This window comes from Cibotium barometz, chromosome 19 (assembly GCF_041138505.1).
Source record: "Cibotium barometz isolate CiBa-2024 chromosome 19, ASM4113850v1, whole genome shotgun sequence".
Lineage (NCBI taxonomy): Eukaryota > Viridiplantae > Streptophyta > Polypodiopsida > Cyatheales > Cibotiaceae > Cibotium > Cibotium barometz.
In genome coordinates, this window is record NC_141064.1 from 28,077,170 (window position 1) to 28,221,348 (window position 144,179).

At 44.3% G+C, this 144,179-nt stretch overlaps 3 protein-coding genes across 3 annotated transcripts; 2 read left to right on the plus strand and 1 right to left on the minus strand.

Moving 5' to 3' along the window:
* Positions 1 to 4,575: 4,575 nt before the first annotated feature.
* On the plus strand, positions 4,576 to 7,532 carry LOC147628410 (uncharacterized). Its single transcript, XM_086813532.1, has 2 exons — positions 4,576 to 4,977; positions 6,854 to 7,532. The coding sequence occupies exons 1-2, from the start codon at positions 4,747 to 4,749 to the stop codon at positions 7,202 to 7,204; spliced, it is 582 nt and encodes a 193-aa protein (XP_086669658.1). The 5' UTR covers positions 4,576 to 4,746; the 3' UTR covers positions 7,205 to 7,532.
* An 8,455-nt stretch (positions 7,533 to 15,987) lies between these two features.
* On the plus strand, positions 15,988 to 17,451 carry LOC147628411 (uncharacterized). Its single transcript, XM_086814168.1, has one exon. It carries the CDS (start codon positions 16,059 to 16,061, stop codon positions 17,061 to 17,063), a length of 1,005 nt encoding a protein of 334 aa, XP_086670294.1. The 5' UTR covers positions 15,988 to 16,058; the 3' UTR covers positions 17,064 to 17,451.
* A 21,324-nt stretch (positions 17,452 to 38,775) lies between these two features.
* Positions 38,776 to 107,223, minus strand: LOC147628412 (uncharacterized). Its single transcript, XM_086813534.1, has 10 exons — positions 106,514 to 107,223; positions 105,056 to 105,193; positions 104,760 to 104,948; positions 104,499 to 104,636; positions 104,282 to 104,400; positions 103,767 to 103,905; positions 103,524 to 103,653; positions 90,704 to 90,783; positions 39,460 to 39,594; positions 38,776 to 39,368 (listed from the first exon to the last, which is right to left on the minus strand). The coding sequence occupies exons 1-10, from the start codon at positions 107,036 to 107,038 to the stop codon at positions 39,168 to 39,170; spliced, it is 1,794 nt and encodes a 597-aa protein (XP_086669660.1). The 5' UTR covers positions 107,039 to 107,223; the 3' UTR covers positions 38,776 to 39,167.
* Positions 107,224 to 144,179: the final 36,956 nt, after the last annotated feature.

Below are 144,179 nucleotides of genomic sequence, written 5' to 3' on the forward strand. Positions count from 1 at the left end.
ACATAAACATTACCTCATACATCGGTTAAACCATTTTACATCATCTCTTGTAAGTGCAAGTGTTTCATGAGCCAACAGGCTTACAATATGTGTAATGTTGACTTACCCAATTTTTGTATATACATAACCTAGACCTCTAGTAGCTTTTTAGGCTCCATGGACAGTCTGTGGGCAATTATCCATTATGAATATGGGCCTTGTATATAAGAGGTTTGGACTAATGAGAAGAGGATGTAATCCCATTTTCATAATTGAGTCTTCTTGTTCTCATATGTAGATAACTTGCTTGCTGCCCTTCTCTTGTTTATACATTTAAGTGGATTGTATGATGTTTACTTGGTATGGTTCTTGTGTATGCTTTCTCACTGCCTCTCTTTCTCACTGTCTCTCTTTCTCACCCCCATTACATAGCTTCTCCTTCTTTTTCCACACCAACTTGCTAAGCACCCTTAATATTGCGATAAAGGTGAGCTTTTCCATAGCTCCTTTCCTCTTTACTCCTCACTCATTTGGAAAGGCACCAGTGGAGTGACACCTTTGGTGTGCAAGGTAAAAACCCTAATTTCCGCCGCAAGAGGGGGTTGTCTTCATAGATAACTAGAGGCAAGCCCTATCATTGACCCTTGCATTTTCCCTCGTTCCCCTCATGATGCAAGGCATAAGATTATTCCCGCGAGTTAGATGGAGTGTATGCATAAGTTACACCCACTTACAATCCATTTGGGTCATGAAAGTATGACATTGTGTAGACAACCAAGGAAAGATTTTATGTTATTGCAGACCCACAAATTTCTTTACTAAACTTGGCATAACGAATGGCAGGTGGGTTGGATGTGGGAAGTAGTGTTAGTTCTACCTTCATCATCATAAGAGTATGACCAAATCTTCTGATTTGTGTGTATAGACCAGATGGTTTATAGACGGCTTGGATTAGATTTGACACATTGTCAAATAGGCTTTATGCTACACTTGATGAGATAACGGTCCACACATACTTAGATACATGGCTATGTGGATTAGATAGACATGTCTAAACCTAATTTTGGAGGTAGTTGATGTAGGTAGCTGGTTTCTCCTTCATTTATTTCCAAGAGTGGAAATGTTCTAAGTGGGGAGGAATGTTATGTACCTTGTACTAACCCTCGGGGTTAGGTACTAATCCAACAAGATGAGGAGAGCCCTCAGATTAGCGAAAGCATGCTTAGATGGGTGGCTAAGGTTAAATATTAATAAATCCAAGGTTATGGACTGGATTATTTTTTATATAACAGTAATTGTACTATATAAGTGACTCTTGGGTTATTATTGATTCATTGCAGTTTGTACCTGGACCAAAAGGCATACTCCTACCATAGATGTGGATCATATGTGATCTTGCCAAGGGTCCCTTGGGGTAGGCTTTAGTGGTATGGGACGCTAGGGCTAACTAGCTTGGCCTATGGGAGTGGAACCTTAGCCCCTGGCTCGAGAGTGGTTTATGGATACGAACCTACGGTTGTGGGTGGTGAGCTTGCCGGCACCCCTTTTTGTGGTTTCTCTAACCTTGTTTATGCATGTGTGAGCTGCCTGCACCCCCTTTTTTGTGGTTTCTCTAACCTTGTTTTTTGCGGTTTCTCTAACCTTGTTTATGCACATGTGTTAGGTTGAATCCTGGAGGAATCTCACATCTACAGACTCGGAGCTCACTTCTACAAACTCATGGATCATGTCTCTAGGGTCATGGCTCACGTCTCCAAGCTTACATTTGTTAGACTCGCATCTTTTTTTCACAGGACTATGGGCTCACATCTCCTAACACAAGAGAGGTTTGGTTTGATTTTTTGAGTTTTTAAAAGATTTTTTGATCGTAGTGTTTTTGATTGATTTTAGTTGATTTTTATATACTCTATACCAATTCTAATGATGCATGAACAAAAATTATGAAATGCATGAACAAAAATCACAACTTTATCACTCTAATTCACACCAAATGGACCTTGTAGCTTATGTTTTTGGAGTGGATTTTCAGAGTAGATTACACTCCCAATCACAAGTGCTAAGCTATATCATGATTCAGTGTAATGAAATCAAAACATTTGGACTTCAAAATCATTGTTTCACCCTTGCAAAATGTGCAAATTGAGTGCCCTAATGCAAATTGAGTGCCCTAATGCAAACAAAGTTAAAATTTTAAATAAAAAAACTAACACATCCAAGGCTCCAAAATAGGATTTCTTTTGGATTGTGACTTCCTGATCAACACAGGGCATAATTGGTGATCCTAATAGCTTGGAATGGATGGAAGAACAAAGTGAAGCTCTAGGCTAGCTGGTAGTGCCAAATATGTTTAAGATAAGAGCTTACCTTAGCCTATGACAAAACAAGTGTCATTTGGCCTTGCTTTGAGTCGTAAATGCAATTTTGTAACTCTATTATCACATCAGAATGCTGCAAAGCTATAGGGGTGAAGGAAGAGCTCACTTTGCCTAGATGTAGGCAAGAAGAGAATTTCCTTCACGGTGGTTCTCTCTCACAAGAGATGGATGACGAAGAAGCAAAGAATTTTCTTCACGGTGGTTCTCTCTCACAAGAGATGGATGGCGCGAAGAAGATTACAATTAGACCTATTCAAGCAAACAATTCAAGAATCCAATAAAGAAGGAAAGAGTGGAGAAGAGGGAGATATCACAAGTATTCTATTGAAAAAGGGAATAAATATATGTATTGCTCAATGCCAAATTTGACTTATATACAAATAACTAACTTTCACACTAGGGCGCACAAAGCTTAGAAATAGTCCATTAGCACTAGTTCTAGTCTTAAGCAACTATGTACATGAAGTTTGTCACTTCCCCATTTCGCATTAAGCTAAGTGCAAGACCTCTTTATAAAGTCTAGCACCGTCTTACATTTTTCCCACATGCAAAAAGTGCCTTACAGTACGTCGGGTAAGTGAGACAATATACATGGGTTAACACAAGCATTCCCAATTGTGCTAAGGTCCTGACAAATTCTTGCAAATTCCTGATATGGCTCATCCTTATGATACTGAGATGTTCATTGTGTATGTCCATCAACTTCATCTAAAGCTGAAGATCTTACTATAGTTACACAACACTAAAAAGACGTTCAATGGATCCAATTTATGTAGTAGCCCATTAACATCCAACAAGATGTACTTCATCCAAAATGCAAGGTTTAAATCATCAAAACCGAGCACTTTGAGACCTCGCTTGGGTGGACGCACGTGGAACTTCTTGTGTAGAAAATCTCCCACAAGATCCCCCACATGAGGTATCATATGCCCTAGTCGACCAAAATGTGAGTGTCAATGTAAGTGTCTAGGATTAGACATTGAAGTAAATGAAACATAAGCTTGTGTAGGCATGCATGGTATTGAGTAATTCACAAGGGCATGTAGCTTGCAAAGTGAAGTGTATAACCTTGACCTTATGAGTATTTAGATTCTATTGTCCAGGTAGGGCTTTGACACAAATCATGTAGTTAAGGCCTAAATCTTCACTAGGTTTTTTTCATTTTTAAAAGACATGTGCTTTGAACTAGAAAAGAAGCCTAGGCTATAGGGGTCCAAAAAAGCCTTTAGATAGAGCATATATCTACCTTTGCTCAGAACCTTAAAAACCCTAACCACAATCACTACCCTAGATATAATTGACCTTGGACTAAATAGGCTACCATATTTCAGAGCTATTTAAGATGACCTAATTGGCATCTCCTAGGAGCTCTAATCCTTATACGTGGCAAATATGTGGTAAAATATATCTACTAGCTTTATCCCCAACCCTAGTATGCTGAAAACATCAATCATAACCCAAGTTTGTGGAGAACAAAACCCCTAGCCCTAATCTGTAGAGAACGGAGGCTCTAGCACTAATGTGCTGAAATACAAACTATAGCCCTAAGTATTGGAGTAGAAACCATATTCTGAATTTGTTAAGAACCAAAACCCTAACCCTAACTCCAATTTGCTAAAGTAAAGAATGGGCGACATACTTGGGCTTTCAAACATGAAAGTGGTAGTGTCACCGCCATTGTTGACTTTGATAGTTGATGATGTCATCGTTATCGAATGCTATTGATGTTCATGCTCATGGTTGAAGTCGTAACATTGTGCTCAAAACCCTTGGATCTAACTAGGAGGAGGGTCACTAGGGCTACTCACTATGGCTACATGGCTAGAGTCCATGGCATGCAGGGAGAAGCCTGTCTCTCGCAAAGAGCAATCAATGTTAACATCAGTCTCACTAGGTCCTTCATGGCGTCCAAAAACCTTCTTTAATAGCATCTCAATTCCAACATGGTGGATGGGATGAGAAGAAAGAGATGGAGGACTCGTGAACACTTTTAGCAAGAGGAAGAGAGACCTGAAAAGTCAGAACATGCGAGAAATAGTGTAGCAAAAACACATAGAAACAAAAAAGTAAATTTGTAACAAGAAATGTATAGAAATAAAAAAGAAAAATTTTACAATGACAGGTGCTCACCATTGAATTTGTTCCTTATGCCCATAGTGTTTTGCCTTCCTCATCTACAACTAGGTTCAGTTTATAAAAATATAGTATTAATTGGCGCATAAAAAAGGATAGGAGAAGCTCTATATTTGGACCTGCCACGTGGAGCAATAACAGCTGCCTGCAGCCATTGCCATCTGCTGCTTGTTGTGACGCGAATCAAGCGGAGGGCGATCAGGCAGAAGGAAGCCCTAATTTCCTGTGCAGGAGTGCTCATATCTACATCGGAGAAACGATGGCTCGCGGTGTTGGAGGCGAGGCTTCGGGTTCGTCTAAGAGAAAGAAAGAGGGCGATGAGGAGGCGCAAGGGGGCACTGTGGGGTGGGCCGACAGCGTGGATCGCCTGCTGGATTCCTCCCCCGGCTTTGCCACCGCCCTGCGAGCGGCTTTCATCAGGTTCCAGGACCCGAAAACGGCCACCATCCCCGCAAGCTCTCTCCTCCCCGCTTTGCAGCTCCTCTTCCAGGTATGGCATACTTTCGCTAGGGTCATACTTTTTCTGTTGATGCTTTTTCTAGGGTGTTTCCTTTCTCCTGTTTGTTAGGGTTTTCTGTTTCCTGAACGCTAGGGTACCCTGTGTTCTTCTTGGTAGGGTTTTCCGTCTCTTTCTTTTTCCATGGTATGCTCGTCTTGTCTGCTAGGGTTTGTGTGTGTTCTGTTTCCATGGCATGCTGTGTGCATTTGCAAGGTGTTTTTGTATATGTTGGTCTATGGCATGATGTGTGCATCTTCAGCAATCTACCATTGTTCTCCCGTTGATGATCCAAGTTAAGCTTGTTGTTGTTTGTACTTTGCTAGGGTTTTTGTGCTTTCACGGCATGCTTTTTGCATGTTCTTTGTTTCCTTGGCATGTGGCGTGCTGTGTGCTAGTTTTGTTTGTTCTCCTCTTGTCTTTACTCCATATTGTAGCAGCAGTTTTCTATTTGCAGTGTCTGAGTGGGGTTTCCTGTCTTTGGTCCTTTCCCTCGCATGATATGAATCTCTGCCTTCCAGGTTTTCACGGTCTTGACAGGGTTTCATCTTTCTTATGGCATGTCTGTCATCGAGATTTTCTGCATCTGGTCAAATTTTATATGGCATGCTATGTGCATCGTTGCCTTCCTTGTCTGCACCTTTTTCCTGCTTTTCTTTTCTTCCATAGCATGCTGTGCAACTTCACCATCTAGGTTTATATGGTCTCACTTGGAATTCCTTGTTTAGGTTTCCTCTACATTGCTTGCTGATCGGGCTTGCCTTTCCTAGTTTTGGTCCTCCCCACCCACCCCCCCCCCCCCCCCCCCCGGTTTGCACCCTTTCTATCTGTGTGTCCTGCGTTCCATGGCTGCTGTTTTTTCAGGCCTTTTGTTTCTTTGGGCTTTTCAAAGAAAAAAAGACTTACTCTTAATGATGGTACAAAGAGTATCTTACTTCTATGCATGCTGTTCGTCTAGCATGGTAATGCCAGGATTTTTGCTGCTTCTCATTTATGGTGTACGGTTTTCGTACTGTTTGCAATCTAGGTGTGGACTTTGGCACTGTGGGTTTTCATTGCTTTACAAGGCTTGAGAGATTGCTTTTGGTGAAGCCTTATTCTCGAGTCTTGTTTTTTTTTTGTGCTTTGTAACATGCTTTAGATACAAAGCTCATCAATTTTTTCATGCATAGAAGTAAGATACTCTTTGTACCATCATTAAGAGTAAGTCTTTTTTTCTTTGAAAAGCCCAAAGAAACAAAAGGCCTGAAAAAACAGCAGCCATGGAACGCAGGACACACAGATTGCAGCCTTGAAGAAAGGGTGCAAACCGGGGGGGGGGGTGGGGAGGACCAAAACTAGGAAAGGCAAGCCCGATCAGCAAGCAATGTAGAGGAAACCTAAACAAGGAATTCCAAGTGAGACCATATAAACCTAGATGGTGAAGTTGCACAGCATGCTATGGAAGAAAAGAAAAGCAGGAAAAAGGTGCAGACAAGGAAGGCAACGATGCACATAGCATGCCATATAAAATTTGACCAGATGCAGAAAATCTCGATGACAGACATGCCATAAGAAAGATGAAACCCTGTCAAGACCGTGAAAACCTGGAAGGCAGAGATTCATATCATGCGAGGGAAAGGACCAAAGACAGGAAACCCCACTCGAGTCTTGTTTTTTTTTTGTGCTTTGTAACATGCTTTAGATACAAAGCTCATCAATTTTTTCACTTGTTTTTTTTTGGATGCAGAGTTCCAACACTTGATTAGTTGTGCATCTTGCTCTGTAGTAGAGCAAGCCATTTTATCGATTAGTGGTGCATCTTGCTCTTTATTAGAGCATGCCATCTTATTGATTATTCAGTGAATTCCAAACGTTTTGCTTGATGCAGAGAGCAACAGAGGAGCTGGATCCAAGAGCAGGCAAACTCTTTTTCAGGTCAGTTACGAGAGAGGATCTGGATACACTGGCACAGCAGGATCCTGGGCTTGGCATAGACCAACCTGCTGATATTGAAACTTTTGGCATAATTGCAAAAAAGGTTCTGAAACGTGTCTTGGTGGACCGGGGGAAGCGGTTAGGCTTGTTTATGCTTGGAGGCATTTTGGTGGTTCATGTGGTCAAGGGTGTAGTAAAGAGACTTCCATTTTTGGGGCCTGCTGTTGGTGTTTTTTTGAATAGTCTAGTGCCAACTGTGCTAGTTGGGCCTGCTGTTGGCGTTGCTGGAGCCTTGTACACTTAAGTACAATGTTGGAGCCATCTGTACACTGTCTTGTACAGCTATTTTGGGTCATGTGAGGGTTGAATCAAGATGCCTAGGCTGGGTTGTTATTGAGTTCCATGCACTTTGCAGATTTGCCTTTAAAACAACAATGGACCAATGTCAGTGAAGATCTTATGTTCCGAATGCTATTAAAAGCAGAGTTGTAAGCCCATAGAGCCATCTTCCCTTCTATTTTGGCATAATGTTTTTTACAAACTGTTTGTCTAGTTTTCAAGAAGAATGACTTACATTTATAAAAGTAATTAAAGCCAGAAATTGAAGAAAACAATGAATTTGCCCCACAAAATGGCAGACATTCGATTTTCACTTTCAGTGTGTGCAAATATATGAATAGTGGATCTCTGCCAGCAGTGAGAACCGAGTCATACTCAAAGGGAGAGAATGGAGAATTTATGGCATTATCACTTTGAGATTGATATTGTATTAATGATTTACCACACATGGGAGAGAAGGTGGCCTAAAGACAGGCTTGAGATGACTTTCCTTGCAGTGGGATGGGCTGATTCTCACTCTTCCACTCTCAAGTTGGTGTAAAGTGGACCAGCAGGGTGTTGATTCCACATGATTGCATTATTCCTCGAGCTGAGGTAGTCATTAGCTTAGCTACGTGAAGAAAACCTTGGGGCTGTGAATGTCTGGAGTGTTTTAGTTTGTGATGTTCCGTGTCTCTTCACTAGATATGTTGTTAACATCTCCAAGGGACTGGGAGGGAGAACAGCCCCATAGCATACCAAGAGCCACAGCTTGTCTTCATGAGTAATAGGTGAGGGTTAAAAATTCATGGTGGTTCAAGCACAGTCCGATTACCTATCGAGTTACCCCTTTCCTATCATTTGAAGTATTGGAAAATGCAATGCTATGTCGTACATTTTTGTTTTGCTAACGCACAGCCAAATAGGTCCCCCTTTGTGATTATTGAACTTTAGTCAGTTATAAATTTTTTGGTTTGCTGTCCTCAAAACTACTAAACTGCAAATTTAGCATGTTTAAGTTACAACCTTAAGTTAGAATTTAGTGGCAAAATTGTAAGAGCCTGCTACAGCTAATCAGCTTCAGGGCACTTTTTCAACCAACGAGTGATTGTGTGAGTTAGAAGCCTACAACTAATCAGCTTCAAAGGCATGATTTGTGAGGCACATGTATAGCGACACCTAGTGTATCTGTCTAGGGTCTAGTGATACTGATACATCTCAAAAGAAAAGGAATTGCTTGGAGGTTTAGACTAGGTTTCTACAACTGTGTATATGCCACTAATCAAATATAAAGAAATAAATGCAACAGCCCATAATTCATCTATAATGAAGAGTAGACTGAGAAAGACCAGGAAGTCTCGATCTTACAAAACATGAAGGGTGGAGCCTTCTCTACTCTTCACCATTTTTTCTATACCAAGGCCTAGGTGCTTGATTTAAGTCCATAAAGTGGTTTTTTGAGATGGCATATCATAATCTTTAAAATCCTATATCGTCAATTTTATCAAGTGGTATTAACCAATCATAACTTTATCGGTTCTTAACGTTGCTTCATTCGGATCCCTTTCAATAGTGGGGTTTATGCGAGAGTCAGCTTGAGCTGGGTTTACGAACTTTGGGTTAAAAGGTGTGACATTTTTATATATATTGCATATCTTAACCAATCATAACTTTATCAGGTCTTAACATTGCTTCACTCGGGCCCCTTTCGATAGTGAGGGTAACCATTGTTGTATTGGGTAGCCCCGCGGTGCAACATTCATTGTTGGATTAAAAATTTGTATGTTAACTCTCGTTTTACACCTCCTACCTCCTCCACCCTCACAAGCCTTAATACTCTTGAAAGAAAGTTTTTCGCATACTACATTCCCAAGCACAACATAACATCTGCAAGCAACCAAAGAAAAGATGACGATAGAGAGAATGTCAAACAAATTTTTAGGCAGTAAGGAAACATCCATGTAGGTAGGTGACATGAGAGTGGCAAGGAGAAGAAAAGATCAATGGAAGTGCGTGACATGAGAATGGCAAGGAGAAGAGAAGAGAATCGTAGAAAGTGGATCTCAACATAATGTTTAAGATTCCCATCTACAGGAAGAAAAAGAGAAAATGTTTAACATGACACTCTCATAAGAAAAATGCCACTAACATTACAATCTTGTGGAGGTAAAAAAAGTAAAAAGAAGAAGAAGCTCCCACATGGTGTTACAGATAAAAGATGAAACTTCCTCTAGCTGAAGTTTGAAACATATTTGCTATGGTGAAGAGGTGGTGTTGAAGAAAATCTCTCTCTAGTTAGGTATAACCATTAACCATATTGGAAAAAGCGAAAAAAATAAAGATAGATGTGGGCCATTTTGATTTGCCACACTAACTCCTCTAAAGGTGGAAGGAAATGTCTCTTCATCCTTTTTCTTTACTCTTTTGACCATACATATGCTTGTTTATTCATAAAAACAAGTGAAAAAGCACAAGAAGCAAGGAAAAAATTAGTCCAAAAGGTGATTTAAAGAGTTGTTTAAAATGGTTGGGCTAATTTTCTCTGTCCTTTTTATTAGCCCAAAAATATTCACATCTTCCACACATAAAGGTCTAATTGTAGCCTAATCAAGTGCTTAAAATATTAAATACATACATATAGGCTTTTAAGGAGATTTAGAGTGTATCTACCATCATGCACAATGCTTCATAACTCATATATGGACTAACGTTATGCACTCTCTCTATGCATTAAATGGGTTACATCCACTGTTGGAGGCTATCTCAATATCCACATTGTCATGATATCGATTACAAGCAAGATCTTGCGATCTAGGGTTAGAGATAGTGCTCAACAAAGATCTCCCCTCGCCTTGGGAAGATAACGCTCAAGAGATGTCTCATCTCACCTTGGGAAAGGGAGGTAGATAAGCAAGCCATGAGTAGCCTAGTCCATGGTGACCATACACGTTGTGAAGTGCTCACACAGCCTTCAGACTTGGCGGTCAAAGAAGTTGAGGGCACCGGTGGTGGTGGCAAAGGCGAGGCACGGAGAGCACCCACCAGTGATGGTAGCGGTCGAAGAGCTCAGAGAGCATCGGCAATGACGACCAATGAGGTCGGAGATCTCGAAGAGCACCAGCGATGAGACGAGGACAGAGAACATCGGCAATGACAGCGATGATCAGTGAGGTCTAGGAAGCTTCGCTGAAGATGGCAGAGATGACGATGACGTGGGTAGGGTGAAACTTTAAATTAAAATAAGGAGGGAAAGAAAAAATAATGGAGGGACCCCTTCTTTTTTTGTATAAATAAAATTAAAAATAGTAGATGGTCATTAAAACAGGGTTAAATAAGGAGGGAAAGAAAAAATAATGGAGGGACCCCTTCTTTTTTTGTATAAATAAAATTAAAAATAGTAGATGGTCATTAAAAAAGGGTTAAAGAGGAAACCAAGGAGGGGTTCTTTTTAAAAAAAAGTTTTAAACTTATATTAAAAATAAGAAAAAAGAAGTAAAAATAAAATGAAAAATAAAAGTAAAATTGAGAAAAAGTAAAGAAAAAAGTCTGAGGGGTGGATTCTCTCTCTTTTTTTTTAAATGATGGAAAAAATTAAAAATTTAGAAAAAAGAAAAAGAGACCACGGGGTACATATCTACAAGAAGCGAAGAATCGAGGGAAGAGCTGAGAGAGAGGATGCGGTGGGATGGCCATGGGAAAAGGGGGGGGGGTTGTTTAGGAAAGAAGAAATAAAATTGAACAAGACTGCAAGTATGAAAAATAAAAAATAAAAAAATGCTATTCATCACCATCACTTGTTGTTTGCTCGGCCGATACCTCTTCACGCGTGACCCGTTGTGACCAATGGTGACCAATGGCAACCATAACCCTTGGACAGTTGCTAGCTGCACTTCACCAATGGGGAGGATTACCATCAATGGCAACCATAACCCTTGGAGAGTCACTAGCTACACTTCGCCCATGGAGAGGATTACCACCACCTTAAAGGGTCCCTACCAAGCATACATCAATTTTTTAGCCCTTTTAAGACACTTAAAATTGTAAGCCAAGGCAAAGTCACCTTCTTTAATTGTGGTCGATGAAGGTGGTGGTGGCAGTCGTGCCAAGCTTTGGCGACACTGCTCTACTTCTGTAGTCGTGTAGGCAAGCTATCGGGCAAGCTTTGCAACATTGCTCTACTTCGGTAGCCATGCGGGCAAGCTATCAAGTCTCTTCCAATACTTCTAGTTGCATATGTGGGTACTTCGACGTTTGGGTCTTTTTATTTGCCCACCCTAGTTGACCCTACATTAAATTCAAAGGGTAACTCCGCCTCTAGGCTGAAAGGGGTGGGTTGCATCATGGCTTTGTAAGCACTGTGGTAAGCCCAAACTACCCCCATAAAGCTTAGTCCCACCTAGTGACAGTGCTCCTTGGCCACTTGAAGCAACAAATTGCATAATGCTTTATTAGTGCTTTCCACTTGTTGCCGATCATTGGGCTCACGGGCAGTATGCATGGGATAACCAATGGAAGGTTTGATAATGAGCCAATAGGGTGTCAATGACCTCATTAACAAAGTACGTGTCCCTATCACTGACCAACTCGATGGGGCATCAAAATTGAATGAACATGTGCTCATACATGAATTTGGCTAATGTGAGTGGTAGGAATTTGGGTACTGTGAGAGCAGTATTTTCCCTCTTGTAGCCCTTGCTTTTGCCCACTTAATGGCTTAATCCGTTTCCATCAAGATGTACTCATAGCCTCCTAGATGTGATTTAGGTGTGATAGGGCCTAAGAACTCTATGCCCTATTGCCCCTAGCAAATAAAGAGGGAGGGAATGTGGCACTATTGAGCATCATGACAATATCTGCATACTAGGTGGGTGTACTATCGAGACTATAAATAGCACGCTATCAGGGAGGTCTTCACATATGACATCTTCTCAGAATGGCTCTCCACTTGGAATCTGTTATGTCGCTACGTACACCGCCATAGCCAAGGATGGCTCTGAGCTCGTGGTCACCACCCAACCATAGAGGAATGTGGATAAGTGTCCACACTGCCGGGCTTATATAGTAACCTGCCTGCCCACTAGCCCAACTATCCACGGTCCTCTGATTCGGGCGCCTCACTCCTCAACCTCGGACACACTCGCCATGCGCTCCGATGTGTGGACTCCATGTCCGATCGAGATCTGCTACCGCTACAAGTGACTCACACATGTCATTTACCCCCCTTCTAAAGAGTTTTTATCCACCACGAAAACAAGCTAGGGAAAGTTGCTGGTACGCATATATAGTTGTTCTCACTTGAGACCTTTTCTAGTCCATTCACTCAACAAGTGTCTATCGATACATAGTAAACCTCGTGTTTCTATCTCTCAACTAGAACTTCAAGGAAAACTACGTGCCCTAGTTTTTGCAGGCCACTAGCACAAAAGTTAGATGTACTTTAGATCTCTCCGGGAACTCAAGTTTGTAGACTAAGCTACTAAATATTTGTAGACTACGCTACCACGCTACGCTACTAACTTGTTGAATCTTCCCCTTGCATAGCTCTACGGCCATAGGAGATCTAGACTAGATTCCATAAACAATGTAAATTGAGCAAATCTAGTCATGAACAACAAAAAACAGATTCCAAAGGTGAGAGGTTTTCCCTAAGTACTAAGTACTACGACAAGGAAAGAAAGACACACAACACATATTTTCCTTTAGTACTACGATTCAGAAAGTTGTAAACAAGTGTTTGTGTGTAGACCATATGGTCGTCTATGCCTATAACTTCCCTAAGTACTACGACAAGGAAAGAAAGACACACAACACATATTTTCCTTTAGTACTACGACCAAGGAAACTTGCAACATTTGTGTAGAGATGTTTGATATTAAAGAGCCTAGCAAGCTCAGATGTTTTCACATATTTTTAGTTGGAAGAAACTTTGTCAACCTATTTACTCTTCCCTTAAAGAAGAGTTTTTGTTCACAAAAACGGTTCAGAAAGTTGTAAACAAGTGTCTATGTGTAGACCATATGGTCATCTATGCCTGTAACTTCCCTAAGTACTACGACAAGGAAAGCAAGACACACAACACATATTTTCCTTAAGTACTATGACCAAGGAAACTTGCAACGTTCGTGTAGAGATGTTTGATATTAAAGAGCCTAGCAAGCTCAGATGTTTTCACATCTTTTTAGTTTGAAGAAACTTTGTCAACCTATTTACTCTTCCCTTAGAGAAGAGTTTTTGTTCACAAAAACAGTTCAGAAAGTTGTAAATAAGTGTTTGTGTGTAGACCATATGGTCATCTACGCCTATAACTTCCATAAGTACTACGACAAGGAAAGCAAGACACAAAACACATATTTTCCTTAAGTACTACGACCAAGGAAACTTGCAACATTTGTGTTTCATTTAGAACACCCAAACCATAGCTGCCACTTACAACTATTGAAAGATGTCAGTAGAACACAAATTGCTACTAAGGTATCAAATAACATCATGCCTTTAGTATGTGCTAGAAGTGCTCAAATCCTCAAGAACATAATAATGAATGTGCTCCGACATTCAAGGAATTCCTTTGCATGTTCTACGACATCAAAGATGTTTATCTCTTGTGGTGAGAAACCACATGGACTTTAATTCAATAAATTTGCACAACTATTACAAGTCTTTAGCAAATTGTTCTATAATGTGGTAAAGTTTAGTTGACCTTACACATAGTCTAAAGGAAAGTTACACCTTTCTCTCTCTAAAAGTTCTTGCATTCTTCCAAAAACACTTTACACATCTTGCAAAACGAAGATGATTTCCATATATACAACGTCAATGTGATGTATAGTGTCTATGCACCACTAGAAAATCAAGAGTAACGTGCACCAATGAGATTACCACTCCTAGCCCATGAGTAGATACATGCCTATCCACATGTCTACTCCTGCAACCACTTTGGTTACTTGGAAATGCATATCTATGTCTCTACTGCCAAACATGTCCCTATGGATATGTTTATGGGCTATCTATGGTCACATGCAAAAGCTAATAGCACCATCTTTCAACACACAATGCTTTCTGGTTATTACATATCCATACTAATCTTGATTCTTCCATGCTACTATATGCATCAACAATGTTTGCAAGAGTCGACCACGCGCAAAAGGTAGGCATTTTTATCTATATGTATAATATTGCTGTTAAGTTACAGTGTTTGTCTCCTCATTTGAACCTTGTCTATTCCTACCATGTACTGGAATTCCAACATGCCAACCATCCTCTCCCGAGAAAATAGAAGAACATATAATAGAGACATATATGAATGATGCAACTTAGATATTTTTTTATAGCACCTGTGCGAGACACATGAAAATCATCTCCTTGACCCAGCATGATAGCTGCTACCTCACTTCCTGAAGGAACCAAGTACTGCCTTGAGGTTGATCATACTTCAGTGAGATGACCATTCTCAAATCTACATGTGGACTTGAGTGCATCATTTCTCTCATTGTACAAAGTGCACATGCATACAGATTATGCTCATACATATTGTTTGCAACCTTTCAAGCACGTTATGATTTAAAGAAGGCATCCCATGAAGTCTATTCTCCAATTCATGCTCTGTATCATACATATATAATTGGGAAAATTGAGGAGCCGTATCTCATGTTTCATTAGATATTACAGAGCCAATACGATGATAGGTAGTACCATGGATTTAGATAGTGTTTTTCAAAGGCAGTAAAGAGATATTCCCACTTGCACAATAGTGTTTGCCCACATGTTGTCCAAGTTTTCTTGACGCCTCACATTTCCAAATTAGAGGACCACAAAAATGACTCTTATAAGTAAGGGCTCCTAATAATGAGTTAAGAGTAAAATCTCCGAAATATACCACCATAGTTGTTGGGTGCTTAGCATTCCGAGGAAATGAAAACACACGCCTTATAGGCTTAAATGGCTTCAAGAGACCCACACTTGTAAGCAAGGTAAGTACCCCCCACAACCATTGTTGTGTATGTTGCTTGTTTGTGCATTTCTTAATAAGTGGTTGAGTTCTAGAAAGTGCAAAAACGGGCCATAACAACGACACAAAAATCGTCACAAGATTTTCAACCTCCCATCTACGAATGCAACAAACATCTCATCTCCTAGCCAATTAGCTACAATTCATCTAACATTGTCTAGCCACAACTCTCCACTATTGTCTGTCGCTCCGTCTATTGTTGTGAACTAGCCAATTAGCTACAATTCATCTAACATTGTCTAGCCACAACTCTCCACTATTGTTTGTCGCTCCGTCTATTGTTGTGAATACAAGTCTATCCACTTGCGGTAGAGGATGCCATGTAGTGCCCATAAACAAAGGAAATCTTATACACCAAAGAAGTGGGCCTGGAACAAGAAGCTAACAAAAAAGAACCTACCAACACGTTTGACAGAATCCTAGTATTTCACTTTTTCGTCGTATTTTGCCACATGTAAAAGGATGCGAATTGTTCAAGTTATCGTCGCTGACAACGCATGCCTTAATATAATTTAGTGCTTGAAAAAAACATTTTTCTCAACCAATCAAAATAAAGACAACTCTTAAATCTATCAGATTTTTGTTTCCGAAATTTCTACTATATGCTGGTTTTATAACTAAAATATAGGAAAAACTATTCCTTAAAATAAGAGCAACTTAATATCTCATTTGGTTTTTCTTAATCATGGACGGTACAAATACACTAGAATGCCCTTTTATTTCCGGCAAGTTGGCTTGGTGTGAAGAGAGTTTGGTTTCCTTGACAAGGGCCAAAAAGACATTTTCATTATTAGTAGCATGCAAGGCAGAGTTTGGTGTGAAACAGAGAGAGGTTATGGCGGCTTGTTTCTCATTCCTCTTCTATGGAAACATTAGACTTTCCTTGTCTAAAGCTACAGGGAAAGCTGCGTTTTCTTCATCATCATCGTCATGCGTTGCCGTGGAGTGTCCCACAGGCAGCCATGACAGCAGCAAGGGCAAGGGCAGAGTGTCTATCTTCTGGGATTTGGACAACAAACCTCCAAAATTCGCCCCTTATCATGCAGCTCTCCATCTCAGAAGAGCCGCTGCACAGTTCGGGGAAGTGGTGGACATGGTGGCCTATGCAAATTGCCACGCCTTTCGGCACGTGCCAAGGTGGCTACAAGAAGAAAGAGGGCCCAGTAGCCTTAATCAGAGCCCTAACCCTAATGATGCAAGCCTTAATGACCCTGTATACTTCTGTACCTTGTGCGGATTTACATGTGCATCCAATCTCCAGCTGAAAAAGCACCGCAGGCTCTCTCACAGGCGAGAGAGAAGAAACAAGGGTTTTAAAGTTCACCCATTGGGCGGCTATGGCCTTGACTTGGAGCTCAGAAGAGCTGGATTTTGTGTGAGGACTGTAGACCACAGGCCTCAAGCAGCAGACAGGGCTCTTAAGCGGCAGATCAAGCACTCCATGGACAATGGTGTGCAATGCATCTGCCTTGTCTCTGATGACTCTGATTTTTCCGAGATCCTGAAGACTGCCCGCTCCAAGCAGCTTCTCACCATTGTCATAGGAGACACTACCTCCCTTCAGCAATTTGCAGATGTTTGGTGCCCTTGGGATGATGTTGCCCAGGGCAAGGACATCGCCCGCGTATGCGTATGTGGCAGTGTCCTCACAGAGAACATATCTTGTGAGAATGCCATAGCTATGGCGAATTCACGTCATAAATACCGTATGTTTTATGATTTCTCATCATACTTCTCAGTTGAGGAGGAAGAAGATGTGGATGTCCTCTCACAAGAGGAGCCGCTTTTGAGTGAATGTGATGAGTGCAACCATGGAGTTTGGGTGTTTGAAGGGGATTAATGCCCTGGTAAGCTACATACTCCATACTATTCATTCAATTTTTTTCCTAGATTTGCCTTCTATGGTGTTTGCTTGGATTACAAGAAAAAGGACTATCTTATCCGATTGTTATTCATCTCCTTGTTTGGATTACAAGAAAAAGAACTATGTTATCCTATTGGTTGAGTGGTTCTATGGTATTTGCTTAGGTGTATTGCAACTAGGTCAATTGCTTGACGCCACCTCTTCTTCTTTTAAAGGGAGTTCTGTTATGAAGTTTGCCTTTTAGATGCTGGGCCGCATGTATGGTATATGAGGTAGATCATTGTGTGGGTGCTTGTGAGCACGTAGGAGATATAAATGTGGATGTACTTCAAACTCTGATTTAATGAATGTGGGTGTTTTAGTATCCCATTGTCTTAGCTATTTTAATCCAAGTTAATTATATGAATCTTCCAATCATGAAGTTCTTTGCTTACTATGATCCATCCTAGTTTGTCCCAAAGTTTAACCAAATGATTATTACTCATAATCATGTCTTCAACATTAACTGCCTTCTTTTTTCTTCTTTGTCTATATCCATTAATCATAAAATAAGTGCCACACTTAAAAACATTGTCATATTATTGCACATAAGCACCATTCTCACCTTTAAACTTACGTTGGAAGAATCAAAGTGTGCACAACGAAGAAAGAATTGCTTATATGCCTTGCCTTTGGTATTATGTTTAAATTTTTTATAATATGAAGAGGCTAAGGGTATCGAGTTTAAAATACCCGACCATCATCATACCTAGCAATCCTTAGTTATCTAACTTTTTCATGTTTCTAGTCTCCATAAGGCCACCACTCCATTAAAGAAGCTATCCAAATTCTACATTGTCATTGTATAATTCAATTTAAGGATGATTCAATTGCTCCCATCAAATGTGATCAATGAGATATGTACATCCATGCTCTACTTATGCAAGCACATCATATTACTATGCATGTGAACAAATACAAGTGTCCCTAAGATGCCATCACTATATGGGGCACCCAAATATAGAGATGCTTGAGTGCAAGTAGTGGTGAACGGGTTACTAGTTCATGTCACAATTGATGGTCAACAAAGAGCCACTTGCATCAGAATCTATGGAAGATAACACCTTAGCAAGGTTAGAATATATGTTCTCGTGTCCAAGCGAGATGTCGATTGTTGTTGATATTTTGTGTCGATGTCCTTAAAGTGATGTTAACCTCCAGTGAATAAAAATGCAAGGTTACGCTTCCTCTCCTTAACCATGATGTTGAGGAATAGTCAGTCTGTTGCTTGTTTTTATTAAACCTACAAACAATCATTTCCTTTCTCATCCTTAACGTAGGGCTTTTCTTGTTCAAAAAACTAACAATAGTTTGAATGTAAAAGTGGCTTTCCTTGTCCACTTTGATCTATGTAGACCTATCCAAACTACATTATTCGATAAGAACGAATAGGGTCCCACAGTGGGTTAAGGGGCTTCAAATAAAATTTTGTGGCATAACCTTAAAAGACATATGTATGAAGTCCGAGCGTATCTACCATTGCATGACACATGGCATATCCACACATTTTGTCCCCTCTTTGCCTTGATCTTGTGCCTCACAATAAGTTTCCTCAATAGCTAGTGGAGATCGTCATAGACACCTAGGACATGTTGTTCTGTTTGAGTAGGCAAAGCTCACATAAATATTTTGAGTCTTTTTTCGAGTCGACAAAGATCCTACCATGATATCAAACACAATACATTGGACGCTTCTCTCTCTCTCTCTCTCTCTCTCTCTCTCTCTCTCTCTCTCTCTCTCTCTCTCTAGTAGGTAGATCCCTGAGAGATGGGCCAGCCACTCATCTACCTAGGTACCCGAGATGTCAGTTTACACGAGACACTTGGGGTTTACCGAGATGCAGTATCTAATAGCTTGTTTTCTTTAGACCCGCACAGCCCTCTGGACGAGATTATGAGAGGATTTGTAGGTGTACTACATGCATCCATCTCATATGTGTTTCCTACACTATGATCCCTCCCAACCTCCCCCCCCGGTCATGTGCACAGTGTGTATCTACCGTGTGCTACATGCACGCAAGACTAGCTTCGAGGTTTAGGGAAGCTTGGAGCTAGGCAGGTTGATTGACGAGCTGAGTTAGGGATAGACTAATGGGCGGGCGCCCAAGTGTGGACGTCCGATGACCGGCCAAGAGCCTATAAAAGGGTGGCCAAGGTTAGTTATTGAGATATAGAGAGTCTCGCGAGTTTGTGACAGCTCTATGGTCTTGGAGCCTGGATCTAGTGCAGACGTGCACTTGCTTTACGCAGCCGAAGCCGGCAGCAATCTCGAGGCCCGCGAGGGTAGCTTCGTGGCGGTATGGGACGTCGCGAGGAGGAGATTGGTCGGTACGTCAACCTAGTTAGCTCAGCTCGTGGCTGGGTGGGGACAGCCAAGACTGTGGGCTTGCCCATGGCTGTCATGGTTGGGAGGTGAGTCAGGCCTGCACCCCCTTGTTGTTTGTTTGTTTGTTTGTCTCATACCAGGAATGATCACGAGGAGATCCGGTGGGGATTTGACAGTGGTATCAGAGCATGCCTCGTGAAGAACGAGCAAGTCGGTAGGTAGAGAAGAGGAGGTCGAAGAAAGGTATGTGTTCAAAAAAGCTTGCTGTTTTTCTGTGCATACTATTGTTTTCAGATTCAGTATGTGTTTTTTTTCATCAAAGAAACCCATGTTGATGGAGATGGTAGTCTAAGTAGGGTCGGTTTGCTTTGCAAAGAAGAGGAATGATGTTTGTGCAGTCGCACGAACTGCAGAGAGAAAACAGGAAAAAAAGCACGTTGCTTTTGGCTCGAGTGAGAGAGAAAGTACGAGAGGCGGTTGTGGCATGCTGGTCGAATCGGGCAAGGCTGGCAGTCGGCCAGGTGTACGAAGGCGGCCCTGCTGGCGGGCGGGCTGTGTAGGCAGGCGTCTAGGCTTGCGTAGCCAGGCAGCCAGGCCTGTGCAGTCGGGCCAGGTGTACGAAGGCGGCCCTGCCTACACAGCGAGAGGCGGTTGTGGCAGAGGCGGTTGTGGCATGCTGGTCGAATCGAGCAAGGCTGGCAGTCGGCCAGGTGTACGAAGGCGGCCCTGCTGTGGCGGGCGGGCTGTGTAGGCAGGCGTCTAGGCTTGCGTAGCCAGGCGGCCATACGCCTGGGCCTATGCAGCCAGGCAGCCAGGCCTGTGCAGTCGGGCAAGCCTGGGCGCAAGCCAGCGCAGGCCACCCTGGTCGCCTGAGCATAGGCGGCACCGGTAGGACTGCATGGTTGCAGCGAGGTGGCCGACGACAGGCGAGGTGGCCGACGAGACAGGAAAAGCACACATCTCTAGCCCGGTGGGTGACGCCAACAGCACTAATCCAGGAGGGAAGGAGAAAAAAAAAAGCATTCGGCGCTTTTGTTTTTTTTAGATTATTAAAAAAAAAAAGTTTAAAAGCCCCTTCAACGATTAAAGATGTTGTTTTATTTTTTTAAGAAAACAGAATATATATATATATATATATATATATATATATATATATATATAACACAAAAGCAAAAGCTCAAGAAGCTTTTGGGGCTAGCTATATAAACCCCTTAAGTGGGCTTCTTGCCACACATCTCTCAAGTTTTCAAGCTCTCAAGCTCTCAAGTTCCCTCGCACTTTTATTATGCAAAGATTTAATTTTCTCTCCCCTTACCCTCTTCACGATGTCGACCCAAGAATCGGAGTTGGAGCCCCTTGTCGAACGCGAAGGCTTACCGGCTATACGGAAGATACCGATGCTGATCTTTTTGACGATTATGTGTCAAAATAAGATTTCCAAGAGTTCAAAGTAGCTCTCGAAGCTTCTTCGTCGCGGAACGTCAGGCACAAATCGCAGCCCAGATGCAAGCTTTGCAAAACTCCATTGCTCTTTTGACCACTACCCTCTCTACTCTATCGGCGGGTATGGATACCTTGGCTTCTGCTTTGGGCCCCAACATTACTCCGGAACCGTTCGGGAGGGTGAGCAAAAGCAGTGCACCAAGGAGATCGTGGACACTTGGCTACATAAGTGGTAAGTTCACTTTCAGTTTCATCCATATGATGATGGAAAAAAGATCCAGTTAGCAGCAGGTTTCTTGTCCGACAAAGCTTTGCTTTGGTGGAAGGAACTCAACCCTAAGCCAACAATTTGGGCACAATTCGAAGACGTCTTCAAGAAGGAATTCCTCAAGAAAGAGGATGATTATGATGTTGCCCGGTTTTCAGCTTTGACCATGACCTCGTAGCACCTCACTTATGAGGTCTACCTCCAGAAGTTTAGGGACTTGCAGAGATGAAAGCTACAAAGATGGATCCCACTACTCTTTTGGGGTTCTTTGTAGCTGGTTTACCAGACTCATATCGTTTACAAGTTAAAAATAACAAATACAAAACATTGGACGAGGCCATTCATTCAGCTCGTATCTATGATGATACAATGGTCTCTTCCAAGTCGGAACCCGTTTTACCAAGCAGGGGAACAAGCATAAATGAAAGTTCTCCACACCTATGGCTAACACGACAGAAGGAAAGTCTTCGGACCAACCTTCGAAGAATTCAAGTTCGACACCAGTGAAGAAGAAACGACTCCTTAGGGCTTTAAAGCTCAAGAAGGAAGGACGTTGTTTTATCTACAAAGAAAAAGGACACATGCGTAACGAGTGCCCGAAGCAAAAGGGTACAAAGACTAACACAGAACCCAAGCCAAAGGCATTTAACCAAGTGTCTTTGATAGGTACGTCAATTACTGTACTTTCTCGCCCTAGTACTTGTTCTGATTGTCTGTTAAATTCTAAAGTATTTGGCTTGCATGATCTTCTCCGAGTTTATGGAGAAGTGAATGGCCATAAGATTCACATTCTTCTGGCAGCTCACACAACTTTGTTAACTACAAACTTGTGCAGAAATTAAGTCTTGATATACGACACCCAGCGATCATACCTATGAGGTACGCCTACCTACTGTGCAGGAAGACAAGTATGGGATCGAAAGGTGGAGATGCTTCCAATCTAGATTCAGGACTACAAAGATACTCTGGAATGCACCTAGACAATGTAGACTTATTATTAGAGGGATTGAGTGGTTTAAGACTCTTCAAGTCCAGATAGATTGGTCTAGTCATATTTTTTTTTTCAGCATAGGGACACCAAGTATAGTATTTTAGGTGATTGTATTCATCCCTCTCAGGGACCTCTTGTAAATACAATTGATTTTGGAAATATAATGGATTCTTCTTTGTATACCGCTTTCCATTGTGTATTGATTCCACTTTCTTCATTTCTCATGGATGTCAATGAATTAAGTGTGTTTGAGAGCAAAGAATTACAGAAGATATTTGATTCTTTCAAGACGTATTTCCTAAGGAACTTCCATCGGGTTTACCACCTGAATGGGCAGAAGATCATCGTATTGACTTGATCCCTGGTGCTCATCCTGTCAGTATTCCACCTTACAGGATGAGCCAAGCTGAGGAAGATGAGTTGGCTAAACAACTCGAAGATTATTTGAGGATGGGCCAGATCCGTCCAAGTAAATCACCTTGGGGTGCATCTGTGTTGCTTAGGAGAAAGAAGGACAATACCTGGAGAATGTGTATAGATTATAAGAGATTGAACAAGCTGACAGTTCAGAACCGTTATCCTCTCCCTAGATCAGATGTCCTGATTGACCGGTTAGCAGGAGCGAAATATTTCACGAAGATAGATTTGCGTACTGGCTATCACCAGATACGTATTCATGAAAGGCATGTCGAAAGAACCGCTTTTCGGACTAGGTATGGCCATTACGAGTTTCTCGTATTACCTTTTGGGTTAACCAATGCTCCATCCACTTTCCAGCAAATGATGAACGATCTTTTTCGTGAACATTTGGGAAAATTTGTTGTGTGGTGTTCCTGGATGATATTTTGATATATAGTCGTACTCTTGAAGATCATGTTAGACACCTCATGATTGTCTTATCTATTTTAAGACAGAATCGACTATATGCTAAATTAAGTAAATGTGAGTTCTTTATGACAGAAATCATTTACTTGGGACACAAGATCACTAGAGATGGATTGAGCATTGACTATGACTGAGTTCAGAAGGTTCTGGACTGGCCTATACCGCGAACAGTGAAACAACTTCGTTCTTTTCTCGGTTTTGTTGTTTTTCTTCGAAAATCTATGCGGGAGTACTCTCAGCTCACAACACTACCGATGACCGACTTATTGAAAGGTCGTGGACGTAAGTCAAATCAGCCTACTATCACTTGGAATAACGATTTGGATATGGCCTTCAGACTTTTGAAAGATAAAGTCAAGGAAGCACCTATCTTAGCATTACCTGATCCTAGTCAGCCTTATGTTCTTGAAACTGATGTTAGTGACTATGCTATCGGGGTTGCTCTATTTCAAGATGGTAGACCGATTGCTTTTGAAAGTAAAAAGCTAGACGACACTCAATCTCGTTGGCCAACCCTTGAGAAGGAGCTTTATGCTATGATTCATGCTCTCAAGGTTTGGAGACATTATTTATATGGCTCCAAGTTTGTGGTATTGACTGATCATCAGTCAATCAAGTATGTGTGTGATGCGGATGATTTGAGAGGAAGGAAAGCTTGTTGGGCGGAGTTAATGCAAGATTTTGATTTTGAGATCCGTTATCGGAAACGGTCCATGAATAGTGTTGCAGATGCGCTTAGTCGAATTAGAGAAGTGAATTCTTTGTCGTTCACCGAGATTTCTACTGACTTATTTCAGTCATTGTTGAGAGGGCTTTGCAGGACTGATAGTTATTTTGGTCCATTTTGGCAGAAGATCCAGGACGGGAGCTCATTGATTGACCAAGACTCGATGACTGAGCAGTCTACCATTCAGGCTGCAGGAGGCCAGTGGATGATTCGAAATGGTTTACTATTCTGTAATGACAAAATTTGTGTACCACAGATCCCGGACATTAGGTCCAAGATTCTTAAGGAGTGTCACGACGCCCCTTCTGCTGGATACCCTGGGGTACACAGGACACTATCGTTAGTGAAACACACTTTTTATTGGCCAAAGATGAAAGGGTATGTAGAATATTATGTTCTCAAGTGTCAAATTTGTCAGGCAAATAAAGCTGAACGCTTTAGACAGGCTGGGTTGTTGCATCCTTTGCAAATCCCAGGTAATAAATGGGAAAGTATTTCCATGGATTTTATTACCGGTTTGCCAAGAACACATCAAGGCCACGATTCTATTTGGGTTGTGGTAGATCACTTAACAAAAATGGCTAGATTTTTACCGACCCGGAAGACTATTACAGCTACGCAATTAGCACGGTAGTTTATCGAGCAATTGTTTAGACTGTACGGGTTACCGCATGACATAGTCAGTGATAGGGACTCTAAGTTTACGAGTGATTTTTGGAAACTTGTTTTTGAGAAGTTGGAAATAACTTTGAATTTGAGTTCCTCTGATCATCTGATGGCCAGACTGAAAGAGTGAATCAGATTTTGGAGGATATGCTTCGAGCATATGTATCCAAAAGATAGAGTTCATGGGAGGATTATCTTCCTATGTTAGAATTTGCATATAATAATACTAAGCATACGAGTACAGGTTTTTGTTCTTTCATGCTTATGTATGGTTTTCAACCTAGATCACATGTTACAGTAGGATTCTCAGGACTTCAGCATGATGCAGTACGTAATTTTCTGCAAGATATGCAAGAAATGTTACAAGTTGTGAAGGAATCTATTAGAAGTGCTCAAGACCAAGACAGATTTTATTCCAATAGACATTGTTCACCCAGAGAGTTCTCTGAAGGAATGATAGTGTATTTGCGAGTTTCAAAAGATTCCGAGACTTTACGGACAGGTCGATCTCCGAAATTATCCCCTAGATACTGTGGACCATTTCGTATTACACGAAGGATTGATTCAGTTGCATATGAATTGGAATTGCCTTCTCATGTGAAAGTTCATCTTGTATTTCATGTCAGTAGACTTAAGGAAGTACTGGGTGGAACAAATCAGTTAGTTACTCCTCAAGAAATTATAGATGTCGAGGACATGACATTTGTTCTGCACGAACCTGAAAAGATTCTTGGATTTCGTGAAAGAAGATTGCATAATACGCTTATCATGGAATACAAGATCAAGTGGAAGGATCGTGTTGAGGAGGACGCTACATGGGAGATTGACTACTCTCAGAGAGATTACCCTAGCTTTTTAGTGAGCTCAGGAGTGAGCTCTTAGAGGAAGGGGAGTATGTCATGTGCACAGTGTGTATCTACCATGTGCTACACGCACACAAGACTAGCTTCGAGGTTTGGGGAAGCTTGGAGCTAGGCAGGCTGATTGACGAGCTGAGTTAGGGATAGACTAACGGACGGGCACCCAAGTATGGACGGGTGGGCGCCCAAGTGTGGACGCCCCCGTTGACCAGCCAAGAGCCTATAAAAGGGTGGCCAAGGTTAGTTATTGAGATATAGAGAGTCTCGCGAGTTTGTGAGAGCTCTATGGTCTTGGAGCTTGGATCTAGTGTGCAGACGTGCACCTGCTTTACGCAGCCGAAGCCGGCAGCAATCTTGAGGCCTGCGAGGGTAGCTTCGTGGTGGTATGGGACATCGCGGGCGAGGAGGAGATTGGTCGGTACGTCAACCTAGTAGCTCAGCTCTTGGCTCGGTGGGGACAGCCACCAAGACTGTGGGCTTTGCCCACGGCTGTCATGGTTGGGAGGTGAGTCAGGCCTGCACCCCCTTGTTGTTTGTTTGTTTGTTTGCAGGTTTCGAGTCTCGTACCAGGAACGATCACGAGGAGATCTGGTGGGGATTTGACACCCCCCCGACGCAACACTGCCCCACACAGAACAGTTGGTATGATAATGAGTCGTGAGACACGGGCACAGCTATAACGTGAGATTTTTAGACATGCCAGGATGATCTTTCGACGCCTTGTGCAGAGGAAGAAACAAGCCTACCTGGCTAAGTTAGAGAAGAGATCTACCAACTCTTCCTGGGGAAGGACATCAAGAGGTGGAAGATGTTTCAAGAGAGACAACCTGGTACTCCGAGTACTGCACCTGAGGCATGGCATGCTTATGCTAGAGAGCTATATGATGCACCAGGACAACCCCCCACCCCCTCCACTGGGAGCTAGACTAGCTAGCATCGCCTTTTTTACTATGCAGATGGTGCTAGATGCGATAGACAGGTTATAATGGAAAGGCACATGATTATGATGGGCTAGTTGGAGAGCATTTCTCATATGCGCGCGATACTTTGGCTCCGTTGATTGTACATGTGTTTAATCGTCCCATTTGTGAGGGTTTCCCGGCAAGTTAGACAGAGCATAGCATACCATTGTACCACTCTTTAAGAGTGGGGACTCCATGGTACGAGGCAACTACGTGACGATCATGATTGGTCATTACTTGGCCAAACTATATGGCTCTATATTGGAGTCGGAGCTGAGCCGTTGGGCAAAGGCATGGTCATCGAGCACAGGGACAGGCCGGCTTCAGGAGAGGATTTACTACCTTGGATCACATACTGACACTTCGGGCACTTATTGAAGAGGGCAGGACACAGAAGAGAAGAATATATTGCTGCTTTGTGCACTTCTACAAAGCCTTCGATACCGTACCACGTGCCAAGCTTATGCACAGATTGCATGACATTGAGGTACTTGAGGATATGCAATGGGGGATATATACTTTGTTTGAGTCCGTGAGTGACGGGCAAAGTCCCGAGCTCAGGCGGACTATCCGATATGGTGACCAACACAATAGGGGTGAAGCAAGGATGCCCCCTATCATCTACCCTCTTTGGAATGTACATTGATGTGGTCTCCGATCATGTAGACGGATTGGGAGGCCCATGGGGCATGCCTGGCAGGGGTGTTGATACCCGTCTTGTTATATGTTGATGATCCCAGACTCTCTGAAGGGATTACAGAGACATCTGGATGCATTACAGTCATTCTGTGCGGATAGAGATCTGACAATGAACCTTGGGAAAACCAAGATTATGGTGTTTAACACCACACATGCATGGGTGATAAGATCAAAGCCTCAGTTCACTTTTCGAGGAGGGGAGCCAGTTGAGTACCTTAGGTCATATGTCTATTTGGGAGTTACTTTCATAGGACCATGTTTCTCCCTGAAGGAGGTAGTAGCAGCTAGATTAGCTCGAGGGCATGCAGCCTTGGGGACACTTGAGAGGCAGTGTGCACACATACAGTTTCAAGAGTCGCGCACCAAATTGTGGCTATTTGATACACTTGTCACACTGACCCTCCTGTATGGAGGGTCGGTGTGGGGGCCCAGCATACATCACAGATCTCAAAGAGGGACAGATGAGGGATGGAGGCATATGGAGAGACCATTGATTATGATGATTGCCTGCATGATTCGAAGCAAATCATCGGTACCACATGAGATTGTTTGGGTTGAGCTGGGTGCCGCACGAGTAGTGACCGAGGCCCTATTACCTTTTTACAACTGCTATGGGAGCTCCCTCAGTAGAGGTACTCTCGATTGGCATTGACATCATCCATATAGTTGGATGAGGATGGAGATACTCATTGCTGGTATGCTCAGAAGAGATCATGGGTTGACCTACATGGTTTGTGGATAGAGGCACTCCCACCCTTTCAGTATAGCTTGGATTGTCCATTTTTGGATCTCACCCGCTCTCAGCAGAACCACGTGATTAGGATGGATATCGTTAGCGTGGACACAGAGGACATGGACTAGTCCCCTGAGCCCTTAGGCACGAAAATGGCTCATTAAAAGAGCCATTTTTTGCACCTCACCAGATGGTTTTATCACCCGCCCAGCGTACATGGATGTACACCTATCACATGGGATACGTTGTGCCATTGGACAGATCCGGACCTCATCACACCAACTATGGATTGAGACAAGGTGATAAGATCTCAGATGACCGCATTTGTTAGCTATGCTACCACGAGACAGAGTCAGAGGAGCACTACATCTATCGATGTACAATCTATTATGAGATCTGAGGGAGATATCACTGCTTCTTCCAAGAGGGTTTTGGGCCGTTATGTAGGGTCATGGATTAGAGATGCTTGGGATTGTTCCTACCTGAGCTCATCAGGAGACACAGAGAGACCCTCTTTTGGCAGACATGAGACCGAGCCATAATGTGTACCTAAACAGAGGAACTTGACAGATTTCTTCAGCACCAGCAACCCAGTCCACACGCCTCTTGATACCTCGTCCATCGGGCCATCTGGACACCAGCCACGCTCCGAGGGAGTCGCCATTAATAGAGTAGTCATCTTATGTCATGCTCGTCGAGACCACTCCCAACAGGACCTCGACCACGCCATCCTCACCATCGCCAGATCCCATCGCCAGATCCCATCGCCAGATCAGAGCCATTATTGCTCGGCATCAGAGGTGCCTACCTCACTTCGACCTCTCTAATCTAGACAACCCCATGGCAGAGATAACTGATATAAGGAGAGGGCAGCACCTCAATTGATCAACCTACATGGATCTACTTGATATACATTTTTCAGTATTTTCTACTCAGTATCATCTAGGAGTCTTACTTACAGTTCTTATAACTGTAAGATAATCACTTTATTGCACTTCCCAATTTCATTTGGTTGTTCTCTTTGATGAGACACCAACTTCAGATGTATGCTCAGTATTGGTCTCATAAGCTATCATGGCCTTTTAGAGACGTTAGTATATCATTTCATTTCTCTCATTATAATAGAAGATATATTACCAAAAATTACTTTACAAATGGCCACATGGCCGCTAGGTGATGTACTAGCTTTACCTCACTAATTACTATGAACCATAGGTGTAGCTCAAAGTATCCTCATCCAATATATAGGCATGCCATTCTTCACCAAATGAGTTGACCGCAAGAAAGAGACTTTGCCACAATAGTAACCTTTTTATACGGCCTATGTGAACTGTAATACCAACTTTTGCATCAAATATGAAAGCATTCCTAGTTAACTAGATATGCCACAAACCTGTCCACCTGAAAAAATGAAAGAAAATTGAATGTTCTTGGTTATCCGACCCATTCAAAATCTCTCTTTCTCTCTTCATGACGGCGCGAGACCTATGGGACTACACTCAAAGTTGCTACTTGGAATTGTAATGGATCTCTACGCCTTGATGTAGGGGCTTTTGAGGATAGTTTCACTGCGAGGGACATCATCTTCTACTGTGAGACGCATCAGGTTCCTGGACAGTCCATGCCACATGTTAGTGGATACCGATGGAAGACAGCTTGTAGACAAGAGACTCGTTCAAAGCATAGAGGACGGGGCTCAGGAGGAGTGGCAGTATTGTTTAGAGAGGAGCTGTAGCCACTGATACATATAGTCCGCAGAGATGAGCAGGCTAGGTACATGTGGGTTAGACTGAGGGCAGAGACGGGCAGATATCTCTACATTGCTATATGCTATTTTGCTCCTAGTACATCAGTGTATGCATCACCTAGCCGGCAGTCTCCCTTTTCTATTTTGGATGATGACATTTGGGAGTTCTCCAGGGATGGTGACATCATTCTCCTGGGGGACTTCAATGCCAGGACCACCCATAACCAGACAGTATTTTATGATACCTCAGAGGAGATGTTGAGGGAGCTTGATGTTAGGGATATGGGCCTATCTAGACTCTCACAGGATGAGGAACACACTGAGTATGGGCGGTATTTGATAGACATGGGGACTCAAAAGGATTGGCCATCCTGAATGGCCTACAGAGATTCCCGACAGCAGGCGGTTTTACTAGCTTTCCACATCGGCATGGTGCTAGTACAGTGGACTATGTTATGGCTTAGCCCAGTCTCATTCCCTCTTTTCAGGATTTTATGGTAGGCACTAGGCCGGTTGGAGTAGCAATGGATCATGCTATCTTGTCCTTCACTCTCACATTTCAGTTCAGCACAGCTCCATTGGGACAGGAGCGTCACTCATTATACCTTTACGAGGGAGACTGACACCATGTACACGGATGAGATATACAAATGCTTATGTGCCGAGGAGCGCCATTAGATGAGCTCACTTAGATATTGATAGAGACGCTTCATGCTGCAGCATCAGAGGCATATCCCCATAGTTAGCCTACACGGAGACGATCTGGGAACATGCCCCAGAACAGCTGGTATGATGAGGAGTGCAGAGAGATGAGGATCATATTACAGAGAGAGGTGCTCATGGGTGTTACCACTCACAGACAGTCACGGATTACCTTCCGGCGCCTAGTGCTACGGAAGAAGAGGGCTTATCTTGCTCAGTTAGAGAGGGATTTGTATCAGTTATTTATGAGTCAGGACTCAGGCGAGGCATGGAGACTATTCCATAAGCATTCACCATCACCAGCCATTACCTCCACAGAGATTTGGGGTGAGTATGCAGCATCCCTGTACACAGCACCAGGACAGCCGCCCCTGCCAGACCCATCAGAGCCATGCCCAAAGACATGTGCTTTCTTTACTACTGAGATGGTAAGGAAAGCTATAATTTGACAGGATGAGGACTCGGAGCGCATATGATCATGATGGTTTGGTAGCAGAGCACTTTATTCATGCCAGAGATATGCTTGCAGAGCTTATTGCTATGATGTTTAACCGAGCCATGTGTGAGGGTTTTCCTGAGACTTGGAATATGTCCACGATTGTGCCTATCTTGAAGTCAGGGGATCCCATGCTTCCTGGGAATTATCGTACCATCATGATTGGTCACACATTGGCAAGATTATATGCATCTATTCTTGAGCAGGAGTTGAGTAGATGGGCAGAGAGAGAGGGCATACGTGCATCAGGGCAGGCAGGGTTCAGGAGAGGTTTCTCCACTCTTGACCATATCTTGACACTTAGAGCTATTATTGAGGAGGGCAGATCATATGGCAGGGGGATTTATTGTTGCTTTGTGGATTTCCGCAAAGCTTTTGACACAGTACCGAGAGCCAGACTGATGCACAGACTACACGAGATGGGAGTGCCCACAGAGCTGATTTGGGGAATCATGGCTTTATACAGGACAGTTGTGGGGCAGGTACGTACTACTCAGGGTATATCTGAGATGGTTCACTCCACTATTGGGGTGAAACAGGGCTGCCCCTTTCTCCCACCTTATTTGGGATGTATATGGATGAGGTTTCGGACTATGTAGAGCGAGAGGGTGACATGGATTCCGCTGTTATTGTATGCTGATGATATTGTGTTGATCTCAGATTCTCTAGAGGGGATGCAGCATCATTTGGATGCATTGCACACGTTTGCACAGGACAGTGGATTGTCTGTTAACCTTGGTAAAACCAAGGTGATGGTGTTTAACACCACAGCACAGTGGGTTAGGAGGTCAACACCCACCTTTACATATGGTCAGGAGACAGTGGAGTATACAGATGCATATACTTACCTTGGTGTGGTTTTTAGTGGCCCACTATTTTCCTTGAGGAGAGCAGCGGAGACCAGATTGACCAGAGCTTATGCAGCATTGGGGAGACCAGAGAGGATGTGTTCGCAGGTTTAGTTTCAAGAACCTCGGACAAAGCTTTGGCTCTTTGACACTTTGGTCACTTCAGCCATGCTGTATGGAGTGGAGATATGGACCCTCAGTGGATCACCACAGCCGAGCTGGTAGCACTGATGGATGGAGATGTATGGAGACGCCCTTGGTTTCTATGATTTCTCGGGATGATTAGGGCCAAGGCCTCCGTACCACATGATATTATCCGTGAAGAGATGGCTGCCCCCCCATTGGTAGTAGAGGCACTCACTCGATCAGTCTCCTTTATACATAGCACTTGGGCTCTCCCTAGAGACAGATATGCTCGCTTAGCCCTGGAGTCTTCACGACAGTTGGCATCACAGGGAGACGGATCATGTTGGTATGCACATATGACAGCTTGGTTCCAACTGCATGGCTTTAGTATGGACAGGCTACCTCCATTTCAGTACTCCCTCGATGCACCCTCCCTCTCTCTCACACGAGCAGAGATTACCAGACTTATCAGGCAGGACTTGACTCAGCTGGACACTAGGAGGACATGGATACAGCCGACACACGAGCTTGGTACGAAGATGGCTTTCTATAGAGATCATCTTCTCCAGCTCACGGAGGATGGGTTTGTGATTATGGATACTCATCTTTCTCATGGGGTACGATGTGCTGTTGGTCAGATGTGCACATCCTCACACCAGCTAGAGATTGAGACTGGCAGATTCAGAGGAGTACCAGCTGAGGCTAGGATTTGTCAGTTGTGCCAGATGAGCCAGAGACAGAGTTACATTACATATGTCACTGTCAAGTATATTATGAGATACGAGGTCAGTTGTGCCAGATGAGCCAGAGACAGAGTTACATTACATATGTCACTGTCAAGTATATTATGAGATACGAGGTCATTTTCACTGCCTGTTCAGAGAGGGTTTCGGACCACTTTCCAGAGTCATGAGATACCAAGATCAGAGATGCCTCGGATTATACTTGCTAGAGCTACGTAGACATAGAGAGGGTCTCTTGAGAGGGAGAGACACCTACAGAGGCAGATTACAGACTTCTTTCGACTAAAGATTGAGCAGTCAAGCCAGCAGGCATTACAGCTAGCCCCAGAGTATAACCGCACCAGAGGTGCACTGATTGATCGAGCTATAGAGCTGGGGCGGTCCAGGCGCCCCAAGATGAGAGGCCCATCTCGACACCAACGGAGACTACAACAGAGGATCAGGACCATACTAGCACAGCATGGGAGACATCCAGTCAGAGTACTCACCATGGAGGACATTGAGGATATCCGCCATCGACCGATGAGAGACATCTTTGGATAGTGATGTATATGATGCTTACCTTTGTTTTTGGAGTTTTCCTTCCCAGATGCTATCCATTAGGAGCTCCTAGTACCTTCCTTTTCCTCATAGTTGTTGTTTCAGTTTCACTTAGTTGTTTAGTTGTTTTAGCTTTTCTTACACAGACATTGTATCATATCCACCAATTGTTGTAACCTTTTTGGTCTCATAGGTCATTTTGGCCTTTTGAGGACGTTAATATATCATTTCATTTCATTTTCATTTCTCTCTCTCTCTCTCTCTCTCTCTCTCTCTCGGGATTGGTGCAAAGTGATCATAGTAAATTCTCCATTTTTTCAGGGATGGCTATATATTACTCTAGCTAAAAATGCTTCCAATTTTTTGAAGTTCCTATACATTAGGATTACCATAAATATAGCCTGAAAGCCTTCACATTCAAAGGTTATGTCGCCTCCAAGCTAGCCACCCCTCCCAACTAACAACCCATTTCCTTGCTTAGCTCTTCCCTTTTGTTAAGGCCCTCATTTAGTGTTTGTTAATAGGCTTCTCGAAATTTCATGGAAAGCAGCATCCTTACCATCTGCCTTGTAACAAACATGGGCACAATCATTTGTTGAGGAAAAAATGGTGGGAACGTTACTTGAATTTTTCAAAGGGGATAAGTGGCAGGTTTACATGAGCATGTGCCTCTAAACATGCAGTAGAACATTACAATTTGCTATGGCAAATGGATAAATTTGCATTACCATAATCATTTCATGTGGGAAGTAAATCCTTTGACCCCAGATATGGAGGGCTTGATTTAGATGAGGAGAACAAGCACTTAAAATAAAAAGTCTGTATATGGCATTCCTCTGCATATAAATGGGGGGAGAAAGAAATCCACCTGAGGTGTAGGTCCTTGTTACTAACTTTGATCATAGCACAGTGCAAGCTTCCTAGGCATCTTAACCACATCGCATGACACTCGAATCGAATCAACCCGTTGAATAACTCCATTCATGAGTTAACTTTGGAGCCCCCCAAGAATCATGGGCAGGTGGCTCTTCGATGCATGAAGCTTCTACTCCAATTTTTTTTTTCCCGAAAGAGACTTCTATTAAGTATGAGAAAAACATATAACAATCACGGCTATAAGCCGGAAGAGAATAGAATCACCCCAATATGTAAGGTGATTTCAACCACTGAGGAGCATCACGATGCCATGTAAGACCTGTGGTACTAGAGGAAAAGAAGATGCCATGGTCCCATCCCCGCATAAATATCACACGCTTTGCCTGCGCAGAACGAGAGGGCTCTTGAATGCGAGCCCAAGTAGCCATAAGAGTGTGGATGATATCACCCCATATAGTACTAATGCACTGAGACCCAAAAATCTGGACACCTTCAATAGCCTCCGTGCATCTAGCTCTCCAGATCTGCCATGCTCTAATACTGGCCATAATCTCCCAACTGGTGTCAATCCTCTGTCTGAGGGTGTATAATCAGAGTGAGGAACATCCTGCAATAAACCATGCTGGGCAATACCTCTACGAATGAAAAAAACAGAATCTGTACCACTGCCCTCATAAAAAAGTTACAGACCAGACTGGGAGAGCCAAGCAACTGTCCCCCAAGTCACATGCATGGCTCGGCCACTCAATTTGCCCATAAGTTGGGCTACATGACCCCAAATCTGCTATGCAATGCTGCATCCCCATAGACAATGTTGTACGGACTCAGAATCTGCCGCACATCTAGGACAGGAAGGTGCTACACCGAAAACTAATCTCCACTGATTGGTGGGGAGATCACCATGTAAGAATAACCAAAAGAAATGAAGATCTAGCTCCTTCTGTATGAGTGCCAAAGTCTATGCCAATATCTGCGCTGTATCACTAGAGAAATATCATAGCTCTCCCAATGAGGCCTGAGAGTAGGGATCCTATGCATCTGTCGAGTGAGGAGAAGTCTGGCATTTCGAACAGTGAAACTGAAAAAAGGAAGGCTTTTCAAAGGATCGAAGGCATCAATCCACTCCCACTCTCCTGGATCCCACTAAAGATATTTGATAGGACTGCCACCATATAGCCACAAACACCAAGAGCCATGAGTCACTGTCTGAGGAGAAGGGTCAATGAACCAGTGCTTCCCCGACGAGCGACCAACAATCCTCACTGGACTAAGCCTAGTATTTGGTATAATCTCCTCCATACTACATCTCAATCTCCCACCAAGGATGATAGAATAAATGAGGAAATCTGTATCCTCCTGGCCTGGCAGAGCAATGACCTGCAGAGGTATGCCTATCCTCGAAAGAACTCCCAACCAACTCGGATGATAGTCTCCATGAAAGGTCCCAGAAAGCCACTCATGCGGAATAGCTGCATCAATCTGATCAATACAAATGCAAGAGCCCCTAAGATGCTGAGTGGATGTAACTCTCCGATCCTTCGGAAGACTCTTAAAGGTCTTCCAAGCAAGAGTTGTGTATGTGCATCTCTCCCATCCTGACCATTGCATAAACGAGATGCACCAAGTGGCCGACCAGCCTCATCCTTAATGAACTCGTTCCACATAATAGGTTGTCGGTCAGCCTCGTCCAAAGACCTAGGAAGCCTTTGTCGCAAAAAATATCTCATGCTTCTCCATGCTTTGACAACGGCTGCAATAAGAGGGAAAGATGGTGCCCTAATATCAACCTCTGTGAACAAAAAACGTGTGTTGGGCATCCAGTCTCTCCCAACCCTGGGTGTACATCTGGAAATCGACAAGAAAAATCCTTCCAAGGCTCAGTGCCTGGTAGGAAACCTCTGACTACAAGTTTGCAAAGCAACGCCCTGCACTGAACATCCAGATCGATAATATTCAAGCCCCCCTCTCTTTTGGGCTGAATAACTGTGAGCCAAGCTACCCTGGCACGAGTGTCTGAGGTGCCATCCAAGCCCGACCAGAGAAAATTGCGGATCAATCTTTGCAATTGGCCAATGCACGCACGAGAGAAGCACCAACAAGAGGCAATAAACCAAGCTGAGGCAAGCAAAACCTGATTAGCCACCAAAGCTCTAGAGGCTAAATCTTATCTTGTGGATCTCCAATGGAGGAGCTTCTTCCGGATACTCATAAGTACTGGAGCAAACTGCTATGCAGGAGAAATATCAATCCCAACTTGGCATCCCAAATATCTAGCAGTTTATCCTCTGACCAAGCTCTGCACCCCAATCAACTCTCGGTGAATCACTAACCCAAAAACCAACAGATTTGTGCCAATTAATGAGTGCCCCTACTGCCAAACAGAACTCCTCTAGTGCTACCCGAAAGGAAAATAAGCATATATGTGAAGCCTCCAAAAACAGGGCTGTCATCAGCTAGCTCAGAGTCAACGACTCCTCATGACTACGAAGAGGCAACCTCAATCCTGAAATACCAGCAGTGGAGCGGAGAAAGATGCTCATGGCCTCTGCAACTATGATATATAATAAAGGGGCTAGGGCAGCCCTGTCGTACTGAGCGAGAAATCTAAAACCGCTCTCCTCTATCACCGCAAGCAAGAACTCTACTGTGGGCATCACGATACATGCATGAAACTCCCTTGATCCATCTCTGAGAGAAGCCCATATGACTAAGAGTACCCTCAAGGAAGTCCCAATCCACTCTATCATAGGCCTTCTCAAAATCCAAGAGCAGAATGGCTAAGGACTGATTGCTCGCTTTAGCCCATTCGACGGCCTCCCAAAACGAGAAAATGTTATCAAAGATACTCCTGCCATGTAAGAATCCATTTTGGGTATCATGAATAACATCCTACAAAATTCGGATCTCTAATACATAAAAAAACTGGGCAATGATCCGATTTGGAGGTGCCTGTAGCAATCAAAGTATGTCCACCTCTGTCAAGCACCCAATCATCCACATAAAATCTGTCTAACCGTGCATAGATACATCCTACATCTCTTCTCCTGTTAGACCATGAATAAAGAAGAGTGGATGGACTCCTCAAAATGTCATCCTCATTCCAATAATCTCTACCATGAATGGAGAGTATAAACCTCTCCCAAGACGCTTATTCAAGAGAATGCACCAAGCCCTCATGTCCACCTCTTTTATCCGTTGGCATCTCAACCATGTTAAAATCCCCACCAATAATCCAATGGTCGGCAAGAGGCATCAATGTATTGAGAGATTTCCAAAAGGCAATCCTCTCACCTCTATGGTTAGGAGCATAGAGGTTGAGAATACCAATGCGTGTAGTACCCTACATAAGAAGGATCCACTGTGCTCTCGTAGGCAAAATGACACCATGTCCAATGATGCAAGGCAAGATCAAAGCTGAAACAGAGATACAAACACCACCCTTGGTACCAAGGGCCGGTGACCAAAAGGTGTGTCCCGAGAGAAGCTTGCCTGATCTCCCACACTGACTAGCATCCAGTTTAGGCTCTTGCAAGAGCAATATATCCATAGGTCCACCTGTGTGACTGCACAATGAAGCTGGGTTTTTACAATTTGTTTCCGTCGACGCGGAAAAAAACCCACAAGACCTTGAATGTTCCAAGAGACAATCCTCATAAAGACTCAGAGTAGGAACGACCAGATCTAGTGGTTGACAAAGGACCCCCTTTAGAGGCGGAAGTACGTCTCGCATAGGTAAGGGAGGAAAAATCTGACGATGTAAACCTTACCTCTCTCCCACTCCGAGGAAAAGCCAGGGCTAGTCCTCAGAACTGGAGAGGTACCATGACAATGCGAATGTGCAACATCATCCTCAAGGGTGCAATCATCCTGTAACTGTAATGCAGCATCCTCCGGTGAGGGATCCAGATCATGTGCCTGCAAGGCCTCATCCTCCAAAAAAGGATCAACATCCTATGAGGCAAGAGCTGCATAGGGGTTAGGGTGCTCCACAGGGGGTGTGGGTGAAGGGGCAAGTACAGGGGTCCGAGGGTGCCTGCCATCCCTAACCACAACCCAACGCTGTGTGGTTTGCTGTGGCAAAGGAGCAGCTGGAGTCTCGACATCTGCAGAAGGCCTCTGATGGGCAAGACCACGCCGCCTCCTAGCATGGCCCCTCGATCTGGGACAATCTCTAGCAATGTGACCCTGTCGACGACAAATCCGACGCTAGTCAGGTCTGCCTGCAATCTCCATCCTCTGGCGGAAATGAGATCCGTCAAGTCTCTGAGGCGGAAGCGGAGGCGGAGGCGGGAGAGCTCGGGAGGATTGGTACCTCTAGAACCTGGCCAAAGGATGCCCCTATGGAAGCTAAAAGCTTCCAATAGGGACCGAGGAAGAGCAAGGAACCGTAGTGAGATCGGGGTAAGGCGCTGATCCTCCACCACTGGATCAAAGCCCACCTGGTACTGAAAGAAGAAAATCTTCCTAGGTCCAAGAGGAAAGGGGCTGCTAGCCAAAGCCTGAGAAGTCGCTTCTGAAGAATGAAAGTCCACCTAGAAGAAGCCTCGACCAAGTAAACGAGTATCCTGAAAGTGCACAATCAGCTCCGAAGGGAGAGCTGCTAGAAGCCATTCACGGGCCTGTGAACGAGAGGGGTGGGAACCATAAACTCTCACAACAAGGGTAGTCTCGACCTCAAGGTCAATGTCTGCTGAAGAGAGGTGAGCTCGTCTTGTGAAAAATTGATGATTCTCCCGACCAGTGGGGGTGATGAGAGATTGGCTGCGGCAGAAAAAGCCATAAGACCAATCAAGAAAAGTCTTCTACTCCATATTTTGTATTGATCTGAATTTGATTTCTTAAACTGTACACACACACACACATACACACACACATATATATATATATGTATGTAAGAGAGAGAGAGAGAGAGAGAGAGAGGGGGGGGGGTGGGTGGGAAGGGATTAAAACAACTGTTCGAATACAGATTATCCCTGTTGAAGGAAAAAAGGAAACAGCAGCAATGCAAAATATTTTGGACATTCTTTAAAAGCAGGCTCTATATAGACTTGCCATATACAAAGGTAGGCCAAAAAGAGATTCAGTGATTTAAGATATTCTGTTTCTTTACCTCAGATTACAACGCACGTGATATTTATCATCAAAGTAATCACACTTCTTCAAGACCAGTAGGAAGCTTCTTATGGCACAGCTCATCAAAGACTGGCTAAAGCACTCGTACTGGCTCAAATCTTCAAGCATGCCCAAGTCTTCATGATCCATCTGTAGTTCCGATACAACGGGGATTACCAGCTTCCAAGCACCCACTTCTAAACTAATGGGATCCTGTATGAGCGTGTGTGTGTGTGTGTGTGTGTGTGTGTGTGTGAGCCTCTCTGATCAATTCAAACTTTACGGGCTCTTTTTACCTTGCCAGATATATATCAAGGTTCAACAAATAGAAGCCATATGCAATGCCTACTCCAGCTATTAACGTGGCCATTGCTTTGAAGCAAGGCCCAGCCCTTGCCAGCTTCTCCTTGAGCACCTTGCAATGCTTTTCTGCAGCTTTCAACATCACATCTGACTTTGCATCTCCCTTCACATTTTGCAATACCTCGCGATTCTGCCAACAAGAAAACATGAAATACCTTATTGGAGACTGCATAGCATACTGTGCACTCCATAAAAACCAGGCCAAGGACAAAAGTGCTCACCTTCACTCTCAGAATGTTGATCGTGTTTTTCAAATTATCAAGTGGGTTTAGTTGGTCAGCAATTGCTCTCCACTCTCCGCACATAAAACTCAGCACTTTCACACTCCCTTTTAGCTTATCCAAATGGAGTTTTTCCTGCATTTCAGGCCAAAAAAATTTAAACCCATGTAGCTGAAGGCTTTCATCCGCTATACTAAGTGATGCATCCTAAGCTGTTTTTGCAAGCATAATGGATGAGCTTGATCAGCTATATTTTGATGCATACTAAGCTGTTTATGCATGTATAATGGATGAGCCCTCTCACTCACTCACTCCACGCATGCGCGCGCGCACACACAATCTCATGATATATAATTTTGAAAAGGCCTTTGGGGAAATTGTCCAGTTTCAAGGGTCAGCCTCCTGGCACATGGAGGCGGGAGCATGATGACACAGCAGCCCAAACAACTTTGTGAGTTCCCTTTTACTGAAAAACAAAAAAAAAAGGGTTGGTAGGGATTCATGGCAGCAAAATGGGTTTCTTGCTTCCTTGGCTCTTAAGCTTGTAGGGAATCTTGCTAAGGTATTTGTTATATGCAGCTGTTACATCCCGACAAGCCTAGGTTAGGGCTAGGGACGTGTACTAACCCAAGCTTAGGGTTCGGGTTAACCCAAGATTAGGGTTAAGAGCTTAGCTAAGGCGTGGGGACTTGGAGGGTTCACAAATCACAAGGCTGATCAAAAGATGTCCACACTGCCCCTTAATGGCTCAGCCCTATCCAATACCTATAAACACCTGTGCCTCTTGATTATTTGGCTGCTCTGATACGAGGTATTCAACCCAATACTAATAACAATGCTCAAACACTGACTTGACTATGTCCAGCACCCGGCTCTTGGCACATCGACTAAGGGCACTAGCAAGATGAGGCCTACATTGGCTGAGAGCTTATAGTTAATAGCCTAGGGCTAACAATGGCTAAAAGCTTATAAATAAAGCTGGTAGATTGGAGGGCTACCAAGGGCGTGCAAGTTCTCATGGCCATGGAGCTACAAGGTGGGTGATTCGACCTAGACGCTAGGTTGGGGCCATCAATGCCAAGCAAGCTCGTGGCAATCAAACCTCAGGCTCGGGGGTGGTTCGAAGCACTAAACCTACAGTTGGGTAGTGAGTCGCTAGCAACAATCTATCGTGGTCATGTGATGTGTATGATGTCGGGTTTATGAAACCTCGTTAGGGTTTTAGTTCTAGGTCAAATATGTTGGGAAAATTGGAGTTCATGTGTGTGAACACCTCTTAGTGGTGAAAAGAGTGTGTGTGTGTGTGTGAACAGGGGCTTATACCTACTAGTGTGTTTGTGTGTGTGAGCAGTAATGTCATTGATTTAGCCAAGTGTCATTGCCCTGTGAGTGGAGTGTTGAGAAAGATAAGGCATTCAGCCTATAAAGAGGTATTGTACTTTGAAGGTTAACAGCTCAATACAATCTTTCATTGTACCGTACAATCATTTGCTCTCTTGCTCAGTTTGTTGTATCTCTCACTTTCATTGTACCGTACAATCATTTGTTCTCTTGCTCAGTTTGTTGTATCTCTCACTGTCTCTCTTCTGCACATACACCATGGATGTGTCTGACCCTCCTTAGCTTAGGCCTGTGTAACCCTACAACCTAGAGTTGGTATCACAGCCACGCCAGGATTCTCAGCTCACTGCCAGCAGATTTTACTTTCCTGAAGCTCTTTGATTTGTTGATTTTGAGCTTTGTTGCAGGCAATGGAGAATCCCCCCTTCTTCAAATTGGTGCTCTTCTTGGGTGAGTGTTAAATATGACATTTTTGCTGATGGCGGCAAAGCTCAGCAGAGTGGAGATGGCTGCGAGCTTATGGGAGGCAGCTGCACATGGATGGCCTGGGCAATAAGCTACTGCAGAGAGCTGCTCACAGAACTGTTGGTCATGAGATGGACAAACAACAGGTGACCGACTGTCGACAACGACCAGTGCAGCAAAGGTGGCTTTGATACCAACTATTAGAAATTGGGCCTAGGATTAGCTACCTACGGTGGCTTGTACTGGAACATGTCTATGGCACTGGAGCAAAGAGAGAAAGGTACAAATAAAGAGATATTTGCAAGACTCAAATGACATGACTTGTGTTATATTTCTTCACTCGAGTACAATGCTTTTGTAGGCTTAGAGCCTCTCCTGTATGACATCACTGCTTAGGTCAGTACATCTATAATATCTAGATATTTAGGTGCACCCCTCTAAGGGTGGGCTAACACACACATACATATAAAGCCTTTTTAGAGGATGTTCACACACTTATCATTTGTTACTTGGATCAGGTTGTTCTCCAACACTGTGAAGATACACCAACTCGCCTATCCAAATTTGATGTCATGTCCTCTGGTGCCTCTATGACATTAGACACTGAAGATACTCCTCCCAATGCAAACGACACGTGAGACGAGTCCTCCTAAATGACTCTTCTAAAGTTTAAACCCATCGCCTCTGAAGCCAAAGATTCTAAATTTAGTGCAAACGGCAACTCTGAAGACTCTCCCTTAGAGACCACACTGAAAACTTCCTTTGGCCTTGTGCAATGAAGCACACTAGGTATGTGTCCGAGAAATGAAAAAAACTGAGACATGCACACATGCATCTCCTTCACTCATCCTCCAATTCTGAAGAAGCCTCCTTCTCGGACTGCGTCACCATTTGGCCACCCAAATGGTCCACCCTTGCTTTCTCACTATGTGTATGCATTGGACTAGCGTACATGGATGTTGATATATGCTTATGCATGGGATTGATGCATGTCATGTGATACTGTGGACATAATCTTCTGCTAGGACTTGATGTGTTCATGCCCGGAATGTCATGTTTGGGATTAGATGTTTCGCTGAGACTCGTGCATGTGTGTACATGCCTGGAATATCTGGTGGACTTGGCTTTCCGTTAGGACTTATATGCCCGAGTGTACATGCCCAGAAACACTTGAAGGATTGGATTTCCATTGGGACTTGTGCATGAGTATACATGCCCGGAAACGCTTGGAGGATTGGCTTTCCGCTGGTACTTGTGCCTACGTATACATGCCCAAAAATGCCTGGAGGAAACATGCACGTTCCTAAAAGGTGAATTTGGGCGATCTGCTCCTGCGAGCTCCTCCTCATCCCCCTCCCGTATACCTTCCCCCTGCTGCTTCTCGCCGTCGCACGCCCCCCTCTCCCCCCCCACCTGTCCCCCGCCATCTCCTCCGCCTCTCTCCCCCGCCTCCTTCCTCGCTTCCTCCCCCGCCATCTCTCCCCCCCCCGCCTTCTCCTCCGCTTCGCGGCTCTTCCCCCCGCCTTCTCCCTACCTCCCCCTCCGTCTCGCCCCTCCTCCCACCGCTAGCTCCTCCGCCTCAGCTCCCCCCTCCCCCCCCCCCCCCCGCTCCGCCCCCGCTATCCTCTCTCCTTCCGCCTCGCCGTTTCCTCGTAGGGCTGTGTCCCTCCCGTTGGTGACCCCTGTCTCTGGCCTTTTCCCTCAGGAGGACTCCATGGAAGCCGCTCCGACTACCCCTGCCGATTCCGGTCTCCGTCTGGAGTTCACAGATGCAGATCATCAGTTGTTTGTTTCCACAGTATCCGCTCTTGAGGCCTCCTCCTTGGTCTGCAAGATAGTGGGTAGCCATCCGATGCGGAGAGAGCTTCGCGACCTTCTGCAAGGCAGCCTCGTTGGCGTGCCTGCCAAGATCGTCAGCGTCGATTTTTTGGGACGTGGCTACTACCAGGTGGATTGCTGGCTCGGAGCCCCATTGCCCTCCGCTCATCCCGGGCGTTCCTGGCGCGATGGACTCACGGTTTCGACCCCGCTTCTGACCCGCTAGCAGGCGCGACAGGTTTCCCCATCACTATCTGCTTTCTTGGACTCCGCAGGGAGTACTTGCCCCTCTTGTCATCCATTGGCAAGGCATTCGGGCAGGTGGTGGAGACGCCTCAGACAGCGGCTTCAGTGATAGCTCGGGCAGCAGGACTCCCAGCCATTCGTGTTGTGGTTCCGTCACCGGAGTCCCTCTCGAAGACGATCCTCCTCCCTTGTCTTTCTGGAGGACATCTGATACAGCGCGTGGAGTATTCGGGCCTCCCCGGCCAGTGCTACATCTGTCGGGAGATGGGCCACCTCGCATGGCCTGTCCCCGCAAGGGGGTTCATCCTTCACGCTCTGCCGCCTCTGGACCCCCTTCAGGAGGCCCGAGGGGTGGCCATCCACCTTAGAGACCGGACATCCCTGGCTCGTCTCAGCAGGCGCCATCATCTGACGAGCAGGCCTCGGCGGAGGATGCCGCGCAGACCCAGGAGGCTGGTGGATGGCAGGAGGTTCGCCGGCGGAAACGCCCGGCCCGCAGGGACCGTCGCAGACGCCAGCAGGCAGCACAGGCTGGCGGACAGGCGACTCCGGCTGGCGTCCAGGCACCTACCCGCACTTATGCTCCAGTCAGGGATAGGCGGCCAGCAGGTCCCACCCCGATGGACGAGGATTCAGTCTCAGTGCCCGTTGAGGCCGCCGGTGGAGCCCCCCACGTGGAGACCCTGCTCCCGCCTCCCCCCGCGGGGGGCCCGCCCCCTCCATGGAGCAGATTCCTGAGGATCCCGGGCCGCACTCTGCGACCCCCGGCCCCTCTTCCCCTCACTCGGAGAGCACTCCTTCCACCCCCCCCTTTCCCCCCTCAGTCCCCCCCCCCTCCCGCCTCCCCCGGCGGCCCCCCCTGACACACCTCCTCTGGCAGATGCCTCTCCATCCTCTCCTCGCTCTCCCCCCTCCTCTCCGTGAGCCACCATCCCTCCCTCGGCCTCTCCAGGATACTCCTCCAGACCACCCACGGGCAGCGCAGCTGGGTAGGCCAGAGTTCAGTTCAGCGGCTGTTCCACCGCCACTCCGGGCGGTGGAGATGGCGATCCTAGCTTCACCCGCCACAGAGTGCTCTCCAGCCTCCCCTGGGGGGCCCCCGCGAGTGATGGGGCTCCCAGTGGATTACGGTTTTTTCAGGTGTCTCCAACTGGATGCTGGCCCGTTCGAGACACTTGTCGCGCCCTTGCGAGTTTGCGTGGTGTGCCATCCCTCTCGTTCTCCTTCAGTGGTGAGGAGCACGGTAGCCTTCTCCTTTCCTCTCAGTGTTGCCCCAGACACAGCATGGGATTGCAACTCTGTAGAGGAAGTTTTGCGTGATCAGATACTGGAGTTTTCTCACCACTTCAGTGACTTGGGGCTCACGGACCTATTGCAGACCCGATTACACTCAGCCCGCATGAGCTTGTTTGGTATAGGAGATTGGTGGGCGGATCCGGTCCACACCTCAGTTGAGGCGGTGCTACTGATTCTCCTCCACGCCGCCCCGAGGATGCAGCCTACCTTTAGATACATATATGTAGAGGATTGGTCTCACGCCTATGCCCTGGATAGGGCGAAGGTGGAGTGGGGCTGGACACAGAGACAGGTCACCCTCTTTTTGGAGAGACTCCGCACCCGGACAGACAGTGACTATTCTCCCTCCAAGCCGGCGCCCAAGACTCACAAAGTGGAGGGCAGCTCATCCGGGCCGGCTGAGAGGGGTGAGCCAGTGGCGGCTGCTTCACTTGCCATAGCTCATCCATGAGGATCCTCTCATGGAACATCCAGGGTCTTGGTGGACCTCGCTGCTACATTGGTCGGGGCAGACTTCGCCAGGAGATCCAGAGGGCTCTCGTTGGAGGATCCATAGATATCCTTTTCATCCACGAGCACCACCTTTCTGCCGGGCGTACCCGCACCTGCGGGAAGATCTTGCCAGGTAGGAGTCACACTTTTTGGTCACCGGCATATGGCTCCCAGGGGAACCAGGGTGGAGTATGCATCTCAGTCAGCGAGCAGCTTCTATCCGAGGTTGTGGATTCTGGCACTCTGGTCCAGGGTCGAGCGCAGTGGATCATCCTTCGGGTTGGGGAAGACCGCATTGGCTTCCTCAACTTCTACGCCCCTAATGGGGCGACCGGGAGAGCTGAGTTCTGGAGCACCATTAGGCAGTCCCTCCCCATGGCAGACCATTGGTGCCTAGGGGGGGATTGCAACATGCTGGAGGATGCAGAGGACAGGATGGGGGGCAGCCAGGAGACCATTCATGGGCCGGAGCTCGCTGCCTGGGAGGAACTAGTGCTGCAGGTGAGAGGCCAGGATCCGTGGACTCTCTCGGAGTTTGGCAGGTTGCAGGGGAGTTTATCTTTCTCGCGCTCGGATAGACGGGCCACAGGAGTTAACCTTTCCCGCATCGACAGGTTTTACATTGATGAGTGGGCTTGCGATAGAGGTGGCACTGTGGGTATACTTGCAGGCTCCTCGTTTTCAGACCACTTTCCAGTGCTTCTCCAGATCGAGGACCCTACGAGAGGAGAGCGAGGCCAGAGCATCCGGATTCCAGATTGTCTCATAGAGGAGCCCGAGATTGCGACCAGAGTTGAGCAGGTCTGGCAGGAGCTTCAGTTTAGGAGAGGATCGGCAGCCAGCGATCTTGACAGGGGTTTGCAGGAGATCAGTAGGATGCTCAGACAGGCTGCCCTGGACCGTCTGGAGGCTTTTAGAGAGCAGGAGAGGAGCCTGCGGAGGAGTCTAGCTTCCCTTCAGAGACTTCAGGAGAGGGATCCTACGAGCCCTTGGATTTCAGAGCAGATGGAGTCAGCTCGCACAGAGATCAGATCCATGGAGGAGAGGAGGGTGGAGTTCCGATTCCATGCTCGGGCTTCTTTTTGGACACAGGCTGGAGACAGAGTGACTCGAGATTTCTTTGAGGCGACAGGGCCTCGCTTCAGACGAGAGGGTCTCAGGCGTCTTCGACAGGCTGATGGCCAGGTAGTGGTGGATCCCCCCAGGGTTCGGGCGATCGCCACAGATTTTTACAGGGATCTGCTCTCTGCTGAGCCAGCAGATGACAGGGTGAGAGAGGCTCGGAAGGCAGTCTGGAGCTTCACGAGACCGGTTGTGCCGGCCCATTTGCAGCACTCCCTTCTCTCCCCCTTCTCGGATACGGAACTGGAGGCGGCTCTTCAGGCACTTCCTCAGGGCAAATGCCCAGGAGAGGACGGTCTCTCAGTGGCTTTCTTCCAGGGGTCTCTTGCATAGGGGTTTCAGATTGGCATTCCAGGAGATCATGGAGTCGGGAGACATGCTGGACAGCATGGCAGAGGGGTTCATTCACTTGATCCCCAAAGAGGGAGGAGACAGACTGGAGATCAGACAGTGGAGACCGATCACCTTGCTAGGCACGGCCTACAAGGTCCTAGCTCATCCACTCCATGCAGACAGGCTTCATCCAGGATAGGAGCATCCTGGATAACATCTTCTCTTTCTAGGAGGCTACGGCTTTGGCTAGATTTCGGCAGGAGGATCTGGCAGTGCTCCTTCTCGACTTCGAGAAGGCATATGATCGGGTGGACTGGGTCTTCTTGGAAGGCACTATGGAGAGGATGGGCTTCCCCCCTCAGTGGATCCGTGGGGTCTCTGCACTCTACACATCGGCTCATAGCCAGGTGCTGATACAGGGCGTGCGCGGAGAGAGGTTCCAGCTCTCGCGCTCGGTGCGGCAGGGGTGCCCCTTGGCGCCCTTTCTTTTTCTTTTTGTGGCGGAGGCCATGAGCACTTTCTTGACGGCACAGGATACAGGTTTGCGGGGCCTCCAGCTCCCCATCCGTACCTCGGAGGAGCTCCTAGACTCGGAGTTTGCGGATGACACTGCTGTCTATCTTCAGGGAGGGGAGGAGAACCTCCGCCGCTTCGCCTCAGCCATGGACAGGTTTTGCAGAGCTTCGGGCGCTTTGATCAACTGGCACAAGTCGTGTGGGTCGTGGGTCAGTTCTGTGCCCCCCCGACTTGGAGGCCAGTTGATGGGTTTCAGTGGCTGGCCCCCGGCACTACAGTGCGCTATTTGGGATGCTATGTGGGCATTGACATATCTCCGGAGCAGCAGATAGCCCCCCTTCTTCTGAGCATTCGGAAGAAGCTTCTGTATTGGAGTACCGCTCGTTTATCTCTGGCTGGCCGAGTGGTTGTGGCCAACCAGGTTCTGCTTGCTACCATGTGGTACATCACTTCTTGCTGGGCCTTCTCTCGGGCGTGCATTGGCCAGGTGCAGAGGCTCATCTCAGGAACTTTCTTTGGTCCGGTGGCGACCGGCGGCCCGCCAGGGCCAAGGTGGCATGGGCTGTGATCACTCAGCCGAGGGAGAGAGGCGGCCTAGGCATAGTTGATCCTATTTGTCAGAGCCGAGCTTTGCTTGGCAAGTTGGTGGTTCGTGGCCTCCTACCAGGCGCTGAGCTGTGGAAGGAGTTTCTTGTTTCCAGGATTCTCAGCCGCACTCCTTCTCTTAGCGGCCCCTGGACCCCCAGCATCAGGTGGATCTTTACAGAGTAGCGATCCTGAGGAGTGGGCCTTGGCTTCGAGGAGCATTTTACAGCTAGCCTTCTGAGGGCCTGGGAGCATCTGAGGCCGTCACTCTTCCAGACTCCCCCGGGCACCGATGAGGAGCGCCTGAGGCAGCCATTGATCTGGAACCCCTTGATCCGACTTCCCAATGGTCATATGGTTCGCGATCTCACGTGTCGTGGGGCCCATTGAGCTCCGGCCCAGCCCAGTCCCTAGACGACTGGATATGTTTTCAGCAGCTGCCTCTAGAGGTTCAGGAGAGGAGACTCAGCGGGATGAGGGGCAGAGAGTTGATGAGGCAGGACATTGAGGCAGCCATCCCCTGGGAGTGGCGGACTCCAGTACAGGACCCTCCACCTCCACAGTGGATGGGCGTCTTTACTCGGCATGAGATCCTTCTAGCGGTCTGCGGCTCAACAGAGAGAGTCTCCCCACTCACCTTCGAGGTGGGAGAGGGAGGCCAGCTTCAGAGGACCCGACTAGATTTGGATGAGTTCCAGGGTTGTATATTTCAGAGGGTGCGGGTGGTCGGCTTTTATCAGAGACAGTGGCATGTAGACCCCTCACCGGCCTCGATAGGGGAGGACTATTCTTGGAGATTATGGGCTTGGGACAGCAGGCCTCTTATTCGCCTTCAGTGGGATCCACGCGAGTGGCTTTGGCGAGATCCCTATTCGGCCCCTACCAGCCCAGGCACCCCCTTTTTTCAGTACACAACGAGGCTGGGGCGGCGGATCCAGAGGCACTGGATAGCGGGCACCCCGGCGGCGGCCGAGCATTGGCGGCGACAGGGGCTCTCCCCTGCCTTCCTTAGGGACTTCTGGCAGCGCCTTTGGGCCAGCTTCCGGCCCCGAAAGGTGACGCTTTTTCTCTGGCTTACAGCGCATAGAGGACTGGTTGTGGGGGCTTGGCTAGCTTTTGGCAGACACCCAGCATCCTGCCCTCGGTGCGGCCATGCACAGGAGTCGCAGTGGCACTGCTTATGGGATTGCCCACAGGCACATCAGGTCTGGCAGCGCGCTCTCAGGATGGTTTTTGCAGGCTCGCCAGGTGAGATGATGGTGACGTGGGGTGCGGTGGCTTGGGCCACGGACAGCGGCCCGGCCCTTGGATACGAGGACGTCCCTGGCATTGTGACCATCCAGGTCTCTGACATGGCGATGGCGGTGGTTCCGACGCCAGACTTCTCTTCGGCAGTCTCCCAGGAGGGGGACAGGCACAGATGGGAGATGATCAGCAGCATGACGGCTTGGCACATATGGAGAGCCCGATGCAGGGAGGCCATAGACCGCCAGGCGACTCCACCGGCGGAGGTCATACAGGCCCTCTGGGTGGACATCATTCACACCTTGAGAGGACACTGGGGGAAACTGCAGGGCGACTCGGATCGCATGAGAGATCGCCGCAAGGCGTTCCTCCGCACTTGGCAGCCTGGCCCTTTCCTCATCGCGAGGGGCGAGGATGTCACTTGGCACCAGTTTGGCTCTTCTCACCTCCCGCATGTACTACTGGGTAGGGCCCCCCCCCCCCCCCCCCCCCCCAGAGAGCGGCCAGCCACACGGGAGTGGAGCTCCGGTGTTCACTGTGTTTATTATCCCTCCTTGTGAGGTGAGCTTTGTAGCCTTATGGCGTTTTCTCATTAACTAATAGAAGGATCGTTTTTCCCAAAAAAAAAATGCCTGGAGGATTGGTTTTCCGTTGGGATCCGGTACCACGTGTACTTGCTCGGAAACGTCCCTTGGGTATAGTCTCATGAACCGGGATTGTCCATACCAATGTTGCATTGCGTAGCATCTTTATGTGCTTGCCTGCAAATTGAATTTGCATCAAGGCGGTTGTCAGGATAAAATCTGAAAGGTATCTTGGGTCAATGTACATATGGTGCGTGTGGTGTGTGAATAAATTTTGCCCTGAATGCTCTGGCAAGTGTACAGGCCGAGTGGTTTGGCAATGAGCTGGTATATGCACGTGTTTTTTTGGGAGCAGACGCTGGAGATCTGAAGTTTTTATGGCAACTGTGTGATGTGTACGGATGGTTGCTAAAAGTAGGGCACCGACTCGGCAATGGATGTGTTTGGAAATAATGATGCTGATGAAGACGGCGGGCAGCTCTTGTTTAGGAAAGGTTAGGGGCGCCGTATATCAAAGGAAAGGAAGGTTTAAAGATTGTAATGGTGGCCATTATTTTGAAGCTTAAAATAAATGAAAAATATATAATACAAGTGGCCAAGATTATTGGGGCCACTTGGAAGCTTTTTAAGCCGCCACCTCGACATCTAGAAGGTGGCGGAAACGTAAAAAAAAAAGGGGCCGCTTTGTTCTGGGTGTTGTGCAGGTGCAAAGAAGAAAAAAAAGAGCCAGCGTGGAGTCGTCGCCTTTGCTCAGGGCTGTAGCTGCGGAAGGCAAGAGAGGGCCGCCTAGGAGACTGGGCGCAGCCGACTGGTGTCAGAAGTGGGCCGTGTGGGCCCGGGGGGCCCTTGGGCGCAACTGTGGGTGTTGCAGAGTGAAGCGCAGCTGAGGTGTGGCCACCGGATAGAAGAAGGGGTTTGCTGGAACGCTGCAGAGAAGCAAAAAAAAGCCGACGAGAAGAGGTGAAGAGTGCAGAGGCTGGCGAAGATAAGGTAGTAGTCGCCTTGTTTCAAAAAGGACAGTGGGTTGGTGATTCCAGGTGGACCGCCTTGTGCGAGTGAAGAGTGAGGGGGTCACCGAATAGAAGGATGTGGACCAGTTGTGAGGTGGCCCTTGCAGTGGGGAATTTGCAGAGACAAGCAGGGAGAGACTTCTTCAGAAGACGGCGCAGAGGCTACAATCAGGCACGGGTGAGGTGCTTTTATTAGGTGGCTGTCGTGTTAGAGAAGGCGCCGCCTGGTGGATGAAAGGTCGCTTTCCAGAGCTGCTGCAAGAAGTGGGCCGTGTGGGAGCTAGCGTGGCAGGGCTGAAGTGAGGGTCGTCCTGGTGATTGTGCAGCTGCAGTGAGTGGGTGATATAGCCGCCTCTGGACAAAAGAATCAAGAGCCGTGGGTGCAGGCGAAGAGCTGCAGAACCTAGTGATATGCGAAGGTGGCCGACTGGAAGGTCAGATAGCAACCAAGACAGTGGCCAGTTTTTTGTGAAGGAACAGGGCTAGTGATTGGAGCAAACAAAGGGAAAGCTATACGGGCTAAGGTGACCATCGGGTATATACATATATATTGTTGGAGTGTTCTTTACCGTCATGTATTTAATCTTAGAATTAGGTCCCGATATCGATGAGATTTATTTTGAGGATCCTACACCCTTTGAAATTGTGTTCTCCAACAGTTGCTCTAGTTATTGGTCTGTAGTAATCTATATAGATGAGGGGGAATGGTCAGATTGTGAATGGGTTTTGGATGAGGACGGTTCTGAGGACATTTTAGATGTCCAACTCTGTAAAGATGAAGATTTTTACTAAAATATAGGTTTTGGATTGTGTTGTCTGTCTGGTGTGGGAGGGTGGTGTAGAGTGAGAGAGTGATTTTCTTTCCAGCTAGAGAAGCTGGTGGTGCCCCTGTTGGTGTGTGTGTATTCCAAGTTTGCGAGGTGGAAGAGAGAGGCAGGGTTTTCTTTCTTTTTTTCACCTCACATCCTTCTGGTGCCCCCACTGAGGAGTTGCTCTTTTCTGGCATTGTTTCACTGAGGATTGCTCAAGTGTCTCTTACGAGGGGGTATGCCCCAGAGTAGGAGATTGAAGGAAGGTGTTTTCTGCTTTTTAATCCACTGAGGAGCTTTGAAGAGCTCGTCGCCATCAATTGGCGGTTGCTGAATTTAGGTGGATGTGCAAAGTGGTGGTGGTGGATTCGACATCGATTTGACGATCGGCTGTGGCTTAAAGAGGAAGCAGTGCTGCAGGTGGCCAGGTATCTCAAGTGGTCTATTTAAGGTTGTGTATGGCATAAGATGGCCATGAATGTTTATTGGGCGAACCTTGGCATCCAAGCCAAGTGGTTAAACTATGTGAATGCTGCTGTTCCATTTAATGGATATGGCGATGTGGCCGAGTTTATAGCATATGCAGAAGACAGATGCCGAGTTCTTGGCGTATGGGGTGATGAGGTCAAGGCCAGCTTCTTGTCCCAAGCATTCGAAGGTGAGGTCAAAGAGTGGTTTATTGAATTACCATGGAGAGTGCAATCCAGTTGGAAGGCCATCCGATACCAGTTGTTGGCACATTTCGACCAAGGATTGTGTTTAAACGCCCTGCATGCTTTGAAGGAGCAATGGCAGCTGATAGGAGACTATGAAGCCGCTTTCAATGTGGTCTGGGGAGCTTATGTAAAGGTCTCATTCTTTGATGAGATAACATTGGTACAGTTGAAGGATATGAACCTAAGGGCCTATAGGGCAGCCAGAGATGAGCTTGCAGCTATGACGAGTTTCCAGCAGGAGGCATTAGTGATGATGAAATCCACTCAAGTGGTGCAGAAGAGTAAAGAAGCCTTGGAGACAAGAGCAGAGTCAAGCGATGACAAAGACCAGCCGGCTTTGAGATGCCTTGTGGATTTGAGCTACTTGGAATTGCCTCCAACAATATGACTAGAGACCGATACATCGGATGAAAGAGATGAGGATGAAGATACTGCGAGTGCTGATGACAATGAAGAGAGTGCTTCACTTGAAGATGAGAAAGAGGGCAGAGGCCAAGAGGATTCGTCGACGACGGTGACACCTTTGGGTGAAGAGAATGGTTTTGTAAGGGTCGACAGTGTTGGTGATGCCTTCTCTTGTGTCGAAGAGACATTGCTATGTGAAGACCTTGTCCAAGATGAGATGACCGACGACTTGGCAAGTGTTGAGGAGAATGAAAGCAATGAAGTGTTTGAAAACAATTTGAATGCTCAGTGCCAGGAGCGGCTTGTAGCGGAGGTAATCCCCACTGATGTGGTAAATGTGTATGCAGGTGTGCCTAGTGATGTGGACGACTTTTTAAGCCTTGAAGAAGAATTACCAGCAGAAGGTGTGTATGCTATGGCTAATGCAAATGGCCATTCACTTGAAGTTATGGAGTTGCAGAGGTTGCCTGTGAGGCTGGATGATGATGTACAGGTTGTAGACCAAGGTTGGAAGCAGGAAGTGGAGACCACACAAGTGCAAGGTTTTGTGAGTATAAATGTTATGGCTAGTATGGTTCAAAATGCTTGCTTGTTGGTGGCCATTGATGAACTGGCCATGTCTTTATTGTGTTGGGGTGGAAACTTGTTAAGCATATGCTATGCCCAAGTGGTGGATGAAGATCAGAGCGGTGATGAGGTGGATATGGTCAGGGAATAAGTCCAAGAAATTGAAGTGAAGCTGCCGCTGGTCAACCCTGTGTTGCTAGATGAAATGTCATGCTATATGTAGGTTGTTGCAGTGTTTGTTGTAACAGGGGGGTTGGCTTTATTAATGTTGCAAATAGGTTGCACCATGAGAAGGATAATAGGTGAAAAAAAGAAAGAAAACCTTGCCTCTACAGCTCTTCCACCTCGCAAACTTGGAATACACACACACCAACAGGAGCACCACCAGCTTCTCTAGCTGGAAAGAAAATCACTCTCTCACTCTACACCACCCTCCCACACCAGACAGACAACACAATCCAAAACCTATATTTTAGTAAAAATCTTCATCTTTACAGAGTTGGACATCTAAAATGTCCTCAGAACCGTCCTCATCCAAAACCCATTCACAATCTGACCATTCCCCCTCATCTATATAGATTACTACAGACCAATAACTAGAGCAACTATTGGAGAACACAATTTCAAAGGGTGTAGGATCCTCAAAATAAATCTCATCGATATCGGGACCTAATTCTAAGATTAAATACATGACGGTAAAGAACACTCCAACAATATATATGTATATACCCGATGGTCACCTTAGCCCGTATAGCTTTCCCTTTGTTTGCTCCAATCACTAGCCCTGTTCCTTCACAAAAAACTGGCCACTGTCTTGGTTGCTATCTGACCTTCCAGTCGGCCACCTTCGCATATCACCAGGTTCTGCAGCTCTTCGCCTGCACCCACGGCTCTTGATTCTTTTGTCCAGAGGCGGCTATATCACCCACTCACTGCAGCTGCACAATCACCAGGACGACCCTCACTTCAGCCCTGCCACGCTAGCTCCCACACGGCCCACTTCTTGCAGCAGCTCTGGAAAGCGACCTTTCATCCACCAGGCGGCGCCTTCTCTAACACGACAGCCACCTAATAAAGGCACCTCACCCGTGCCTGATTGTAGCCTCTGCGCCGTCTTCTGAAGAAGTCTCTCCCTGCTTGTCTCTGCAAATTCCCCACTGCAAGGGCCACCTCACAACTGGTCCACAGCCTTCTATTCGGTGACCCCCTCACTCTTCACTCGCACAAGGCGGTCCACCTGGAATCACCAACCCACTGTCCTTTTTGAAACAAGGCGACTACTACCTTATCTTCGCCAGCCTTTGCACTCTTCACCTCTTCTCGTCGGCTTTTTTTTTGCTTCTCTGCAGCGTTCCAGCAAACCCCTTCCTCTATCCGGTGGCCACACCTCAGCTGCGCTTCACTCTGCAACACCCACAGTTGCGCCCAAGAGCCCCCCGGGCCCACACGGCCCACTTCTGACACCAGTCGGCTGCGCCCAGTCTCCTAGGCGGCCCTCTCTTGCCTTCCGCAGCTACAGCCCTGAGCAAAGGCGACGACTCCACGCTGGCTCTTTTTTTTCTTCTTTGCACTCGCACAACACCCAGAACAAAGCGGCCCCTTTTTTTTTTACGTTTTCGCCACCTTCTAGATGTCGAGGTGTCGGCTTAAAAAGCTTCCAAGTGGCCCCAATAATCTTGGCCACTTGTATTATATATTTTTCATTTATTTTAAGCTTCAAAATAATGGCCACCATTACAATCTTTAAACCTTCCTTTCCTTTGATATACGGCGCCCCTAACCTTTCCTAAACAAGAGCTGCCCGCCGTCTTCATCAGCATCATTATTTCCAAACACATCCATTGCCCAGTCGGTGCCCTACTTTTACCGTACACATCACACAGTTGCCATAAAAACTTCAGATCTCCAGCGTTTGCTCCCAAAAAAAACACGTGCATATACCAGCTCATTGCCAAACCACTCAGCCTGTACACTTGCCAGAGCATTCAGGGTAAAATTTATTCACACACCACACGCACCATATGTACATTGACCCAAGATACCTTTCAGATTTGATCCTGACAGCGGTCACAACTCAATGTCCAGGTGCCCAAGTGTCACGACCCCGTGTTTTTCTCTGGACAGTATGCAGGTGTGCACGGGGACATGGTGGACAGTGTGAATGGCATCAGGTCGGAGTCAAAAAGTAAGCCCATGTGTGGACAACCCCAAGTGTGAAGGGGGCAAAGATACTTTAATTTAAAAAGGTTTTATAACCTTTGGTGGGCAAAAAAAATAAAGTTATAAAGGTTTTAAAAACTTTGGGAGGGCCCTAAGCAATTTATAGAGGCTACTCCACTTTTGGAGGCCCACGACTCTCTTCTTTCTCTCTCTCTCTCTCTCTTGCTTTTGGGGAGGAGGCGTGCAAACTGGCTGTGTGGATGAGAAGGGAACCACACCTGCGTAGAGAGTACCCATATATAGAACTGCTGGTCGTACAGAACAGGCTGTTGAGAACTGTACGGAACAGGCGGCTGCATGTTTACTGGCGGCTGGATGTACAGGCGGAGCTGACGACCAGGGTACGGGTGCTGCAGGTTCTGACGCCTACTGTGGAGGTTTTGGCTGGCGGCTGGTACAGGCAGTAACTGCAGGCCTGTACGAACAGCAAGTACAGTCAAGTACGGAGGCTGTACAACAGCTGAATCAGTGGCAGCTGCACACTATTTGGTACGGGTGGCTGCAGGTGTTGACCTGTACGGAGAGGTGGTGCAGGTGCATCGTACAGGTGGCTGCAGGTTGAGTACTGTGCGGGCAACGCATCGTATAGGCGGCAGTGCATCTCACAGGCGGCCAGGTGTGTACTTTTTGGAGGACGCCGTGTTTTTTGCAGAAAGGAGGGGCTGGTTTTTCTTGAACATAGACATCATGTCGATGGCGTTCAACTGATGGAACTTTCAGCTTCTCTTTGCTTTGGGTTCGGGACTGTTTTGGAAAGGGTTTATGGACTGTTTCGTGGTAGTTCATGTGGCTATGAACATGAGCAATGCTCGGGACTGTTTTGAGATCAGTTTGAGGACTGTTTATGGGCTGTTTTTGTTTGGTAGCAAATTCATCTACGTGCTTGGGTTTTTGGCTGCAAGTACAGGTCATTTGGTTATGTTTCTTGGCATGGCAGTTATGGGCATCTCTATGTTTCCAGATGTTTCATGAGGGAACAGGTAACTAGATGTATGCCGTTGTTGGCACTGTTGTTGAATGGTGCCATGAATGGTTCTGTATGGAAACAGGACAGAAGTTTCAAAGGGAAACAGGCCTAAGGGTTTCATGTGGAAACAGGTCGTAGGTTTCTCGAGGAAACATGTATTTGGGTTTCTCCAGGAGATAGGTCACATGCAGGCAGAAGGTACAGGAATGGACACATGTTTGGTACAGCCTTGCTACTGATTGGGCAGGGGACAGGGAATCCATGACAGAGATGGATAGTACCCTTGGAAGGTAGAGAGGGTTGGTACAGGTGTGTCGACTGTATGGTATGCTGTGCTGTGATACGAGTTCTCTTTTGAGAGACAGTTTGGGAGTCTGTGTTGTGATGCAGAAGCACTAGATGTGTCAGGGTGTGATGCTGTTCATAGTGTGAGAGGCTATGGATGGTTGTGGCAGTCCTGATCATAGGAGAAAGCTTCTGTAAGCAGACTCAATGTGAGAGAGTCTTTCGATGTGAACAATGGCTGGACTTGTTTGTGGATGCCGAGTGGACAAGAAGCCATGATGCAGGTCCTTTGCAGGCTTTAGGGGTTCTACTGTGACGGCTGAGTTCCCAGCCTTATTGTAATCAAAGCTCTTATAATCAATTAAAGAAATACCGCAAGGGGCGCCACTGCGTTTTGGGGCCAATCGGTGTCCGTGTACTGTTTGCAGGAGCACTCTAGCTCCCCCTAATTGTTTTCCTTTTCTAGGTCCTCAATGGCGTTGAAGTGTTTTATGTGCGAGTGTTTGATTCACCGCCCGTCAGGCCGGTTTCACCAAGCCTTATCCCTTTGTCCAAAGTAAGTATCCAACCATGTGTCATCTCCACCTTGCCCCACTTTGCACTTACCCTTTGTAGGTGGAGATCTCTCTCCCTCTCTCTTCTCCCTTCTCAAAAGTGGGCGCCTATTTCATAGAGATCTTCATCGACAACCATATTGTTTGCAATACTGATTTCATATGCATTGGTATGTGAATCTAGTCAGAAACGCATGTGATGCTATGTACTTGATTCTCCCAGATAAATATACATTATTTGAGGAAGGAGCCGGCCATTCCCGCTCATCGTGCGTCTCTTGTCAATTCCGCAAATTACATTTTGTATTTTACTTGATGAATATTAAATCTTGGTGTATTTAAGTGTATTGATTAGCATTGTGTTCAACCAAACATTCCACACCAACCGGTGGAATTACATTGGTATCAAAGCATAGGATTCTCTTTCACTTCCATTGAAAAAGACGATCACCATGAACACAAGCTATCTTTACACTTAGAACATTATGAATAGCCATATAACTAATGTTGAAGATGCCAACACAAGGGGCAGGGACAATGGTATATATGCTTCTAATGCCTTACAAGAAGACCATACTCATGTTGTGCATAGAAGGAATAGGAACATGTGGGACAGCCATCCTATGGTGGTAAAGAAAAAGTGCAAGGAGAAGAATCCACAGCATTATAGGCTGAACTTACTTGTATGCAAGCTCTTCTTAATGCACAAGAAGAAGAACTCAAGTTCTACCACCAAGATCCATTACTCCATGACCACTTTAAGGCCAAGAAAGCACTTTAAGGCCAAGAAAGCTGAATCGTTTATGAATCATGCCATAGGGATAATAGCTTGAGAGGTGCATATGCAACTGAGGGATGCAGCACGTACTGAGAATGCCTATGAAGAAAATGCCAATATCCCAAATGTCTAGGTACCTCCACTAATGGTTGAGCAAGAGCACATGCCTAAGAGGATGAAGCTGCATACCATAGTCACAAGGGACGGGGGGCGGAACAGCACTTAAAAATTACTTTGTCGGCACCACCCGCTCGCCTGTACGGGCAAAGCTTGCATGCCCATGGCCGTGCACTGCCTCCATGAGGGGATGGGATCTGATTGACCTCATCCCACCATGTCCATCCCGTTGTCCTTCTACGGGAAGTTGGAACTTGAAGTGCTGCCGCCACGTGAGGAGGATGCCATGGATGATGGATGCGCATTGCCTCCTTGTCACTTGATAGCTTGAGAGAGAGAGAGTGAGTGACGCTTGAGCCCTGAAAGTTGAGGGAGAACTTGAGTGTCACGGTGGGTGGGTGCGTGGGTGGGTGGGTGGGTGGGTGGGTGGGTGCGTGGGTGGGTGAAGCTTGAGAGAGTGTGTGTGTGAGGAGAGAGTGAGAGTCTTGAGAGGCGAAGCTTGCTTGTGTAAGAGCTTGAAACTTGAGACCTTGGCCCTTGAGGGAGAGAGAGAGTGTGTGTGTGTGAAGCTTAAGCTTGAAGTGTGTGTGTGTGTCAGTTACCACGGAACGTCGTTCCGCCTTCCTGGAACGCCGGAACGCCGTTCCGGGCGAAGGCACGTTCCCGGAACGTCGGAACATTCCGCAAAAAAAAAAAAAAAAAAAAAAAAAAGGGAGGGGGGTGTGTTTTGCTTGCAGAAATGTATGTTCATGTCTTGGGGGAGCAAATATTAGGAAGCATATTTGGCTATCCGTATACAAAAAGTTACATTTTTTTGTGTCATATGCTGACATGTCATATGACGTGGCGTTCCGCGACGTTCCCGATCCGCTCCCGTTCCCGCTCCCGCTCCCGTTCTAGCATCTGACGTTCCCGGAACGTTCCCGTTCCGCGGTAACTATGGCACTGTGTGTGTGTCTTCTTACAGGGAGGGAGGAAAGAGAGAGGCCAAGGCCCAAAGCCTCAAAGGCTCAAAGCCTATGGACCAAGGCTAAAGGCCCGATCTGTCCCCAGAACGCCGTCCCTTGTGAGGGACGCCTAGCTCGGGATGTCCGTTCGTCCTTGTCCCAAAGTGTTCCCGGGACGGCGTCCCCCATTCCAAGGGTCCGTCCCCTCCATCCCCTGTGACTATGCCACATACAAATAGAGAGGAACGTCATATGGCAATGATCAAAATGTATACCAAAGGCCATTGCTGACTGAAAATGCCCAATGCATCCCCTTTTCTTCCCAAAATGATGCCACTTATAGGGATTGTCCTAGTGGATGTGGACACAAGGAAACATGTTGAGATGCATGATAGTGTAATGTATCGAAGTCTCGTGAATTCAAAGCATGTGAGAAATCTGTTAAGTTTGAGACATATCATGGAGAATATGATGCATCAAAGACACTTGCAATTATTTCCCACTTTAATATTGCCTTCAATGATGAGGATTTCACTCAGAAATCCATGTTCCGACGTGTAAGCATATTCATGAAAAGCATTGTTGCACATTGGTGGCTTCTTGAGAAGCTCCCTCCCAACGCATTAAATGAGATAACAATGAAGTGGGATTGGGTGAAATCCAAAGAATGAAGGGGAAACGATGAATGCATATATGTGCACAAGTTTTGGAAAGTAATTTTCGAGGTGTCTCCATTTATGTATGTTCCAGAGGCAGAAAGGAAAATAAAATTTCAATCGGGATTACAACCTATGTACAAAGCAGGATTGCAAATGTATCCTCGTTATACCTTACAACAACTAATCACAACCGCCACTGGCATAAAATGATCCAAAAGCTGAAATAAGTTTGCTGAGAAGCATACCTACAAAGTGGCAAATTATGGTCTTACTCCTGAGCATAAGGAGCAGTATATGCGCAAGGGCAAATGCTTTACTTATGGAAGCAATGAGCATATGACAAAAGCATACCCAAATATGAAGAAACGTGATAATGCGAATGCAATGAAGCCCAATGTGCATATAGTTCCCAATGTGTAGGGGAATACATCACATCATGGCGAAGACAGGGTTGTATGCAAAGCTTGGGGACAGCCTAAGGATCAACCCGCTTTACTTATCTCTACACAAATGGCAGCTACTTTGGGTATTGAAGTCGAGGACATGGGTCCTTAAATAGAAGGAGGGGTTGCCTTTGTTGGTAAGTAAGTGCAAATTATGCCAATCATTGGCAAGATGCACATACACATTCAAGGCTATTTGGATCATGAAAACTTTCTTGTAACGCCTTTGAATGGCTGTTAGATATTGCTTGGTAAGCCTTGGCACACGTGCATTGATCCGCAAGGCTTACAAGACCAACAGGATCATCTTCACCGAGAGCATGTAATTAATGTTGGTGAAGAGGATAATACTATCCCTACTTCATCTCATGTACAAATTAAGAAAGTAATGAAAAAGTGTGCTTCTACATACTTGATCTTTGTTCGGAATCATGTTGAAGAAACTAATGTGTATGTAAACACTCTTAGTAATAATAGGCTGAAATTTTTGCAAGAGTACAAAAATTGTTTTGTTGAATTGTTACCAAATGAGTTGTCACCCGTATGTCCGAAAGATCATCGCATTGATCTTGTGCCGGGTAGCTCACCGCCTAATAGGCCAACCTATCGTGTGAGTGCATCCCAAAGAGAAGAGATCATGAAGCAAGTAAATGAGCTTCTTGAGAAAGGTTTGGTTCAACCAAGCTCTTCGCCATATCGTTCACCCGTTCTCTTGGTTCAAAAGAAAGACGGATCTTTTCGCATGTGTTGGGACTACAAAGCTTTCAATCTTGGAGCTGATTTCACTGTGAAGACAGATCACCAGAGTTTGAGGCATTTTCTTATTGAAACAAAATTGTCAGAGCAACATATGAGGATGGCCAACTTCCTCTCCATGTTTCATTTTCAAATCTTGCACACCCAAGAAAGAAGAATGTAGTGGCAGATGCATTATCACAAAAGCCATATGTAGCAGCTATCTCGGTTGCCTCACATGGAGACTTGTCTGTCACAAATCGCGGAGACCCGGAAGAGACGGACAAAACTATTTAAGTGTTCAGACAAAGAACACAGCAAGAAACCACAAGAACTATGAATAAACACCGCACACCCCCCCCCCCCAAGGAACTTCTTTATTCAGATAGAAGCTTTTTACAAAATAACCAAGGTGCGGGTGTGAGAAACACTAGATTTTTCCACAAAATTTCAGAAGACAAACCAGCTTCAAATAGCTGTCAAACAGTTCCCCAAACAGGATAGGCCTCTAACACAGCCCGATGATCAGCCAGATCTCTGAGAGAGAAAAGTGCTAATTGACACACGCGTGTGGGCCTGTACCGCTGTACAACTGCAGTACAGTAATTGAAATCCAGGTGCTGCTGTACGGTTGCAACCAGCTGAGGAAGAAGCAAAAGAGACAGTCGGCTGAAGTCAACTTGTACGGGCAGCACACAGTACGGCTCCAAAGGGAAGCTGCTGGTGGCTGTTGTACAAACTGCACAAGGGAAAAAAACCACCTTCTGTCTGCTGTACGGCCCAGCGCACAGTCACTTCAGCATGAGGACGACCGGCGAAAGGAGTGAGAACTGTACGGCCGGCGAAAGGAGTGAGCAAGAACTTAACGGCTGCTGTACCGGCTGTACGGCTTGCGCACGCGCGCGCGCGAGAGAGCGAGAGAGAGAGAGAGAGAGAGAGACACCATGCTGCTTTTGCTTAGAAACCATCTTTCAAGCCAAATTTTGTTGGTGAAAGCTCCAGCTTTCTTATGTGGAAAAATACTTGTTCACACCTTGGTTCCGCTGTGTGTGTGGAACATTGATCAAGACTAGTGGAGGGACCAAATGGTGACATCCCCTCCATCTTATAAAGACGTTGTCCGCAACTGTATAAACCTGTTACCACTGAGATATCCTTCAAGTATAGCAGATGCACTGTCAATCCATAATTTTGTTATAATTCCGGCATTAAAGCCATAAATCCAGATCCACGATTCGAAGTCAAATACGGGCACAAGAGCCAACCGGGTCAAGAAAGAATCTTTATCCATATTCCGAGTCAACAACTCTGATAATAAGCAGACACAAGCACAAGAGCCAACTATGTCTCAAATATCCATAAATCCATATATAGCTTTAAGTACATGCAAAAATAAAAGAAGCAAAATACATAGCCACAAAACATCTTACCATGCCATTGGACTGCATAAGAGCAACACTCCTATGATCCATACGCATGCCCAAGCCAAACATGCTTCACATGTCCATATGGTTCACCAGGGCACCAACACTTCCATGAAACCATTCATGCTCACCACGGTTTCCCCTTCCACGAGGCTTCACTCACCAGGGCAACTATCCTTCCATGAGTGCTGATAATACTCACCAGGGTTACCACCCTTCTATGAGTTTATTAAATCACTAACCAGGGCTACCACCCTTCCATGAATGAGTCCATCCACAGTTGGCGTAGACACAATCCCCTACCGATGAGATGTTAGATCACATGACCCTTGGCGTAGACATAAGTCTCCAGCCAGCAAGGCGTCACGTCCACTCTACCACATGCACTTCGTGTCGGTATTCAGAACATACACTTTGGAGGAGAGGTGGGCTCAAGTTCACTCTACCACATACACTCCGTGTTGGTACTCTAACCACACCCCTTGGAGGAGAGGTGGGCTCAAGTTCACTCTACCACTATGATCACAGACCTGGAAGGAGAGGTGGGGTCAAGTGTAGAACATAAGATGAGAATGAGTCATAGGCATAAATATCCTGGTGCTCCATAAACATTTCTGCTGCATATAGTTTTCCAGGCATTTCAGCCGCCAATAGAAATCCATAGAAAAATCCTTTATCCACAAAATATCCATGAGTTCCATCAATCCACTACATCCCAAATAAAGGGAGCCAAAAAACATAGTCCATCCCAAGAAACAAGAAACAAGAAACTTGATCGACACCAATAGAATTGTCAGATGTATGCATAGTCATAGTGACAAAAGCGTCATCAAAATCCAGTAAATCCTCATTGCTAATAGATAAATAACTCTGTATCACATAGAATACCAAAATCATAAAATAGTTTAGTGGCTTTGCGACCAAAAGAGAGAGATTTGATCTGCTCAAAGTATCTATCCTACAACACACAGCAATAGACATAGGATTCTTCTTGCACAAACCTGCAAGAGTGAAAGTATATATATTCAACCAAAAACTAAACATATAGTTATGTCTTGGATGTACAAAGCCAAAAATACTTAGCTGATAAAAAGGATACTGACAAAAAATACACTTCTTAAGTGTGCAAAAATTAGCATCCTGGTACAAAATTTTATGTCGTAATGAGAGGCTGAGATCTGCTAAATTCATATGAAGCTTCAGCATCGTCATAATACGTGACCTTTGGTTGGGGGCAGAAGACTGTCATGTGACCTTCAGCTCCACAATCAGTACATGTAGGCTGCCACGCATGCAGTTTCATCATAGCTCGGGGCTTCGTTCGACGTGCTACTCCTTCCTCAAACTAAGGAGGTGCTGAGTGAGGATCATCAAGCTTCTACTGCTCTCCAAGAGACATCACAACAAGCAAACGAGGTCTCTTCTTCTCATAGCATGACTGCTAATCCAAATCCTCAGGTGTGTGTTTCCGGTATTGCTCAGGAGGTTTTACGATGAGAAGATCACCGTTTGGCTATAGCTGAATGTCACCATCCTCCTAAATTCATATGAAGCTTCAGCATCGTCATAATACGTGACCTTTGGTTGGGGGCAGAAGACTGTCATGTGACCTTCAGCTCCACAATCAGTACATGTAGGCTGCCACGCATGCAGTTTCATCATAGCTCGGGGCTTCGTTCGACGTGCTACTCCTTCCTCAAACTCAGGAGGTGCTGAGTGAGGATCATCAAGTTTCTACTGCTCTCCAAGAGACGTCACAACAAGCAAACGAGGTCTCTTCTTCTCATAGCATGACTGCTAATCCAAATCCTCAGGTGTGTGTTTCCAGTATTGCTCAGGAGGTTTTACGATGAGAAGATCACCGTTTGGCTATAGCTGAATGTCACCATCCTCCCAAAGATATCTGGAAGCCAAGTCTGCAAGATCTTCGGCATACATTTGGGCTAGATCTCCAAAAATGTCCATGACCAACCGATCCTAAGCTACCTTTCCAGACAATACTGTCTCCAAAGAGAAATATCTTCCGACTCTCTCCCAAAATCTTTGCTCTTTTCCAAATAGTCTGGAAAAGATGTGCTCTGATACCATTGTCACAAATCGCAGAGACCTGGAACAGTCGGACAGAACTCTTGAAGTATTCAAACAGAGAACACACAACAGGAAACCACAAGAACTTTGAATAAACACCACACTGAGCCGGAACGGCTGCCTTCCCCTAGGAAGAACTTTATTCAGATAGAAGCTTTTTACAAAATAACCAAGGTGCGGGTGTGAGACACACCGGATTTTTCCACAAAATTTCAGCAAGATAAACCAGCTTCAAATAGCTGTCAACCAGTCCCCAAAACAGCCCATGGATAGGCCTCTAACACAGCCCGATGATCGGCCAGATCTGAGAGAGAGAGAAAAGTGCTGATTGACACACGTGTGGGCCTGTACCCCTGTACAACTGCAGTACAGTAACTGAAATCCAGGTGCTGCTCTACGGCTGCAACCAGCTGAGGAAGAAGCAAAAGAGACAGTTGGCTGAAGTCAGCACACAGTACGGCTCCAAAGGGCAGCTGCTGGCGGCTGTTGTACAAACTGCACAAGGGAAAAGACCACCTCCTGTCTGCTGTACAGCCCAGTGCGCAGTCACTTTAGCACGAAGAGAGAGAGAACTGTACGGCCAGCACCAAGAAAGAGATAGAAAATGACGGCTGCTGTACTGGATGTTCGGCCTGCACGAGAGAGAGAGAGACAGGGAATGCACTTGGCTGAAGGTGGATGCCCATGCCTCAAAAGAGAAGCCCCCACCTCTTTTTAATGAAGTTGACCAGCTATATTTAAAGTGCTTTTTTCCCTTTTTGCCCAAAATAGGTGAACTTGCCCAAAAATATCAACTTTATGCTTTTCCCAAGCTTTTAGCCCGAGTTTCAAGTAGATGCCTCCTTTAGTCCTTCTATCCATGCCCAAAATAATAATAATGTCCAGCCAAATTTTAATAATGTGTGAACGCTGAACACACTAACTTATAAACCTTATAAGCCACTTTGATGAATAAAAATCCTATGTTGCTTTTGCTTAGAAACCATCTTTCAGGCCAAATTTTGTCAGTGAAAGCTCCAACTTTCTTTTGTGGAAAAATCCCCGTTCACACCTTGGTTCCGCTCAGTGTGCGTAACACTGGTCAAGACTGGTGGAGGGACCAAATGGTGACATTGTTTGCCATGCGTGATTTGGATCATACGGATGCTCATTTTGCCACTATTTGAGCTGGTCATGCACATACCTCATATGTGATTAAAGAGGGTTATCTTATGAAAGATAATTGCCTATGTGTGGTGTCTAACATGAGGCAAAATGTTTTGGATGAGTGCCATGCTCCTCCATATGCTGGTCATAGAGGCGTAATACCTACTATGCACATGATTGAGCGGTATTTCTTTTGGCCATGTACGCGGAAGGACATAGAGGCACATGTACGTGCATGTATCACCTGTCAAAAGGTGAAATTTGATGGGCAAAAGGCACCAAGTTTGCTTCAACCATTACCTATTCCCATGCAGCCATGGGAAAGTATTACAATGGATTTCATTATGGATTTGCCACGGACCCAACAGGGTAATGATGCTATTTGGACAATTGTCGACAAGTTTAGCAAGCAAGCTTACTTCTTGCCGGTCAAAGCTGAGCATATGGTTAAAATATATCTTACACAAGTGTTCAAGCATCATGGAATGCCGAAGTCCATTGTGGGGGATAGAGATCCCAGGACTACAAGTCTCTTTTAGCGGCCCTTATTTGATAATATGGGCACCAAATTGGACTTCTCATCAGCTTATCGCCCTCAAACGAAAGAACAAAGTGAGGCTGCAAATTTCGCCGTGTTGAAATGTTATGTGGCGGATCAGAACTCTTCTTGGGAGAAGTACTACCGCTTGTGGAATTTGCATACAACATCACGGTGCATGCATCTACAGGAAAGACCCCGTTTGAGATTGTTTATGATAAAGTGGTATTACCACCCATTCTTCGCACAAAGGATGAGATATTTGCAGCTGATGAGTATGTACAAGACTTGGATATTGCTTTTGCTCAGGTGCAGACAGCCATTGCAAGGTCACAAGACAATCATAAAAAGGCTGCTCCATAGAAGGCAATTTGATGTCAAAGAGAATGATTGGGTATTGCTGAAATTTGAGAAAGCAAGACTTGCAAAGAGGCCTAGCAAGAGGGTGCATACCATAAGCTTGCAACAAGGTACTATGGGCCTTTTCGAGTGATCAAGAAGATCAATGAAGTGGCTTTCAGGTTGGCAGTACCTAGTCATTGGCATACACAATGCTTTTCATGTGAGTCTCCTTCGCAAATATGTAGGGCCAGAGCCCAGTGAACCGGTCATTGACAATCCACCACAAGTGGATGAGCTTGAGGAGATTTTGCAGCCAGAGCAGATTGTGTATCACAAGGAACGCAAGCTTGCTGCATGCAAAGTTGTTATGCGTTACCTTGTGAAGTTCAAGAACTATCTTCCCATGGATGCTAAATGGGTAGATGAAGAGTACTTTAGAGATTACCCACACTTGCTTCAGACATATTTGCAGACAACTGTTTAGAAGCCGGGAACAATGTGACCATTTGGCCACCCAAATGGTCCACCCTTGCTTTCTCACCATGTGTATGCATTGGGCGTCCATGGCTGTTGGTTTATACTTATGCATGGAATTGACGCCTGTCATGAGATACTGTGGACATGATGTGTTCATGCCCAGAATGTCATGTTTGGGATTAGATGTTTTGTTGGGACTTATGCTTGTATGTACATGCTCAGAATATCTGGTGGGCTTGGCTTTCCGATAGAACTTGAGTATACATGTCCAGAAACGCCCGGAGGATTGGTTTTTCGTTAGGACTTGTCCACGAGTGTTACATGCCCGGAAATGCCGAAGAATTGGCTTTCCGCTCGAACTTGTGCATGTGCCTACATGCCTGAAAACGCCTAGAGGATTGGTTTTCCACCCACTGGGTTTGGTACCTCGTGTACTTGCCCGAAAATATCCCTTGGGTATAGTCTCATAAACGGGGATTTACATACCAATGTTGGATTACATAGCATCTTTATGTGCTTGCCTGCAAATTGAATTTGCATGTTGTTTTCATGCTTGCATGACCAATGTGCAGTTTCGGCTAAGGGAACATCTGCCCGAGAACCGTGCGTGTGAAACTATCTACTGACATGGTTATGTTGCATGTAGACAAGTGGCAAGTGTAAGTGCCCGCGGCACCCACTCTCCCCCCCGCTCTGATTATTGGACAGTTCGTCCGGTCCCGTTTGTCGATTGGATTCGGTTTCCGAAGACCGACTGCCCGTGGCTGCAACCTCACTGCCCTCCGCCTGCGATTGGGCGAGATCTCTTCCCAAACTGTACAAGCCTCTTTCAAGGCATACAGCTTTCCGGATATAAAAAACGAGACTTTTTCGCTGTTGCTGAGCGTTGTTGCTACCTAACTTACCTTTCTGTTGATTATCTGATTCTTGAATCATGTGGAGCGGTTTCGAGCTTTAGAACAAAGGATACAAAACCTACCTTCGAGTGCCTTGAAAGAGGACCAAGGGAACGAGGGCAAGAGCGAAACCACGTCAGTATGTGTGTGGCGAGCTCGTGGTTGTCTCATGAGAGTCACATCAAAACTTCAACATGTGGAAAGTGAGAAGGAAGTGCAGGAGGCAGTGCAGGGTTGTGTGTCTTTGCCTATATGAGGTGAAGAGCAAGAGCTGAAGATGAAGCTCAGGAGAAAGACCCCAAGGACAAGAAGTAGTCAGCCAGGAACAAGAAGCAGTTGAAGTGTTATGGTGCAAAACATTCGACAGTTTGTCACCAGTCGTATCTTCATAGAGGCTTCATGGGTTCGGAAGACAGTTTCTTTCTATGTTTAGCAGTGGTGATCTACTATGCTTCATCGAGGACTTGTGCTTACCACTTGGGTGGAGTGCAAGCAGGTTTTGGGTGCCTGAGGATGTATCAGATGAGGCTCAGACGGAAGCGGAGGAACTTGACGAGGTTCTTATTCCCGAGCAGATACTGGCACATAAGAAAAGAAGGGTACAAGGTAAAGTTTCCCGTCGCTATCCTGTGAAGTTCAAGAGCTGTTCACTGCTGGATGCGAAGTGGATGGAGGAGGTTCACTGATGGATGCGAAGTGGATGGAGGAGGGTGACTTAGCAGATTCACCTCAGGATTTGCAGCTTTATCTTGATGCCTTTGAGTTGGGGCCGACTCTTGTTACGGCTCATTCAGGTTCAGTAGAGCATAGGTCTGGAGCATTGCCTGATGCTCTAGAGGGGGGTAGCACCTCCACTCCCTTGTTACAGACACGCTCATTTGTTATCTAGGAGTCGCTTGGTGACATCTTTGTATTCACCCGAAGGTATTGAGGCTGACAGTACATCTGCTTATGGGACTTCTATGATCTTGTGTTCTAGACACATGAGATGGTAAAGTTGGGTATGGTTCACAGTCGGCCGCACCTTGAACTATAACTGCAACTATGGATAACTCTATGGAGGGCATAAGTCTTGCGAGCAGTCCTAGAGTTGGTTTGGTTCATGGCTATATGGATCGAACTCTATTTGTGCATGTATGCATACACTTTTTGAGGTAGAGATATTCTTGTATTCTGGTGCCATTGCATCCTGGTACCATTGAGAATACATTGGGAAATACTCTGCATTGTGTCATGTGCTGCATGTATGTTGTATGATACATCAAGTGCTTTATTATGTCATGGATGCACCACTGGGTGTGACTCCTGCGGGTTGGCCAGAGACATGTGTGGGAAGTACTTAGTGGATGTAGTGTTTGGATGCATTGAGTGCTTTCATATGCTCATGTTGTACCTTCAGTCGTGGGTCCTGCGGGATGCCCATGGGCGTAAGGCTTGCGAGCAGCCCTTAGACTATTACTTTGGAGTAGGTAGAGCATTTTGAGGAGCATATTGTTTGCGAATGCATATAGGTGTCATGCATATGTTTGTCATATGTAGAATGATGCATGGTTTTGTTTTTGGCTAACACAGTTAACGCGTTTCCATTTGATTTTAGACTTTTGCTGTAGGTTTTGAAGGAACAAGTAAGAGGTGTTTGTCACTTTGATGTGACAGTGCTTTTTGGGAGAAAATAGGGCTGGCGGGCTGTGCTTCAAGGGGAGCTTCAGGGCTGCGCTTCAGGCTGACTGTGGCTGCGTGAAGGAGAGGACATGCTAATTGACTGCGTGGCAACCAAGTACAGGCTGCTGCTCGACATCTGGTTCAGGGCTGTGTGGCGACCAGGTGCAGGTGCTGTCCTGTACGGATGTGTGCAGGCGCAGCATACAGGAGGGCTGGACTGTGCGTTGGTTGGGCAGGCAGTGCACAGGGGCTGCACAGCAGATGTTTTCCACCCACAGTAACTGGCCGGCTACAACTGCATGTTTTCCTTCTCTCTCTAGGCGGCTGGCTGGGCTGCAGAGAAGTACAGCTTTGGACTACACGTGGTCAGGACTGCTGGCCGACAGGATTGTTCACTCTCTTGTGGAGGGTGGCAAGTTGCAGGAGAAACAGTAGAGGGAGGGCTGAAGCTGTGGCACATGCTCTTTTCTCTCTCTCTCTCTCTCGCTTGGTGCACAGGAGTGCTAGACTGCAGGCGCTCAGGGTTGCGTGCTCTTCTCCTAGGAGGACAGGGGCTGGTTTTTCATGAACATAGACATCATGATGATGGTGTCCAACTGATGGAACTTTCAGCTTCTCTATGCTTTGGTTCGGGACTGTTTTGGGGCTGTTTTTGCTTGGCTGCAAATTCAGCTATGTGCTTGGGTTTTTGGCTGCAAGTACAGGTCATTTGGTTATGTTTCTTGGCATGGGAGTGATGCAAGCTCGCATGGCTGCGTGCTCATGGAGCAGATTGTTTTCTTCCTGCTAGAAAGGAAGAGAGGGACCTACAGTTATGGGCATCTCTATGTTTCCAGATGTTTCATGAGGGAACAGGTAACTAGATGTATGCCGTTGTTGGTACTTTTGTTGAATGGTGCCATGAATGGTTCTGTATGGAAACAGGACAGAAGTTTCAAAGGGAAATAGGCCTAAGGGTTTCATGTGGAAACAGGTCGTAGGTTTCTCGAGAAAACATGTTTTTGGGTCTCTCCAGGAGATAGGTCACATGCAGGCAGAAGGTACAGGAATGGACACATGTTTGGTACAGCCTTGCTACTGATTGGGCAAGGGACGGGGAATCACAGAGATGGATAGTACCCGTGGAAGGTAGAGGGGGTTGGTACAGGTGTGTCGACTGTATGGTATGCTGTGCTGTGATACGAGTTCTCTTTTGAGAGATAGTTTGGGAGTCTGTGTTGTGATGCAGAAGCACTGGATGTGTCAGGGTGTGATGCTGTTCATAGTGTGAGAGGCTATGGATGGTTGTAGCAGCCTTGATCATGGGAGAAAGCTTCTGTATGCAGACTCAATGTGAGAGAGTCTTTCGATGTGAACAATGGCTGAACTTGTTTGTGGATGCCGAGTGGACAAGAAGCCATGATGCAGGTTCTTTGCAGGCTTCAGGAGTTCTACTATGACAGCTGAGTTCCCAGCCTTATTGTAATCAAAGATCTTATAATCAATTAAAGAAATACCGCAAGGGGCGCCACTGCGTTTTGGGACCAATCGGTGTCCGTGTACTGTTTGGAGGAGCACTCTAGCTCCCTGTTTGTTTTCCTTTTCTACGTCCTCAATGGCGTTGAAGTGTTTTATGTGCGAGTGTTTGTTTCACCGCCCCCTTGCAAGCCTGACTCACCTCCCAACCATGACAGCCGTGGGCGAGCCCACAGTCTTGGCTGTCCCCACCGAGCCACGAGCTGAGCTTAACTAGGATGACGTACCGACCAATCTCCTCCTCGCGACGTCCCATACCGCCACGAAGCTGCCCTCGCGGGCCTCGGCCGCATAAAGCAGGTGCACGTCTGCACTAGATCCAGGCTCCAAGACCATAGAGCTCTCACAAACTCGCGAGAGACTCTATAATACAATAACTAACCTTGGCCACCCTTTTATAGACTCTTGGCCGGTCATCGGGCGTCCACACTTGGCCGCCCGCCCGTCCATACTTGGGTGCCCGCCCGATTGCGTTAATTTATGCCTTAGAACTTGTGTCAATTTATAAGTGGGTGTATTCAAACTTAATAAGCTTTAGCCTTTGGGCAACCAAAAATCACTTATAAATTATGACCAACCCTGTGTACACTCACTGAAGTCCCGAGGTGGTCACAACTCAATGTCCAGGTACCCAAGCCTTATCCCTTTGTCCAAAGTAAGTATCCAGACGTGTCATTTCCACCTTGCACCCCTTTGCACTTACATTTTGTAGGTGGACACCTCTCCCCCACTCTATTCTCCCTTCTCAAAAGTGGGCACCTACTTCAAGAGGGCTAGATGGCTATATTTTCTGCACCTCTTCATCTACAACCATATTTTTTGCAATACTGATTTCATATGCATTGGTATGGATATCTCGTCAAAAATGCCCGTGATACTATGTACTTGATTCTCAAGATAAATATACATTATTTGAGCGAGGGGCCAGCCGTTCCGGCTCATTGCGCGTCTCTTGTCAATTCAGCAAATTACATTTTGCATTGTGCTTGATGTCCATTAAATCTTAAGTGTATTGATTAGCATTGTATTCAACCAAACACTCCACACCAACTGGTGAAATTACAAACTACTACTCCGATTTTGAAGAAGCCTCCTCCTCGGGTTGCTCCTCCAAATCTTCGAGCAATCCTTTGCGATGTGCTTGGTGGAGTCACAATAAAAGCATCGTCCAACAACCATCTTGGTGCGACACTCTTCAAGGGTGAGGCAAGTCACCGACACTTCCCCACTTGCCTTGTCCTTGGCCTTGGATTGGCTACCCTTGTCTTTGCCTTTCATTGCCCCTGTTGTGAAGTCCCAGTCTTGGAACTCTCCTGCGTCTCGAGAGTTGTAGCAAGACGAACCGCATCTGAAAGATCATGGGGCTGATGTGCACAAACCATCCACAAAGCGACCACCCTGCTCCGACCATCGGACGGTCCTTGGGGGCATGTTCTAAAAGAGAGATTAATTCGCAATGTTTCTACATAAAAAGCTCCCATTGTTTTATCAATTAACGCTTGTAATCTTTGAGAATAAACTGCTTCAAGACCGCCTTGCAATAGTCATCCCAACAAATCACAAAGTGATGCCTAAGGTGGTCTTCCCACCACAAGAGAGCGGCACCCGTCAAAGCCGTATGCACCAAATGGAGCTGAAAAATATCCGAACCACCTCCCCGCTGCCAACATGGCAACCATCTCATGGGTCCAATTACTGACAACTTCTCCATCCATCCTTCCGTTGAACTTGGGAGGCTTTAGAAGCTTCAATAATTGAGTTCGTTCCTCACGTGGTTGGGAAGAAGAACTTGACAAACTGGTAGTCCCTCAACATCGAGCTTGTAAAGGTGAGCGAGAATTATCGAGAGAATCCTGTGGAGAGGGACCTCGCAAAGAAGATTGTTGGTAACACGAACGACGTTTATCCTGTCGACTACGTCCAAGTGTAGAATGATGAATGCCGGACTGGAAGAAAAGCCATCCAGCACATCCTTGCCTGCATCCAAAGGAGTAAAAAATCCTCTTCCATGAAGGTTTGCCACTTCGTCCTCAAAATCGTCCAACACTTGCTCTAAAGCACGGACCCTTATAGATTCTAGATCCATTTATGTATGTACATTGGACTGGCATCCATGGCAGTTGGGGATTGATGCCACTCATGTGATACTATGGACTTGGCTTTCTGGTGGGACTTGTGTCTATGAGTACATACCCAGAAATGCCTAGAGGATTGGTGTTCCATTGGGTCGAGTACCTTGTGTACTTACATGCGCGCATCTACTTTGGTACAGTCTCATCAACGAGGATTGTCTATACCAATGCTGCATTGCATAGCAGCTTTATGTGCTTGCCTGCAATTGAAATTGAATTCTGTTTTTATGCTTGCTTGACCAATGTGTAGTTCCAAGTTGTAGAGTGAGTTGAGAGCACCGCTTCAAATTCAGGCCAGTTAGGTTAGGGAGGGCAAATAACATGTTCTGCAATGGAAGACTGGTGAGGTTGATGCACCCCTCCAAGTCCAAGTATTCCAAGGGGACGCCCGCTCGTGAACCATGTGTGAAACTGCCTGCTGACATGGTTATGTGGCATGTGACAGGTGGTAAGTATTGGTCAAAACCTAGCCTTAGAAACTAGCACTAGTTTATAAGTGTGTGTGTATACCCTTTATTAAGTTTTGGGCAACCAAAACTCATTTATAAATTATGACCAGTCCCGTGTTCGCACACATTGATGTCCCAAGGTGGACAAAACTCAATGCCCACCACCTAGACCTTATCCCCTTTGTACAAAGGGAGCAACCAGCCATGTGTCCATCCCAGCTTGCACCACAAGTCACTTGTCCTCTCTACCTGACACCCAAGGTGGACATCTCATCATCATCTCTCCTCTCCCTTTCTCTAGAAGTAGGCGCTCCCCTTCATGAGCCTCTTTGGCTGTATTTACTGCACTTTCATATTCCCAACTCCATACCCAAGCTTGCTAGTGTGTTTTCCAAGCTTCCAAGAGTGTTTCCAGGTGGTATTCACTCTCCTACACACTCCCAATGACTGAAATTCAGCAAAACAGCTTTTATATTTGCTGTAATTTTTGATCTTTTTGCCCTTTCTCAAGTTGAATCATAGGGGAAGCTTTCCCATGGTTCCCTTCATCCTCTTGAAGACTTTTGACGTGAAGGATCGCGACAGATTGAAGATCAAATGCTTCCATCTAGCGAAGACTTCCGCTATCATTGACTCTACTTGCAATTGGCAAAGATTTAATGCTTAAATATGGAAGCAAGTAGCAGGAGGGAGAAGCAAGACTCCATGTTCACACACCCTCTGTAGTGTTCTCTTGTCCTACTACGTGCTCTCTTGTAGATTGTTGCTACCATGTGTTGGTGGAACAATAGAGCGCAGATAGTAGGGAACATGGACACTTGAGAGGATAGTGAGTTGCAGATCTTCACCGACAACCATATGGTTTGCAATATTGTATTCATATGCATTGGTATGGAAATCTCGTCAAAAATGCCCATGACACTATGTACTTGATTCTCCCAAGATTAATATTTACTATTTGAGGGAGGGGCCGACCATTCTGGCTCATTGTGCCTCTCTTGTCAATTCAGCAAATTACATCTTGTATTGTGCTTGTTGTCCATTAAATCTTGGTGCATTTAAATGTATTGAGTAGCATTGTGTAGAAAGCTGAACCTTTTATGGATCATGCCATGGCAATGGTTGCTCAAGAATTGCACATGCAACCAAGGGATGTACGACGTGCATACTTGGCTCGTACCAAGGATGCCTATGCAAAAAAGGCAACCATCCCACATATCTTGGTATCCCCACAGGTGGTTGAATAGGAACATATGTCTAAGAGGATGAATCCTCATGCTATTAGAGAGGAACCATAGACGACTTCACACCATGCAGGTGTACCTTATGTAGCCCGTGAAGGATGCAATGTTTATGGCAATGGTCAAAATGTATGTCAAATGCCATTGCCAGCTAAAAATGTGCATGCACAACACATGCAACATGGGCTGCAATTTTCTGTTGGTGCAGGTATTATGCGTCTCTCTCATGTTACTTATGTTAGAATTTGTGCATCTCAGTGTATTTAGGCAGTGCCTATTTTATGGGATTTTATCTATTTTTCTCGCCTCCCTCATCACTTGTTCATCCATCCAATCCCTTGCACATTGTTATATCTTCTTCAGACTCTTGCACACTATGAGCTGCACAAGAGGGTGTTAGAATTTGTGCATCTCAGTGTATTTGGGCAATGCCTATTTTATGGGCTTTTATCTATTTTTCACATGATTTATGGGTCTTGGGCCAGTCGGCCAGCTGTATCATGCAGTCTGCCAACTTCTAGCCTCCCTATATAAAGGGCCTCCCTCATCACTTGCTCATCCATCCAATCCCTTGCACATTGTTCAACACTTCTGCTGGCTATTGCCATTGTAAAGCTGATTGCTATTATAAAAGGTGATCTTGTCCACGCTCTCCATCTCCTTTGCTCTCTCTCTCTCTCTCTCTCTCTCTCTCTCTCTCTCTCGCTTGTTATGTTTATGCTTCCGTTTGTGCATTCTCCAACTTATGCCCTTGAGTGTGCTCGTGAGGGAGAAGCTATGGGTGAAAATGCACCAATATGTGTTGGAGGGGCCAAACTTGCCTCATGCTCACAAGGCACATGTATCTATGCCTAATGCATCACCTTTTGTTCCTAAAATGATGCCAGTCATCACAGGAGCTATCCCAATGGACATACATGCGGGAAAACATGTTGAGATGCAAGCTAATGCATCAAAGTCTCGTGACTTTAAAGCCACTCAAAAATCCATGATCCGGCATGTAAGCATGTTCATGATAGGTACTGTTGCTCATTGGTGGCTTACCGAGAAGCTCTCACCAAATCCTGTTAGATCATGGGAAGAGTTCAAGGAAAGATTCTATGTCCAGTTCTTGCCTCCTGATGCGTTAAATGAGATAACAATGAAGTGGGATTAGTTGAAACAGAATGTGAGAGAAACAATGAATGCATATGTGCAAAAGTTTTGGAAAGTGCTTTTGGAAGAGTCTCCATTTATGCATATCCCAGAGGGAAAAAAAAAAAGAGAATGTTTCAATCAGCATTGCAACCCATGGACAAAGTAGGACTACAAATGTATCTTGGTCACACCCTACAACAACTAATTGTAGCCGCCACTGCCACCGAGCAATTGGAACTCAAGTTGAGTCGATCCAATAAGGCTAAACCCTCATTCCAAGGCAAAGAGAGGGCTGTCCAAAACGTGAAAAATAATGGACAGCCACCTAAAAAGAACCAAAACCAAGATAAAACTGGTCCAAAGGCTGAAAATAAGTCTACCAAGAAGCAAATGAAAGACTATGGTCTCACTCCGAAGCAGTATATGAGTGAGGGGAAATGCTTTACTTGTGCTTGCATTGAGCATATTGCAAATGCATGCCCAAACAAGAAGAAGCGTAATAATGCAAATGCTTCAAAGCCCAATGTGCATATGGTTCCGGATGTGCAAGACAACACTTCAAATAATAGCAAAGACAGGGTTGTATGTAAAGCTTTGGAACAGCTTAAGGATCAGTCCGCTTTGTTCATGTTTGATGATTGTGCAACTGAGAACTGTCAGGATATGCAGCGGAGATGATGACCAAATCTGGGAACACGAGAGCAAAAACGCAGGCAAAAAAACAGCACAAGAGAGAGACAGATGTAGGCGTGTAACTCTGCTCTATATACACAAGAAGATCCCGAGGAATGATACAAATGAGGTATGGGGGCTCAGGACCTATATATACCCCCCTAGAGGGCAGTCGGCCACACGACTGATAAAAAAGGTGCACGACTGCATAAATGCAGTCGGCCAGCTATCTGGTGCCAAAACCTGATCAAAACCAGTCGGCCAGCAGCAAGAGTGCCCACGACTCATAAACATCCAGTCGGCCAGCACTGTACTGCTCTTGGCACCCTCTGGCAGCCCTCCCAAGCCTCAGAAAAATGGAAAAAAATAGGGGAAAAATGCGGAGAGTGGGGAAAAATGGGAAAACACCTCATAAGGGCGGGCACACCCACAACAAAGGACCTGGTGTATAAATCTAGACAGGAGATGACTTCTAACACCCCCTCTCAGCTCCTGGCTGTGTAACCAACCACTGGGAGCTGGGGTGCCGCCTGAGCAAATCCTGAGAGAGCGACTTCGTGAAGAGGTCCACCGTACTGTCCTCCGTCGAACAGAACTCCAACAAGATGTCATTAGCAACGATCTGTTCACGAACAAAGTGCCTCGGGATGACCATGGGTTCCTCCAATGGAAGCCCAAACCTGCAATGTAACCTCCTCCTGCTCCGTAAAACTGCTCCTAGGGCATAAGTAGATCTCCTCGCGTCCGGATCTCCTCCCCAAACCGAGTCACTCCAACCGCGGAGTCGGACTCCATCCAACAATCCCCCTCCTGTGTACAAGAGTCCATGATCCTTCGCATGCCGCAGAAACCACACGAAACACAATCCTGCCTCACAAAGAGACATCTGCAACCAAGAGCTCAACTGCCTCATCAGGAAGCTCCCGTCCAATCCGGTGTCCATCAACCAGATCAATGAACCATACAGCTTCTGAATCTCAAAGACATCACACTGCTCACAAGGATCAACACCTGTTAGACGGTGCACAAGCAAGTCCTGGAAGCTTGATGAAACCTGTCAACCACCCCCTCTGAATCCGGAACCACAAAGCCTAGAGAAACCACCTCCTTCTGCAAGTAATCACCTGTCACCTGCCTGGCTTTCCGAAAGGTCCCCGTGGAAAGAACATCCTTAACTACTGGAAGTTCTATGTCCCGAACACGACGAGACATCAGAGCATAAGTGACCTGTTCAGCTTCCTCTGACTCACGAACACAAGAACTACCAACCTCAGTACTGGAAAGTTCCTGCCAACCACTGCCATCTACTAGTAAGCTATCCACCATCTGGTCTCGGAAAGCCCGCACCTGCAGCGTATCCACACTTGAGTAGCCATTACCAGACTGCCACTCATCACAATCCTGAGGACCTGGGAGAGAGAGTGCTGAAAGCCTGTAAACTCCATTCTCCACTCCGCCTTCCCAAACCACTTGGCCTGTTGCTTTGTCCCAGAGAGCAACAAAATGCTCATCAAACTCCACCCGTACGCCAGTCTTGCAAACCTGATGCACTGACAACAGATGAAAACCAAGTGCCGGAACATACAACACCTGGGAGGAATGCTTCCCCCCTCTGCCAGGCTCAGCACCATCACGTGGGAGGAGCTTGTGCCCATGGTCCTGGACCGGGAGGAACGATTTACGAACCCTCCTCAGGGTGGAGGTTCGGAGGCCTTTACTGGCCAACGGTCGAAAGGCCGTAACTCGGGCAAAGGGAAGGCTTCATCGGAGAAGTCTTCTGAGAAGAAGTCCGACGCTGACCGCGAGAAACTGAAGGCAGAGAGGATCTGTAATGATTGTGGTGAGAAAGGCCACTACTGGAGGCAGTGTCCCAAGCGGAAGACCGAGAAGGGTGAAGACTCCTCAGCATCATGAAGACTCCGGCCTTTGTGCACCTGGAGGTGATGGACACCGATGCTTCATTTTCTTCAGGCAGGGAGGAGATTGGAGGACTCTCCGCAACGGATACTCGGGAGTGGATTCTCGATAGTGGTGCTTCCAGGCACATGACTCCTTCCCGTTCCGGTTTACAGGATCTCTGCAGGCTTTCTGGTCATATTCTTACTGGGGATATGTCCACTATCCCAGTTCACAGTGAGGGCAGGATGGAGATAGTTCCCGACCACTGGTAATCAACGATGAGTAGAATGCTGAGTACGAAGAGGGCAAATGTGACAGCAACGTGATGGCCATGTCCTCTGACGATATCTCCTTCCCAGCCTGAAGAACCTCCTACTGAAGAGCCTGCAGCTTGTTAATATGCTCCCGCATCGTCGACGACTTTGCAGGGCTCATAACCCGCATCTGTACTTCCAAGGAAATCCTCTTCATGGGCAATACCCTGTTGTAAAGTGAGGCCAAATGCTGCCATATACCTCTGGCCAGCGTCATGTGCTTTACATGATTGATTACCTGTGGTGTGCAGTTGAGGAAAATAAACGAACGGACCCTGGCGTTGACGCGATCCCACATCTACGTCTGGGCCTCCCGGTCCTTTCGGGTTGACGGTAACTCCCCTTCCTCAACTTCCGGCCGTGGAATCCCAACAACGACAAACTTTGCGAGGTCATAAGACTCCAAAACAGATTCCATCATAACCTTCCATATGCCGTAGTTGCTCCCGTCCAACTGACGGTCCACCGGGAAGGTGGGGAGTGTCGGGATCTTCACATGTCTCTCGGCCATCTCTAACAGATCTGCCATAGCGGGGATGTACTCTGAAAAGGGTGGGTGGGTGGAAACAAAGAAGAACTGATACCTGCAAGTGGCTGTCCAGCAAATCAGCTCGCCTTCCTCTTGCTTCTCCTCTTCCCGATCAGCCCAAAACAGTCCACCAATCAGCCACAAAACAGTCCCCCTCTTGCTCACACAAATCCCAAGACCTATCTAGAGCCTAGGGCTCTGATACCATGTCAGAATATGCAGCGGGGATGATGACCAAATCTGGGAACACGAGCAAAAACGCAGGCAGAAAAACAGCACAAGAGAGAGACAGATGTAGGCGTGTAACTCTGCTCTATATACACAAGAAGATCCCGAGGAATGATACAAATGAGGTATGGGGACTGAGGACCTATATATACCCCCCTAGAGGGGGGTCGGCCAGCATAAGAGAAGCCCACAACTGATAAAAAAGGCCCACGACTGCATAAATGCAGTCGGCCAGCTATCTGGTGCCAAAACCTGATCAAAACCAGTCGGCCAGCAGCAAGAGTGCCCACGACTGATAAACATCCAGTCGGCCAGCACTGTACTGCTCTTGGCACCCTCTGGCAGCCCTCCCAAGCCTCAGAAAAATGGAAAAAAATAGGGGAAAAATGCGGAGAGTGGGGAAAAATGGGAAAACACCTCATAAGGGCGGGCACACCCACAACAAAGGCCCTGAAATCTAGACAGGAGATGATATCTACACAAATGGCAGTTGCTTTGGGTGGGGGACATGGGTCTTTACTTGTGACACGGAGCATATTCCAAAAGCATGCCCAAACAAGAAAAAGCGTGATAATGCAAATGCATCAAAGCCTAATGTGCATATGGTTCCGGATGTGCAGGGCAACACTTCACATGATAGCAAGGACAGGGTTGTATGTGAAGCTTGGGGACAGCTTAAGGATCAACCCGCTTTGTTCATGTTTGATGATTGTGCGACTGAGAACTTCATATCTACACAAATGGCAGCTACTTTGCGTATTAAAGTGGGAGACATGGGTCCTCAAATTGAAGCAAGGGCTGTCTTTGTTGGTAGAGAAGTGTAGGGAATGCCTATTATTAGCAAGTCCGTGTTCTGATGTATTAGTGTTAACTCTCCTAGATTGAGCTCTTCTGTCAGGTTAATCTCATATTGAAGCAGCGAGAGTGTTAGTGTAGACAAAAACAAGGTAAGGGTTTGAGAAGGGACTGAGGAGTCACTGGCAATGAGCCTATCTCTAAGGCATGCTCGATAAGTTGTCGTAACTTGTCACTTTGCTCACTTCTTTGAGGGCTACCTGCTGCTCCAATTCCTTCTCTCTTTCGCGTTGAGAAGCGTAGCGCATACACATTCAAGGCTACGTGGATCGTACAAACTTTCTTGTAACGCCCTTGAATGGTTGTGATGTATTGCTTGAAAAGCCTTGGCACACGCGCATTGATCCGCGTAAGGCTTACAAGACCAACAAGATCACTTTCATGCATTAAGGCCGAGAGCACGTGATTGATGCTGGTGAAAAGAGTGATACCATTCCCCTTGTATCTCATGTAAAAATTAAGAAAGTAATAAAAAAGAGTGTTTTTGTGTACTTGATTTTTGTATGGGATCATATTGAAGAAACTAATGTGCATGTAAACACTCTTTAGTAATGATCGGCTACAAGAGTACAATGAGTGTTTTGCTGATGAGTGAAATTCTTACAATAGTACAACTGGAAGATCATCGCATTGATCTTGTACTAGGTAGCTCACCACCTAATAGACCAACCTATCGTGTGAGTACATCCCAGACAGTTGTCAGGTACGATACCATACGATTCGTATGATACGACACTGTACAAATAAATACGGTATGCTATAATTTTTTTCCTTATCGTATGATAAAATACGGTGTTTTAAAAAATTACTTATAAACTTAGGTATTTCCAATTTCGAGATAGGGAGTATTTTAAAAAGGAGGAAAGCATCATAGTATAGAGGAAGCTCAAACAACCATAGACAAGTAAAAACAAGACCATTACTCCCACCAAAATAAAAATAAAAAATAATAAAAATCATCAAAAAAATCCATACGAGTCTGTACGGTATCGTACCGTACAGTATTCCGTACGATATGCCGTCATATGTCGTACGGAGATAACTATGATCCCAGAGAGAAGAGATCATAAAGCAAGTAAATGAGCTTCTCGAGAAAGGGTTGGTTCAACCAAACTCTTCTCCATATTGTTCACCCATTCTCGTGGTTCAAAAGAAGGATGGATCTTTTCGTATGTGTGTGGATTATAGAGCATTGTATAAGATTACTATTAAGAATCGGTTTCTGATTCCACGCATAGAATCGTTGACAAGTTGGATGAATCGGCATGCTTTAGCCGAATTGATCTCAAGAGTGGATATTATCAAGTGCGTGTGGTACCTGAGGATGTACATAAAATTGCTTTCAAAACAGCATTTGGGCTTTATGAGTATCTTGTTATGCCTTTTAGTCTTACAAATGCCCCGTGTTGCCATATACATAGGCAATGATGTGTGTGAACACACTTAGGACCGCCGGGGCACTTTTTCCCTCTTTAGGAGGTTTTTTCCACCGGCTTGTATATACGCCCATCATTCTAGGGCTAACTTATCTTTTGTACATTGACACAATCTAATACACTTTGTGTTGTGTGCATTCTTGCTTCTTCTTCTCCAAGCTTTGTGTGCTTTCCTGCAACCCTAATTCCAACAATTAGTATCAGAGCAGGCATCGGCTTCCAGGGCTACACCGCCAGCACCCTCCGACTCACGTTCTCCGATTGAGGTGAGCTTTCACGAGCGCTTGCAGGTCCCTATACTCTACAAATTAGCCCGTAGGACTGTGCGTTCTCAGAAATTGCATCTGAGGTCGTTTCGGGCTCCGTTTTTGCATTTCAAGTTCTGCACAGGTGTTTTCGTCATTTTCTACAGAAATTTCGACAGTGCAGTTCTCTACAAAATAGGCATACGTATTCTATTGTGGACCATGCTACATAGCACAAGTTGTTTTCTGTTCAGTCTTTGCTTCATTACAGGTAGCTTTTGCATCAGTTTCAGTCAGTGGCCATGGCTGATAACAGCAATGATGTATTTCGCATGTTATCTGCTGATGACAAATTGGATGGAGACAGAAACTACCCACTTTGGGCATACATGATGCAGCATGTTTTGGTTGCAAAAGGAGTGTGGAACATTGTGCAGGGTATGGATGTACGTCCAGGTTCTGTGGATGTAGGATCTGTTGAGGATGTTGCAGGTTCTAGCAGCTCTACTGTTGCTGCTGTTTTACCCACTGCTAAACAAGCTCGTTGGGATGGTAAAGATGCGCAGGCTCATGCCTTGATTGCACTTTCTGTCAAACGTAACATCACCCCACATATTCGTTCAGCTAAAACAGCAAAACAAGCTTGGGATATTCTAGCTGGTTTGTATGCAGGTCGTAACGAGGCAAAAATCTCTTACCTGCGTAAAGACCTAGAATCGAAGATTATGCAGGAAGATGATGACATGAATGTTTTTCTTGCTGAGATTAAAGATCTCAAGGAACAATTGATTTCTGCAGGTGAGATTATTCCTGATCATTCTCTTGTGCAGACTATTCTTGATGCTTTACCTGAGTCGTATCAAACTTTTGCTTCCACGTGGAGACTTGTTACTGAGGACAGACCTGATGTTGTCAAGTATGATAATTTAGTCAACAAGCTCTTGCAAGAAGCGCAGTCCAGGCAAAACAGGGCTAGGCAGCGTGCAGTTGATCAAGCATTTGTTGCTGCCCAGCAGAGAAGAAGTGGTAAGGCAGTTCCCTCCACTGTTTCTTCTCCTATAAGTAGATCTGCAACTTCTTCTCCTTCCACAGGTAGCAACAATAAGTCTGAGAAGGCTCTTGATAAAGGCAAGAAAAAGACCAGGTGCAACTATTGTAAGGCAAATGATCATGTCATTAAGAATTGCCCTAAGCTAAAGGCTAAAGAGGCAAAGAAGAAAGAGTCAAATGCAGCCACAATAGCGGATGCTTCTACAAATGCAGATTCTGCAAATGTTGTGCAGGATGCAGAATGGGCGTTTAGCGTGTATTGCCAGTATGACCCATCTGTACATGATGCATGTTTGGCAGTTTCTGTTGACTCTCATGTTTGGTATTTTGACAGTGGTGCTACAAAGCACATTACCTCGCATCGTGATATGTTCACTTCTCTTGAGGCTGTCCCTAATGGAAATACTGTCACGTGCCAATAATGCTTCTTACCCAGTGAAGGGCATTGGTAAAATTATGCTTACTGCTGCAAATGGCAGCGCTTTCACACTTTCAGATGCTTTGTATGTGCCAGGGATAAAGAAGAATCTATTGTCTGTCTCTGCGCTTGCTAGACTTGGACTTGTAGTCAAATTTGTGGATGACAGATGTACTGTTCACGATTTGACTTCTGGTGATACGATTATTGTATCTGGCACCTTGTTTCGTGGGTTGTATAGGCTCAATTCTTATGACAAGTGTGTGGAAGATTCAGCAAATGCAGTTTCTGATGAAAAGGCAGTTTCAGATGCAAAACTATGGCATGCTCGTTTTGGTCATCTGAACTTTGCTAGTTTGCTGCGTTTGCAGAAATTTGATATGGTTGCTTCATTGCCCCCTCTTGAGGCACCATTGAAACATGTTTGTGAAGGCTGTATTTTGGGCAAAATGCAACGTTCTGCGTTTCCAAAGGATGGTTCTGTGCGGGCCAATCGCAAATTGCAACTTGTACATAGTGATGTATGTGGGCCTATGCAAACTCCGTCATTTGGTAAACACTTGTACTTCGTGACTTTCATTGATGATTACTCAAGGCATGCATGGGTATATCCACTGAAGGCAAAGTCCGAAGTGTTTTTGTGCTTCAAACAGTTTTTGCTTATGATTGAAAATGTATCCAATTGTAATGTGGACACCCTCCGTTCTGATCGAGGGGGGGAGTACATGTCTAAAGAGTTTAATGCATTTCCGGCTAGTCATGGGATAAAACACCAATGTACAGTGCCGTATACCCCTCAGCAAAATGGTGTTGCTGTTGAGAGGAAAAACAAGTCACTTATGGAGATGGCACGATGTATGGTCAAGAGCCAAGCTTTGCCACATGCGTTTTGGCTTGAGGCTGTCATGTGTGCTGCATATGTACTCAACAGGTGTCCCACTAAGGCCTTGCAGTCTATTACTCCATATGAAGCTTGGCATGGCAGGAAGCCTTCTATTGGTCACTTGCGTGTCTTTGGTTGCTTGGCCTATGCTTTAGTGCCTGTGCAACAACGCAGAAAATTGGATGATAAGGCTGTCAAATGCATTTTTGTTGGCTACAGTGCTGAGAGCAAGGGTTACAGATTGTATCACCGCAGTCAAAGCGTATCTTGATTAGTCGAGATGTTGTTTTTGTGGAAGATGCTGTGCAACCTTTGTTATCATGTACCAAAGAGACAGGTGTGAGCTCACAGAATGTATTTGATACATTGTTGCCTCTATTTACAGGTGGGAATTCAAATGTAAGTCCTAATGAGGCAAATATTCAGCCTATGCAGATTTCAAACGACATCATAGATTAGCCTATTTCTGATGTAGATTTACAGGATGTAATTTATGAGGATAGAGCTGAAAATGAGCAGGCTAGAGGTATGCCTAAATGGCTAGTGCCAACTTTGCGTGATAGTAAAATTGATGCACCTATGTCTAGTCGTACTCGTTCAGGTTTTCAGCATGCCTCTTATGCATCAGATTGTTATACTTTGGCTGTGTCTAGTATGTGTGAAGAGGAAGAACCTCTTTCATTTGATGAGGCACAAAAATCACAAAATTGGTTGGCTACAATGCAAAGTGAATATGATGCTATAATGAAGAATGGTACATGGTCTTTGTGTGATTTGCCAATTGGTAAGAAGGCCATTGAATGTAAGTGGGTTTTTAAGTTGAAACAAAAGCCAGATGGCAGTGTTGATCGCTATAAAGCTAGACTTGTTGCAAAGGGTTATGCTCAAGAAAAGGGCATTGATTTTGATGAAACCTTTGCTCCCACTTGTCATATGACTACCATTCGTAGCATTTGTACATTGGCAGCTCATAATGGTTGGAATGTACATCAGTTGGACATAAAGACTACGTTCTTGAATGGAGATTTGCATGAGGAGGTGTATGTATCGCAGCCTCGTGGTTTTGTTCAAAGAGGGCAGTAAAACAAAGTGTGCAGGTTGAAAAAGGCTTTATATGGTTTAAAGCAAGCTCCACGAGCTTGGTATGAAAAGATACATACATATTTGACTGCACATGGTTTTCAGAATAGTCCAACAGAAAGCACTTTGTATGTTAAATGTGTGGATGATGTACATCTAATCATTGCTCTCTATGTCGATGACATGCTGCTCACAGGACCAAATGAGAGTCATATTGTTGATTTTAAGGCTGATTTGAATGCTTCTTTTGAGATGTCAAATTTGGGGCATTTGCATCATTATTTGGGGATACAATTTAAGCAGTGTGATGGAGGTATTGCTTTGTGTCAGACAAAGTATATTGAGACATTGTTGCGAAGATTTGGCCTTGAAGACTACAAGCCTATTGCTACTCCAATGGAGACAGGTTTGAAGTTGAGTCTTCATGATGCTGGAGATCACTTTGATATCACACTCTATCAGACAGCTGTTGGTTGCCTCATTTATGTATGAATTGCGAGGCCAGACATTCAGTTTGCAGTCTCACAGGTAAGCAGGTTTATGCATAGCCCAGGGTCTCAGCATTGGAAGGCAGTTAAACGCATCTTTCGCTACTTGAGTGGCACCATACATCTTGGGTTGTTTTATCCCAAGGGGGGATCGTTGCCGCCATATTTACATGCTTTTTCGGACTCAGATTGGACTGGTTGCTATGACACAAGAGTGTCCACAAGTGGTTTTTGTTTCATGCTCGGTAGCTCATGCATATCTTGGTTGAGCAAGAAGCAACCTACTGTGGCCACTTCTAGTTGTGAAGCTGAGTACAGGGCAGCTTTCACAGCTACGGTTGAGTGTGTGTGGCTCAGACGGCTTATGGTGGCTGATTTGGGTGTTGGACAGGAGTCTGCCACCTCTATCTACACTGACAGTCAGAGCGCATTGGCAGTTGCGAGAAACCTAGTTTTTCATGCTCGCACAAAGCACATTGAGGTGCATTATCACTATGTCAGGGAGAGACTCTCAGCAAGAGAGATCAGCTTGGCCTATGTGCCAACACAGGACAACCTCGCCGATCTTTTCACAAAGGCGCTTCCTCGTGAGAAGTTTGAAGCTTTCCGCAAAGCTTTGGGCTTACTCCCCTTTGTGGATTGATCTACTTCGGCCATGGCACTCCCCTATACATGAGTGCCAGCTCTCGTTCACACCATCACTCCCAGGGGGGATTTGTTGCCATATACATAGGCAGTGATGTGTGTGAACACACTTAGGACCGCCGGGGTACTTTTTCCCTCTTTAGGAGGTTTTTTCCCCCGGCTTGTATATACGCCCATCATTCTAGGGCTAACTTATCTTTTGTACATTGACACAATCTAATACACTTTGTGTTGTGTGCATTCTTGCTTCTTCTTCTCCAAGCTTTGTGTGCTTTCCTGCAACCCTAATTCCAACACCCCGGCTACATTCAATAGAATGATCGATCGCATGTTCCGTGGGTATAGGAAATTTACACGTGTCTTCTTTGATGACATTAAAAACCGAAGAAGAGCATAGAGCTCATTTGGCAATTGTTTTTGAAGAACTCCGTAAGCATAAACTCTTTATAAATACAAAGAAGAGTGAGTTGTTCTTGTCAGAGATACACTGTCTTGGGCATATTGTGTCCAAAGATGGAGTGCGGATGGATCCTGCAAAGATTGATGCAATTCGGAATTGACCTAAATTGAGATAAGGACATGAGATCCGTAGTTTTCTTGGATTATGCTCTTACTACCGCAGGTCATTCGGCACTTTGCATGGATTGCTTCTCCTTTGCATGACTTCACAAAGGAGGCTATATTCAAATGGATTGATGTAGAGGGATGCATTCCTCACATTGAAAGATGCAACTACACATGGTCCAATGTTGATCATTCCGGATTTACAAAAGCCATTCAAAGTGGAATGTGATGCATCTAGAAATTGCATCGGAGCTGTCCTAAATCAAGAGGGACATGCCGTGGCTTATGGGAGCCATAGATTGCATGATGCAGAGCTCTCTCTTGGCATCTATGAGAAAAAGCTCTTAGCTGTAATTCATGCATTAACCATATGGAAACATTATCTTCTTGGGACTGATTTCACGGTGAAGACAGATCACCGAAGTTTGAGGTATTTTCTTACCCAAACTAAATTGTGAGAGATGCATATGAGGATAGCCAATTTCCTCTCTATGTTTCATTTTCAAATCTTGCACACCCTAAGAAAGAAGGATGTAGTGGCAGATGCATTGTTACGAAAGCCATATGTAGCAGCCATCTCGATTGTCTCTCATGGAGACTTGTTTGCATGCGTGATTTGTATCATACGTATGCTAATTTTGCCACTATTTGGGCTGAGCTGATGGCTAAGCTGGTCATGCACATGCCTCATATGTGATTAAAGAGGGTTATCTTGTGAAAGATAATTGCCTATGTGTGGTATCTGACATGAGGCAAAAGGTTTTGGATGAGTGCCATGCTTCTCCATATGCTGGTCATAAGAGACATAATGCCTACTACGCACATGATTAAGCGGTATTTCGTTTGGCCAGGTATGCAGAAGGACAAAGAAGCACATGCTTGTATCACCTATCAAAAGGTGAAATTTGATAGGCAAAAGGCACCAGGTGTGCTTTGCCTATTCCCACGCAGCCATGAGAAAGTATTACAATGGATTTCATTATGGATTTGCCACGGACCCAACAAGGTAATCATGCTATTTGGACAATTGTGGACAAGTTTAGCAAGCAAGCTCACTTCTTGCCAATCAAGGAAACCATCAAAGCTGAGCATATGGTTAAAATATATCTTGCACAAGTGTTCAAGCATCATGGAATGCCAAAGTCCATTGTGGGGGATAGAGATCCCAGGACTACAAGTCTCTTTTGGCGGACCTTATTTGATAATATGGGCACCAAATTGAACTTCTCATCAGCTTATCACCCTCAAACGGATGGACAAAGTGAGGCCGCAAATTCAGCCCTATTGGATCTCTTGAAATGTTATGTGGTGGATCAAAAGTCTTCTTGGGAGAAATACTTACCGCTAGTGGAATTTGCATACAATAACACGGTGCATGCATCTATGGGAAAGGCCCTGTTTGAGATTGTTTATGGTAAGGTGGTTTTGCCACCCACCCTTCGCACAAAGGATGAGATATTTACAACTGATAAGTATGTTAAGAGACTTGCATATTGCCTTTGCTCAGGTGCGGACAGCCATTGCAAGGTCACAAGACAAACATAAAAAGGCTGCCGACAAGCATAGAAGGCAATTTGATGTCAAAAAGAATGACTAGGTATTGCTAAATTTGAGAACACAGGACTTGCAAAGAGGCCTGGCAAAGAGGGTGCATACCCTAAGCTTGCAACCAAGTACTATGGGCCTTTTCGAGTGATCGAGAAGATCAATGAAGTGGTTTTTAAGTAGGCATTGCCTAGTCATTGGCATATACACAATGCTTTTCATGTGAGTCTCCTTCGCAAGTATGTAGGGCCGAAGCCTAGTGAACCGGTCATTGAGGATCCACCACAAGCCCTGTGTTCGCACACACTAATGTCACGAGGTGGACAAAACTCACACACCCCCCCCCCCACGCATCGACACACCGATAAGAGCATACATTCATACAAACGTCTGTGTATTGAGTTTCTATTAAACTTCAGAGATGCAAGGCAAACTTAGCCATAATGAAGCCTAGGACTAAGAATCATAACAAATAGAAAGAACTATTATAACAATAAAAGATAGTTGATAGGGCATATGCACCACTAAAGTACAAGGCAAACTTAGCCATAATGAAGCCTAGGACTAAGAATCATAACAAATAGAAAGAAGTATTATAACAAAAAAAGGTAGTTGATAGGGCATATGCACCACTAAAGTATAATCACAACTCTATAACCTACCATACACTCTAGGCTAGCACTTCGCCTACTACAAAGAAACGCTCTGTGAAGTCCAACATTGAGGACAGCAAATGCTACCCGCGTATAACTGAAATTCAAGTACAATCACAACTCTATGAGCTACTGTACACTCTTGGCTAGCACTTCGCCTACTACAGACAAACGCACTGCTCCTAGCTGGCCAGTAGTATTGCTGTTGGCCAGCCATACCCGACTGCCACATCATCAATGCCACCTAACCATTGCCACATCATCATTGCTACGTGGCAGTGCCACGGGTCACATCGCCTACTATTTGATGTCTGGCTCTATCCTGCATACTCATAGGTATGCCACATTCTATGCTTCTTCCACTTGACTCGCTATTCTTATTAGGGATTATTGCTCCCACCTCGGATTGAACCACAAATCTTCTTGCTCATGAGGTCAGATTAGACATGTTGGCAAGACAACATGCACACATCAATAATTGGTAGCAAGCTTGGGCACCAGAAAAGGGAAGAGAAAGCTGACTTGTCCAGGCAACTAACTGCATTGGTAACCAGTGGACAGACACTTTCGGGTGTTGTGTTTTGGGAAACACACCACTCGCTAGGAAGGTAGCCCGAGCATTGGGGGGACAGTGGACACTAGGAAGAGATATGATTGGACATAAAGAGAAGATAGCATGGAACACAGGTCACTGGGCAACATCCAAGAGAGCTATTGGAGTATGTTCACTACACTAACAAGCTTGTAAGCACCTTTGGGGGACACACAAAACTCCGGAACTCCTTGGAAGGATGCCTAAGTGCGGGACAGCATATTGACCGCCACATGGCAGTCTTGACCTGGCTTGCTGATCAGATGGCTGCAGCTCACTAACATCTTGCTACGAGGTGGTCATTGTGAAACTATAAAAAGGCAATATGCTTCATTCGAAATTTTGCAGCTTCCACTCCTTCAGCAACTACCCTTCTCCCTCTCTTGTGACACAAGTCTGTCAACAGCTATCTTTTAGTCTATTCCACATCGTATCCCTATTTCAATCCTGACTCAACACACAAAACATAACAAAGAAGGTGAAACCATGAGCACTTGGGACTCTGATGGAGAAGTACAGAGCAGGACTTTTTGATGCTAATTTTGGGATATTAGTCAAGCATATAGAAATTTAATTCTCACAAACATAGTTCTAGCTAGTCTAAACCAAAATTGCTAAGATTAAAGGAAAATACACATTGGGAAATTCAAGTGAATGCCAAGTAACAAGAGTACTAGATCAGATGCATTCAAACATTCCTCACTTAACCTCAACAATGCAAGCAAGCATTTTATCAAGTGCACAATCAATGGCTAGAATGAACCATGAAGTAAAAAGTTGTGCTCTCATGTTAATTGTACATTCATTTATATTTGCAGCTTGTACTCAGAAAATTCTTTAACTCACCCACTGCTTGAAACAATCTCCATTCTCAGATAAGCACCAGATAATCATAGTGCACGCTTCATTGGCCAAAGCAGGCACATCTACACAACATAAGAGGTACTCAAACAAGTTCTCTCTCTCTCTCTCTCTCTCTCTCTCTCTCTCTCTCACACACACACACACACACAGCTTCATATAAACAAGACATGGATACCTGCCCAGCTTTCCCCGTGAAGCTTCAGTCCTATAGAGAGCATTTCTTGAGGGTCACTGGGGATGGTTGCATAGAGAGCCTCTCTCTCTCTCTCTCTCTCTCTCTCTCTCTCTCTCTCTCTCTCCCCCCCGTGTGGATCCATGCCATACCATAGCTGGTATGATTAGGAATGCCGAGCAGTACGAAAGAGCATCCCCCAACACAAAGCATTGGGCCACATCACCCCCCGTCAAGCGCAGAGGAGGTTCCAATGCTTCACTCGAGGGAAGAAGAGAGCTTTTCTCATCAAACGAGAGGATAAATCTATCGCTTGCTTGTTAGCAAGGATAGTGAGGAGGCTTGGAAGAAACTTCTAGAGTGCCAATCTCCTACTTCCATCAAAGACCCAACTGTTTGGCATAGGCATGCTCAAAGCCTATACCAAATTCGCAAAACCACTCCACCGAATCTATCTCATGTTCCTCGCACTACCTCAGCCACCTTGTTCACCATCAAAAACGTAACCAAAGCCATAAAAAAGGTGAAGCATGGCACAAAGCCATGGACCATGAAGACCTCCTAGCTGAGCACATCTCCCATGCATGTGATACCCTTGCCCCTTTCCTTGCCGATCTCTTTAACCTAGCCCTTTGCCAAGGCTTCCCACCCTCTTGGTCCACCAACACCATTATCCCAATCCAAAAGACCCGCTTGACCTATGGTCCAGTCATAGTCGTAGCTAGGGGGTTGTTTGAAACGGGTTTCCTACAAGTGTCAAACCGGTTTCATAAAATCAACCCAAAGTTTCCTACCTACAGGTTTTTGCATGTACAATATGTAAAAATAACACTAAATGCATAGAATACATGGAAACATCAATTTGAAGCCTACAGTCTTTGAATCACAAATAACAAAAACCATATAGTCATCCATCATCAATGTCAAATGTTCATGATTCATAGACCTTGGTCCACTGTCCATAATCCATGATCCAATTATCCATCATTCCATGCCACAAAAAAAAAACCATACATAACACTACATAAAAAACTTTATCAAAAGAGTCGCACACATTTCGGCGCTGGGTTTGGGACAAAAAAAAAAGAGTCAAAAAAATTGCTTGAAAAAAACGCGTTTCCTACAAGGAAACATTTCAGAAACGTTTCCAAGTTTCCTTCCCCGTAGGAAACACGTTTCCTAAGTACTATGGGTTTAGTGATACCTCTCCTCTTATATGCCGACGACATGGTGCTGATTTCAGATTCAGTGGCTGGATTGCAGCACCATCTATAGGCTTTGCAAAACTTTTGTGAGCAATGGGATCTCACGGTGAATCTGGGCAAGACCAAGGTTATGGTTTTTAACACATCCAGCCCCGTAGTGAAAGCCATGAGCAGTGCCAGGAGTTTTGATTATGGAGGTGAAACAGTGGAGATTGTGGACTCATATGTTTATCTTGGAGTCACATTCCCGGGACCCATTTTCAACATGAAACCAGTTGCCTCGGCCCGCCTCATGAGGGGATATGCAGCCCTAGCCTGCCTAGAAAGACAGTGTTTTCAGGCCCATTTTCAGGAGCCCAGTACGAAAGGGGGCTCTTTCACTCTCTCGTGACACCGGCAGCTTTTTGTGGAGCAGCATTCTGGGGACCAGATCTTGGGCGGATGGAGTGGAGTAAGGTGGAGAGGCTGCAGGTCATGATGTACTCAAGGATGATCAGAAGCAAACCATCAATACCACACCAGGTTGTCATAGCAGAGTTTGGAGCTTTCCCCTTGGTAGTAGAGGCTCTCTTCCAGACAGTGACATATATACAGTGGATCTACACCCTGGGCCATGATAGACTCCTATGCTTAGCACTTAAGTCATCACAGAGACTCACAGCAGATTGTCAGCCCACTTCATGGTATGCTAGGGTGTCAAGATGGTTCCAGATACATGGTTTCCAGATTGACATACATGGTTTCCAGATTGACCGCCTTCCACCCTTCAACTGTAGCTTGGATGCCTCCCTCTTGCTTCTCACATGTCAGGAGATTAACCGCCTCATACGAGCTGACCTCTCATCACGACTGGAGACCCATATCACACGGCAGGCACCCAGGCATCTTGGGACCAAGATGCAACTCTACACAGAGGTTTCTACAGCTCACAACTGATGGCTTCATTCAGAAGCCTGGGTAGCTATTCCAACATATGTCACACGCCATGAGGATAGCTATTGGACAGATCCGGGTCCCTTCACACAAGCTTAGAGTGGAGACAGGGAGACCTGAGGGTATTGATACCGCATATGCACACTTTGTTACCCTGTAGGTGGAGACTGAGAAGAACTATGTTTGCAGATGCCCAGTGTATTATGAGATACGTGGGAGATTCCACTGTCTGTTCAACAAGGGTTTTGGGCCATTATCCAGAGTCACTGACTACCCGGATCAGCGTTGTCTTGGGCTCTACCTTCTGGAGTTGTGTGGACACAAGGACCAGCTGCTTGGATCACGCCGACAGTGCCCGGCACAGATACCTCGCAGTCTCGGATCACGAACTTTTTCTCCCACATCCAGGAAGCCTCTCGCCACCACCTGAGAGAGGAACCCACCCAGGACCCCCCACCTCTCCAACGAGTTAAACAGTGCACACGAGCCTCTCCGTTTCCTCGAGGTTACCATAGACCAGGCGGTTCAGATGCAGCAAGCTAGGCACCCAAGACCTACTCGGCCGCATAGGCACTCTGCCCGTCAGCTATAAGTCCAGGAGATGCTCCAGCGATACAGAGATGCCCACACAGGACATGTGGACATTGATGCCCTTTACACAATTCCTGAGGATGATGATGTTCCTTGGACCTTGGGTCATCGTGCTATTGTGTTCTTGATGATGTATTCCTTAGGATGCTACTTGCATTTGTAACTAGTAGTCTTTCTCCAGTGTTTTATTTTTCTGTTTTACCACGATCAGTGTAACGCTTGGATACTTTGTAACATCTTTTTTCTCTCATAGACCCTAGTGGTCTGTTGAAGATGTTAATAAAAGTCTCTCTCTCTCTCTCTCTCTCTCTCTCACACACACACACACACGCGCGGCTTCATATAAACCGGACATGGATACCAGCCCAGCTTTCACCGTGACGCTTCAATCCTATGGAGAACATTTCTTGAGGGTCACTGGGGATGGTTGCATAGAGAGGCAAGGCCAAATTAAATCCATGAACTCTCTCTCTCTCTCTCTCTCTCTCTCTCTCTCTCTCTCTCTCCCGCTGCTCGCCTGCTCCCTTTTCCCACCCGTTCTTGCCCTTCGCTCTCTCTCCCGCTGCTCGCCTGCTCACTCGCTCACTATCTCTCTTCGAACCTGCTCGCTCGCTCCCTTTTCCCACCCGTCTGCTGTCGCCCCCCTTTCCCACCCGCCCTTGCCCTTTGCTCTCTCTCCCGCTGTGCTCGCTTGCTCGCTCGCTCACTATCTCTCTTCGAACCTGCTCGCTCGCCTTCGCTCTCTCTCGCTTTTCCCACCCGCCCTTGCTCACGTCCCAAGGCAGCAACATAACTCTCCCTCTCTCTCTCTCTCTTTCCCGTTGCCCATCTCTCTTGCTACTCACATACGCACCTGTGCACCTATTGCCCACCTGCGCACCTTAGTTGTAGGGTAGGGTTGTAACCCACCTCCAAGCAGGTAAGGGCATGCACCTCATGGGGGTGGGGTTCGTGAAGAGAAACCTCTCAAACAGTCCAGCAGTTTGACATGGCCAGCAAGAAAACCTTCTCCGAAACCCTTATCTCCCCTCCTACCAAACCCAATGAAAAACCATCACCATGGGAGCGGTACCTCCTGAGCATGATTCAACATCTTCAGCAAACAAATTCAGCCTTGCAAAATGAACTACATCAGACAAAACAACATCTTTCAACCCTGGAGAAACAGATCAAGGAACAACAACACGAAAAAGAAAACAGGGAGGAAACCACACAGGTAAATTTACTTGATCCACAGCCGAAAGAAATTCTCATTAAAGAAGTAATATCACAGATGAATGAAGAGAACGAGCAGCAATGGATTGCAAAAGAAATTAGGGTGGGTGGCTTGTCAGAGGGTTGGGAACAGGTGGAGGTATTGGAGGACGAGGAGATCGCGAATGATACTTATGTCCCGGAATGCGAGATTCTACAAAGAAAGCTGTGCAGAGCTATCCCTTTCATCGACATTGGAGATCCCTCAGTGGCAATCAAAGGAAAACATGTGGTTTTGAGGTACGCAGATATGAAAGACAAAATTAAAGTCATGAAGCAAACAAGGTCACTTAAGGGAACGAAGGTGTGGATGGCGGATGAACTCACAGCCACACAACTAAAAAACAGGAAACAAGAACTCAATAAAGTATACGAAGCAAGGAAACAAGGAAAATGGGCAGTCTACCGTAGAGGTAGAGCTGTTATTGCAGATTTCAGGACAACCAAACATGGTAGTAATGAAGAGTAGCTGCTAGAGAAATCCTTCATGTTATCTAGGATTCTCCTACGGTCATGTAGGGAATTTGAACTATTTTTAGTTTTATCTCTATTTTCATTTTGTTGCCCCCGAAGTGGAATGTAATCACATGGATGTATCTGATTAGTCCTATAGGTCAGATGTGGCCTCTAAAGGACGTTAATATAGTTTTCTTTCTCTCTCTCTCTCTCTCTCTCTCTCTCTCTCTCTCTCTCTCTCTCTCTCTCTCTCTCTCTAATGTTGCATGCGCGAAAGCCTTGTACTACTAATTCACAGCCCTAAGCCTACTTAGGGACGAACATGTTGATCCTTAACGCAATGATAAGACAAAGAGAGAAACAGAGATGAATTGTTGGTATTCAGTATATTACTATGGTACAAAAAGATGTCTCTATGTCTACATATTCCATGAGGCCTTTGGCCTACCCAAAATAGAGACTTTACACCTTTGTCTCTTTTGGGGGTCACTGGGAATGGTTTCATAGAGAGGCGAGGCCCAGTTAAATCCTCAGACACAAACACAGACATAGACTCTCTCTCTCTCTCTCTCTCTCTCTCTCTCTCTCTCTCTCTCTCAGGATATGCCAGCTGTCACACAGAGCCCGAGACAAAAGGATCATTATATATGCCGATGCCTTGTATACTATGAGATTCGGGGGAGGTTCCACTGCCTCTTCCGAGCTAGGTTCGGACCACTTTCCAGGATCATGGGACTTAGATGCGCCTGGGACTTTTTCTTCTAGAGCTCCGTAGACACAAGGAGTCCTTAGTAAGATCCACGTCAGCTGTACTTGCTCGAGGACCAGCACAGAGAGCTCTCACCGACTTCTTCCATACCAACACTCCGAGGGCCGATCCACCCATCATACCCAGACCACAGGCTAGTGCAAGAGCTCGACCGCCAAGAGGTGTGACACTCAACAGAGCCACTAAGTTATGCAAAGCTCGACGCCCCAAACCCCATGGCCCTCGCCCATGCCTACCCCCCCACGCCAAGAGGATCCGGGCCATCATCTCCCATCATCACAGGACCTTCTCGCGCCAGCTTAGTTTTACCACCTTGAGCACCATGTCACAACGGCCCATGAGGGATGTATTAGGGTGATATGAGAGCTCTCTCCTCATGTACCTAGATCAGATTTTTAGTTCTAGATTTTTGTTATCTTTCTTTATTACTATTTTGTACCCAAGATGATGTACCTCATGGATATGATGTAGCCTTTTGGCCTCAGGTCATTTTGGCCTTTGAAGACGTTAATACAACTCTCTCTCTCTCTCTCTCATACTTCGCTTCCCCTCTATTGAGGCGAAGAAGGAGTTCTTGAAGAGGCGACCCACTTTAAAGAATACAGGCATTTTTCTTGGTGACGATCTTACTCTCACAGCTTGCACATATGAAGGAAGTCATGCCAGAGATTAGGGCGGCAAGAGAAAAGGGAAAGATAGCATTTTATAGAGAGGGAGGGTGGTCATAATGGAGCAACGCTCTACATGACGGTGCGAGACCTATGGGACCAAATTAAAGTTGGCAGCCTGGAACTGCAATGGATCCCTTAGACTTGATGTAGGTGCCTTTGAGGACAGCTTTAGAGATAGAGATATAGTCTTCTACTCGGAGACTCACCAGGCCCCTGGTCAGATGATGCCACAGGTGATGACAGGATACAGATGGGAGACAGCTTGCAGAGTAGGGACGAGATCGGTACACAGTAGTAGAGGATCAGGGGGGTGGCAGTTCTTTTCATTCAGAGAGGAGCTGCAACCGCTTCTACACATCGTTCGGAGAGATGATTAGACCAGATATATGTGGGTGAAACTGAGGGCCGACACAGGCAGATTCCTGTATATTGCCATATGCTATTTTGATCCTAGTACATCGACATATGTAGCACCTAGAGGGCAGTCTCCTTTCTCTGTGCTAGATGATGACATATGGGAGTTCTCTAGGGATGGAGACATCATCCTGTTAGGGGACTTTAATGCCCGGACGGGCAACCGCCAAACAACCTTTTATGATACCTCAGAGGAGATGCTGAGAGAGCTGGACACTCTGAGGTCTAGCAAAGGTGATCCCAAGGTATACATATGAGGTAACATACTCCACAGGATCTCCACTGTACTGCAGATCTACTTATCCACTGTGAGGAGGTGTTAAAGATCATGACCTTGGTCTTTCCAAGGTTCACAGCAGTGAGGTCCGAGTCCTTGCAAAAGGCCCGTAATGCATCCAAATGCCTCTGCATTCCCTCTGGTGAATCAAAAATAAGAACAATATCATTTGCATACAAGAGGATCGGTATCAAGACTCTTGCCAAATGTGCTCCTGGTCCTCCTTGTTTGTCTGTGTAATTCAAGATCTCGTCAATGTATAGACCAAATAGAGCAGGAGACTAGGGGCAGCCTTGCTTTACCCCGATAGTGTCTATGTCTGTGTTTGTGTTTGAGGATTTTATCTGGTCCTTGCCCCTCTATGAAACCATCCCTAGTGACCCTCAAAAGAGAGAAAGGTCTAAAGTTTCTATTTTGGGCAGGCCAAAGGTCTCATGGAATATGTAAAGACATAGACATCTTTTTGTACCATAGTAATATATTGAATACCAACAATTCATCTCTCTTTCTCTTTGTCTTATCATTGCGTTAAGCATCAAGATGTTCGTTCCTAAGTAGGCTTAGGGCTGTGAATTAGTAGTACAAGGCTTTCACGCATGCAACATTAGAGAGAGAGAAATGAAATGAAATGAAATGTTATATTAACGTCTTCAAAAGGCCATAATGACCTATGAGACCAAAAAGTTACATCATGGTGGATCTGATACAATGTCTAGATAAAAAACCAGAAAATGAAAAATAAAGATGATACTACTGGCACCTAGAAAATGAAACTGGAACTGGAAGGTAAACAGAAACCCTTATAGGGTGTGAATATAGTGGGGGGGGGGGTACGAAATGGAGGTGAGTGGAGTACAGTGAGGGGATACAATATCATGTGGGACGGGGGGTACACTATGGAGGTGCCTCCATCTCATAATATGTGCCGCATCGGACGCTGGCGGATCTCCTCAATATCCTCTGTGGTCAGCACCCTGACTAGGTGTCCCGCATGTCTCGCAAGAATAATCCAAATCCGCCGCTGCAACCTCCGTCTATGCTGGGATGCCCTCCTCCGTAGTCATGGGCGTCTCGACCACCCAAGCTCAGTCGCACGATCAATCAGTGTACCGCTGGTGTGGGCGGTATCCATGTCCTGCTGCTGCTGTGGTCCATCAGGCGCAATGATGGCTGGACTAAAGAAGTCTGTAATGTGCCTCTGAGTCTGGCTCTGTGTGCGCCTAAGCAGGCTATCTCTATATCTCCGCAGCTCAAGCAAGAACAATCCCAGACACCTCTGGTCCTGGTACCCCATGACTCTGGAAAGTGGTCCAAAACCCTCTCTGAATAAACAGTGGAAACGACCACGTATCTCATAGTATGTAGTACAATGACATATACAATGCAGCTCTGTCTTTGGCTCCCCATGGCATACTCGACATATCCTGGCCTCAGCTGGTATACCTCTATATCGGCCAATCTCAATCTCAAGCTGGTGAGGATGTGCGAATCTGACCAATAGCACATCGTACTGCATGAGACAAGTAGACATAACTGGATCTGATCACAAAACCATCTGCTGTGAGCTGAAGAAAATGCTCTCTGTAGAAAGCCATCTTCGTGCCCAGCTCCTCAGTCGGCTGTATCCATGTCCTCCTAGTGTCCAACTGAACTAAATCCTGACGGATGAGTCTGGTAATCTCTATCCATGTGAGAGTGAGAGAGGGTGCCTCCAGAGAATACTAGAAGGGAGGCAATCTGTCCATGCTAAAACCATGTGCCTGGAACCAAGATGTCATCTGTCCATACCAACAAGCCGTGTCTCCCTGTAAAGCTAACTGTCGGGAGGACTCAAGGGCGAGGCGTGCATATCTGTCTCGGGGGAGATCCCACAAGCCATGTATGTAGGAGACTGATCTTGTAAGGGCCTCAATCACCAAAGGGGCAGCCGCCAGCTCTGCTCGAATAATCTCATGAGGTACCGAGGCCTTGGCTCTAATGATCCTAGCAATCATAGATACCAAAGGCCTCTCCATACCTCTCCACCCGCCTGCGCTGTGATGGCCCACTGAAGGTCCCCATATCTGCACTCCATAAAGCATAGCTGATGTCACTAGAGTGTCAAAAAGCCAAAGTTTCGTTCGAGGTTCCTGAAACTGAACCTGCGAACACATCCTCTCCAAACCACCCAGGGCTGCATGTGCTCTAGTCAATCTAGTCTCTGCTGCTCTCCTCATCGAAAACACTGGCCCACTGAATACTACCCCAAGATATGTATATGCATGTGTATCCCATATGTAAATGTGGGAACTGATCGCCTAACCCACTGTGGCGTGGTGTTAAACACCATAACCTTGGTTTTGCCAAGGTTGACATACAATCCACTATCATGTGCAAACTCATGTAAAGCATCCAGATGACGTTGCATACCCTCAGGGGAGTCAGAGATCAACACAATATCATCAGCATATAACAATAGTGGGATCCATGTACCTGCTAGCTGGGCTCCTCTGTCCCCCAATCTCTCAATGTAGGCAGAAGCCTCATCCACATACATACCAAACAATGAAGGAGAGAACGGGCAACCTTGCTAGTGGAGTGAACCAAAGTACAGACCCCCTCTGGGGTGCGTACCTGCCCTGCAACTGATCTATATAAAGCCATAATCCCCCATATGAGCTCTGTGGGTACCCCCATCTCCTGTAATCGCCTCATCAATCTGGCTTTGGGCACTGTATCAAATGCTTTGCGGAAGTCCACAAAGCTACAATAAATCCGTCGCCCATGCGACCTGCCCTCCTCAATAATGGCCCGCAGAGACAAGATGTGGTCAAGAGTAGAGAAACCTCTCCTGAACCCTGCCTGTCCCTCTGCTCGAATGCCCTCTCTTTGCTCATCTACTCAACTGCTGCTCAAGAATGGATGCATACAATCGTGCTAGTGTGTGACCAATCATAATAGTGCGATAATTCCCTGGCTCCATAGGGTCCCCTGACTTGAAGATAGGCACGATGGTGGGTAAGCCTTCACACATAGCACGATTGAACATCACTGCTAGAAGCTCTGCCAGCATGTCTCTCGCATGAATAAAGTGCTCAGCGACCAATCCATCATGATCATATGCTCTCCCAGTCTTCATCCTATCAATGGCCTTCCTTACCATCTCTGCGGCGGTAAAGAAAGAACATGTCTGTGGGCATGGTGCTGGCGGGTCAGGAAAAGGTGTCTGTCCAGGAACTGTATATAGAGATGCTGCATAACTACCCCAGACCTCTGTAGAAGTGATGGCCAAAGCAGGGGAGGACTCATGAAACAAACGCCAAGCCTCCCTCGAATCCTGGCTCAAGAACAGCTGGTATAATTCCTGCTCTAGCTGAGCAAGGAAGGCCCGCTTCTTCCTTCGCACAAGGCGCCGGAAGGCAATACGTGACTGTCGGTGAGTAGTGACTCCCAAAGCAACCTCCCGCTGCAGTCGGGCTCTTGTCTCTCTGCACTCCTCATCATACCAGCTGTTCTGGGGCATACACGCAGAACGCTGTCTCTGTCCAGGGTGAGTATGTTGATATGCCTCTCTCGCTGCATCCTGTAAAGTCTCTGTCAGTATATGGGTCAGCTCCTCCAAAGGTCTCCCTGGCTCCTCTGTGTACATACGTCTATAAATCCCATCTCTGTAGACAGCATCAGTCTCTGAAGTAAAAGTATATCGAGTGTGATCTACCCCTCGTGTCCTCTGAGCTGTGCTAAAGTGAAAGGAGATGGTCAATGTCAACAATGCATGATCCACTACTACCCCAATGGGCCGAGATCCAACTGTGAAGTCCTCAATGCATGAAACAAAGCTCGGCATAGCCATAACATAATCCACTGTGCTAGCACCATGTCTGTGGAAAGCAAGTAAATCCAGCTACTGACGGAAACCTCTGCAAGCCATTAAGTATGGCCAACCCATGTGCAGTCCCCATATCTACCAAATATCTCCCATACTCTGTGCACTCCACATCCTGTGAGCGTCTGTCTAATCCCATATCAGTTCTCGATTACCTTGAGGGGGGTATTATATTTACTTTCCTTACTGGAGGATATTATAACACACCTTCTCCTAATGCAGCTTATGCAATGCCTCTTGATTTGATGCAGTTGATGTACACATGATCTTTGACATGCATTTCAAGTGAGACGTTTATGTACTACTATGCTCTAGCTTTAGCACTATGACTTTGGGGTTTCTCATCTTCCCCATCATATAGTGCTTGCTTTTTCCATTGTCACTGTAGTTCATCTTTGCCATTATGATCTCTCTTGATCACTCTTACTGTGGAGGGCAGCATTCACAAGTTTAACACCCTGCTACCTGTTCACACTGTTCATTTGAGGGGGTTTGTTGGTCGTGTCCACTCGACCAAGGTGTGAACCCAGCTTACTCACGGGCACTTTTTCCCTGTGGCTGGACAGGTTTTTTCCCATGTGAAAACACTCTCGTGTGTTGGGCACTTAGCCCTATGCTTTTTACTACTTTCATTTTTAATCATTATCAAGTACATCTTTCCAGAGCTCACATTTTCTCTATGTGCTTGAGCTTGCGTGTGTGTCTGTGTGCTGGCTAGCTTCCTCCATCCCCAACAATTCAGTATATTACTATGGTACAAAAAAATGTCTGTATGTCTTTACATATTCCATGAGGCCTTTGGCCTGCCCAAAATAGAGACCGCCAAATGACCTACCTCCTTGAGGGAGCAAGATACATATGCTGAATGGTGGCTTAGCCTTATATAGGCCCCCAAAAGACCCCTTCTACTAACCAACCGCTGTCGATGAGAAACGAGGACAAGCATGCAACATTTAATGCTGGCCGACTTCATGATGATGAAGTTGGACTGCTGGCCGACTTCATAAATGTCCATGTAGATCGTTTCTTGAGCCTGTATGATGCCCTAACCTAGCCTTAAACTGACGCTTAAATAAGGGATTAGATAGAGGATTAAACATGGCCACGTCTGCACATGACATCCCCTCCTCCTAAACTTGATGATGGTTTGGAAACCTGTCATACTTCCTCCCTGGACTTCTAACTTTGAACTTTGACTGCTTTTTTCTTTTGAAACTTTGACTGCTTGACGTTGACACTATGGCTGAAAACCCTGCACTTCTCAGATCCACTCCAAATCTAGTTAAGGACTATGCATCTGTTCCACTGTTCTCCCCATGCCTTCAATGCCCTTTCCTTTAACACATCCATGGTCTTCTGCTGAACATGACCCTGCATATTGCTCCACCCTTGGAAATGTTCCTCAGAGCTAACTGATATGCCCCTTTGAGCATTATACTCCCAGAGCTGCCTTCTGTTGGTGTTGCCTGATGCCTAACCTGCTCCATGACTGCTACCCTAACTGCATTCTTCATATGGATCTCTCCACCTCCTTGGGACTACTAGTGCTTAGTTGGGCTGAGCTTAATGCTCTGCTACCAATGTTGCATGCACAAAAGCCTTGCTGTACTAATCCATAGCCCTAAGCCTACTTACTGAGGAACATGCTAATGCTTAACACAATGATAAGACACAGAGAGAAAGAGAGATGAGCTGTTGGTATTGAATATATTATTATGGTACAAATAGATGTATGTATGCCTTTACTTATTCCATAAGGCCTTTGACCTGCCCAAAATAGAGACTTTAGACCTCCTACATGCTGCCCTATGGACTTCTATGACTGCCTAATGACCTGTCTCCTTGAGGGAGCAAGATACCTATGCTGAATGGTGGCTTAGCCTTATATAGGCCCCAAAAAGACCCCTTCTACTGACCGACTGCTGTCAGCCAGAAACAAGGACAAGTATACAACATTTAATGCTGGTCGACTTCATGATGGTGCTGCTGTACTGCTGGCCGACTTCATAAATGTCCACGTAGATCTTTTCCTGAGCCTATATGATGCCCTAAACTAGCCTTAAACTGATGCCTAAATCAGGGATTAGATATGGCCATGTGTGTGCACGTGACTCTCTCTCTCTCTCTCTCTCTCTCTCTCTCTCTCTCTCTCTCTCGGGAAATAAACAAAAACATCATGGCGAAGGTAAGTTCACCTTCAGAAGCAGCTTCAAGACACAAGGGAAACAACTGTTGTGCTATGAGCTTTGTTGCTTTGCTTCTATGAGGTCCATAAAGTGCGAGTTCTTTAACCAAAGGATAGATTCCTTGGAACCTCTCTGTTGCCTGCAGAACCAAAAGTTGATTCCAATACCACTCCTCAAACCTCCATGCACTCGGAAACAATAAAATATAGGGCATCATTGTTAAAGGTATCAGAAAATTAATCAAAACAAAACCTTTGTTCGTGCAATGTCAGATGGAAATGAGACATGCATCACAGAGTCCAATGCAGCTGGAGGCACAAGCCTCTCTCCTTTCCGTGATGCACCATTTTGAAGAACCGGTCGAGCTTTCTTTAAGTTGACAAAGAGTATACTGAATAAACCAGACCAACTTCAGCCTCTCAAAAAGAGCTTGAGCAAAAAATATGGGGGGGGGGGGGGGGGGAGAGAGAGAGAGAGAGAGAGAGAGAGAGAGAGAGAGAGAGAGAGGGAGGGAGGGAAGGGGGACACTTCTATGAGAAGATCACTTTGAATAACCCAGCAATTAGGGCCTTTACAGCCTGTCAAAAAGCTGACAGAATTTGACAAGCTCCCATGATGGCCATCACAGGGCAAAGCACAGCATCGATGGGGAGTCCCCCATCAATCCCACCCATGATTGTGTAATCCATAGACCCTAAGACTACTCTTTAAAATTATAAATCTTATACAAGTTGACCTGCTGTGCACAAGTAGAAAATGTTTCCGACCTTTCTGCAAACTGCAGTGCAACATCTCTAGATGCTGGTGTGCTGTTTTTCCCACATGCAAGTGGCAACAGATTTTGCACCCAAAGTTGCATTCCCACAACCAAATCTCCTTGTGCTGCCTGCAAAAACAGCTCCCACCATTAGAGACTAAATAGCCAATGCTGCAAGTATTAAAGCTACAACCACAAGACAACAACACAAAAACACTAAATCTGACCTGCCCATAGGCCCATGCCAGCATAGCTAGCTTTTCCTGGCCTTGAAATTGCGAGCTCGTCCTTACTACTACAGCCTTCTGTAACAAGGCCTCTGGTCTTCTGCGTAAAGCGAGAGCTAGAACAGCCAGTAAACCAACCTGCAGAAAGCTAGTGTCATGCTCACAACGTGCAGCATTTGTCCAAATCAGGTTCATGGCATTCAAAAGTTTGTCCAGATTGGATTCCTTTTTCTGCAGTTAAAGTCAAGAAATAGTCATTGCCTTTGTTTTTGTTGAAACTTGAGTGGACACCCCTTTTGAACCCTTGTGGCTTCCTTGCTGGGGCTGCATATCACTCACAACATCGTTCAATCCCCACATTATGAAGTCCCCAAGAGCATCTAAGGGCCTTGCTGCCAACCAATCACTCGCGGTTTTGTTTACAGATTCAGAAACGTAACAAAATGGTATCTGCGGCAAGAAACAGTGACGGCAAGTTAAAATGTTGCACATTCAATGGAAGTAGCAAATTCGGCACTCTAGCCATCCACTTTAAAATCAAGTAAATGACACTTTACCTCTACAGCCATTGATATTGATGATTCCTTTAGAATTTTATTCCATCCAAACTGTGTAGGAGTGACTGAAGTAAAAGCCCTTCCAAAGTAATCCGCAAAACGCTTTAATTGCACATCCGGCAGCTCAGCAAAGGATTCCTGGTCAGTAAACCCACCTTGGTGAGAATCATTCAAACACCACCACAAAAACAATCAATGAAAAGCGTCGGGAGGCCTTCTTCCGGATCTGGCAGCACGGTCCCTTTCTTACAGATAGTGGTGGCAAACCCACTTGGCATTATAGACCACCTGTGTGGTTATTTCCCCCTCCCTCCATTGTAAGAGATAGCCTTCTCCTCCTAGAGTGGCCAGCCGGAGGAGAAGTGCATCCTCCCCTTTGTTCATCTTGACTCTCATTTCCCATTTGGGGACGGATTTGTACTTAGCCATTTTGGCTGTTTTTCTCGGTAACTAATAGAAGGACTTTTTCCCAAGAAAAACAAGAAATGAAAAAGTGTGAGGCTCCTTGGAAAACCTCCCACCTAATATCAGGGTAGGGAACGAGGAGAGAACCACTCATAGCCCACCGACTCTTTAGTCGGGAATGAGGAGATATAACCAGCCCGCCAACATCACAACTAATGACAATTGAAAATTTGCCAAAAACATGTGAATCAATCCGAGAAATTTTAAGCTCACCTAACCTACTATCAATATTATTAGACTGAACACACTTTTTAAACAAGCATACATAACGCCAAGTTGCTAGAGCATAAGAAAACTATCAGGCTCAAATTCAAGATTTTGCAGCTCATAAGCCATGATCTCAAGCAAACAAGACAATATCAAAATTTTGAAGCTGAAATTTACAGGTGTAACATAGCAAACATGACCTACCAACTTGAAATCCCCTCAAATTTACAAATGTATTTAAAAGCATGTTATTGGGTCATGTTTACTGTTGCCTTGTAAGCTTAAAGCTTACAATTTTTATTTTTATTTTTATTTTTTACATAGAAAAGAGCAAAACAGATCTATACTAAGAAGTGATTCTTAATGAAGATCATGCAAAGCATCTAATACAGGTTGCAATGAGTTTCTGAAATTCCATTTCCCAAGGGGAAATTGGTGATAGAGCCAGGGTGTAGGGAGGGAGTGTCTTACAAGAGCCGTCTTCAGGACATACAAAGCCTTAGAAAGGAGTTTAGAAGCTTCAAATGACACTCCTTAAGCAAGAAGATAAAATGTTGGTGTGTTTTAACAATATGATCACTGCCCATGAATGTCAAAGCTCCTGTGCCTGTGTGAGGGTTTTGATTTTACAGCGTGGATCACCCATACATGATGTAGAGTTCCACCTGCAGACACCTTAGCGTGTGTAACACATGGTTACAGACATTCCAGAACAGCAAAGCGCATGGTTACCTACATAACAAGAGGGTTTTTTCCAGCTAAGAAGCTGGACTGCACAACACTTACTGAAATCTGAGCTAGAAAAGCAGCCAATTCGAATGCGTCAATTGCCGATGCAGCCTCTGAAACTGTAACTCTGATCTTCTTCGGCTTCTTGGGCTTGATTTTTTCTGATTCTCCATTGCTTGCTGTGCCATTGGCCTCTGCCTGGTGATGATTTTCTTCATCAGCTTCGCTGTCTGATTGCGCATTGGCTGGTGTGGATGCTCCAATTGCCGCCGCTCGAAGGAGGGCTTCCCTGTGGGATCTTCTCTCCTCCGCCTCTCGCTCCAGAGCATGGAAAACCTTGCTCTCCGGCCCGCCGACGCCGCGCAAAGATCCGGCAGCATCAGGTTGGCCTAATTTGTTGGATCTCGCCTCATGCCGCTTGTTCTTCTTTGGATTGGTAACTTTCTGCCAGCCGTGGTTGATTTCATGACCGTTTTCGGCAGCAAAGGAAGCGCCATTACTGAAGGCCTCAGGAAACCCACCATAGCTAGTGGTGGTGCTGGTATCCATGGAAGCTATGCCGTTCTGTTTTAGGGCAAGCATACAAAGAAAGGAATGTATGGAAGCTCAAACAGTATCGTGGGATCCTTACATGCCAAGAGAAAGAAGTGCATGGAAGCATGCAAGCAAATCTGGGAGATATCTACGGGCGGGCAAAGTCACGCCCGGCTAGGCGTGCAAGCTGCCAAAACCAAGCTGGACAAGTTCGGCTATGGCGACTGCAAGAGAAAGACAGACAGAGACACGCTTGTGCTTTTGGGTTAACAAAGGTACCGCTTTCCACGTGACAAAATGCCGACGTGGCCATCCATGCAAAGTATAGATAAACATACCAAATATATAAATATAATATCCACTTATGTGATCAATTATATATATAAATATATATAAATATAAATAATTATAGATGTTATATCCACTTATGTGATCAATTATTATAAGTAATATAATAAATAGTAGTAAATTGATCTTCACATACAATGATTTTATATGATGAGGGCCATGGTGGTGCACACTTGAGGTTTTACATCATGAGAAATGGATCTTAAGGGGTGAGTAGTAAATACATCAGGGCAAGAGCCCCCTTGTGGCCATGAGGGATCTGTCTCTAACATGAGCCAACTAGCCTATAGAAAGTGTTAAAATAGACATAAAGGCATTCACTGTGTAGATTTAGCTATGGGAGCGCCCTTTCCTCTCAAAACAGAGGTATAGGGTTTGAATCCACCCTTGTGACTTGCACCACTTCTCCACATCCTAGTCTCCCTTTCATTGTTTTGACTTTCTTGTATCTTGCAAACAATGCACATTACAATGTACTTTAGGATCTTATCATATCAGAAACCACCCTATGAAGGTGCACTCTATAGTACAATACTCTTTCCATTTGGCCCTTGCTTCACATGATCAAAAGTCATAAAACTTTGTGCCTTGCCTTGATTTTTAGGTCCAATCTAGTTACAAATTCAATTATACCTTTTATTACTTGAAAAAACCAGTTGAGCTTGAGGTATGCCTTTGATTTCCCTTTATATAAGATACCTTCTTTTGACACTAGACCCCACACCATGATAAGCTTCCCACTTGCACCACTTCCAATGACATCTTGCACCGTTTTGACTTTTTTGTATCTTACAATGTAATGTACTTTGAGGTCTTATCAATCTCCAACCCCACTAAGGTGCACTCTATAGTACAATACACTTTGCATTCTGCCCTTTCAAACCCATCTTTACCTGATCAAAGCTCATAAAATTTTGTGCCCTGGCCTTGAGTTTGAGGTCTAATTTAGTCACAAAATTGTTCATACCCTTTTTTATCAAATGAAAAACCAATTAAGCTTTAGGGTTGCCTTCAATTTCGCTTTATGAAAGCTAGCTTTTTTCTAGCACTTGTCCCAACACGATGATAGCTTCCCACTTGCATCACTTCTTCACATCCTCTTTACCAATGACACCTTCATGTCTCTTTTGCACCATTTTGACTTTGTTATATCTTACAAAAAATGCAATGTCTATAAAGTCTTACCAACCATGAAGGTGCACTTTATTGTACAATATTATTTGCATTGGGCCCTTGCAAACCCAACTTTACATAATCAAGAAGTTATAAAACTTTAGATATTGTACACACACACACCTAAAAAATATAAAAACAAGAAGTTATAAAACTTTAGACACTATACACACACACACACACACACACACAAAATATAACACAAGAAGTTATAAAACTTTAGATACTATACACACTCCTACACACACACAAATAAAAATAGGCTTAAAGACACAATTGCATGTAAGGCTTGGGACCTTGAAAATTCAAAGGCAAACTAATGGGTAATCTTTTTGTATGTATGGCGTGGAATCTTGAAAGTTCAAAGGCAAATATTTGTGTAGGAAAAAAACAAGAAAGTATGTTCACTCTTTCACTTGCAATTACTATTGTGCTTACTCTTTTATGGAGCTTATGTAGTACTAGTCTACTCTTGTGGTGGCAGATGCCTTGAATGAGGCAACTAACCACTCATTCACCTCCCAACCCTCTCAGCTCACCTACTCATGCTTCCCATCAACTCCCCTTTAGCTTCCTCTTTACACTTCCAACCTCCCAACCATGAAACAATGCGAGTGTGTGTGTGTGTGTGTGTGTGTGTGTGTGTGTGTGTGTGTGTGTGTTTAAGCTTTACCCTCCCATTTGCATAGACATTCCCTTTGGATTGAACTGACAAATTAGATTAGCTTTTAAGACCTTTTACACAAAAGGTCATAATTGTCTTGTTTACAATGTCATATGAGCACTAATGAAATTAGCTTAATGAGAAAATATCGTATAAGTAAATAAATATGAAGTAGAAGAAGAAATTGTCATATCTTTCATCAACTGACCATTATAGAGTTGGGGAGAGGCTATACATATCACCATCCATAGGAGACACAAGTTAGAACTAATGTCAATTATGTGGGAAGACACGTGTTATCACCTCATCCCCACGTGTGATTGATATCACACAACATAACAAACATAAATAAGGCTATCCTTAGGCTGATATTAGATGTCACCATCCATAGGAGACACAAGTTAGAACTAATGTCAATTATGTGGGAAGACAAGTGTTATCACCTCATCCCCACGTGTGATTGATATCACACAACATAACAAACATAAATAAGGCTACTCCTTAGGCTGATGTTAGATGTCAAAAAATTATAGTATAACATAGATTCTTCAACCACATTGAATGTATCATTTTTTAGGAGGTGCTTTAAAAATCATATACATCTCAAATCACTTAAGTGAGTATTTTTCAAGCATTGATGAAATTATGACTTTAATGCTAAGGGGTAAAAAAGTCTAACATGTGCATGATAGTATGTGCGCATTAATGTGAAAGACAAGTTTCTATTTTTCTTTTAACAAATAAGGTAAGTAAATTGGACTTGTACAAAACCACCTTTGCAATACACATGTAAATGAATGTATGGATAAAGAATCTCTAGTTAGTAGTTTACTCTATGCTATAACCATTGCTAGTTTACTCTATACTACAACCATTGCTCTGAGCTAATCCAAAAAAAAAACTTTTAGTGTTGTAATATTTTAAAAAACATGTAAAGAAACCTATTGTTCCTAATTTACTTAATGTTTCCGCCATCATTGATATGAGCTAAACATCAATTTGAGCTAGAATCTAGTCATGTTTGCAAAGTGTGCTTTACCAACCCAGCTATAAGTGAGAATGGTGATGTATTATGTGATATTCATGGCTTTAAAAGGACTAGCAAAGGTTGCTAATTTTAGACCCCTAAAAAATATAACCACAACTACTACTGACAAGGTTATGGCCAAGGCATCTTTACTAATATCGCCTTTTTAGGCACATCAATATTGTGTTTTATCTATTTTATAATGATTACCAATCATGTACTTTTCAAGTACCATGACATTCTTGATTTCCTAATAGAGTCGTAGTATGCCATTTTTCTATACGTAGAGCTACTATATTTATATCCTCAATACTCAACACCTTATCATTATGAAAGCTCATACGTATCGTAACATGATTAGCAACTACACACTTGTTCATGCATTAGATGGCTAACATAGTAATAAGACACTTATAATGATGTCCTGACTATCTAAAGCTCCGTAGTATCTAAAGCTTGTAGCAACTACACACTTGTTCATGCATTATATGTATAGCATAGTAATAACACGCTTATAATGTTGTCCTTACCATAGCTATGAAGTTCACATTTGAGTGGTGAGCAGCGGGTTATATAGTCATGTGAGAATAACTGTTTACATGTAGTGTTAATAACACTAGCTTAATGTATACATCACTGAGTAGCTCGAATATTGAGAAACGAAACTTTTTCGTTGAAGTAGCATTACTAGCTCAATGTGCTACAACACTAAGTGATATATAAGGCAAACTCTATTACTAGTGTGAGTAGCCAAAATCGAGAGAGCCATGTAGGTAGTACATGTACGCAGTATGATCAAGGATAGTTAATAACAAAAACTACAACTTGTGGAAATCTTAATGTTAACCACCATTTATATAGTACTTTTTAGTGCAAATATAGCCATATTGGTTGTATTCCCATCAAGATATCTATTGCCGATTTGCTAGTGATATTAATAGCTAGTGCCTACATCAATTGTCGCCATGCTACCTTTGAGGGTATCAAATTGTTTACTATTTTAGCAAATCATTGTATTATTTTAAATAAAGTCCTCTTCATTTATACCATTAGCCATGTGTGCAATGATTTTATATTCACGTGATCACAAAATTTTTTTTGTTAATAACATGTGTTAACATGTTATTAACATGTTAACATGTTCTCAAAAACGCCGGTGGCAAGCGACCTGGTAACCGGATAAAATCCCGCCGGGCTTTTGCTATACCCGGCGGTCCCGCCGGGATAAAAGCAAAACACGGCGGGTCCCGTCGGGGTCGTCATCTAGCCCGGCGGGGTACAATTTCCTATATATATGGGCCCGGGGGGCCCTTTGGGAGTTCATTGCTGACAGCATACACAGGTAATGAAACTTGTGTGTGTGTGTGTGTGTGTATGTGGGTGTGTTCGTGCGGGCAGCCGCCCACTGTCGCAATGCGCGGCAGGATGTGGGTGGTCCGCCACACGAGGGATGTGTGTGTGGGTGTGTGTTCGTGCGGGCAGCCGCCCATTGTCGCAATGCGCGGCAGGATGTGGGTGGCCCGCCACACGACAGGTGTGTGTGTAAGGCCATTCTTCGAAATGGTACTTACCCTGGGGCACTTAGTCGGTAACGCGGCTAGTCTGTGTCCTATGGTAAGTATGGCACGCCGTAGCGGTACTAGTCGGTAACGCGGCAAGCATAGTATCGTTATGGCGATGTCACCTTCCCTTCCCTTCCCTTTGTCAAATGCGGACATATGGTCGGTAACGCGGCTAGTGTATGTTCGTATCCTATTCGTATTCCCATAGAATCGGGCGGCATTTTGTCGTTAACGCGGCAAGTTGGTGTCGTCCGCTAGTGCATAAATTGTTTTTTGCATATTGCGGCATTTGATCGTTAACGCGATCGAAAAAATGTCGTAAATTTGCTTGCATATTACGGCATATGATCGTTAACGCGGTCGAAAAAATGTCGTAAATTTGTTTGATTTGACTTGTATTGTTTTTATTGTGTTTGATCCATGCGATACTTGGTTGCTAACGCGGCATGAGTATTTCATGGATCAAAGTTTACATCATATTGTCTCAACGTTTTATTTTATAATATCGTGATTCGTAACTCGAAAAATATGAATATCTCTCTCTTCTTACCTCCCTCTCTCTCTCTCTCATGATACACTTCACAACTCTTTCTCTCTCTCTCTCTCATGATACACTTCACAACACGATAGATGTGTAGATAAGGATTTCTTTTTATTTCTCTTAAAATATACATAATTCTTAATAATTTCTTTTTTCTCCCTCTATTTACTTAAAAATTAAAGCAGTACATTATTTTCCGCTTTAGGAACTCACAAAAACATTAAAAATGTCATCTAATGTTTCTTCTCTCTATCTGTCACAACTCTCTCTTCCTCTCCTCTCTCTCTCTCTCTCTCATGATACACTTCACAATTCTCTCTCTCTCTCTCTCTCTCTCTCTCTCTCTCTCTCTCTCTCTCTCTCTCGATACACTTCACAACTCTCTCTCTCTCTCTCTCTCTCTCTCAGGATACACCACATCTCTCTCTCTCTATCACGATAGGTGTGTAGATGAGGAGTGCTTTAGGATTACAAAACATTATTTTTCTCTCTTTAAGAACTCACAAAACTATAAAAAATGTCATTTAATTTTTCCTCTCTCTATCTGTCACACCTCTCTCTCTTCCTCCCCCCCCCTCTCTCTCTCTCGTTCGATAATGTATACACTTCATAAGTAATAATGCACTTGTTGCGGTTGTCTCACGTTCGATAATGTATTGCATGATGTTGAGTTCAGTAGTATTGTTTGATATATTCTGTTTTTGTTTGATCATTGATAAGTAATGATACACTTGTTGCTGTTCTCTCACGTTTGATGATGTAGTAGATGATGTTGAGTTCATTAAAATTATTTGATATTCCGTTTTTATTTGAACATTGATAAGTAATGATATACTTGTTGCTGTTCGCTCACGTTTGCTTGATGTTGATTTCAGTAATGTTTGATATTCTGTTTTTTTGTGTTTAGTGATATTTGCTAGATTTACGAAGACGACCAACATGCTTTCCCCCGAAGAGCGTAAAATCGTTCTACGAGCAATTCGCATTGAAGCAGTCATCACAGTGTCACAATGTGCTGATGATGTCGTCAAAAAGATCAATGAGTCTGAGATACTCATGCGAGATCTAACAGACCAGATATGGGAAAATGCACAGCGTCGGCTTCGAAGCGCGGAGGCAACGCTGAGTTGCTTGATAGACAGAAGATAGCAGATTTCAACCATCAACACATAACACGAACCATTTTGGGGAGCATGCGTGTAGCATGCAGTGATCTTAGAGATGCTGCCCCGCCTGAAGCCAATATGCAACGTCTACAGTTATGGGACGTTGTATGGAGCGAGCAAAGAGCCAAGAGCAAGCGCATGAAGGCGTTGGATGCAGAGTCCCTTCCCAAAAGAGTGCGCATTGCCCAGGACGTCGCTGCAACGTCCAGCCAGGCAGATGCAAGTGGTACAGGTGTCATTAATCGTACCATCTACAATTCTATGTGCACACATCTCATTGGCATCCCGCACGAGGCTCTGTTCGAAGGGCGAACAATAGGCTCCGGTGTTTTTGGCACAGTAAAAGAGTATACAGTTAAAGGTATATCATTTTTACCGGAGCACATTACTTTTTGCGGAAAGCACTACAAAGGAGAAGGCAGCGCCAAGTTCGAGAGCTTCCAGGCAGAGCAGGGTATGCAAGTGCTACATCCATCGATTGTCCGGTGTATTGCCTTTACAAAAGAAGCTCCTTGGATCACTATTTTCCCGTACTATAATGGCGGCGCTCTTGGTGATACTCTTCTGAAGGTTCCCTTCAGATTCAGTGAGTTCACCAGAGCAATTTTCCGTTTGGATCGAGGATGGAGACAACCCCCGCCTGATAATATTCCTTTGAGTCATCTAGAACTTTCTAAAATAAAACAAATAGTAATAACCATGCCGCATATTATGCATGCCCTGGTGGAAGGCCTAGCGGCAACACATCTGGCAGGAATTGTACATACCGACCTACATCCATTCAATGTAGTGTTGGATTTTACAAAAGAGTTGAAGCCACGCATGGGTATTATCGATTGGGGGTTACTGCTGAGAGCGCCCAAAAAACGGGTGTCTCTCAATTTTGTATTTGAAGCAGACAAGAACCCTGAGAAGGTGGCACAGGCAGTCTCCTACGCAGACAGAGAGCGAAATAAACGGCCGTGGTGGATAGCCCCGGAGCTTTATGATCCATTTTTGGCAGATGCATACACTCCTGCATCTGATGTTTTTGCCTTGGGATATTTATTACAAACTTTATATGACTTTTGACAGAAAGTACAAGAGTTGTGGATGGATAATAGTTCCTATGACAAAGTTACCATGGATACTATTATTCATAGAGTCAAAAATTGGATGTTTCTGCCTAATCGCGATGAGCGAAAATCAATTTTGCAAGTAGTTGAATTTTTTAGATCACTAAATACTGACCCAACGAGGGCACAACGTCCTCTTGTAGAGTTATCGGTGTCATTCACCCCAACTTTGTAATGATACAGTATCAAGAGATTAAGTTTCAGGAATGGCATTTTGTTTCTCTTCAAAATTTGATGTGTCCATTGTTTGAAATATTATCTCATTGAGTCTTTGCAATATCTCTCTCCTCTTGTGGTGTTTATATTTATGTTTTCTCCTCAAAATTTGATGTGCGCGCATTGTTTGAAGTATTTTTGGAGTCAAGTGGATATTTCTCATCGAGTCTTTGCAATACATATCTCCTCTCGTGGTGTTTAACTTTAAGATTTTGAGAGTAATGGTCAATTTATCTTACGTTGATCTTTACAGTTCATTAAAATCCTAAAGTCATTTATGTTCATGCAGATATGGCAGAGGCGCAAGCGAACGAGCATCAGGAGTTAGCCAAGAAAGCATATGAGCGAATTAAGGCCCTTGCACATGGCCTGACAGCCCGCGAAGCTACAAGAACAGCATGCAGGTTGTCGAAATGGACAAATCCAACTTATGCCCAATGGAAAGACATAAACAAACGCGTAACCACAGAGATGATAAAGGAAATATGGCCATGTCCAGATGGCGAGATTAAGAAGGGAAGATGGAAGATTTCACGTTGCACTCACAATGATATCAAAACTAATGCCGAGCGCATTTTCTTGGAGGTGTACGGTCGTCCTCTCCATAACGCCGACGCTCCACTCTATTTTGCTAAGTTGCTATATGCTCAATTTATCCTAGAAACTCCAGTGGACTTCGCCTCCAGAGAGGCCACTGTCAACACCCACGACATACGTGAAGAGACAGTTACATTCACAAGGGAAGAACTTGCTCTCATGGTGGAGGGCGCTGGATTGGAGTTAAACAAGGTCAAAGAAAGCTTAGGGGCACAGCTAGCAGAGAAGGAGAAAGAAGCTGACCGATTAACTCAAGCGTCAACTCCTCCCCCGGCCAATAGAGGGATTCAAGAGCAGCTAACAAAGATCAGCCAAGATGTGCAGAGCATCTCTTCACGTATTGCTCCTGTGCGCCAAGGAAACCACATCTCTCATTTTTTGATACATCCTGATCTTGTGGGAGTTTCTGCTGAGGCTACTAGTTCCTCCACCTCCCAATGTCCTGTATGTTACAAAGTATTCGATGGGTGGAGCGGCCAGTATATACTACCCTGTGGACACTACTACCACTTAATATGTTTAGTGAGGCAAATGCAAAATACTTCCACATGTGCATTGTGCAGTGTCCCAATAAATCAAGGTATTTATACAGTGTTCGGCATGGCTAGCGAATATAAACCACCAGGCCCTTTAGATGCAACTCCTAGTGCAATTCGTAATTTATTTCAAGATGAAAGCTAAGAAAAACAAATCTTACTTTTGTATTGATAATTTCTCCAAATACGATCATTTGTACAAGTACTTTTTATGAAATTAATGAAGTGACTTCTTCCTCTATGTCAGTATCTTGCTCCAAAATTCTTTCACCGTTTACTCTCTCGTCTGCTAAATTAAGCTCATCTAAGTCAATGTCTAAATTGTCTTCTATCTCAAGGGTGGTGCACAACGTGCGTCCAACATCAAAGTTCTCGTCTACTACATCATCACAATTGTACATCCATCTGGGCATATCTTCTTCATACTCTTCGCTTTCAATGTCTCGCAAGATCTTTTCATTGCAATACATGTAAACAAGTTTATCTGCTCGATCTGCAAGAAGTCAATTGCGAATAGTACTGTGAATATATTTGTACATGCTCCAGTTTCTTTCTGAGCCTGAGTTTGAAGAGCACTGACTTAGAACCTTCATCGCAAGGTTGCGCAATAAAGCATAATGCTCACCACCATTCATCATCCACCACTTCCATGCAGGTTGCTCTTTAGCCATTTGTTGAACAAGGGAGTTGGAAAATAAACCCTCTTTCAATCGAAATGAGGTCATCTCCTTTGTGCATTGTACACGATCATCATCATTATTATAGAAAGTGTTTACCACTTTATAAAAATCTTGCACCACCTCAACGTTGGACATCAAATCCATATTCCAATATTCAGGATCTAACATGTAAGCAGCATTGTGTAGTGGTGAATGCGCTCCAATCCATCTAGCATGAAAGTACTTCAATAGAACTTTTCTTTGTCTACTGGAGAATGGTACACGCCATTGCTTTTCCACCACTGAATGCTCTAATTTCTCAGGACACTCCAAACTCCGCTGGACAGTCCACCATTGCATCCATGCTTTTCCGAGATTAGGCGCTCTTTGATCAAGACTTCGTACAGCATACATAACAGGCATCATTACATGGTATGCATCCATCACACTGTTCCACCAACTTCTTCTCGTAAGCGCTCCCTTCAAGACTTTGATTTTCTCTTTCACTTTTTCAAGTTGAGTGTTCTCCCAGTCATGAAATGCCATGCATGTAAATGTTTCGCAAACTACATCTTTATTTCTAAGAAGAGACTCAAAAGTGTAAAAGTGAGTGCAAAACCTAGTCTCCACTGGAAGCTTTAACATAACTGACATGCGAGGTCGAAAAATATCTAACACTCTCTGTCTCTTCAGCATGAATTTCACAAGCTGGCGAGCAGTGTCGATGATGATTGAGGCAAACCATTTGGTATCATCAGATTTATACCAATCTTTTAATACAAGATTCAAACTATGAGTATTACAGCCTATCGGAAAAATATGTGGATATTGTCGCTGTAGGATTTTGGATGCATTTTTACAATTTTTTGCATTGTCCATGATGACTTGGACTACATTTTTGGCACCCACTTCCTCTATCACAGAGCTAATGACTTGAGCAATGTAAGCCCCAGTTTTGATTCAACCAGCTGAATCCACGGCACGGATGAAAGTCTCACCTCTAGGTGAAATAACCATTATATTAATTAATGGTTTTCTTTGCACATTAGACCATCCATCACTTACTATACTACATCCAGAAAGCTCTATATTGCTAAGAATTATTCTTTGTACACGTTCTTTTACTTGCGCATAACATTTCTCTAATAGATCATTTCGCATAGCATGGTACGTAGGCGGTGAAAACCCTGGTCCAAACTCACCAATTTTCTTCCATGCTCTCTTCCAATGCTCACTGTCCACCATCATCATAGCACTCCCAGAAAAGTAAATCGCTTCAGCAAGGGCGAATTGTGCATCATCGAGTCGACCTTGACGTAGGCTTTCTTGCAATGAAGTTTGACGCATGGGTATATTTCCTACGTCAAAGTTTCGCTTGCAGGAAGATGCATTGGGTAGATTACTTTCTGGTTGCACATTGCCGTTCAGGGTACAAGTAGGCGATGTAGCGGGAGTTTGATGATTAGAACAACAGTGTTCTTGCTGCCTTGATACATTAACGATAGGAGTGTCATGTTTTCTTGAATCTTTCTTTTGAATTTCTTCTCTTATGCGTTTGGCCACTATAGGTGCAGAGGGGTGGGTACATGACTTTTTCTTCGGTCCGCCTAAAAAGTGTTCTCTTAGTCGAGGCGCCCCACCTGATTTTACTGCATGGCATAGCTTACACTCCCAATCTATGAATCGATCACCAACGTTAATTGCATATTGCCACTCTATCCCAGGTGCCTTTTTTTTCCTGCTATTTGAAATTTGGACTCTATTGGAGGTATCACTGGATCCAACATTGTCCTCCATCTCAACAAATAACCTATTCAACCAAGCATATAACAATGAATACACAAATGAAAAAACAACAAATCACTCACGTATTACAAAACATACATTAGCAGACAAAGTACTTCGAAACTATCTTGACAAATACAAAAGATCATCACATAACACAAAACTACTTCAAACTATCTTGCAAGGTCTTACTACAAAACTACTTCGAAACTATCATGCATATTGCATCCCCAATGAAGGATGCCTTTTGTACCCAATTAAGGATACTTTACACAATCAAAGATCTATGCTTGCCCAATACTCTAGTATAGGACAATAGACCTTCTCTAACATTCACAAAGAAAATCAAAGATCTATGCTTGCCCAATACTCTAGTATAGGACAATAGACCCTTGTCTACTCTAAACTATATCAAGTATCAAGAACCAATACAAGCCCCTAAGCAGGACTCTTGGCTCCATCAAACCATTCATAAAGCAGAATGAGGTAGATCACGTACGTGGCTCAAATGCAAAGCTGAATGACTCCAAATTTGTCCCTAAATCTCTGCAAGTATTAGCTACGAACCACACCCTGCCCCCAGTTCAAAGAACTAAGGACGAGTGGCTCAATAGCCTTAGGAGTGCCTACAAGGAAAGACGACAGCCCCTAAGATAAGGACGTTCTTCCCAAGAGGACACTTCTAGCAACTCGAGAGCTCTACAAGTACTTTGAGGAGAGATATCACCCCCCCAAAACGAGGACTATTTCCCCAAAAGTTGTACGATGGGTGTCGGGCAGTGTTTATATACAGAATAGTACCCCGCCGGTATTCTTTGTTTTTCCCAGAGGGCCCGCCGGGCTTCTAAATTTCCCGGCGGGCCCGCCGGGATAAATAGTTTTCCCGGCGGGCCCGCCGGGAAAGATAAAAGCCCGGAGGTGTTACGGGACTAGTGGGTTCTGGCAGGTCATTGCTCACGTCATGTGAATATACAATGTGATCACAAGTTTTAATATGTTAACAATAGGTTTTGTTAACGTGATCACGAAATTGTGAAGACGTTAATGAAATCCCTGCATGTGTGCATTAGCCTTGATCGCCATCACACAGCAGCTGCATAAAGACCATCTTTATAGATGTGAAGTTGTACATGTTATGAAGCTTGAAGTTGTGGGTGCCTTCTTCACAAATAGGTGAGCTTTAATTCTTACTTTACCTCCATGTGGGGTCCTTTTACTCTAGTAGCATACAAAGTTTTAAAAAATGCAAGAAATTGATTAGAGAAGCTCCTATCTACATAAAAATTTTAAAAATTAAAAATTACAAAGATTTAAGCATTTGACTTGAGAAGATCCTATCTCCATATTGATATCCTTTATATGTGTGTGTAAGTGTTTAACATAAATGGAAGTGATGTAGAATGCAAGTGTGTACCATGTTAAGGTTGTTGTTGTGTGTGTGTGCGCGCGTGCGCACGCGTGCGTGTGTGTTTGTGTATTCAGCTTGAATTAACTTTTAATGAGAGAGAGAGAGAGAGAGAGAAACACTTTTAAAAATAATACTAGTCTATATTAAAGATTTGGTGAAAATCCTATTACCAATCATCATACTTGTTAGTGAATACAAGTGTGTGTGTGTGTGTTGAACTTCCATTGAAAATTAAATGTATAAACATATTCAATAAATAACGATCAAAATTTAAAATGGTTTCTAAAAAAATATGTAGTGGAGTGACACATTAGGAATTTTTTGGACCCAAAGAGGGCCTCTTGGATTAACTTTTGATTAGGAATGGACCAATAGGAAGAGGGTTGGGTGTACATTTTTAACTTCTTTGACCCTAGGGGGCCTAGAATTTGGTTTGCTAATGGGGCCTAATTACTACTCTTGTCCCTCTACCTCTCCTGGGCCCAAACTTAAAGGTCCCCCCACCTGGAATCGCGCAGATTAAAAACCCTAAAAATTGAAAAATTTTCAATTTTTTCCCAAAAGTGTGTTTTCCCTCTCAAACGTCCCCCCAACATACTCTAGGTTTGGAAAGCTCATTTTGAACCTCTTTCTTCCTCTTTTAAGCTCTCCATTGCTGCAGGAACTCCATAACTCTCAAGCTCTCCCTCCTTCTCAAGCTCCCCCTCCCTCTTTCTTCCTTTTCTAAGCTCTCCATTGTTGCAGAAAAACTCCATCCCTCTCAAGCTCTCCCTCCTTCTCAAGCTCCCTCCCTCCCTCTCTCTCTCTCTCTCTCTCTCTCTCTCTCAAGCTCCCTCCCTCTCCATTGCTGCACAAACTCTATCCCTCTTTAGTCTAGTCTAGGTTCAGGAAGCTTATTCTCAAACTCTAACCCTCTTTTAAGCTTTCCATTGCTGCACTGAAAACCCTGAACTTTCTCTCCTCTCCACTCCTCTGCTGTTGTAACAAGCCTTTCTTTTCCCTTATTCTCTTTTCTTACCACCATGGCCTCTTCCAGTAATGTGAGAAGACTAGGGAGAACGTGAAAGAGCTTATGCTGCATAACACAAGAGATGAGCATGGAGTTTGGGCTCCAACAAGATTCAAGGTTAGGGCTTGGGTCTACATGCAGCCAAGCTCTAAGGGACCACATCATCGAGTGCGTCAATTGGGGAATATGCTACATCATTGGAAGGGGCGGCTACAAGGCTTCAAGCATACTAAGAAGGAAGGACTGGTTGCCATAGTGTAACGTGTGTATACCCTTGGAGACCTTTACATTCAAGGCCAACGACCAAGGTTTCCTTTAAATTGTCAGTGTAATATAAACAACACAGCTTTAACAACATGCTAATATTGGATTTTTTATTTTAAATTTTCTTATGATTCTCCATTTTCTTATGTCTCTATCTGCTGATATTTTCCCCTCTCCAAAGTCTCACTGGAGTTTTCTATGCTGTGCATGCATCCATTGGAGAGGCAATGTTTATATCTCAAAGCCCAAGTGAGCTTGTATAGAACAATATCTTTTTTTTTTCTCACTCATATTTTGTAGATAAAAAACCAAGTTTATTTGGCAAGCTAGAAGAGATCCCCAACCCCGCTCTTAATAATCCCGAATGGCCCAAACCTTATGCTTGGACCATCTTATGCTTAAAATTTAAAATGGTAAGTGATATCAAGACATCACTCAAGTTTTCAAAGGAATCTAGGTCAGTAGGGCTAAATTGTTTTTGTCCTTTACATGTTTTTGTGCACATGTTTAATTCCATGCCAATGCACCAAACAAAAACAATGTATATTTGTAAAAGGAGGTACTGTCTGACCTCATTCAAGGATTACTAGGAGAGGGTTGGGAGGTTAATGAGGAGTCACATCAAGGTGATGTGTACAAGTGCAATGTAGTAGATTCTACAGTGTCTTTCAGGTTCTTGAAGGCACGCTATATTTTGTATATGCATCTGCACTACCAAAGATTGATGCAAAAGCACGGGACATGGATCCCACTTCAAGCCTCAGAAGAAGAAATTGTGCCTATTCAGGTAGCTGTCGATGATGCAAGTGGATGGATTGAGCGAGTGGCAGCAAGCAAGCATTGGAGCCTAGTAGACCTGCATCAATACTTTAGCATCATGGGCTTTGACAATGTGGAAGAGTCAAGTTTCAAGTTGATGAGAAGAAAGGTATATCTGATTCTACTACATGTCTAGAATTAACCCTTACACTTTCTGGTTATTGTGCCACTTTCTATATTTTTACAGATTGGGAAGCATAAGGAGGGGACAACCATGGTCTCAGAATCATGGCAAATGGGGGACCTTGAATTTTCAGCAGCAAGGTGCATAGCCCTACCAACACATAGTAGGCATGTGGAAAAGCTTGAAGATGAACTGGGTATATGGAAAAATAGCCTCTGTTCTGATGCACGTGAGGGGCAAGAGTTTCAAGATCGAGGTGAAGGCAATGACGAGCTTTCAAGTCAACAAGGAGATGGAGATCAACATGAAGTAAATGTCACAAGAGGCAGAAAATGAAGACATTAGATGACACGCTTGTAATTTTGATTAGGTGACACGCTTGTAATTTTGTAGTAGGCTCTTTTTTTAACCAATCTTTATTTAATTGAAATCTTAATATTTTTATAAACTGTGATTTTTTTTGTCTAGCGGTCTAGTGTGAAAAGGCCAAACTTTAAATTTTAACTATAAATAGGCCAAAGGTGCCTTCTTTCTCATTTTCACGCGATAGAAACTAAGCACGAGCTCACACTATCTCTTTGCATTCACACATGGCTACCCACTTTGACGACTTCTATGAGTTCCTCTCCACCAACCCATGGGTGGGCGAGAGTGAGCTCTTTGCCATGTTCGCTTGTGAAGTTGACTTTTAAAAGTCACTCGCCCTTGCATCCCAACATAATGAGACGCAGATTGCATACATGGAGCAATACTTTGGCTCCCCACTCCATCTCCTTTCCCCATTGCCCCAATGATCTGTTGAGCTGCTTAAGTACATTCAACAATATGCTCGCCCCTACATCCAGCGCCTTGAATGCTTCATCGACATCTGCATCCCTGCCAGAAGCTTATTGTACCTTCAATAAGCACGAGGTGAAGAGGTTGGGGAAGGAAAATTTAGGAACTAGGTTCCTCTCATGGCTCGCCACTTTTGTGTTCCTCATCAGCGAATGAGGATTCAGATGAGGAGGTAGAGATGCCTGCATTGCAGTTGGCATGGTATTTGAGAGATGTCAAGGAAGTGAAGGCACTAGGTATGAGTGCTGGTGTGGAAGAGCAGCTTGCATCAGAGCACTGTTCAGAGGGTGCACAATCTGCCAGCTGAACAGCCCGCTATAGTGAAAGATGCAGGGCCATCTTCCTTATACGAGGAGAGCAAGGTGCTGCCAAAGCTTGAGATCAATTTCTTGAGCACCATTGTGGTGGAAGGTGAAGAATACTTATTTCTTCATGACCTTGAAAAGGCAGCTGGCTTGAGAATGGATGAATGGTTGGGCATTATATGCACGCGATGTGAGGTGGACCTTGATATGTCCAACCTCGGTTTTCACCTAGATAGTGTCATATTACCCCTTGGAGAAGCTATCGCAGAGACAGTTGCTTTGGTCAAGGAAACTGTGGTTGAGACCACGGAGCAAGCCCTATTTCCAGAGGAGGAATTCACAACCTTACAAGACAAGCTAGAGGCTGAAAAGGATACCCCTGCTGCTGCTGCTGCTGGAGTGATGGAGGAGACCAAAGCACCTAAAAAGGATGAGACTAGTTCTCGATTGACCTCTCCACCCCCACTAGCACTTTGGCAAAAGAAGACATTGAGCAAGAGGTAATAATCAACCTTTTACAACTTAGAAACATTTGTAATTATGTATAGGAAAATATTTGATTTTTCCTTTGATTGCAGAGGGTGGTTGAAATTGACGCATTTGCTGTGGGAGAGGCAGTAGCAGCATAGACCAGGCCAAGGTCCATGGACATGATGCTACGTTGGCGCCCTATCTTGGTTGGCTTCCTGTGGATGGCATCACCATTATCCACATAGACTGCACCCCTCAATCTGCCTTCACTCTCTTCTTTTTGAACGCCCTCTCTAAGGTGCTCTCTGTAGCCTCTATGGTGTAGAGCACCAAATGTATAGTTCTGATTAACAAATCCCTTGCCTTCGATGTTTTTGGTTTTGAATTTAGGGGTAAGGTTCTTGCTCATATAGCTATAGCCAAAAGCATAGGCACAGAGGATCCTCAAGAAATAGCCCAATCACTCCTTGAGCACACTCTACCTACTAATAACAAGAGAAGGAAGCTCAATATTGTAAGAAAGCTTTTGTTAAAGATGATGTATGGCGATTTGCTTCTTATTATAAATACAATACAGTTTTTGCAAACTTATGTTCATCAAGATCGTTGTTTTTTCTAGTTTGTATTATCAAATTTTTTATAAATGCATCAGAAATGACCCTGGGAGCCTGGGGGAGCAGTGCCAGAACAGTGCGAATTTTGAGCTTGTACCACTGCTGTAGAGCCCAAATTTGCACTGTTCTGGCACATCTTCCCTAGCCCTTCAGGAGCAATTCTGATGCATTGGATGACAAATAATGTATTTTTACACATGATTAAAGGTATTTTTATCTTGTAAATTACTGTTTTTCATAATCGATGTACTCAACTTCATTATAAATGCATTAGAAATAATCTTGAGTGGCTGGGAGAGTAGTGCCAGAATAGTGTGAATTTTGAGCCTACACCGCCACTACAGAGCCCAAATTCGCACTATTCTGGCATAGCTTCCCCAATCCTCCAGGAGCAATTCTGATGCATTGGATGACAAACAATGTATTTTTACACATGATTAAAGGTGTTTTTATCTTGTAAACTACTGTTTCTCACAACTAGTGTACTCAACTTAATTATAAATGCATCAATGTACTCAACTTCATTATAAATGCATCAATGTACTCAACTTCATTATAAATGCATCAGAAATGATCCTGAGTGGCTAGGGGAGAAGTGCCAGAACAATGCGAATTTTTAGCCTACATCGTCATTTTGTAGAGGCCAAATTCGCACTGTTCTGGTGCACAGCTTCCTCAGTCCTCCAGGAGCATTTCTGATGCCTTGGGGGGTGACAAATTGGCACATGATAGACACTCCATGTTAAACAAACATGATGACACCGAGACATTGTAAGCAAAACTTAAAATTTAAATTATTAGAAGGTTACAAATGAAAGCTAGATAGGCTTGTTGGGGGGTTTGAAACAAAAGAGTTGCTTCAAAAAGCAGGTTAACATCTGTCTCGTTTGCCTTGAATACGTCGAGCTAGTTTCATGTCCTTGGTAGAAATGGTAATCCTCTTTGCATGTATTGCAAGGAGGTTGGTGTCTTCAAAAAGCCTAACAAGGTAAGCCTTGACAGCTTCTTACAATGCTTCAAGGACAATCCCTTGCACACGGAACTCTGTTCTATATCGTTGGAGAATCTCCTTCACCGTGCAAGCGAAAGTGGCTCTTCTTATCAGCAACTCAGTGTTTCTCTGATAAAACTTGATTTCATGTAGAGCCCTATGCCCTTGGCTCATCCTTCTCCTTGGAGCTCTCTATGTTGTGTTAGTGTGTGCGTTGGCGAGGTTGGGACTCCCTTGGCTTGAAGAGCTTGACCTTTATGCGCTTGCGTGCACTTGCAGGAACCTCCCCTTAGTCTCTCTCATAGTCTGAATCCTCCTCCTGCTTGCTGCTGTGGTACCTGTGTATCAAGTTCCTCCCGGGTAGGTAGGGGACCATGTCCTGGTAGTAGGGTCTTGCTACCTGTGGTGCTGTGTGCAATGTAGGAATGTTTTCACCAATCCAGTCAAACTGCTCATCATCGGCCTCTCTGTCTTGATCTCTGGGGTGGCTGCATTGTGGGGTCTTCACGCGCTTGCTCCCACTAGAAGGGCCTGCATATGTGTGTGTTGGTGTTGCTGTGGGAGGAGGGTTGGACTCTGGTGATCCCATTGGGCGTGTCCTAGAATCCAAGGGGTCACTCTCTTCTGTGGTGTCGCCAATATGTGGTCGTTATTAGGTGCCTTGCACTGTGTTTTGTGAAGGCATGGTAACACGTGCGGTGTTCTTGGTGCGTGCCATATCCATGTACGACTATGCCTATTGTGCTAACGTGGTGATATGTTGGTGTCCTTATGTGGGTGCCTACATAGATCTTGACTCAAGCTCTCTAAAAAAGTGAAATGAAAAATGAAGTGAGAAGAAACTATTAATAGTTTTCTTTTAGAGCAAAAAAAAAAACCTAACTAAACTTATTTTCTTAGCCTTATTACATCTAGATTTGTGTTGGTGCATGAACAACCCAACACCTCCCTTGTCTCCTCATTCGTGCACGCCAAGCACCATGCCTATGGGGAGCATTGGTCTACAACCATTCAAGCCGAACATGAATTTTTGCAGCCTTGCGTGCCTCTTGTGCAAGCTTTGATTGTTGGGCCCACTCCCTAACCAATACCCTTCCCAAAGGTTGTGCGATAAAACTAATTGAACATCTCTTGTAGATAGTTTGTACGTGTTTCTCTTACAGAAGCTCCACCTCCATGCCTTGTATTTTGAAATAAACCCCTCTTGCTTTATAATGTGATTTCTCCATCCCTTGGGTACTCCACATGTCGAGTGATCCATACTTGTTCATAAAATACGCACCATGCGCACAAACTATGTGTTGTACACATGACAATAGAATTTAATGAGAAAAATTCCAGGTTAAAACACCAGTTTATTTTTTTATTGTACAACTTACCATATAGTGTGTTACTTTACTCTCTCCCCAAGCACCTGATGCTCGTTCTTGGGAAGTTGTGCTACTTTGATTCATAATGCAAACCATGTTATTGAAATTTATCCAAAGCTATTTGCGCATATTTACAAGAGCTGGATTTGTGGTTGCACACAAGTCTCTCCAGAGTCCCCAAGTCTTCTTTGAATTCTCTATGTTTGCTGGCTTCTCCAAAAATCTCCTTGCCTTTGCTCTAGTCATGGAGACCTTTTGAGCAACCTCGTATGACATACGAGAGGCCTACTTATTCACTTAAATTTTCACGTTTGCACCATGGCAGCCTAGAGAATTCAAAAGATGCTCTAATTTACCAAGGGCTGCAACTTTCCTCTCTTGTGTAGGTATTGTGAATGCATAATTGATATGGCACTTAAGCAATTGATCGAAGATTCTCATGAATGCATAAAGTGTGTAAAAGTGAATATTCTTTAGTGAAAAATTAATGATGGGGCTCCAATTTGAATTCATGTTTGGTTCTCCTAGCATATCAGGAGACATGACACCTTCCACCCATCTTGCATTTGGTTGTTCCTCATCTTCATCGCGTCAGTTGACTCCTCGGTTGGATCTACTACATCTTCTTGTTGCTTTTTCCCTTTCTTGGGACCTTTAGAGGCATCTTTCCCAATAGAACCAACCTTCTGCATACCTTTTCCATTTGTCTTTTTCTACCTAGGAATATCAATCTGAGCATTGCAGTATGGACAAGGCCATCTTGATGTCGCGCCTTGAGCACAACCCATCATGCATTTAATTGTCTTCAAATCTCCCCCAAGATGCCAGTGCATCTTGAACTTTCCTATGTTTTCTATATCTAAAAGCTGACCATCAATTTGCTTTCTGATTATATCTGTTATCCAGGGAGTCCTTTCAAACATCCATGTCAATACCTCATGTGTCTCCTTCGATACCTCGAATGCACCAAGCCACCAGTCCTCTTTCTCAGATTGCACACTAAAAGTCTTTTCCCATGCACATATCATGGCCTCATTCATGAGCGTAATGCAAATAGCTTCCGACCTTTCACAATTTGGCACTCATCTAGCTTGAGCACAAATAAAAGTTTGCTCCCCAAAACTGTAAATAAATGGTAATTTACAATATTCAAAACAAAATAATCGTCTTCATTTTATACTGAAAAACATGAATAGTAGCAATTGCAAGTTCTCACCTTCTGGTGAAAGACCATAGAACTTCACCATAGCTTGTTGTAGTCTCTCAATATGAACAAGATGTTATTGTAAACATTATAGTGAAATTATGTACTTGTTGTCTTGCTTTTCTTTCTACTTGACCCTGTGTCTAATGTAAGTGTGCCCTCAACGTGATAAAACTATCCTATAGCTCCGCTGCACATTATCATTATTGATATGCTTGACATTGTGAATCACCTTGAGTGTAGGAAATAAAGTGCCAATGATCCCTTGTCTTAGAAATGCATCTTTTACAACCTGACGGATTGCTTGTTGGTACCATTTCATGCTGATTCCAGCCGCATCACAAGCATGTTGAATTGATGAAGAGGTGGTAATCTCGCTCACCACATTGCTGATAAGCCTGGTGTATTTTAGGACGATGAGGGTTAGTAATAATTGAGAGAATATCCTTGGTATTGAGAATGGCTTTGACCAAATCCTTCCATCCCTCTTTGTTAGAACCACACACCTCTTGCAGAAAATTCCTGGCAGAACACAAATCATGACTATTTTGTTTAAATCACTGAGTGCATAATGAAAGTTTATGTTACTTACTTTGTTGTACGAATCCTTTTCTTTCATGCTCCACCTTTAAACGCAAGAGATTCTATACCAGCCAATGTCTTTTTGCGTTCCACGAGCATCATTTGGCGTTGCTTTGAGTCGTTTGATAAGTTCCTCTAGCCTTTAATCTTTGCATCCTTCTCCACATTCTTTGCGAGGATCTCTTTCATTTTATCTGATGATGTTTTAAGTCCTTCTTGATGCTTGCAATTGAGATTGGAGAATATGGGTTTGCCAAGCTCCACTTGTAGTCAATCTTCTGCAGTATCCTAACAAGCCAAGCTCTCCTTCACCAACAAATTGCATAAAAGATGTTAAATCACGAAAAGGAGGGTTTGCTCTTAATGGAGGGTTAATTGGATAGAGATGCCCATCAACCTAAAGATTTACATTTTTCTCCTTAGCTATCCTACGAGCTTGGATAGATTGTGCATCAGTAGGATGGGTTTTTTTAGAGCTGCCATACTCTTCAAGAATACGAATGTGTAAATCAACCTTCTGTTTTCTAGCTTCACAAGGGGCTACACACACAGCTTGCAAGGGGCTACACACAGAGCTTGCAAAGGCTTCATAGCTAAGCAAAGGAAGAAGCTAAAGCAAAGAGAGAGAGAGAGAGAGAGAGAGAGAGAGAGAGAGAGACTGAGAGACTGTTAAAACTTTGCTGCTGGAGGTTTGTTGTTGGAGGCTTAACACAAATCCGTTTTTCTAAGTAGAAAATGATATTTTTGATATCCAAATATACTAACATCATGGAGTTTTTTTATCAATAAATTATATTTATGAGAAAAATTCAAAAAAATAATTTTTAGGGTCCCCACAATTTTGGGATCTCATGGATGTAGTGGTTCCTGACAGTTAGTTATGTTTATGGGGTTGTGGGGACCTGATAGTTAGTTATGTTTATGGGGTTGTGGGGACCTAGTAGTTAGTTATGGATGTACTGGCTCCTGACAGGCTTCTGATGTGACCCTTGAATTACAAGATTTTTGGAGGAAAAAAAAGTATTTTCATCATACATATTGGTTAGGTGGTGTTTTTTCCACCTCAAAATGTAAAAAAATGAAAAATGAAAAATTTTCAGTTTTTGGGGCCACCTAAATACGAGAATGTTTTGTTGATGTGGAAGGGAGATATGGTGGGAGTTAATGAGGAAGGAGATTTCAAACTGACAAGAAAGAATCAATTTGTAGAGAGTGGATAAAAAATTGAAAAAGTAAGAGAGAAAGTATGAGAAAAGTCAAAAAGTAAGAGAGAAAGTATGAGAATATTCCCTTTAAAAAGTGAAACTAGGGGGTTATGGTTGATGTGGCAAGGTAAAAAATAGGGGTCATCATAGCCTTTGTCTCTCTTAAGCCCAGCTTTTAAATCTCTAATCCCTTAAAATTAGGAATCCTTAGGAGGCCCTTTTTGGGTCTAAATATTCCTAATGAAATTGACAATGGATAAACCTTCTCCTTTTTATTTAATCTACATGAACCATTTGACTTTTTAGAAAGTATTCGCATTTCTTGTATTTCTTCCATGTAGGAGTTTAGAAAATGAGTTTCTTGGCCATTTTGATCAAGATTACGGAGCCACTAGCCTTTTCGACATCATGCCACTTGCTTTTAAGTTGATTATTTGGAAGAATCTACTCAGGAAGTGATAGAAAAAGGCTTTTAAGTTTTCCTTTTGGATTTAAAAAAGGTAATAGTTTTAAAATTTGTTCAATTAGAAGGCTTCTTCTTGGGAGCCTACGTAATGACGTAAAAGAGAGAAAATAAGTTTGATTTTAGGATCTCTCTTGCTTGGATAGGTTTGATTGTAGGATCTCTCTTACATGAGCTTCTTCTCTTTATCCACCTCTTATGTGATTGATCGATAGTGTAAGCAACCTCCTCCTCACCTCCATCAAGGTGAATCTCTACCTTCACCTCCTAAAGCAAAGAAAGCATTTCAATGTGACAATGGAGGGTGCGACGATGGTAGATGAGCTAGCACACTAACATCAAGAAGTTTTATTACTCTAAGAACAGACCAAACAACATTTGATTTGGCAAAGGCCAAGATAAGCTCTTGACTTGACTATATTTCACATTGCATCGAGAATTAGCTTAGGAATGAGCTCCATTTTTCCTATCGTTCCAAGCTATCACGTGATTAGGAGGTCACACTATGAATATGGAGACTTGGATGTGTTAAATTTGTTGTTTTTTATTATGTTTTAAAGCCTTTTTACATAAGGTCATTCTATTTTCATACTTGGGAAAAACCTTGATTTTTTTCTTAGTGATTTGCACAATTTTGAAGCCTATAAGGCTTTGATATTGTTGCATTGAGCCAAGAAATAGCTTAGCATTATGATTTGGAGTGTAATCCACTCTAAAAACATAAGCTACACGCTCTATTTGGTATGCTACAGTGAGAAAGCTATCATTGTATTTATGCATTTCATAATTTTTATACATTATTGAAATTGGTTATAGCTTAGAGTATGTAAAATAATTAAAAACAATTAAAAACACTTAATTACTCATACAACATCATAAGAGCCTTAATCACTCTCCATGAAGTCCAAACTCAAAAAACCAAGCCAAACCATCTTTTAGGTTTGGGAGATGTGAGCCCACATTCTAGTTAAAAAAAGACGAGACAAAACCGTGAGCCACCATGAATCTATAGATATGAGCTATGAGTATAGAGACACAAGTTGTAAGCCTAGAGATGTGAGACATGAGTCTAGAGGTAGGTGAACCTAATACTCTACCACCCAATTAAAATTGTCTTGAAGACTTACAAGGATACATCTACTCATATCCTAGATAGATTTTCCTGTCGTACAATCTATACCATTAATAAAAAGAAATTTCTTGTCCTTTATAATTATTGGAGCATAAAATATAATTATTGCCCAACCCTTTCATAGGCTTAGAGCCCCATGTAGTACTTGGAATCCGTTCCCAAGTAGGCCTATCTCATAAAATTCAACATTCGTGAGCCTATTTCATAAAAAAGTCTATGAGTCCATAAGACGTAAGCTTATTTCATAAAAAAGTCTATGAGTCCATAAGACGTAAGATTATTTCATAAAGAAGTTTGTGAGCCCACAAGACCTATACAGATAGGCATAAGCCCACAAGGTGTAAGCTTAATAAGTGTGGCATAAGTCCGCCTCACCAAACTTACGTGAGTCTATTTCATACAAAAAAAGGCATGAGCTACTAGATGTGAGTCTAGCTAGGTGTGAATCCACAAAGCATGAGACTTAATCTCATTTGCTGAGAAATGTGGTGCCATTGATGAGCACAAGGAAGAGATAGGGAGTGAGTTGAGTAACCTAAGTAAGAGCAAAGTCCAAGGAGTTGCCACCACATAAGGAAACATGAATTATCTCACATCGATGTACAATCTCGAGAGGGTAACTTCTCATATAAAAGGGGGTCATTTCAAGCAATGCACTATACAAGCACTTGTACAAATCTCAAGTCTCTCTATGAGTACAAGTTTCTCCATCTTCTTGTAACCTAATTATACTTAAATTCATTAGCACTACTCACTCATCTTCATGAGCATTCTTAGGTTCCATCCACCTTAGATTAGTTATATTAATCAAGTTATTTAATTATGATCCCTATTGGTGGGTATCTAGCATGGGCTCTAGCTATAAACTACGCCTCTCTATTTGAAGCCATGTGGTATAAAAAAGAGCAAGAGACCTCAACAATATAGGATGTACGCCACCATCAATGTAATGATTTTGATTTAAAGGCACACAAATGTCATACTACACAATGTTCTCACAAGGGCCCTGCACACACCAAATCCCCTAAGTGTTCCAAGTTACTTTAAATCCTATGCCAAATCCCAATGTCATACCTTATTATGGTGGCACATGTTATGTGTAGATTTTTTATCATGCATATAAGGATTGTCCCAACATAGAGCAGCAATTGGCCCAAATGGCAAAAGCATCAATAGTAGCCACTTTGATAAGCCTTAACTTGTTAAGTGTGTAAGGATGAATTATTCATATAGTTCCCCTTAATGCCATCTTAAGGTTCTAAGCCAAGACAAGGATAGTAGCTAAGGGAACATCCAAGACTATAAATAAGAAGAAAGTAAACAACTCAAGAGCATGAGGTGCAAGCCCCAAAGGTTATAGTGGTAGCCCGCTAGAAAGGACTAAGGACTCAAATCACTCGTCCTAAAAAAGGAGTATGTTAAATTAGAGCCTATCCTTGAGCAAGTGGTCGAGTATGTACCATTTACTTTGTCTGAGAGTATCCCAAACCCTATCCAAAGCTAATTTAATAGAACATGTGAGGGAACCTCAACGCTTGCCAAAAGCCTTGAGACCAAAACCATAAAACCATTCTTAAGTGACCACAAAACTTTTATGGGTCATCATAGTTACTATAATATTTTCTCTAAGGCAATTGGTAAATGACTTCATTTGTACCCTTTAGAGGTATTGCCTTCTAGGGAATTCTCAACTTTAGAGAGACTTATCTGTCGAATGGGAATCTAAGAGTCCACATATAACTGAAATTAAAGAAGAAGAGGATGAGCCATGCCACACGTTCCATACCTAAAACCAAAGAAGAGGATGAGCCATGCCACATGTTCCATACAAAAGAACAACCAAAAGTACCCATGAACAAGTTGGGACACTATTGCAAAAGTGTTGAAATGAATATTGTGTTACCTATGGTCTATAAGGGAAAGACGGTATCCACCATGATCTTGAATGGTGGTGTTGGTGTCAGTTTAATCACCAAGGATTTCTCGAAGATAGGGAAGTGCACTACTTATAGACACCAATTTTGTGGTCAATCTTGCCGATGGGAATATAACAAAAAACCATTGCATATCCTTCAAGATGTGAAGATTAAGACCTTTGGGCTAAGCTACCACCACTCATTTGTGGTGATCAATTTCCAAAGAAGATGGTGTTTAAGTCAAGAGCTTACCTTAGCCTCTTTCCAAATCATATAATATTTTTAGTGCCATTGCCAAGGAAAACCATTTTTTCTTCCATCCTCTTAGAGCTCAAGCTCCCATTATGCAAGATTCACTATTGCTTTGCATTGTGAAGGTGCATCGTGAAAAACTGTGTAGATAAGGTTTGTGTGGAAGAGAAGAAATTAGAATAGTTGAGGAAAATTGTGTGTTTGGAAGTGTGGGTGAGTACTTGGTATTGCTTAGAGGAAAGCCACTGGGATTTCCTTTCAAATTTTTTATTTTCGTCACCAATTTCACTACTGTGAGCTAGCAACGGTGACACACTTTGTTCTATTTCTTCTAAAAAATCATGAAAATTACAAAAATAAGGAGCCATTGGTTATGTTGGTGAATGGCATTGCATTCTAATTGCTAGGCACAATCTTTCTAGATCTTTTGGGTAGGGAAATCACACTCTAATTTAATCAAACCATCATTTTGTTGACTCGGCTGTTAAACATGTGAAAGTGAAAGAGTGCGGTTCACGGTGTGAAACACTATCCGCCATCAACGCCAAAAATTTTGAGATTACCTTACTAAAGTTAGGGCGTCTTATGCTGACACGTCTTATCTCGTGAAAGAGTATTGAAATAGTTCACAACGTGAACCATATTCTAGTTCACAACTGAAACACAAACTACTACTTCAAGACGTGAATTGCAGTCTGCTATCTTAAGAAGGCATGCTAGTTCACGTATTAAGGATTATGAGACCATAGTTAAGAGAGGACCATATTTGCACTATAGGAGTCTCCACGATTCGGATTAATGCATTTCTAAACTGAAATTTCGAAGCGTGAAACATAAATAGTTCATGGCATGAAACACAGTTCACGACATGAGATACAGACTGTTACTTCATGACGTGAATTGTAGTCTACTATTTTACTAAGATCTGCCAATTCACAATGAGAAGAGTCAGTTGGACAGAAAACCGAGTGTAACTGTTGGAGTAGTTATCTATCCTATTAAATCATATTCTTATGCACTTGAGGTCAAGGAAACTCATTGGAGATAACCTTGTCCCCAATGACAATGCATCAAATCACCAAGGTTCTTCCTACCAAAGAAGTATTGGTTCAGGCTACTCGGTGAGCACTCAATTGAGTGTTGCATCTTGGAGAAATCTGACCATCATAGAAACCAATAGTGAAGAATCCATGGAAGAAGGGCTAAGATTCTCTGACTTTGGGGAAGAAAAACTAGTTCATGTCAATTTCCACTTCCTCCGATGTGGGGAAGAAGATTTGACCCATCTAGGCAGCATTTTCATTGTCCCTCCTAACCCTAGGAGTCATTCCACTAAGCCTCACTGTGTTAGCATTCCTGGGGCCAGAAGTTTGGGTTGGTAAGTCCAGTCCTAAACCATGTCTTGCTCTTGTTGATGGGCCCGTACCTGCAAATTACTCTTTATCTTCTGTGCACTAGCAAAAGCTGAGCACCAATTGCGTCTACTAGGCTTAAAACGGCAAGATCTCGATACGCAAAGAACAATGGCGAAACAGAGGAGAATTGATAATTTGAATCTGTTTTGACCACGTGGCAAGGAATGAGAAACATCTAGAAATGCCACTAATAACATGTGGATGGGAATGATAGAAGGAGGAAAACTAGCCTTAGAACCCATAAACGAGGAACCCAAGGCTGAGGAAGTCCTCGAAACAAAAGAAGTGGACAATCTACCTAGGGCATCTGCAAGAGGAGAGGATCGGCTCTACATGAGAGAGGATATACATGAAATGTTTAATGATCCCACATTCTTATAGAGTAAGGAACTTCTAATTCAACAAAGGCGGGCTGAGGCTGCTAATGATGAGCCAGGTGATGAGGATGTGCTTAGACCTAGCCATAGACCCGAATTGAATAAAAGAACCTATGTAGGGAGAGGATGAGGTCTAGGTAGGGGGGTAGCTCCTCGAAGGCCAATCGTGGATCCCAACATAGATCTAAAATGTGGTCACAAGGGTGGATTTGTTGATTATGGCTACAAAAATGGGTAGAGGAATGGTTAGGGAGCTAGGCACTGCCCTTGAATCTAGACCATCTCACATAAAGCCACACATTATTTTGAAGCTTGTGCAAAAGTTCTCAAGAGATGGGGATGTGGGCTGGTAAGCAATGTAACTAGCACATAGAGTTTTTTGAGCCAACCTATGAAACATGTGGGCTGGTAAGCGATATAACCACATGATACATGCTTTTTCTCTAACCCTAGAAGGGAATGCCCACCAATGGTATCAAACCTTAAAGCCTGAGGATAAAGTTAATTTCACTCCACTTAAGAATGTGTTCATAGTGAGCTTTACTCGAAGTGGTGATAGATGGAGTTTTGTGGCACAGCTCCACAACATTAAGCAAAAAGAAAATGATTCCATGCAGGATTATGTTTCTCGGCTCAAGCACTTGAACCCAAGATGCAAATTGAGGGAAAGGCTAACTAGTTAGTTATTTCCCTACTTCCAGAGAGGAGTCCGAGATCATAAGATGCATGATTATGTGGTGTTATCTCGACTGACTACTCTAGATATGTGCTATAAGTTGGCAATCAAATATGAGGATCACATGCTTGAGTTGCCGCAACTAGAAGACACCAAGGCAGCTTCGGTGGTAGCAACATCACGCGTATCTAGTCATAATAAGGACGCAGGATCCAAGAACAAATAAGTTGGCAACATGATAGTTGAGAAACTCAGTACTGCCATTTTGGAAAAGTTGAAAGTCAGGGATGGGAGAGAAGCATCAGAAAATGGCTATCTCTACCCCCGGAGATAAGTGATTTGGTGCTCAATCTGTAGACAAAATCATATGAGAACTAAATGCTCTCACCTAAGGCCAAGGCAGTTACTTTATGATGCTCACTGTCATAGAGACTAGGGAACCATGACACTGCCATGTGCAGATATCCAAGGATCTAGCCTTTAGCATAATTGCCAGCACCCCTCTAGCCTTACCAGCACCATGGATGCAATCCAATGTGGCAAGGCAGCCAAATATGTCCTAGTTACCAAGAGGAATGTTCACAATGTAGGACATGTCATTGCTGCCGTTTGTTCTATCACCATATTCCTCAATCAACCAAGTGTTGATTGAGGAACCTTTGGAAGAGGGAGAGGTCATGCGCAAAGTAGAAGTTAATAAAAACTACTATGAGGAACTAACAAAGACCACACTAGAGTATTATGTCTTACAAAACAGTGTGCCAGTATCAATGTTTCAAACCATGGTACAGTGGAAGGGAAAATACATAAACTCAACTTTGAGGAGACCCATATAGTGTTTTCATTATAATAGACCTCATCAAGTAGCGGAGTGTCCTCTAAAAAACGTGACTAATGCTGGCCAAACTCAGTTGATAGTAGCACAGACCAACGCCATGCTAACTCTTTTATGTGTTAAGTGTGGTGTTGATCATCTAATCAAGGATTTTTCATATCGTGCTAATGGCTCTACTTCTACTTCTAACCATGCCACCATCAGGACTATAAGTGTGCAATCTGGAAATATCGTGCCACTGAATGTCCTGACACGTGCACAAGCGAAACAAGTGGACAAAGGGAAGAACACAGGAGGTATTACAACCTCTAAGACTAGGAGAAGGAGAAGAGTGAAAAAGGTGGGCAAGGATGATACCATGGTCATAATTCAGGATGGATTTGAGGAAGATACCATTGACACCAGATCCACCTAATCAAAGGAAGGAGATGACCAAGTGTCGAAACCATATGAGCAGGCAAAAGAGAGATCAACAACCCCCAAGGATGTTGGAGAATATCCAAATGCTAAAGAGGAAATAAGGAAGCTTGAGAAAGCTAAGACCCTTTTTGAGGAGTGTCAAGCTAAATTGAGGGCTAACAAGGCCAGGGATACAATGTACCCATGAAATAAGCTGCTAAAAGAGAAAGGAAGTTGGATGTGCCTACTTCAATTCTAGAGGGGTCTAAGGAAGGAACACATAGTGACCTGATGACAAGAATGTTTGAGGAGGTAGATCAAGAATTATCGATCCATTCATTCCCTAGGATTGAATATAAGACAAACACGTGGAAGGATCCCTTACTTACCAGAGAACCTAGGGACATAGGTAGTCTCTTAGCATACAACCACACATCAAAATGCCACTAGGATCATTGCTATGCAACATGTCAGCATTCTGGGTAGATGTTAAGGACTGGGTAGTGTTAACTCATTTCTAGGGTTAACAAGAGCTACCACCATTATCTTACATCAAGGAGTCAAGGTAGATACACCAACCGGTCATACATTCAAGATATGAAGCAATGGTGTCCAAAGCTATAACTTGGACGGGTGCCCGTAATGGTGTAACGGAGTATTTATGGCAATTCCCACTTCAAGAGAGTGTGGTAGAAAGTTGGGATGAAGTCTTAAGTGATGTACTTCATGGATATATTATGAGAGTAGTCATTGTAATAGCATTAGGCCTCTTATGAGCCTAAAGTGCCCGGTTGGCCATAGTTTAAGTAAGTGTGAACACTTATGGCCATGTATATAAGTGAATATCTCTCATAATACAACATACTCTCCCATTATGTAATTGATTCTTGCTCTTGCTAATCTCTCTCCCTAATGCATGCTAGTAAGTGTGTGTGAGTGAAGTGAGGTGAGAGGAGGGATGAGTACCCGTAGTGCAACGCGACGGTGTGACAATGCTTGTGGGAGGCATAGTGTAATTGCTTCTCAAGGAGTTGTAGAGCTTGGAGACCTCAAGGGTTACGAGCTCGACCACTGGAAAGATCCTCACGACAGTTGCGGTTCACCAGGTAATCTTGTATTGCATGTGTTTTAAGGGGGGTTAGGGTGAGCCATAGCATTTTTGGCGCTGCGCCAAGGAGCCATCCCTTGGCTTTTTCCATTGTTTTTCCTCTAAGCTACGCATTACCTATTGCCATTATCTTGATTAATGGTTTCCCATGGAAAAGATGTGGATTTGATGGTGATTTGTGTGTGATTTGGTGTAGAATAGCTCTCTTTTTTGTTTTTATAAAGAATGCTTTTTGCTTAATTTTTAGCTTAATTTATTGTTACTGTGGTTTTTCATGTTCTTACGGCTTGCACATAGTCTGTATTAGGCTTAGTTTGCATCCATTGCATCAAACAATGTAATAGAATGCAATTTTTAGTGAATGTCAGCTCTCTTTAGTGTTAAACATAGAACTAGAATAATTAATTTTAGCTTAATTGTGTATTTTTTGTTGAATTGAACACATCAGTGTTTTATTGTCATAGAACTCATAAGGTTTGGAATACTCCATGCCCATAGTCATTGACATTTTGCGACCCATGTGTAAACAATGTGGCATTGATCACATGTATAAACGATGTGGCATTGATCACATGTTCTAATATTGCCCAAGATGAGTTGCTTCAATGCAACTTGTCTCATAAAATACAACTCTTAACATCTTAAGTGTACAAAACGGAAAATTGTCCATATCCTTGAATGTGCTTACATGCTTACAAGCCAAGGTACGAGAAACGGTAAAAAAGAACGCAAAAGACTATACCTTAACATGGGTAGAAGAACATGCTTTAAAGCAGAACCCAAAACAGAAAACAAAACCTCCTAAACCCAAGCAAAACAAGAGACAACAAACTATTAAAACCAAGGTTGAATTAAAGGATAGGGAAAAGGAACATGTGGAGGTCATAAATCCAAAAGGAGACATAAACCCAAAAGAGCCAAAAGCTACACATGATGCAGAGGCATCCACATCAAAAGCCACCACACAAACCACAAAACCCATATGTGCGACACATGATACAAAAGCCCAAAATAAAATTTGATCTCATCGCATGGGCAAACATAAAGAAAACCTGACGATCCAAAGAAAGTCAGAAGATGAAACAATTTCTAGTACATCACTTAGTGAGGATGAAACAAGTTCTAACTCTTCACACCTCATAGACCAATCAAGAAACTAGAACCCACCCAACCACCCCAAATTGAAAATCATGATCACATGACATGCGAAATGAAAAAAGCAAGCTCAGGAGAGCATACTTAGCATGGTTGAGTGTCATACATGATCACCAGTTGTGATTGAACCTAATAATGCCAAGCCTAAAAAAAACAACCAAAATACAAAACCAAGAGAAGTACTGCTTCCCCTTTCAAGATTAAGACATACTCTCTACTACAGAAGTCATTCGAGACAGATTGCACAAATTATGCAGTTGAGAAAGCCTGTAAGGAATTCAATAATTCCCTTACAAAATTAAAGCAGCCTCTCAAAACCTCATTTGGAGGAATGCTCTTCTCTCATATGAGATCTGAAGCTGAAACAAAAATTGAAACATCCATGATTCCACTTAAAGATTCTATCATGATATGGCTGGATTTCCCTATAGGCAATGATGTTAAGCACAAATGCGCGTTGATTAGCCCTCAAGCTAGTCATAACATCATAACAATAGACACTTGGGTGTCATTTTGGGACAACCAAAACTTATCCCTACAGACAATGGTCTTGCAAGAGGAGCCAATGGACCAAACATTGAAGTTCTAGGTTACTTTAGCCATGATACTCAAATAATCGATGGAGATGTGGAATTTACATTCCACGTTATCTTAGATTCCCTTGAGTATGATGTCATCCTTGGTGGAACTTGGATACGTGACTCGTTGTATTCAATAGAGAGGAAGAGACTTGGAGGAGCTGGAACTTCTAGCATATCTTACTGAAAAGATCCCTAGGATTCTGATTGGATTAGAAATTTCAAATAAAATCAGCACAGTTCAAGCACAACTTTATCCAACATGAGAACACAATCTCATGGCCCTCGAGTTATGGGATTTGTTAGGACAACACTCACAGCTCATCCTAAAGAATTCCCTTTACACAAGACTTAAACATGCCATGTTTGGGGTACTTTGAACATACAATGTATATTGAAACTAACCCCCTTACTTTCAAGTTTTTTGTGTGGCTGAGTATGTGTTGGAAGCAAATTTGATCTTGGGACATAAATGGACTATTGCTGCCCAAGCACCATTGTGCTTTGCTAACCATAGAGTCATCATGATGGTCAATGATAAAAAGTTGACAATACCATATTGCAAGGAAGAGGATCCAACTTTAATGGATTTCTATGATCCTGAACACAAAAGGTTACAAGCCTCTTCCACAAAAGCCCCTCTACACAATAACCTACCATCTGTGTTAAATGACCGACTTCGAAGCGTCTAATCCTTCAATCCCATCCTCACCAAAAAAGTTCGATGCCAAAACCTCGTAATCAATAGCCATTCTTGAAGAAGTTCCCCCCGCACAACCATCTATCTTTAACAAGGAATTCAAAGGAAAAGCTCCAGAGCCTATGCCTCTTCATCATCGACAAACCTCACTAAAGGAGACAACCGCATGCTTGAAAGCCTCATCATCGATAGCCACTCCAAAAGAGACTCTAGCCTCATCATTATCCAAAATACCCATGAGTCTCAACTTGTAGCCTCGTCCCAAAACCTTCCACTTCCACCAACAAGAAAACTCCACCACAATAGCCAAGATCAAGGTATCTTAATGGTATCACGATGTGGGTGGACAAGCAGCTACTTAAAGCTCAAGGCTAATACGAAGGTGCCAATCAAATTTGGGTGCCTCACTAGTCAAAGCCTCTTCCTCAATGCAACACTCAGAGGCCAAGGAAAAAGAAAAGTACTCCACAACACCGTCCACAAAAGCCTATGCGAGTTCCTCAAAGAACTCCACCAAGTCAGCAAGTGTGGGTACCAAAAAGATTACTGCAAGCACAAGGGTACTACCAAAGTAATACTAAAAACTTAAATTCCCAAGCACTTCACAAAGCCCCCTAAGCTTGCACACAGAAGGAAACCTCAACACCAAACGCACCACAGCCACCAATTTTATAATGTTCATCAAAGATGGTTGCCTATGCATGTGCTTCAACAACAAGGATACTATGATGATAATCCCATCATATGGTTGCCAAAATCAAAAAACATAAAGAAAATCTCACAACCGACTTCAACCCTAACAACTTCACCTAAAGTCCGACAAGAATGGAGGCCCAAGCAACACCAAGCAAGTGACTCAACCACTCTCATACATTTAACACCTATACAAGAGCTGGTGTGTTCAAGTAACCAACTAGCAATCTTACCTACCTCTTCGACAACATTTGAGCAACACATTCAAGAATCAATACCCACGTCTGACGGAGACTTATGAGCGCATCAAGGAAAAAATAACAATACTCTTGTCACCCCTTTGGATGTGAAGCATAGGTGCACAAGAACTTTTTGCTCACATATCATGCCCTAGCTAACCCATAGAATCATTTCAAATAAAAAACCATCGAGGTCAAAACCTTGCTATCTCACGGGTCAAAATCTTGTAACTTCACATGGTAAAAACCTGCACTTTCATGGAGACACCATTTCATAGGATTACCTTACAGGTTTAGGCCATTTCACGGAATAACTCTTTATGGCCTAAAAACCTGCACTTTCATGGGGACACTATTTCACGGGATTACCTTCACGGCGGCCAAAAAACTTGCACTTTTCACGGAGACACCATTTCAAGAGATTACCTTTCAGGGTTTAGGCCATTTCACGGAATAACCCTTCATGGCCAAAAAACTTGCAATCTCACGAGTTCAGGTTTCTCCATGAGTTAAGAGTCTCATGGCTTAAGAACTTGCACTTTCACAAGTTAAGCTTGTCACACGGGTTGACCCCTCTCATGAATTAACAATCTCACGGCTTAAGAACCTGCACTTTCACGAGTGAAGCCATATCACGCATTAACACCCTCCCAAGGATTTTAAATAACCATTTCCTTTTTGCACTGGAGAACATTTGCACCAAAGCCTCACCATCGACAACTTCCAGGTACATCTCTAGATGGGGGGGCCATGGTGGGTGAAAGCCTGGTCAATGGTACAACCCATTGCCTGGAATTTCCCTTCAAATTACAAACCTCTCCAAACGATGCTACCATCTTCACAATTCAATGATCTCCAATCCTTAGTGAAGATGTCTATATTAGCCTCGCAAGTCAACATAATTATTTCAATCCTCGCCCCAACAAGTGACTACTTCAACACAGAGCAGTTTAATAAGAGTCTATATGACTCACTTCTTATACTTCATGTATATTTGTTTCATAAGAGCAATTAAATATACATAAAAACATAAAAAGCACATGGGAAGAAGCATGTAGGAATTAGTCCTAAACAACATTTGTCAAAATCCTACCATGCAAAGGGACATCATCAAAGGCCAATTTCTTTAAATGATGAATGTCGCTTCAATGAATCAAATGAGGAACTGAGAATCACCATCTCGTTCTAATGATTAAGTCTAATAATCCTCCGCATCCTTCCCTCTTTTCTTTCCCATTATTAACATCTCTTAGCATCCCTACTAACATAAATCACATGTAACCTTCCTTATGATTGCCAAAAACAAAGTGAGCAAAAAATGCTCACATAAATATAAAAATTGTGATCACTTGCAAAAATTGTGATCACTTGCAAAAAACCCCACCCCCCCACCCCGTTAGGAATTCCCAATAAACTACTAACCTTTTCATTCACTAACTCGCTTTTCTTATTCCTTCTAGAGGAACAAAGACCATTAAGTTCAATCAAAGTCAAAACCATCGGTAAAGCTTTTCCATTCTCCCAACACAAAGGTCTTCAACGCGATCATGAGGACGTGATCACCATCAGGAAGGGGGGGATGTTAACCCATTTCTAGTGTTAACAAGAGCTATGACCATTATCTTACATCAAGGAGTCAAGGTAGATACACCAACGGGTCATACATTCAAGATATGAAGCAATGGTGTCCAAAGCTACAACTTGGACGGGTGCCCGTAATGGTGTAATGGAGTATTTATGGTGGCAATTCCCACTTCAAGAGCGTGTGGTATAGCAAGTTAGGATGAAGTCCTAAAAGTGATGTACTGCATGGATATATTATGAGAGTAGTCATTGTAATAGTATTAGGGCTCTTATGAGCCTAAAGTGGTTGGCTAGGCCACAGTTTAAGTGAGTGTGAACACTTATGGCAATGTATATAAGTGAATATCTCTCATAATACAACATACTTTCCCATTGTGCAATTGAATATCTCTCATAATACAACATACTCTCCCATTGTGCAATTGAGTCTTGCTCTTGCTAATCCTCTTGCTAATCTCTCTATGCTAGTGAGTGTGTGTGAGTGAAGTGAGGTGAGAGGAGGGACGAGTACCTATTGTGCAATGCGACGGTGTGACAGCACTCGGGGGAGGCACGATGGCATTTTTTCTCAAGGAGTTGTAGAGCTTGGAGACCTCAAGTGTTACAAGCTTGGCCATTGGAAAGATTCTCACGAGATAGTTGTGGTTCACCAGGTAATCTCTTATTGGATGTAAGGGGGGTTAGGGTGAGCCATAATAGGTAGGAGGAATGAACCCAATGTCCGCTATAGAGGAGAGACAATCACCTTTGGCAGAGAAAAACCTAGTGCCTAAGGGGGAGCACCCAGATTCATCAAAATGCATGTCAACAAATTTTGGGGGGGGAATATGCAGCTATAGTAAAGGAGGAAATTGATAAGCTCATCGCTGTGGATTTCATCTATGAGTTTGAGCACACAGATTGGCTTTCGCCAATTGTGATCATGCCAAAGAAGAATGGAAAGCTAAGAGTCTATGTTGATCTCAAAAAGGTCAATGCAGCTAGGAAAGACCACTACCCATTACCATATACGGAGCATGTATTAGAAGAGGTAGTAAGGGAGGAAGCCTATAGCTTCTTAGACTGGTTTTCAGGC

Coding starts and splice junctions, on each gene's coding strand:
- LOC147628410 (XM_086813532.1), top strand. CDS start 4,747: ATGGCTCGCGGTGTTGGAGGCGAGGCTTCGGGTTCGTCTAAGAGAAAG. Junction 4,978..6,853: donor CTTTGCAGCTCCTCTTCCAG/GTATGGCATACT, acceptor TGCTTGATGCAG/AGAGCAACAGAGGAGCTGGA.
- LOC147628411 (XM_086814168.1), top strand. CDS start 16,059: ATGGCGGCTTGTTTCTCATTCCTCTTCTATGGAAACATTAGACTTTCC.
- LOC147628412 (XM_086813534.1), bottom strand. CDS start 107,038: ATGCTTGCCCTAAAACAGAACGGCATAGCTTCCATGGATACCAGCACC. Junction 104,637..104,759: donor AAGTTTCAACAAAAACAAAG/GCAATGACTATT, acceptor AGCTTTCTGCAG/GTTGGTTTACTGGCTGTTCT. Junction 103,654..103,766: donor CTGACATTGCACGAACAAAG/GTTTTGTTTTGA, acceptor TTGGTTCTGCAG/GCAACAGAGAGGTTCCAAGG.